Source organism: Plecotus auritus (genome assembly GCF_963455305.1).
Source record: "Plecotus auritus genome assembly, chromosome: 8".
In the NCBI taxonomy this organism is placed as follows: domain Eukaryota; kingdom Metazoa; phylum Chordata; class Mammalia; order Chiroptera; family Vespertilionidae; genus Plecotus; species Plecotus auritus.
This window is the reverse complement of record NC_137782.1, coordinates 93,193,635-93,335,298: the sequence shown is the minus strand read 5'-3', so window position 1 is coordinate 93,335,298 and position 141,664 is coordinate 93,193,635. Positions and strand designations below refer to the sequence as shown.

The 141,664-nt window shown below is 51.0% G+C and overlaps 1 protein-coding gene across 1 annotated transcript; it reads left to right on the top strand.

Annotated features, from left to right (window-relative positions):
* The first annotated feature begins 43,858 nt into the window (after window positions 1-43,858).
* On the top strand, window positions 43,859-125,835 carry BMP7 (bone morphogenetic protein 7). The gene is made up of 7 exons (XM_080684562.1): window positions 43,859-44,751; window positions 74,562-74,754; window positions 93,705-93,853; window positions 109,951-110,148; window positions 119,226-119,302; window positions 120,778-120,888; window positions 123,866-125,835. Exons 1-7 carry the CDS (start codon window positions 44,334-44,336, stop codon window positions 124,013-124,015), a joined length of 1,296 nt encoding a protein of 431 aa, XP_080540688.1. The 5' UTR covers window positions 43,859-44,333; the 3' UTR covers window positions 124,016-125,835.
* The last annotated feature ends 15,829 nt before the right edge of the window (window positions 125,836-141,664 follow it).

The window sequence follows — 141,664 nt, the reverse complement described above, 5'->3', positions numbered from 1 at the left end:
AACAACCAAGGAGGCAAAAGACCTGTACTCGAAAAAATACAGGACATTGAAAAAAGAGAAGATATAAACAAGTGGAAGAATATACCGTGTTCATGGATTCGTAGAATCAACATTAAAATGTCCATATTACCCAGGGTAATCTACACATCCAGTGCAATCCTCATTAAAACACCAATGGCATATTTCACAGATCTAGAACAAATACTCCAAAAATTTACGTGGTATCAAAAATGACCCCAAATAGCTGCAGCAATCTTGAGGAAGAAAAACAAAGTTGGAGGAATCACAATACCAGATTTCAAGTTATACTACAAAGCCACCATAATCGAAACAGCCTGGTACTGGCACAAGAATAGGCATATAGATCAATGGAACAGAACAGAGACCCCAGAAATTGACCCAAGCCATTATGCTCAGTTAATATTTGACAAAGAAGGTAAGAGCATACAATGGAATCATGCCAATGAAATCATATGACATGTGACCTTTTGTGACTGACTTCTTTCACTTAGCATGTTTTCAGGGTTCATCCACATTGTAATATGTATCCATGCTTAGTTCCTTTTTGTGGCCAAGTAATAGTCTACTGTATGGATATACCACATTTTATTTATCCATTCATTAATTGATATATACTTATGTTGTTTCCACTTTTATGAATAATGCTGCTGTGAACATACATATACTGATTTTTTTTGTGGATATTTGTTTTTATTTCTCTTGAGTATGTACCTGGTAGTAAATTCTGGGTTATGTGTGGTAGCTCTGTGTTTAGTGTTTTGCAGAAGACAATACTCTTTAAGATGTGTTGATGATGTCATTTTGTCTGCCCTGTCATTTTCCTTTTTTCCTCTTTCATCTCCCCCACCCTCCCTTCCCTATCCTCTGCCCAGGGTGTAGGTCGGAACTTTGCCACTTCCCAGTTGTGTGACCTCGACCAAGTAATTTGCACATTGCCAAGCCTTCATTCTTACCCCTAAGGTGAGGAGAAAAATGAGGTGAAATTATTTTTGTAAAGTGCTTCCTTTAGTGTTTGGTGTCAGTCAGTCAGTTGATGCTGTATTGCTGGTCGTCTTTGTGAGTCTGTATTGTAATACCCTTTTGATATCAGCATTATATATTGATAGATGTGTAGATCCTATTGCAAACAGTGTTGTGATGAAGATTCCTGTACTTGTTTCCTCAGTAGGACAGAGGACATGGACACCTTCACCTCGCTAGACTTTGCCAAAGGAATCTCTAAAGTGATTGCAGTGATATGTGCTCCCAAGAAAATCCTTGTCACACCCATCCTTGCCAACCCTTGATATCAGTGTTTTTTACTTTTTTGCCTATCTGAGGGTGTAAAATGGTGTCTGTCATCTTATGGTTCTGTTTTGGGAGCCAGACACTTTACCTGGATTATTTCATTTAGTTCGAACAGACACCCTTTGAGATAGTCCTAATATTCTCCCTGTGTTGCAGATGAAGAATCTGGCTTTGAGAGGTAAAGGGGTGGGCCCATAGGATATGAACTTGGGCCATCTGGCTCCATGCGTGAGCTCTCAGTCTTAGCTTTACTCTGCCTCCCATGGAGCCTGGGGCTGGCAGATAAACACGAGAAAGACCTCAGGGTGACTGTTTAACACCATTAAGAAATTTAAGAAACATGTTCATCCTTTTATTCAACAAATATTTATTAAACATCTTCTCTGTGCCAGGATCTGCAAACAAAATAGAGTCCCTGTCCCTGGGGCTTACAGTCCAGCGGGGGAGCCAGTCTTTATTTAATCTGTAATCACACATAAATACTATGAAGAAAAACAAAGCGGGTTAAGGGGCTGGACAGCGATGGGGGCGATGTTTCTGTTGGATGGTCAGTGGAGGCTACTCAAGGACAGGGCATTTGTAAGGAGACCTGAATGAGGTGAGGGGTGATTCAAGAGGCCACCTGCAGCCAGAGCTTTCTTGGAGGGAACAGCAAGTACAAGACTTTGAGGGGGAGCCTGATTGGAATGTTTGTGGAACAAGGAAGCTGCGGCGGGCAGAATTTTAAAGCTGACCCCCCCAAATCCTCATCCTTTGGTTATTCCCAGTTATGAATCTAGGTGCTGCTGTAAAGGGCTCTGAATTTGTAATTCAAGTCCCCAGTCAGTTAACCTTAAGATGCAGAAAAGAGGCAGGTGTGTCTAACCTAATTAGGTGAGCCTTTTAAGATCAGAGAGTTTTCTCTGGCTGGAAACATGAGAAATATTTGATGTGCCATTGCTGGTTGAAGATAACAAAGGGAGCCATGTGACAAAGTGGCCTGGAAGAGCTGAGAGATGCTCCTCCCCCCCACATCCCCTCACCTGTGGGGCTGAAAGCCACCAAGAAAATGGGTACTACAGTCCTATAACCACAAGGAACTGAATTCTGCCCATTAAAGAAATGAGCTCAGAAGAGAGCCCTCAGCTCCAGATAAAAACACAGCTGCCTAACACCTTGATTCCAGCCTGAGCAGAGAAGCCAGCCATGCTCTGTTTGACTTACAACCTACAGAACTGTGAGCTAATAAATAGTTGCCATTCTAAACTGCTAAATTGAATAATTTTTTGATATAGAGGCCATGTGGCTAGAACAGAGGATGCAAGAGGGAAAAAGAGCAAATGAGGCCTAAGAGGTAATGAGCCAGATCCTACAGGGCCATGTAGGCTGTGGGGAAGACTTGGCATTTATGAAGAGGGACACAAAACCATCACAAGCATGTGACTCTCAGACCTCCTTGCCCTCTGCTCACACACTTGCCTTCTCTTGTTCTCCATCCTGCCCAGTGTTCATTCTGCCACCACACCCCACTTCCTCCTATTGATCTACTGATGTGTGCATGTGAATATGTTAGAACCCTGTTGATTCTGAGTGATAGGAAACCACAGAAAATATTTGGTTCCCAAATCCATGGACTTCAGGCTTGGCTGGATCTCGGAGCTCAATTATTACTTTCAGAAATCTGTATCTTTCTGGCCACCCACTTTGCTTTCTTTTGCGTTCTTTTATTCTCAGACAGGCTCCCCCCAGATGGTGGCTAAGATGATCACCAACCGCTGTGAGCTAACATCTGCCATCTTAGTAATATGAGCAGGGAGACCTCACTTTTTCTAAAAGTTCCCCTAAAAGTCATGGGATGACCCACATTAGTCCACCTTGGATCATATGACTGCTGCTGAGCCAATTGTAAAGGCCAGAGGAAGTAGAGGAAATTCAGTGGGCAGGGCTCAGCAATGTACCTATTCCGGCTGTGGGTGCAGGGGTGGGGGCTGGAAGCAGGGGGCTTCAGGCCTACCTTAAAATTCCCTGGACTGAGAAAAGGGAGGGATGGTCCTTTGGGGCCCATTAGGGGGTCACTAGGATGCTGTGAGCAGCAAAAGAGGGAACAGATGCTGGTGGGGCAAATCCAGCAGATGTCCACTGGAGTGACCAGCTCTGTCCATGCGGTGGGTACTATGGGTGCCATGGGTGCCTGCAGCAAAGATACAGCCTCTGCCTGGAGATTCCAGAGCCTGACACTCTTCTGCTCAGACCATGGGGCCCTCATGTTGCCCTCATCATCTGTGCATCCTATTAGATCTTGGCACTGGCAGTGGAAGTTGTGGAAATACCACAGAACACTGCCTCTTCCCTGGTTGTTTACTGGAGAAATAAATAGAGAGACTCAGCTGAACAGATGCTTGCATCAGCAGAACAGCCCTGGGAGGCTCATGCAAGAGTCATCTTCATAAACAGACAGACACCGACAAGAGCAGCTTGCAAAGTCTCTCCAAGGCCCAAACAAACGAAGACCTGCAGCCAAACTTGAGGCCAGCTGGAAGGTCGCTAGCCAGGGAGGAGGAGCACCCTGGGGTGGGGGAGGGTTGAACAGGATGCTCAGCCCATTGCCCGTGTGGAGGGCGGGGTGGGCACCACTGGCTGCACCTTCTCCTTGTTACTTTTTAAAGGCAGTATTAGACACAGGAATGGGAGGATAGTTGTGCTGGTTGGTTTGGGACCATCCCCTCTCCACACACTTAAAATCATTGTGCTTGTCCTTACAGTGGCCTGCAAGAACATTATAAGTCTCCCTCTCCCCTCCACCAAACACCTCTAACTCCATCTCCTGACACCCTCCTGCTGGGGGAGCTGCTCCAGCCACTTTGTCTCCTTGCTGTTGCTGAAATACACCTGCCTCAGGGCTTTGCACCTGTTATTTTCTCTGCCTGCAATACACTTCCCACACATAGTCCTGTGACTTGCTCCCTCGTTTCCTTGGCACTTCTGAGACAAAGGACTTTGGTGTCAGGCTCAATTATGTTGCAGTAACAAACAGCCCCAGCTCTCCATGTCTGGGCACAACGAAGGTTCATCTCTCTCTCTCTCTCATACTACACACATAATGTCATCAATGGGGGGGGCTCTGATGGTCAGTCAGAGGCTCAGGCTGACCCGAGGCTCCATCTCTATCTGTGTTCTCATGGTTACAGTGGCAGTGGCCATAGGAAGGGATGTGGTGAATTACTTAGTGGCTCTGCAATTCCACTCAGAAGTGCCACCTATCACTTACATTCACATTTTGTGAGCCAAAAGTTGCATAAGTGGGAGTCGTCCCATAGCCCCTGTGTGGAGGTAGCTGCAGATGAAGCAGTATCTTCCCTATCTCATGCACTGTTTTATTCTAATGACCTTGAAAACCATGCCCACATGTTCTGTCACTGTTTTGTTAATCCTGCCTGTAGAGGTGGTGCTGGAGGCTGGACAAGCCCTTGAACTGAATTATTTCATTACCACTTAGCATCCCTGCTGGGTCCCAGGACTCAGGTTTATTCACCAGTGCCTGCTTTTCTATTGAGCAAATGTGTTTCATTAAGAAACACTACCATCAATTCAGACCTTCTCAGTTAACTCATTAGCATGTTGTCCAGACAAGGTAAATTCAGGAAAATAAATGGTAGGGAGGCAGGCTGCGGGTCTGCAGTCATCCCAGGTCTGCCACCTATGAGGTTGGTATGTTCTTCCTTCTTCTGTGACTTGATTTGCTCCTTGTAAAGGATGGGTTAACATTTTAGAAGGTGCTGTCGACTGCCTCCCTCCCCCAGTTATACTTGCTGGCAAAGCCCAACTCCCACCATGGAAGATGAACGCTCTAGCTAGTTCCTTTCTAGGGAACTGTGGGGCTCAGTGGAGGGCTTATGCCTCAGTCCTGGTAGGTGACACCTGCGGGCCTTTGTGCCATCAACTTAAGGAAAAGGCATCCCTCCCTAATGAAGAGAGCAGGACAGGAGTGCACACTGCCCACAAGGATGTTGTCACATCTGCAGGACACCTGGAGTTGCAGCAGTGTCTGTGACCATGAGGGGACAGGCTGGCCTGCAGCAGGTGGGGAGCAAGAAGATGGAAAGGGCCTGGGTCCTTGAAGAGGTCACAGGGACACTGATCCCATTGGGGACCACCTACTAGTAGACATGGAATTTGGGTAGAAAAAGCCACTTTCCTCATGGTTCAATCTACTTTTAATTGACTGCCCTGTGATCTGCTATCAGACATATTCTGACACAATAGTAGTCCCTGTTTCATAGGTTTGCTGTGAGAATTAAATAAGATAACAATGTAAGTCCCTTGGCACAGAACCTAGTACCTAAAGCACTTGATAAATGTCTGACCTCTGATGCCTAGAACATGGAAGCTCTTCAACACAGCAACTGCAGTAAGGCTCGCGGGAATGAGAGTCACTCACAGTAAAGAGAGGCACTCACAGAGCACACACTTCATCTGAGGTTCTGGTTGGTATTCGGTGCCTGCTGTCTCACTGAGTCCCTGTAAAGATCATTGGAGGTTGGGGCTTTTATTATCTCTACTAGAGGCCCGGTGCATGAAATTTGTGCACGGGGGGGTGGGGGGCTCATCCCAGCCTGCACCCTCTCCAATCCGGGACATCCCTCTCACAATCCTGGACCACTGGCTCCTAATCGCTCACCTTCCTGCCTGCCTGGTCTCCCCTAACTTCCCCCCCACCCCCGCCAGCCTGATGACCCCTCACTGCCTCTGTGTGCTGGCCTGATCACACCTAACTGCCCCCCCTGCTGGCCAGGTTGCCCCTAACTGACCGCCTCCCCCACTGGCCTGGTCGCTCTTAACTGCCCCACCCCCCTCCAGCCTGGTCACCCCCAACTGCCCCCTCTGCCAGCCTGGTTGCCCCTAACTGCCCCCCGCTGGTCTGGTCTCCCCTCACAGGCCCCCTGCCAGCCTGGTCGCCCCATGCAGCCTGATGTTCAGTTGTTTGGTTGTCCCTCACTAACCCCCCTGCCGGCCTGGTCACTCCACACAGCCTGTTTGTTCACTCGTTTGGTCGTCCCTCACTAACCCTCCTGCCGGCCTGGTTGCCCCATGCAGCCTGCTTGTTCAGTGGTTTGGTCGTCTCTCACTAAGCCCCCTGCCAGCCTGGTTGTAGGCAGCCATCTTGTGAGGGTGTGAGGGTTAATTTACATATTACCTCTTTATTATATAAGATTTTATGTAGCAGGAAACTGAGGTTCAAGAGGTTACAGAACTTCCCCCAGGGTTCCCAGCAAGAAAGTGATGGACTTGGGACTTAGATGCAGGCCTGTCTCCCAAGCTGCAGGTCTTCTCCCCTGTTCAAGACCACTGCTTTTGGAGCAGGAACCCTACCATTGCATGTCCCAGCTGGAAGCACTTGGGTTTGATCAGCAAACCCTGCAGAGTGATGCTATCCTTTGCCCCTGGTGATCCTGGCTCAGGACCTTCAGTGTTGTCTCTTCTCCCTCTGTCATGTTTGGTCCTGATCTGCTCCCCAGGAAGGCAGGGAAGAGCCAACACCCCCTGGCTCAGATGCCTCACATATAAAATGAGAAAGTTCTTGTCAAGATGGGTTTCTTCTGGGGATGGCCAGGCCAGCCACGCGCTCAGCTGCTGAGGCCAAGGACAAGTGTGATCATCAGGGTCTTGGCCATGGCAGCTGACACTTCTTTGGTTCCCTGTTTTGGGGGCCTGTTATTTGCATACCAAATCCAAGTTTATTGGGGGAGTTTTTGATAATTTTTATAACTTTGGGCTTCCCTCCCATGTTTCTGTCACTCTCCCTTCTTCAGAGGCCCACATCTGTGCAAGCCCTCCATTGCTGGGACTTCACATGGTGTGGTAGCCCCTGCCCTCTGTGGGGGTCTTCTCATCTGGTCAGCCCACAGGGGAGGTGCTGGTCTGGTAGAGGTGGCCCTGCTGGTCTTTGCTATCCTGCTTGGCCATCGCCCTACTTAACAGAATTCCACAGACTGTGGGAAACCTTGGGCCAGAAACTGCTGTTCTGTTTGCTTGTAAATGCGATCGCTGGCTCTCTCTTCAGATTTCCTTGGCCAACCTCAACCTGGACACTACAGCCGATTCCTTGGGAGTGCTAGAACTGGACACTAATGAAGTCACCACCGAGCTCCCTGGGGGCTTCAGAGAAGGGAGAGAAGCTGGGAGGCCGCAGCTGAGTTCCGTCAGTCTGCACATCACGCCTCCGGCAGGACACGGCTCGTGCGCCTGACTCAGTGTCAGAAGATGATTGCACACAGATCTGTCTTCTTTTCCTTCTCACCCAGTTATCTGCAACTCTGAAATACCCACCCTCATTCCCATGATTTGTAACCAGGGACGCTGTTCATATTGTCATGTGCTTGTAAATTCCTATCTCAATTGGCTTCTCACTCTGTGTCCAGTGGCTGCAACTGGGGGGACAACATCTCCATTTTGACCCCATTGAACATTCCATCTTGGGGTTCTAGATTCCTTTTTTCCCCCAATGAGGATCAGGGTAATCCTGCTCTCACTTTCCAGAGGGCATGCTCCAGGGGTTCTAGATTCTTATGTGCTGGTTGCAGGTGAATGACACTGGATTTAAGATTTGTGCTGATCTTTGTGCCACTCATCCAAGAGTAGGCTTCAGGAGGCCCTCTCCCAGGTCTGCTAAAGGGGCTGGTCAGGTGCTTGTGGGACAGTATCTGCTGGGGTGCTGGTTCCTGTCTTCACACTGTGCCTTAGGCTCTGGAGGCCAGTGTGCGGGGGTGTGGTAGAATGTCCATACCCCCTGCACTATCCTCATCAACCATCTCCCTATTGCCATTTCAAAACCCTATTATAATTTTTACTGCTGCTATTTAATATGACCAAAGTGTAAGAAAGGTACAAATATATTCCCTTTGGGACTTTCTAACTGCCCCTCCCATTCTAAATTCCACATTTTTAAACAAATTATAAATCATTTCAGCTCTTGTTCATCTCTTTTGCTTTGGGCAACTTTCTTTTTCTTCATATCACCCTCTAATATTATATCCGCTGCTGTATCTGACCCTCAGTTTGCTGCCTGTCTCCCTCCACTGGAAGCACCAGGAGGACAGAGGCCTTGCACTTCTTTTGGCTGCTTCATTCCCAGTGTCTAGTATAGTACCCTGGGCATTGTAGGAACTCAGCCAGTATTTGACCAGTTGCATAAATTTATTCATTAAATATTAATTAGGGGATGTCCCTTGATATGTGTGGAGTACCACGGGGAACACAAATAATGATCAACTGCTACAATTTATGGACTGCTGTGTCATGTGTGTGTTCCACCTCAATTATTGTGTTGAACTGCAGGACATGTGGTCAGAAAACTGGGCTCTACTGTCCAACCACCTGGGTTCAGTTCTGTCCCCAGCACTTGTTAGGTCTGTGATCTTGGGCAGATTGCTCATCCCCTTCTGTGTCGATTTCCTCATCTGTAAAATGGGGATAATAGATAATAGTAGTACTTGTAGTACCTGTCTCATTGGGATGTCACCCAGATTAAGTGAGGCACTGCATGTACCACACTTAGAAGGATGCAGCTCAGCAAAGGCGGCATTACCAATCTTGACAGCAGCTCTACTAAGCAGGAATCTTCAGGATCCCCCTTTATCTGATTAGGAAACTAAGCAAGCTTATAAGCGGACAGAGCCAAACAAGATCCACATTGCCCTCAAGGAGTTTGCAGTTTAATATGGGGGAGGAGACAACTGCACAGAAAACTCTGCCAAGTATTAAAAAAAAGTTCCCTACCAGCACCCTGCTTCATTTCCACCATTCAGGTCCTATTCCTTACAGAAGGAGTGGTTCCAAAGCCTACACCCAGCTCCTAAAACTGGATTTCCTGACTTCCAGAATGCTTTGGACTGACTTCCACATCCTTCCAAGAAAATTCCCAGTTACGCAAGGACACGAGCTGGGGTGTGACCTCAATGTCCTGTGGTGGTAAGCGTTTTACACAACTAGCAGGATATTTGAAGAGTGCCTGAGAATGGAAAAAACTGTCATGATACACATCCTAACCCAGTAGCATCCCCAGTGGTGGTTTAGGGTGAGTTTGCTATTCTGTTCATTCCCAGGCTACATTCAGTTAAGAAGTTTCCTGGCTTCTTCCACCTACTGCCCGTTCATTGACCGAGTTCCATTTCTTCTTTTTTTAAAAAAATATTTTTATTGATTTCAGAGAGGAAGGGAGAGAGAGAGTGATAGAAACATCAGATAGAAACACACCCCACACTGGGGATCGAGTCCGCAACCCAGGCATATGCCCTGACCGGGAATCGAACCATAGGTCGACACGCAACCACTGAGCCATGCTGGCCTGGCAAGGTCCATTTCTGCTTTAAGAGTGCTGAGCCTAGGAACTGAGAAGACAGCATAGTTTCCATGTGCCTGTATTCCTTAGGCTGTGATGGAATGTTGCCTGCAAGGAGAGGCTGCTACAGCCTCACCTAAGAGAAGCTCCATGCCCTGCGTAGCAAGCTGAAACCTGCCTTAGACTAAGGCCCATGAGGGCTAGCTATTACCTAGCCCTGGCCTTTGAATTGCCGATGGTGGTATTTATATTCTTAAAACCTGGCTGATCAGGCAGGTGTTTCATTGGGGTAGGCCTCATTTGATCTTGGTCACATTCTGTTGGTTAGAAGCAAGTCATAGGCCAGCCCACACTCTAGGAGAAGGGATTACACAAAGGTGTGAATATCAGAAGTTGGGGATCCTTGGGGGCCATCCAGAGCCAGCCATCCACATCCCAGCATTTAAGATTTAGGTTAGGCAAAAGGATGAACTTCTTGGTTAAATATTCTTAATCTTGGGAAACAGGAGGCACAAGGCTCTTTGGAGGAGGAGTTTTAGAAACAGAAAAGATTGTCATGTATCCTGTCCTCCCTGGGGCAGGGACTGTCTGCTGAGGCTCTCAAGGTCTTCCCCAGCCCTGTGCACCCTGTGAATCTCACACAAACAAATGGCCAGATAGTTCTTTAGCAAAACGAGTTTATTTGGGAAAAACAAAGAATTGCAATTCAGCCCTAGCTGATTGGCTCAGTGGATAGAGTATCAGTCTTCGGACTGAAGGATCCCAGATTCGATTCCAGCCAAGGGCACATGCCTGGGTTGTGGGCTTGATCCCCAGTAGGGGATGTGCAGGAGGCAGCCGATCAATGATTCTCTCTCATCATTGATGTTTCTCTCTCTCTCTTCCTCTCCCTTCCTCTCTAAAATCAATAAAAATATTTAGAAAAAAAAAAAAGAATTGCAATTCACATTCTATCTAATGGTGAACCAAGTGCAAATCCAGAGAAACAAAAGGAGAGAAAACTCTTTCATAAAGGAGAAGAGGAAGTTGGGAGAACTGTGATTAAGAGTTGTTCCTGCCCTGGCTGGTTAGAGGTTAGATGAGCCTTGGCCGGCACCAAAAGGTCTCAGGTTCTCAGGTTCTATTCTTAGTCAAGGGCACATACCTGGGTTGCAGGGTCCATCCCCAGCCCAGGTCAGATCATGGGCAGGAGGCAACCAATCCATGTGTCTCTCTCACATCAGTGTTTCTCTCACTCTCTCTCTCATTCTTTCTCTCTCTCCCCTCCCTCCATCATCCTCTCCCTTCCTCCCTCCCTTCCACTCTCTAAAAATCAATGGAAACAAATATCCTCGGGTGGACTCCCTCATTAACATAGGGTATGAGAGCTCCCCCTACAGGCCCTCCCAACTCTAACGGAAATGAGGTTTCTGTCTGCTGATCTTGGTATCCCAAATGAACATCATCAGGCTGATACAACTCCAGGACAAGGTGACCTATGTCAGAGTCTCCACTGTGGCACCTCCCTCCTCCCAACCTCCAGTGAAATGCAAAGAATTTGCTAATTGTTCTCTATCAGCAGAACAATTGATTTTCTTCACATGAAAGTCTAAATCTGGCTTAGTTGGCAGATGGTGTTTTTTTCATTTTCATTTCATGTGCTCTTTTGAGTCACGAGATAAAAAATAGACTTTATGATTAGTTAGCTTATTAAGAGATGTCAGCATGAGTAATTACGGGAACACTCCTTAAGAGGCTGCTTCGTAAGAAAATCCCAACTCTTTCCTTTTTATTATAAAAATTTTCAGATATAGGAAACTAGAAAAATTGTAAACACCCATATCCCCATGGCCTAGGTTCTATAGTTTGCATTTTCCTAAACTTTGCTTTTGTCATATCTGTGTCTCCATCCTTCTCTCCACCCATCACTCCAATGTAATTTTTTTGGAATTATTTCAAAGTAATTTGCAGACATTAGCATAAGGAAGTCCAAGTTTAAATGTTATTGTAAAAAGTTTTAGATAAATGCTGAAATTTAGTAGATCAAGGTTTTATAAGATTAGGGTGGACAGTTATATCATTCACTCATTTACATTTTCTTAAATCCTCACTTGGGAATATGCTTATTGCTTTTAGAGAGAGAGAGGAAGGGGGAGAGAGAGAGACAGAGAGAAAGAAACATTGATGTGAGAGAAAAACATTTATCGGTTGCCTCCTATATACTCCCCGACTGGGAATCCAACCTGAAATCTAGGTATGTGCCCTGACCGGAGTCGAACCTTAAACCTTTTTATGTATGGGATGATGCTCCAACCAACTGATCCACCCAGCCAGGGCTCCCTCATTTACATTTTTGTAAATGTGTTGTCATTGTCTTCTAGGACAAGTCTATAGCCCAATTCGTCCAAAGGCACATCTACCAGATTTTAGACGCAGGAGTTGAAAGCATATGCCAAAAATTGTCATTCACATTCATTGGTTCACTCATTCACTCCTTCAGAAATACTGGCAGAGGTCCTTTCAGGTGTCTGGCACTGTTGGAAGTACCAGCAGGCATCCCCAGACTTGAGCAGTTGAACAGTGTGTCGTATGCAGAAGATGCTTGATAAATACAGGGTACCCCCCCCAAAATACACACTTTGAATAAGTATTAACTTCAGTGGGTTAAGTCTGAAAAGAAAGAAATATCAATCGAGCTATCAGATGTTAAAGTGTGTATTCATTTTTTGGGGACACCCTGTATTTTTTGGACAACAAAATGAATCTCCGAAGAACTTGCATCAGTGACATGCTTGGATGTCAGTTGGTTTATTTATTGTTTTGTATTGTGATGGTTTCAAAATATAATGAGGAGAAATTCACAATTTGTAAAAAGGCTCACTTGTACAAAAAAGATGCACACATTACAAATTTGTAAATTCTGCCATTTACTATTTGCATGATTTGGATAAATAATTTAAATATCCGAGCCTCAGGTTCTTCACTTATAAAGGGAGAATAATAACATAACCCACAGGCTTGTTCAGGAGATAAATCAAGCCTTATGAAGTGCTTTGCACACAGTGCCTGCCTGTTCAAAGCCTGCGATAACACTTGCTTTAAATATACCTTATAGCTGAACAGCTCTGTGCCATCTCATGAGTTCTGAGTGGCCGGGAGAGAAGGTGTGTTGGAGGGAGGTGGGAAGGAAAGGAAAATTATGATCCCTTTCACCTTCTGTCCCCGTCTGCTCTTTCCTCTCTCACCTTGAAGCAGCCATATCCCAAGGTACAAGAGCCTTGTCAGCTCAGAGCCCAAGTCTCCCTGGTCTGAGCAGCCAGGAGGCCTCTCTAGGTGGCCATTGGGCTGACACAGGACACTGCAGGTCTTATTCCTTGCCTGCCTGCACCTCTGAATAGCAAAGCATATCCTAGCCCAGTCCACAGATCACCTATGTCAAAGTCACACTTGATGCACCAAGGTTCCTTTTGCAAAGTACTGTGACAGCCCTTTCCAGGTCACTGCAGTGGAATTTGACCTGGAGCCAGGCTCCCTCCTTTCCAGAGTCAGACTATTACACGGGTCATTCACCCTCTCTGAGCAGCTCAGCCTCTGCTCTCCTCTGAGGAATGCAGTTACGGCTGCTCTCAGGTCAGTGTGTTTTTATTATACTAGTGGCCCAGTGCACGAATTTCATGCACAAGGGTGGGGGGGTTCCTCAGCCCAGCCTGCACCCTCTCCAATCAGGGATCCCTTGGGGGATGTCTGACTGCCTGTCTGCCTGATCGCCCCTAACTGCCTCTGCCTGCCTGCCTGATTGTCTCTAACCCCTCTGCCTGCCTGCCTGATTGCCCCTAAGTGCCCTCCCCTGCTGGCCTGATCTCACTCCTAACTGCTTTCCCCTGCTGGCCTGATCTTGCCCCAAATGCCCTCCCCTGCCGACCTGATCTTGCCCCCAACTGCCCTCCCCTGCTGACCTGATCTTGCCCCCAACTGCCCTCCCCTGCTGGCCTGATCTTGCCCCCCAAATGCCCTCCCCTGCTGGCTTGATTGCCCCTAACCCCCTGCTGGCCTAATCTTGCTCCCAGCTGCCCTCCCCTGCTGGCCTCTGCCTCAGCCCCCACCACCATGGCTTTGTCCAGAAGGAAGTCAGACGTCCAGAAGATGGCCGGTTGACCTGGTCTAATTAGCATATTACCCTTTTAGTAGTATAGATAGATTATATAGGATAGGATTGCTTAAATGGGGGGGGGGAGGGGGAGAAAGCCTTTTTCAGCAATAGGAGATGCTCTTGGCAGACAAAAATGCATAATCCCTATATCTGGACTGATAGCCAGCCATATGCACTATACTGCCAAACCGGTCATTAAAAAATTGAACCGCTTTCTTACACCTTACACCAAACAGCTGTGTCCTTAAAATCCCTCTTCAGCCCCCACTTTAGGATCTGCCTTTGCAGTTCACCTAGATTAGGTTCCAATTGGTCTGTTTCTATGCCAGTCAGTGTCAAAAGCTCCGCCTCCTAGGCAGCCATTGGCTCCTCGCAGTTCCCCCAGATTTGGTTCTGATTGGTCGGTTTCTATGCCAGTCAGTGTCTCTGGGCCTATCTCCAGGCCTGATCAGATAGGTAGGGTTGATCAGCAGCCCCCCCAACCCCTACCCTGGATGCTCGCGAGGCCCAGAGAGAAAGAGAGGCAAGGGCTGATCAACAGCTGCCACAGAGGCTGTGGATCAGACCCTGCTTCTCTCTCCAGGCCTCTCTCTGGGCCTGATCTGCAGCCCCCTCAGCAGTCAGTGCTGGGTTGCCATGGCACCCACAGCACAGCAGTCAGTGCATGGTGACCCAGCACTGACTGCAGGACTGACTTCCAGTGTTCGATCATCCATTCGGTCTTTTTGGATGTTACGGAACCTGGCTATTTATTTATTTATATATATAAATAAAAATAAAATTCTTTTTAGATTATAGAAATCACATATTCTCATTGGAAAAATATTGAAATATAAATGTAAAAAGAAAATCCCTCTTCCAGAAATGAGTAGTTTGTGAAAACACCTTTAGAATTTTTTTGGCATTTCCTGACAGTTTTTTTTTTTTAAACAAAAATGGAATAACTTTATGTATAGTGTTTAATATATATATATATTTACTTTAGGCACATCTTAAACATGATTTCAAATCAAGTCATTCTGTTCTAACACCTGCAAAGAGTCTGTTTATAGTACATTTCTCCTCCCCTGTGGGTAGATACCCAGGTTGTTTCTAATTCTTTGTTATTACACGTACTTATGCATATATTGCATGACACTTGAGGAATCATAAATTAACATTGGAATTAGAAAAGTAGAATCACTGGGTCAAATAATAGATATGATATTAATCAAGCACTTACTAGGTCCCAGGCATTGTCTAAAGTGCTTTCCACTTATTACTTAATTTAATCCTTAACAGCAATCTCTGGAACAGTCACTGTTATTCCCAGTTTACAAGTGTGGAAACTGAGGCACAGAGGTGAAGTAATTGAGGTTACACAGCTGGTAAAAAGTGTGTTTTAAATTTTGAGTCATATTCCATTATTGACCTCTAGTAAGATGGCATCCACGCGCTCCTGCCCACGAGCCCTGTCTCCCTACTCTCCAACAGCAGGGCGCCGAGGACCAGAGCTCTCAGCCTCGGAGCCCTCACCTATTGTAATCTTCACAACCACTATGAGGCAGGACCTCCTACTTCCCACTTTATTGATGGGGAAAACCAAGGCCCCATAGAGGTTAAGATCACCAGCTGGTACAGGGGGAGTTGGGATTTTTGACATCTGTTTAATTTTCAAATGAAAGAAAATTGACATGAAAATGGTCTTATTCCATGGCCACCCAAGGGGTTCCTGGGCTGCTCAGGTGACCTTCTCCCCAGTCATTTCCTGCATATGTTGGTGGTTGATTTGGTGTCATTAGTGGATGGCAGTGATAGTGCCTTTGGAGGTCTGGGGGTGGGGGTGGGGGTGGCTAGGATGATCTGGGCATAGTGCTCAGCACAGTTCCACTCACAGAAGGGCAAGACTCCTCAGGGTGAGGCTTTGATGTCCCTTAGCAGGAAGTGGGTGGGGACAGAGAATCCCTACAAAGGTGAAGAAGCAAGATGGGAGTGACCCTTCCCCTTCCAGGTGACATCCAGGTGGGCCCCTCTGGCAGTTTCTAGCACTTCTAGGGCAGCCACCTTTGTGCCCTCCCCATTGGGGTCCCCCCACAGCACAGTGGCCTGGACTCCTCAGCCTCCCTTTGTAGCCTGAAGACACCCACCTCCAGGTGAGGCCTATCAGTGGTTCACATCTCAGTGTCAATTGCTTTACTCAGCCAATTAGGTCAGCACTTTGTCTCCCAGATGCCCAGACTTCCCCTGGGGGCTTCTCAGGAAGGAGACAAACTTGTTTCTGAGCGAAGGTAGCCCCAGGCGGAGTGGGGGTGACTAAGCGGTGAATGTAGCGACAACTCCTTTGGGAACTCCCGGAGGAAGAGAGTGGACCTGAACCTGGGGGGAGGGATGGTTTCCTGGCCACTTAGGAAGGCATTTGGGATGGTTGGGGGGAGTGAGAGGGGGGCCGAGGAAGATGCTAGACTTGGGGGTGGCCTGGGGAGAGGGGGGATGGCTTGCCCCTCTCCCCACAGTGGCCTGCAAAGCCCTCAAGTGACAAGGTCACTACTACATCAGAAAGGCCTATGGCTGTCCCAGCTAGAATGTAACCCCATCCCTGGGAACGGGTCCTATGCACCCAGCTTTGTGGATTCTATGTGACTCCTCTTGGGCACATCTTCACCCACTGCCTGCCTACTCCCTCTCTACTCTCTTGGAGTGAAGATAGCAAGCTCCTGGGCCAGGCACCCCACGTCCTCTGCACCAATCAGTGCAAACTGCTTGCTCAGTACAGTGGACCTGGAGCCAATAACCCTCCCCCTCCTCCCTCAATCCCCCTCCTCCCCACCCCTGGCCTCCCCTCGAGTCCCCACACACCCCAGCTCCAGCTGCACCTGCCGGCCTTGTTACTTGAGGGCTTTGCACAAGCTGTTCCTTCCTCCTGGAATACCTTTTCCCTGGGGATAAGGTACGGTTACCCTTTCCTGTGGCCACATTCCCTGACTTACCCACTCACTCTGGGTGGAGCCCAGCTGCTGAATTTGTGAGTTTGTAAAAGATGCCCTGTGCTTGAGTGTGAGATGTTGCCACTGGAGGAAGCAGGGTGAGTGACACACTAGAACTCTGTACTGTTTTTGCAACTTTACTGCAACACTAAACTTACTTTCAAATCAAGAAGAGGTACCCATTCCTCCCACCAGAGCTAGTGGACTTGATTTCAGGCCCCACCTGTCCCATGGGTGGGGCAACGTGTGTGACCGGACCTACTGGTCCTGTGGGTCAAGGTGTCTCCTTTGTCAGTCCTCCAGCCCCGTGTGGCCCCATTAACGCAAGGCATGGCCTGATGGAGAAGCTGCTCAAAAGGCACACATGTTGACACACTGATAACCCCAGTGTGGGCTTCTCAAAACTCTAGCACAGTTTGCCCCCAACCTGCTGTTGGAAACCACGTGGCACAATGTCTCTGTTAGAGTGCTCTGAAGCACATGCCCATGACGCCTGTGTTACTGAAGATGTGTGCCCAGCGGGACAGGGGCGGGAGAAAGCCAAGTGGGTGCTTTCAGGCACAACACCAGGCTCAGGAGCCACAAAGCCAGGCTGAGGATCCCTCAGGGAGCTTGGCACTGTGACTGGCACTCAGGGGGGCGCTGGGCTTTCGGTCACTGGCTAAGGGCTGTGGGCATCCGCATCCAGGTGCTCCCTGCTTCCTACTCCTGCAGGGGCAGCAGCAGCCCAGGGCCTCCTCTGAAAAGAGCAGCTGGGAGGAGAGCACAGAACAGAAAGGGATCTTAGGAGGCCTGGGCAGCTGCTGGCACTTGCAGTCGAGAGGACTGGAGGACAGTAGTTGGGAAGGGAAGGTGGGTGTGATGTGGGGGCAGCAGGAATGTGCCGGAACCCATGGGCCTGAGTTGGAGCCCACCAGAACACAGTGGACCTGTGCCCACTCCTGTTCTCTCTGACCATGGTGACAAGGGTCCCGCAGCCCAGAAGCTGGACACATGTTTTGTTTGGGAGTCGTAGCTGGAGGAGGAGCCAGGGGGACGGGACAGTGGCAGGCCGGGTGGTCACCTGGTGCCAGAGCTGTCAGTCAGCAGGTGAGCGACGTGTGTGAGCCTCAGCATTCTGTGGCTCCACCTGCTCTCCAAACTCACACAGGAATCTTTCTTATGGGGCCCCCTGTTATGGGTTGAGTTGTGCCCCCCGAAAGATACTTTGAAGCCCTAAGCCCAGATCTCAGAGTGTGATTTCATTTAGAAATAAGTTGATGTGGATGCATGTAATTAGTCAAGGTGAAAAGATGAAGTCACATAAGAGGAGGGGCTTCTAATTCATGAGGATTGGTGGCCTCGAAAGGAGAGGGAAGTTTGGACTCAGACACGTGGAAGGAAGACAAGGAATATGGAAATGGAGGCAGAGACTGGAGTGATGTCACCATAAGCCAAGGAACACCTGGGGCCATCAGAAGCTGGAAGAGGTAGGAGCACAGCCCTGCCCACACCTTCATGTTGGACTCCTGGCCTCCAGACTGTGAGAGAATACATTGCTGTCACTTTAAGCCATCTTAGTCCTTGGTCCCGTTATAGCAGCCCTAGGAAATGAGTACAACCCTCCTCACACACCCACAGAGAAGGGGAATCTGGGAAACATGGCCTGGCCACGTCGGTACAGAGAGCCCCCCAGCATCCTAGATGAACGGCACCTCCTCACAGAGGACCCCTGGGCCAGGCTCTGCCCAGCCCCTTCCTGGGGCTCACCATCACACCATCAAGCCCTGTGCGGGGTCACTGGCTCCCCCGGGGGCCCTTTCCCTCTGTGGAGATGAGGGTGCCACCATCTGGCTCCTTCTCTGTGGTTGCTCAGGCCTAGAGAAGTGCCTGCCACATGAGAGGACTTTGTGTAACTGACAGAGAGGGCAGGGGTTGCAGGAAGAGGGAAGTGCCCATCCTGGGGCTGGCACTGCAGCCAAGGTGGACAGGAGTGGGGGCCCAGTGGGTGGGAGCTGGGCCTCCTCCAACCAGACTGCCACTGGTGAGCAGACATTTCTCTGGGCTCAGAGAACCAGCTGTTCTTCCTCGCTCCTGTGGGACAGAGGTCCCAACCCTGGCTTACTGTTCATTTATCAAGACGATAATAACCTCCAAGATGATTGATGGTTTGGAGGGACACCAGCCTGCAGTGGTGGGCTGATAAGAGTTTATTACCTACTTAACTATTTAATTCAAACAAAAAAGAAAAGCCTGGTTGCACAAAAGGTGATGAGTGTGTCTGTTAAAACCCTCTATTAAAATGATTCATTAACATGGCACAGAGCCCCCTGGGTCTCCTGACCCACTGAGGTTGGACTATCTCACCAGACCAGTGCTCTTGGGGGGCTGCAGGAATCCGGCATTTGCTTCTCCTCTGCTGGGGGGTGGGGCTGGGGGTGTGTCTGCACAGGTTGCAGCTGGGCTGCTTGGTGGGATTTGGTGTGTTTTTTAAGAACCCTGACCCCTGTTCACCTCTGACAGCAACGCCGCAGGCTGTATTGTGAAGGGAGTAGCGGTAGATGAACCTCAGAGGTTTCCTCAAAGTCTTCTTATTAAATCATTTCTAAGCAGCAAAGGGGTCAGGGATGTGCTGTCCAGTGGTGGTGTTAGGCCGCACAGCAGGGGCACAGAGGAGCGGATACTACCCCTTTAGCCAAATAGAAATGTGTCAGGAAGTGATTACAGTGGAGTGATGGACAGCTGGGCTTGGGAAGTGGGGAGGGCTTTGTTGCACTGGCCTTAAAACTGAACCTATTCCCAGAGTTGTTGTGAAGGTTAAGTGAGAGAATCCTAGCAAAGTTCTTGGGTGAATTCATGGACAGAGCTTAGCACACTGCCTGGCACAAAGCAAATGCCAGTGAAGTAACTCTGGGGCTATCTTCAGGCTGTGTCGAGAAATTCCTGTTTCGGTAAAGACAAGTAGTGCTCTCCAGTACCAGCCAGCCTCTGGGGTTCCGCTGGCTTGTTACTGTTGTTGGTTGTGGTTTTTTTTAAATATATATAAATAAACATTTATCCAGTGCTTCCTTGTCTTTCTCCCTTAATTCTCACCATAGCCCCATGGGCATGCACTGCCATTAGCTCCATTTTCCAGATGAGGAAAGTTGAGACTCAGGGTTAAATGACTCATCTACGATCACATGACCAATAAGCAAGATGAGTGCTCAATATGAACCCTAACCTGTCTGATGTGTTTTTCGTTGGCATTTATAGATGTGTCTTGCCAGCTGGGAGAGGCGGAAAATGGGCAAATGTTTCCTAAGAAATCCCTTACCAGAATCTCATGCTCTTTATCTCATTGAATCACTTCAAAGTAGGTATTTTGTTGGTCTTGATTTATAGCTGCTTGCTCACAGAGTGTTAGTCCTCAGTACATGGAGTGACTCTGGGGAGGCAGGCAGCTTTGGAGGCAAATCACATTTGGCTTCAGCTTCACTATGGAGCTGTGTGACCCAAGATAAGTTATGTAACCTCTCTATGCCTCAGCTTCTCCCTCGGTAATCCTGACACCTGCCTCCTAGGGTGGCTTGAGTTTCATGACTTTGTGTCTCCATGAGGGGCTCACGGTCAGGGCTTGGTTCTTGTTTCCCGTGATTATTTGGCAGCAGTGGGCTGGATTTTGGCAACGCTAGTCTCTCTGCCATTGCTCAGTGCATTGCAATATGTCCAATGGAAACTGTACACATTGGTCTGACCCCACTGATAACTACGCCCTGCAGCACACCTCCCAAGTCCTCTTTTATTTGAAGATGAAATTCATATTTCTACTATCTACTATAGGTGTGTCTGAGAGCAAAAATTTTTTAGAAAGTACTTTGAAAGCCTGGAATTCAAAACCCTCCAATCTTTGAAGCTACAGCCAGCTGCAAAAATTGTAGTCAACCTTAGTCAGTCCTGTTTATCAGGGAGAGAAAAAAGATTCGCTCCAAACAAAGCCACTGACCAGGGAGAGGGAAAATATGAGAAGTATTTGGTCAAACGCTTCATTAGCTTTGAGCCTGCCTCTGAGCAGCTTAACCAGCAAGGCATCTCACCCACTGGGGGCTCTGCTCCCCCCTCCCAGCAAGTTATTAAGTTGAAAATAATTAAGGTTGCTAAGCGATTTCACCCCTTGTGAAACTGCTAGAAAGGAATCCTGTCATTGTTTAATTAAAAAATGAAGAGAAAGAAGAGAAGGAAGGAAGGAAGGCAGGTAGGAAGGAAAGAAGGAACGGAGGGAAGGAAGAAGTGGGGGGAAGGGAATAAAGGAAAACGTGTGATATGCTTAGAGGATGGGGTTCCCCTGGGGGCTAGGTAGGAACCTATTCTCTTATCACAGAAGGAGTTCATTTCCTGCTCATCTGGAAGGTGGTCCCTGCCTTGGCCCTCCCTCTACTGCCCCCCACTCCTTGCTGGCACCTCTATTTTAGCAGATGCCTCCTTCCTGCACCCAGGGGAGAACAAAGGGATTCTGAAGTTCTCTTGGCATCATATGCCAACTTCTTTAAAGGCCCAAAGTGTCCCAGGTAGAACACTGAACAGAAGTTCTAGATTTAAGACTGGCTCCAGTGTTTCCTGGTTGTGTGGCCTGGGGACGGTCCCTGGCTTTTGCTTGACCACGATTTCACTTAGGTACAAGATCAGTAATATACTTGTCCTGCCTAACTATTTAGACCCATGAAACTGCCATTTTAGTAGGTCAGAAATGGTTGAGAATCATCTATATATATAAAAGGCTAATATGCTAAATGTCCATCCAACCGGTTGCTATGATGCGCACTGACCACCAGGGGGCAGACGCTCAACACAGGAGCTGCTGTGACACACACTGGCTATTTACAGAGAAATGGCACTTGGACCTGGCACTCACAAGGCAACGCTTGGCTTCCCCCAAGTGGGACACAGACCTCACCACCACCCCGGAGCGACAGCCTACCAAATTGCAGCCGTCGCTGCTGAGACCCCATGGCACAAAATGTGGCCCACAGCCCAGCCCAGCCTGGAAACGGTCACTGTGGGTACCGGGTAATGATGTCACGTAGCAATGCCTGGCTTCCTCTCCCTAGCGACTAGCCTCCTTGGAGTTTCTTCAGCCCAGGAACACGACTTACTTTATAGCCAGTTGCAGACATTTTACACTGTAACCAAATGTCTGTGAAGTGTTTTCCCGTGCCTCATCTCATTTGATCCTCACAGAAGTCCTGGAGTAGGTAGATAGGAGACTCAGTTGAATCCATTTTCTTTCCATTAGCCAGAAAATGGATATTTAGAAAGCTTAGAAACTTGACCTGACTGAAATGAAGTAAGAAATGGTGAACCTTGAAAATGACTTTAGGTCTTCTCATCGCGCAGAATATATAGTCAAACACTGCTGCAGCTAAATATTTTACCCTTTGTTCTCCCTGCGTGATCTACAATAACAATCTGCTTTGTGTTGATATTTACTGCTGTGTTGCTGACAATTACCTGAAGAGAAGTTGGGGTGCTTCACTGGGCTGGAAAAAGTTTAGCTAAATCAGAAAGCAGGTCTAATTAAGCAAGTTTATTCTATATCTATAAAAAGGCTGTTGGCTCGCGCATGCGCGATATATATAAAGCTCTCGCTTGTGCCAATCACACACGTGTGTTTCGATCTATCATTGTCGATTGTGAATTTGGTTGACATTTCTATTATAGAGAAAGGGCGAATAGCGATATTAAAATATTTCTTCTAATGAATTTCCTTTCAGTGTGCACAAATCCGTGCACTGGGACACTAGTAACCCCATAAGGTTCTTCTGCTTGAATCAGTTGAAAGGAAAGAATGTGGGAGTGTATTGAGTGAGTGTTGTACTAATAAAATACATTAACTCATTCTACAAGGAGTCACTGTCTCCAGGGTGCTGGCCCTGGGCTAAGTTGACATGTACTGTAGATACTGCTTCATTCTTGCAATAACATCCTTGCAAAACTGTCCTCATTTTTGTAGATAAGGAAACGGAGGCTCACATGACCAAAGTTACATATCCTAGCACAGTGGTCGGCAAACTGCGGCGTGGCTCGCGAGCCACGGTTTGCCACTCTGTTGGCTAATGAGTTTGCCGACCACTGCATAAGGCATTATACCCAGAAGTTTTGACTTCAGGTTAAAGACATTAGTACATTATTAAAATGTTTTTTAAGAGTTTTTCCCTAAGGCAGTGGTTGGCAAACTCATTAGTCAACAGAGCAGCAAACCATGGCTCGCGAGCCGCATGTGGCTCGCGAGCCGCAGTTTGCCGACCACTGCCCTAGCACATTTGGCTAGAATGTGCAGCCATTAGGATTTGAGCCCAGGCAGCCTGGCTTCAGAATTCAGACTCTTCACTGTTAATTAATCAATAGTCAATTATTTAAATTAATCCATTCACTCAGTAAGTACTTATTGAGTTTTGTTTTAAATGAGCCAGGCACTCTTTTATGCATTAGGAATATAGCGATAAGGGAGATAAAGTCTTTGCTCCCAAGGAAAGAAAAATACAGCACACAGCAGATGAATAAAAGGCATTATAGATAATGGTATTATCAGAAGGGAAGATAAGGGGGTGGAAAGGCTGTAATATAAGGAGAAATATATATTTGGTCATTATCCCCCATTTTTTGCACAGAGCTCCTAAAGCCTTTGGAATTTCCTGAGTAATAGGGGTGATAGGAGCATCTTTTGTTCTAATATTTGGTCTTTGCCTCTAGTTCCTGACACAGAGCTTCTAAATCCTTTGAAATTTTGTGAGTGATAGGAAACTATTTTCTTCTAATGAGGCAACTCTTGGCAGATTCCTAAATAGGTTCATGATGGGGGCAGGTCGTAGGAAAGACCAAATCTTCATTAGAAGCTTGGAACTTTCAGTCCAATCCCCCAGTCTTAGTGAAGGAAAGGACTGGAGATTGAGATAATAATTGATCATACCTATGTGATGAAACCTCTGTAAAAAGCCCTGAATGATGATGTTCAGGGAGCTTCTTGGTTGGGGAACACATCACTTACTGGGGCGGTGATGCTCCCCAACCTTACAGAAACAGAAACTTCTCATTTAGGTACCTTTTCTGGTGAGAAGCTTCATCTGGCTGTTCATTTGTATTTTTTATAACATCTTTTGTAATAAAACAGTGAATGTGAGTAGTTCTTCTCCTGAGTTCTGTGAGCCATCATAGCAAATTATTGAGCCTGAGGAATGGTGGGGATCCTGGGAACCCCCAATTAAAGCTAGTTGCTCAGAAATACCAGAGGCCCAGGACTTGCAACTGGCATCTGATGTGGGGCAATCCTTAGGGATGGAGCCCTTAACCTATGGGGTTTCTGTTAGCTCCTGGTAGTTAGTGTCAGAATTGAATTGGTATCCAGAGAGTTGGAGAATTGATCAGTGTAGGACAAAACCCACACAAATTTGAAGTAGAAACAGATCATAGTTGGTGTCAGAGGTGGGATTTGTTAGAACAGTCCTGGCTCATAGAAATATGTGACTTGAGAAGAGAAAGGATGAAAGGGCAGGACATGAGGGACTTTTGATTCTTGGGTGGCCATGTGGTCATCCCTGGTGTGGAGCAGCAGCTGTGCTGTGATCAGCTACAAAGATAAAGCTACCAATGGGATTGAGAGCTGGATCCAACTCTTAGGGAGTTGGTTTACTGGATGCATAAAGAAGTGCAGCCTGATAAGAAAATGGAAGCACAGTATATAATCCCTTGGTGGTTGTTATGTGTAATAGCTAAAGTGATATTAAAAGGGAATGCTGGGTTGGACCTTGATCTTAGATAAAGTACAGATTTCAGTCATTCTGAGATTGGCCACTAGCCTCAATGCCACCCATAAAGAGGGAAATAATGGGAAAACGTCCCTAAGACCTCTAATAACCAAAAAGCTACTCGATGTGAGAGGAGGTCAAAGCCAAGAACCTAGGGAAACCAGAGGATATGATGTGACAGAGTGATCTCATTTTGTGGAGTGGTATCATCAGCTTCCTGAAGAGCCTTTACTAAAATGGATTTTGAGATTGACTAACTTGGGGGCAGTGTCCTCAGTCTGTAATGCTGCAGAGTAGAAGTGACTACTTTAATAGGGTGGTTTGGGTGGTGATGTTTGAGGAGGAAGAGGCCAAGGTGGCTGGAACATCAGGGTAAGGGTCGCCAGAAGGGGGTCAATTGTGGACTGTGGCAGGGGCTTCTGGGGAAGGCCGGCAGGAGTTGTGGGGACACAGCCACCACCAGGCAGAGGTGATGCTGGCCTGGATTCAGGTGCAGGTGGGAGAACTGGGTAGGGTCTGACTCCATCTTGAAGGTCCAGGTGGCGGGACCTACTGATAGATTAGGTGTGCAGAAGAGAAAGAGCTGCTTTTGTTACTCCAAGTCCACAGCTAGGAAGTTGTAGAGAAAGGACTAGAAATCCCAGCTCTTGACATTGATCAAGTGTTCTCTTTGCCATTCATTCACTACATAAACATTTATTGAGTGCTAACAGTGTGCTGTGCCAGGCACTGAGACAGACCTGCTCTAGACTCATGGATCTTACATTCTCAAGAGGAAGACAAACTTCAATTCCAAATGTCATTGGAGCCAATATAATCACATGGGTGCAGAGCATCGGGGTGCTCCAAAAACACATGGCAGGGAGACCTTTTATTCCAGGCTTTGCAGAACCTACAGAGGGTCAGAGCTGGACCATAAAGATAGCCAACATCATCCCAGGGCCAGGCAATGAGTGAGAGAGCAGTTTACATCCATGATTGCATTTCAGTCTTGGTAAGAATCCTAGGAGAAAGGAACTATAATTATTTCCCTTTTACAAATGAGACAACCCAAGGTTCGGAGAAGGGAGTCAGGTTACTCAAGGTCACGCAGCTGGCAGAGCCAAGACTCAAACCTTGGGACTTGGATCCCAAGTTTCACCTAGTTCTTCTCTGTTCAGAGTTCTCTATCAGCTCCTTCTCATTACTTCTTGGAGGAAAAGAAACATGACTAATAAATCAATATGTCAAATCATAAGCACGCTCTGCCTCCAGACAGTCCCCTGTGATAGAAGCAGGTGTGTTTTTTGGGAGGAGGTGCTCATGAGAGAGACGTGATGAAAGTCCACAATTTTCCCCACAAAGTCCTCATGACCTTTAATTACTTACAGATTTAATGGAATATCATTCCACATGATTTATTCCACTGAAAGATTGATTAGTAATACAACTTGAATTGTATTCCATTTCCCATGCAATTTAAGATGATTTAGTGCCCAATAAAGACTACCCAAAGCCCTTGCTTCAAAGAGCCGCAGTCTTCTTGCCATTGTAATGCATCACGAAGAGAGAAACTATGCCTCCCTCCACCAGTCAGAAAGCAACTCCATCTTTCCTAACTTCCGACTGAATGAGCATCCAGTTGCTTCCAATCTGCGATGGAGTGGGAACTCTCCCGGGTTTCTCAACCTCAGCACTACGGACATTTGGGTTGGATCGTTCTCTGTTGTGTTTTGTGAGTTGTAGGATGTTGATCAGCACCCTTGGCCTCTACCCTCCAGATATGAATAGCACCCCGCTCCCAAGTTGTGACAATTGAAAATGCCCTCAGATATTGACACATGTTCCAGGGAGGCAGGATTGCCCTTGGCTGAGAACCCGTGATGTAGACTTCCACTAATATGGGGGAACCAAAATGTGTTCTTTAGAAAAGAACAAATCAGCACATTTGAAAATCTCACTTGCATGTGTACAGTTAAAAGTGCTGGGCGGGGAAACCAAGATGGCGGCATAGGTAAGCACCAAAACTGCTGCCTCGCACAACAATTTCAAAACTACAACTAAAAGACAGAACGGACACCATCCAGAACCACAGGAAAGCTGGCTGAGTGAAAATTCTACAACTAGAAGGAAAGAGAAAAGCTCACAGAGAATTGGAGGTATGGCAAAGGGTCTTTGTGCGCGCAGAGAGGAAGGGCGGCTGAGAGCCTGGCTGACTTTCTCTGGCGGAAGGGGGAAGGAAGCCCCTGACTGCACTGAACCCTAGTTCTGACTGCACTGAACCCCAGTCCCGGGCGAAACCCCGTGGACCCAGGCTCATACGGGGGAGTCTGGACTGTCAGGTAGAGAGAAAGGCACCCAGAGACTCAGAGATCCGGGGGAGACCCGGGGAGCCCCGGCGGGCAGGGTTCTGGAGGCTTGCGCGCCAGTGTGCACAAAGGCTGCGGAGGTTGCCACAGGCTTTCCCTAGCAGAAGGGAGTCCGAAGCTCCTGACTGCACTGAACCCCAATTCTGACTGCACTGAACCCGAGTTCCAGGCGAGCCCCTGGGGACCCACGCTCTTATGTGGGGCGGGGGGGGGGGGGGAATCTGGACTCTCGGGCGGAGACTCGGGAGCCGGGGAAGGCAGAGGTCTGGAGGCGCGCACGCGTGCAAGGGCAAGGCTGACTGGAAGCCAAACTGTCTGCTCCGCCCTGAGACTCCACCCCATCCAAGCTGAGCACAGAGGCTATTGCAATTTGGCAAGTCTAATCCTATAAGGCTTTCTCCAGCACCGAACTTCTCCCAGCGTAGACACAGCTGATCCTTACAGCCAACTGGCCTGGAGGTCAATTCCTCCCAGTGATACCAACAACAATCAAGACTTAACTACAACAAGGCTGTACACACAGTCCACAAAGGGGTGCACCGAGAGTGTCCACCTTAGGTTAACTGGGGAGGCCGACCCACTGGGCCATATAGGAAACCTAGCACACAAATCTACCCTACCAACTCAGGGAAGCAGTGACAATGCAGCGTCAAAGAAGCAGATCACAAACGAAAGAAATGGAGGAAAACAAACGACTGAATATAGAATTCAAAACCACGGTTATAAGGCTTTTCAAGAATATCCTAGAAAAGGCCGATAAATATAACGAGACCCTCGAAGATATGAAAAAGGACCAACTAGAAATTAAACATACACTGACTGATATAAAAAATATTATACAGAGACCCAACAACAGATTAGAGGAACACAAGAATCAAGTCAAAGAATTGAAATACAAAGAAGCAAAAAACACTCAACCGAAAAAGCAAAAAGCAAAAAAAAAAATCCAAAAAGTTGAAGATAGTGTAAGAAGACTCTGGAACAACTTCAAGCGTACCAACATCAGAATTATGGGGGTGCCAGAAGAAGAGAGAGAGCAAGATACTGAAAACCTATTTGAAGAAATAATGACCGAAAACTTCCCCCACCTGGTGAAAGAAATAGACTTACAAGTCCAGGAAGCTCACAGAACCCCAAACAAAAGGAATCCAAAGAGGACCACACCAAGACACATCATAATTAAAATGCCAAGAGCAAAAGACAAAGAGAGAATATTAAAAGCAGCAAGAGAAAAACAGTTAATTACTTACAAGGGAGCACCCATACGATTGTCAGCTGATTTCTCAACAGAAACTATGCAGGCCAGATGGGAGTGGCAAGAAATTTTCAAAGTGATGAATAGCAAGAACCTACAACCAAGATTACTCTACCCAGCAAAGCTATCATTCAGAATTGAAGGGCAGATAAAGAGCTTCACAGATAAGAAAAAGCTAAAGGAGTTCATCACCACCAAACCAGTATTATATGAAATGCTGAAAGGTATTCTTAAAGAATAGGAAGAAGAAAAAAGTAAAGATAAAAATTATGAACAACAAATACATATCTATCAGCAAGTGAACCTAAAAATCAAGTAAATTAAAAACCTGAGGAACAGAATAATCTGGTGAATATAATAGAATCAGGGGCATAGAAAGGGAGTGGACTGATAATTCTCAGGGGGAAAGGGGTATGGGGGGGGGGGCGTTCAGGAAGAGACTGGACAAAAATCATACACCTATGGATGAGGACAGTGGGGGGGAGGTAAGGGCAGAAGGTGGGGTGGGAACCGGGTGGAGGGGAGCTATGGGGGGAAAAAGGAGAAACAATTGTAATAATCTGAATAAAGATTTATTTAAAAAAAAATAAATGGCAGCTACATAAAAAAAAAAAAAAAGTGCAGGGCGGGGGGCAGGGGGAACTTTCCCCAAAGCAAAAATTACAGCTGTTGTTTTCTTATCTCTTAATCCCTATTGTTACCTAGACAACATCCTACAGGTGCCACCTGGGAGACTCACAGAGGATGAACACTGTGGACCTTGGGTTTTTAAAGGGGTGTTGAGCAGGCAGCACGTTGTGCCCTGTGACTGGTTGGTACATTTCAGTCCGTTTCTCCCTTCTGCGTTCCAGATTTGGCACGAACCAAAGGAGTTCCTGAGACTTCCAGATGAAAAGCAGAGTGGTCAGAAATGTGGCTCCCTTAATGCAGTCCGAGTTCTCAGGTCAGGGGAGCACACGTTCCATTTAGTGGATTTGCTTTACCAGCTTCTGGGTTTTCAGACTTTAGGAACCCCTGTCCCTCAGGATGACGTTGGATGTTTCTCTCTCTCTCTCTCTGTGTGTGTGTGTGTGTGTGTGTGTGTGTGTGTGTGTCTAACACTTTGCAGGCGCTAATTATGGAAATTTGTGGGACACTCCTGCTCTGGCCCACACCTCCCTTTTCTATCTCAGACAACAAATAAAATAGCCCCGCTCTCTTGGCGGCAGGACCACCAAGGCTGAGCAAAGGGCCGCCAGCCCCTCCCGAGGGTCCCCCGTGCTCTGCTCCACTTGGCTCTTTCAAGGACGTCTAAATAAGTGGCCTTGTTGAGACTTCCACTAAGGCCCGGCCTAGAAGGGACCATTAAAAACAGTTTAATCCGAACAAAAGAAGTTCTGTTCTTATTGTCCCCCTGGTTGCCGGTTGGGTGCAGCAGCTGAAAACCTATCTGCACCAAGCAGCCAATCTGGGCCCCGGCCGGGCAGCTCACCCTCGCAGCGGTTCTGGATGGATCCTTAGAGCAGATAATTTACAGCTGAAGCAGAACACAGGGTGAGGCCCTTCTCTTTGGCACAAATGTTTCCTATTAAAAGCCTTCGAAGCTCCTGGTAACTGGAGCTCTCTTCTCTCCGCACAAGCTCAAGGTGATCGTATTTACGCACACAGAGGCTTTTAGAAGAGCTCCTGGCCTGGGTGCTGGTCCCGTCTGTGAGGAGCAGTGTGCAATTGGACTAAGAAGAAGCACATGGAGGCAGAAGCCTGTGAAAGGGGAGTGTCTTTGGGTTGATTTTAAATGCCTGCCCTGGAAGCTTTGCGGTTGGTGATTTTCTGCTGCTGAGAAGCTCCAAACAGGCAGGGGCATTTGTGGTGAACCTCCAGAACCTTCCAGAAACAGAGATAATCACCCCAAAGCGGAGCTGTTTGTGTGTCATGGAGGATGGGACGTAGTGGCAATCTTTCTGGGACATCAGATGAGCTCAGTGCCACCGATTCTTTGGAATAGACCACCTAAAAGAAGTTATTTAAAAGTTTTTGTTTTTAAAAAACCACCTTTTAATTTTTTTTTTCTGTATAGGCAAAAATGAAATTTCTAGGGATGGCTAGGTTCAGAAGCTCATTTTGTTTGACCTCTGGCTTCCTCGGCCTGATTTTCAGAATGGTGGGCCCACGGGGCTGTGGGCTGCTGTTGTGTGGGGCCTAAAGCAGTTCGGGACCATTTTCATTCAGACTCCCGAGTAGATCTAAACAAAAGCAGTCAAAGGAACAGGTTGGGGGAAAATGTGCCTGCTGAGGCTCAAGGAGGACCCTCACGTGCAAACATCCAAGAACTAGTCAGAAAGCTCTGTGGGAACAATTAGACAGAAGCATTACTGTGTTACAGCAAATAAAAGCCCCAAAGGGAATTCAGACCCAGATTGATGTCACCAGTTTTCCTCTCCTGGTACCCAGCAACCAGGGGAGGACAGGAGCCTGTCTTTCTTTGTCCCCAGAGGAATTAGTAAGTGCCACCCTGGGAAATGTAGATCATGAGGCTGACATGGAGGCCAACACTAGAGGTTAGCTACCATTTCTTAAGGAATTATATGGCACTTTCCACGGATTATCTCCTTGATTCTTCCTGGCAACATGAGGGAGATAGCAGAGAAAGAATTATGACCATTTTCTAGGTGAGAAAATGGAAACTCGAGAAGGTTCTATGGGTTGTGCATGCTCACCTGGTGGGTAAGTGGCAGGTTCTGCTCAGTATGCCTGGTGGGCCTGAGATTCTGCCCCTGGTGATGCTGTTGCTGCTGGTCCACCCTCCACACACGGGTGGCAAAGATGTAATGCAGGAGTCAGTAAAACATTTGCTGTGAAGAGTCAGATTGTAAATATGTTTGACTCTGCAGACTCTTACGATCTCTGTCATAGCCATTTGGCTCTGCCATTGCAGAATGAGAGCAGCCATAGGCAACCTGGGAACAAGTGGCTGTTGCTGTGTCCAAGTAAACTTTATTAATTAATTAGATGACTGAATATGGCCAGTGGCCCTAAGTTGCTGAGCCCTGATCTAGTGGACACGAACTCTCTGTGCCTCACAAGGATGTTGGAAGATGAATTGAATTAAGCCTGTGATATGCTGAGGCAGCTGCTGCTGGTGGTGACCCAGTATCCATTCTCCCCTCCTTCCTTCGTATCAGAATCCACATTGTTCCAGTTAAAAATTCTCACTGATTAGCCTCCCTTTCAGCTAAGGGTGCCTAAGGTGACTGATGAGACATGTTGATATTAGCCAGGAAAGGCTCTTGTTTCACCTTGTCCTTCCTCCTCCTTCCTTCATCCTGCCTAGAAGGAGCAGTGATGCCTGGAGCTGGAGCAGTCATACTGCAACCCTGAGGAAGCAGACCACGGGCTAAGGACAGCAGAGCAGGGAGCTTAAGAGGAAAAAGGTGCTTGCATTCTTTTCTGAGAAGCTGCATTAGCCATGGACTTCCTATTTATATACTTCCTGCACAGAACCCCACCCCCTTTTGGTCAAGCTATTATGGGCAAGTTTCTATTACGTTACAGCCAAACTCTATCCTACCAATTTGACCTTCTTGGGCATCTTGAATGATGGGTAGGGTGGTAAGGTGACATGTTTTGGCATGGAATCAATTTAATGCTTATTTTCCCAGCAATTAGGAGGCTGGGCAAAGAAGTGAAAAGTGTAATACCTTAGTCCTTTTCTGCCAGAGTGTTTTTTCACACTATAATAATTGTGGCTTTCTCTTCTTCCCTGAAAGACATAGACAACCTCTTATTAATCCCTGTGCCCTGGTACCGGGACCTGAAATTTACCCACCACACGTTTGGAGAGGCTTGGGGTGGAGCCTTCTCACCCCCTGTGATGGTTAATTTTGTGTCACCTTCGCCATATTCTACTGGTTGGAAGTAAGTCACAGGTCTCTCCCATGCTTAAGGGGGAGGGATGACACAGGTATGAAACCAGGAGGTGGAAATCTTAGGGGAATCATAGAGTCTCTGCCACAATGGCATTCAAAGCCCTCCATGACATGGCTGCTCATCAGATCTCTGAGCTAAGCTCCTAACTCTCCGTCTCTTCTCTACTGCTCCAAACACAGGGACCTCAGGCTGCTCCTCAAACACCAAGCAGGTCCTGCCTCAGGCCTTTACACTTTCTGTTCCCATGACCTAGAATGCTTTCCTCCAGTGATGTGAGCAGCCCCTCTCCACTGCCTCCAGGGGCCTTACCTGATCACAGTGGCTGAAGTAGCGCCTTGTCTCTCTGAACCCCTGTCTGACAGCCCCGTTAGGATAGAAGCTAACGTTGATATGTTGCAAATATCACCGCCACACCTCTGCTGATCCATCTCCTGCAATGCCCTTTCTCTTTCTCCCTGTTCATGTTGTTGGCTCCTATACCCACCAGTCTCAGCACAGTGCCTGCCTGGCATGTGGTGATGCTCAGTAAATACCTGTGGCATGAAGACAGGATGGACCTCGCAGGAGGAACCCTTCCTCTTGAAGACATGAGTTTAGAATGAAGGGTGGGAAGAAAGACAGGGAAAAGCAAACCAAGACACAAGCAAAAACCTCTGGCAAATGACATCCACTTCCTGACTCACCTCCTACTCCGTGCCAGGTGCTGTCATGAGTGAACAAGGCAGGTGCGCTTGCCCATCAGCAGGCAGCCTTTAGTGAGGAGCTGGAGAGGAGACTAGGAACGGCACTGAAGTGACACAGCTAGGCTGTGAGAGGAGACATGCAGGAAGATGTGTGGGGCTCTGTGAACTCCTCTGTCAACCAGGATTTATTAAGCACTGACTGTGCAGAGTCCTGACACAGAGCATAAAACAGTGGTACAGAGCATGCTCTCGGGGACCTCACAAACCAATGGGCATGTGGCATCCAGTGCTGAGGATCTGCCAACAGCCAAGCAAGGGTGGAGTTTGGAGGGTGGAGTGATAAGTGCTGGTTCCCAAGGCATCTGGCTGCTTGATGCTTGATCAGACTTGGTGCTGGCATCTGCTGGTGTGCCCACTCTGTATTCCCTTCCCCGCTTTTTCTGTTGACAGCAACCCCCTGTTTCGGAGCTACTGCTCCTGCCCCACAGCATGAGTCTCGGGTAAGGCTGACTCAGGGTAAGCAGGTGGCCTATCCAGGAAATCCAGGTGTTCCATCCCTGGTCCAAGAAGTGAGCCAAGAGCTGGATGTCCTCTCTCAGGAGCGAGTGAAAGGGAGAAGTTCACCATCCCCCCCAGGGTCACCCCCTGACACTGTACGTCTGGAGCAATCAGCCACCGAATCCCCTTGTCCTGCAGAAGAAGCCTGTCTGTGGTAGGAAATAATGAAGCCAACATTCAAACAGATGCCAAAATTGAAAGATGGAGACAGAGAGCACCAGAGCCATGGAGAAGAGGTCACCCTGTGAGCCCCTGGGTCCAGCACTGCCCAGATGGACCTCCCGCCTGGGGCCCTCCCATGCTGACTTGGGCTTGTACGCTAGCACTGGATAGGCCCCTGACTTAACTCTAATTAAAGACTGAGAAGTCCTGCGGGGAAGAAACCTGTTTAACTTTCTTGAGCTCATCATTTCTTAAACCTACTTGATCAGGAAGTCCTTTTTCCATGCAAACATTTTAATGAACAGGGAGAAAGAGAAAGGGCATTGCGGGAGATGGATCAGCAGAGGTGTGGCGGTGATATTTGCAACATCAAATTCATCTAGAAAATGGGTCTTTGAGGAGGCTGCTTAACACCAGATCCCCAACCCTTCCTGTCTGCTGGAGGCCTTGCCTCCTGCAGCCGATCTGTGTCCACATGGGGCCAGTTTCACAAATGACTTCTCTGAGTCACGTTCTGTTGTTTTATCTATAAAAATTCTGCCTCGGAGACAGACCCGCTTTTTAAACACAGGCTAGTTTTATCTGTTCGGCCTGTTTACTGCTTCATGCCAAGAAGGCTTTCTAAAGTCCTAGATGCCTTGAACTAACCTGCAGGGAAGGGGACCCAGAGTGTGGCCACACTCAGTAGATTTTTTTTCTTCTCCTTCAAACATGGAAATGAAAGAACCAAATGTCTGCAAATTAAATTTTCTGGTTATTAAGAGGCTTTTGAACTCCCGTAAATCATCCTTTCATTTTTCTGGTTCCCACCTCCTACCCCCAGCAAATTCCCACGAGGCATTGGAGAATCAAGAATATTACCCCACAAAAACAAAACCAGGGCCATAGTTCCAAAGATGTGGAGGGCCATGGGAGCCACAGATTATGGCATTGGAGGAGGGGTGGGGAGAAGGTTGGCTTGAGGCGTTGGTAGCTTCTACCCTTCTTTGGAGCCTTAAGGCAAAAAACCTCGGACTTGGTATCTAAACAGCAGCTACAGGAAGAGGTCTGGGTCTGAGGTGACCGCAATCTTTGCAACCTCTTTGATGTCTGGGAACATTATGCTTCCTGGTTTTGCAACTGCAGATAATTTACTGGGAGCAGACTCTTTAGAGGTGGCTGGGGAAGGGTCTGACTGATGAGGACGCTGAGCTTCAGACCAGGAGAAATGGACCAGCACCAGCAACACCCATTGTCTGGACTGCTCAGGGACAGGGGCCCAGGTTGGAAGTTTGGGCTGAGGTCTACTGGCTGTAAGAATTAGGTACCTCATCAAGCCTCCCCAAGAAATGTGGTGGTGTCATAAGACATCTGCATCCGGAGATCTGGGAGCCATCAGGCCTCGGGAAAAGCTGGAGTTAGAAGGTCGAGTAGCCCAGGTGCCCTTGGGATTCACCTCAGGGCCTTTGCACTTGCCGATGCCTTCACTAAGAATACCCTTTCTGTGTTTGTCACATGCCTGGCTTCTCAGATGTCATCTTTTCAGAGATGCCTCCCCACCTGCTGCTCTCAGCCTCCCTTGGCTTCCTTTTCAAACTAGGTAAATATATATGAGTGAATCAGGGAATAAATAAAATCCCAGGCTTGCCAGGTACAGCTTCTCAGGGTGTGCACCGCACAACTCCGAAGACCATCACTCTCAAAAGCTAGGGTGGGCATGGTGATGCAAGGGCTTGTAGAGCACAGTCTGTGACAATGGACTCCGTGGCCCTGAGTTGCCTTATAACCATCTTGCTCTTCATCTGTCATGGCCATGCTGGCTGCACTTTCTACCTCTTGATCTAGCCTTACTCCAATTTTCTCACAATGAGCCTCATTTTCTCAGAATCTTCTACTTCAGATACCCAAGAGAATGACTTGATAAATCTGGCTAGTTGTCTTGCTCTAAGCCATGTCATTGTCACTCTGGCCAGCTTGAAATGGTGGCCTTCAGGTGACCTTCTCTAGTATAATCATTTCTGTCTCAGGAGGGGACTAGGTTGCCTATGGCAGGCACCCATGTTTATCACCTGTCCTGCCCAAGCCCATGAAGTACTTTACGTGACATCCCGGCAAGACAGCACCACCGTTATACCTGTTTTACAGGTGAGGAAATGGGCTTGGAGACTGACATCAGGCTGTCTGTGTTCATATTTGACTCCATTGCTTTCTCATAGTGTAACCCTGGGAAATTGCTTTATGTCTCTGAACCTCAGTTTCCTCATCTGTAAAATGGGCATAAAGATAATAACTTCAAATGAGTTGTGAGGATTAAATGGGGTCATGAAGACAGCCTGCCTGGAGACCTAGAGTATTAGCTATGTTGATATCATGTCTGCAAGTGTGTTTTCCTTCACAGAAAAAGTACTTGACATTGAAGCTTGCACACACTCTAAGCAATAGATAAAAATGGGAAAAGCTGGCTTTTGGGGTTTGTGTCCCTGGGACTTGTAGTCTGGGGGCATGAGTCCTTGAGGAAGAAAAGGAAACTACACTTGAATACTTGAACGGTGGCCATTCTAGTCTGTATCCAACTGTCAAAGCCGTCATGCCACCTGATCTCCCCAGTAAGGTGGAGCTATGTGATGAGCCGTCACTCAGCACCTCGATGACAGGGTGCCAGTGATAATCCCAGCTCCTGATTCTGAGTCAGACAGAAACCATGGTGTCTGTCAGGGAGTTTACTCAGCAAGTATTTGTTGAGTGTCTACTACATACTAGATACTGTTCTGGGCTCTATTTACAGTAGTGTACAAATCAGATCAAGAGCCATGCCTGCATTGCAGTGGGGCAGAGAGACAATGAACAATAAACATGAAACTAGGTGACATTTCAGGTGGTGGTACGTGTTAGAGAGAAAAAGGTAACATGGCCAGGAGGGTAGGAAAGGGAGGGTGGGGAAACACTGAGATTTTGGTAGGGTGGCTAGAGAAGGCTTCAATGGTGAAGTGACATTTGAGCAAAGACTTGGAGGGAGCCATGTGGATATTGGCAGATGAACCTTCCAGGCAGATGGAAGAACAGGTGCAAAGGCTCTGAGGTGGGCATTTAACTGCAAGGCCCACATCACCCTCCAGCGTATTCTGCTTTTTGAGCATCACCCAGGACCAAGGTGATGCTTCTTGCTTTACCCAGAAGAGCCCTTTATGTAGGATTGCCAGGTATGAAATACAGGATGCCCAGTTAAATTCGAATTTCAGATAAACAGTGACTAATTTTTAAATATAAGCGTGTCTCAAGTGGGGGACAATTAGTCATTGTTTATCTGGAATTAGAATTTAACTGGGTGTTCTGTATTTTTATTTGCTAATTCTGGCAACCTTACTCAGTGGCCAGTCATCATGTGAGCTCTGGAAATAAAAGCTGTGGGCTGGCTTTATGGAGAGGTGTGGCTGGAAGGAACAAGGGAGTCAGAATCAGGTTGCCTAGGCTCTGAAGATTGGCATTTCCTCCCTTGGCTATGTTGTCTTGGCCAAGTTCTTTGACCTCCGTGCCTCCGTCTCTTCATCTGTAAAATGGGAGACATATTAGGGCTGCTGGTCCATTCAAGATACCCTGCAATGTGCTCAGCATCAGAGAGTGGTCATCCATGCTAACCTAACTCTTATCAGCCTTCCCATCCTATGTAAGATGAGCTCAAATCTGTTCTACTTCCCTCAATTTTTTTTTTACGGAGTCAGGACTAATCTATTTAATGATGTTTTCCTCAGGGTGAGACAATAAAGATAAAACCCAAAGTAGAACACGGAATAATTTTTTTTAAGGGCATTAACACAGTGCGGGAGGCAAGAGAAGAGTTAGGGTCCGATTTTGCAGGGCGGAGGCTAGTCTTTTCAACCTGTCACTCAGTGATCCTTTAATAGTGAATTAAATGGGTATGTGTGAAGGGCACCAGCCTTGAGGCTTCTTTGGTTCTGGCCGAAGTATCCTCCAAACTCAACAGAGCCCTCTGTAAGGCCGGGGTAAACCAATTTCACAGAATCTGATGGGTAGATGGGTTTTCTTTGGTCTAATGGTTAAAAACCAAAGTGAGTGATTTGCCAACAAATACACATTGAAAGCTGTCACACACAAACTCAGATTCCCAGCTTCTTTTGAAAATGAGAACTATCTGGTGACATTGGCATCAAATTCCTGGAGGGCAGCACCCATGGGAAGGTGGTTTCCGGTCCTCCCTGGTCCCTACGTTTCCTTAAGGTATCTGGGCCTTGTGTCCCTCCCTCCTGTCATTGTGTCAGTGCTCAAGGTCTCCATTAGTGGGATTAATAAGAAGGCTATTCCTTGGGCCTCCTGTCTCGGGTCCTGTGTCTCTGTATTTATGTTACCTGGCTAGTGCCTGTAGACCCTTTAAGTGCATAAAGAAGGAATTAAAGAGGAGCTCAGAGGTACTCTGGGGATTTATCAGTACTGATAAGGCACCCACTGTGTGCCAGGCCTCTGCTGGCCCTGGGAAATACAAACAGGACCAAGACAAACCCTACCTTTTCGTGTGCACCTGGGTTTACGGACTCAGGCACTTGGACCAGACAGTCTGTGTTAGAATTCTGATGTCACCACTCAGTCCCCAGCAGTGTGGCTATGAGCAGTTTCCCTCACGTATGTGAGTTTCAAGTTCCTCATCTATAAACTGTGGATAATAATAATGAATATCTTACAGGACCATCACTTGGAATAGAGGCTGGCAGATAGTTAAGCTGTAAGTTGGAGCCTCAAGCAATTGGTTGTAACTTCAGGAATGTAGAGCCTTGCTCTTCCACAGCCAGTCCTTGGAGCAGCAGCGTCCACACCCCTGGACCTGGGTCAAAGTGCAGAATTGCAAACCCCTCTCAACTGGCTGTGGGGAAAGCTGCATTTTGACAGCTCCCCAGGAATTCACCTGCATAGTCAGGATGGAGAAGTATTGCCTTAGGATCAAACAAATGGGATAAGGTCTTCTCCCAGGTGGTTGAGGGCCACCAGATGGCTGAGAGCCTGGGCTGTGTGGACAGATGTGGCTTGGAATAATGGTTTCATCACAGATGAGCTGTGTGACTTTGAGCATGTCACTCTCAGAACCGCTGGCTCCTTCTCTGTGGCCCAAAAAGCAGGATACTAGCTGGAGGGTGATGTGGGCTAAGGTTGCACGGGGCTTGGCAGGTGCCTAGTGGACGGGAAATGCTTTGGACTTGTCAGCCACCCTCATTCATGTCTGGGAAGGAGGAAAGGTGTCCCTCCAAAGCTGAACCAAGAGTAGTAATGCTCAAAGTCAAACCAGATTTCCTCCAATCAAGGAAGAAAGAACAGTAGTAAACAAACTGCAGCTTCCCCCCAGCCTGGGCCATGCAAATCCCGCCTTGGCCATCAGCTTGCTCTGGAGTGTGTGTGTGTGTGTGTGTGTGTGTGTGTGTGTGTATCTGTGTTTTCCATTTGGAACTGTGGCTACTGCCACGTGTACTTAAGACCGATTGAAGCGGTTTAGTATCCTCCTCCTCTGTTTAAAAAATTGTGCAAAGAAAGCCCCAAAGAGAGCAAGCAAGCAGTCTGTATCTGCAGTACAATGAAAGATTTGCCTGGAGAGCACCATTTCATTACAGGTGTGCTAAAACCATTTCCTCTCCAGGGTAGAGCTCTTTGCAGACAAGGATTTTAAAGTCTGTGTGTGAGGAGGCTCCTGGCTTCCTAGTCCCTGCTGGGGGCTGAGGCCCAGGTCAGCAGGCCTTGGCCAGGTGGGTGGACAGAGGGGCAGCCCTCAGGATGCCTCAGCTGTACGGGTGCCCCTTGGGAGCCCCAGGCCAGCAGAGCTTCCTCTCAGCAGATGGTATAAGAGTTCTGCTGATGAAGATGAGGTCCCTACCTCCTGCTGAATGTGTGTGTCAGCAGAATTCTTTTCTTCTTTTTATTGCCTTTGAGACATATGCTGACTTGGTCAAAATCGCTTAGGCAAGATGTGACTGATGATGTATGAAATGAAAACTCCTTGCCCAGTGCTGGGAGGCCAGCGAGAGAGGGGTGCGGACACTCCACCCGGGCAGGCCAGACACAATAACGCCCCTCATATTTCCAGACCATCTTTCATTCAGGGGAGCGGGCCCCAGGTGTGGAACAGACTGGGGCAGATCTGGTTACAGCCCAGGAGTCCAGTGCTGGGTGCCTGGGCTTGGGGAACCACAACTGGGGGTGATTGGTGGGTGGGAGACTGGCTGCTGGGGGAAATGGGATAGGCCCTGGGGAGCTCCTGGGCCCTGGATGGCATGAGGGGTGGTGGTGGGGAAGTGGCTGGGGGACAATGAGAGGACGGAATGTAAGGATTTTCCTTTCACCTCTAATTCCACTCGCCCGCTCTGCCCACTCACTCACTCGAGCTGTATCTCCCAGAGTCACGATAAATGTGCTTTTCTCTGCTTGGCCAAAAAGCCGATCATATGAAACATTTGTTGTTATTCTTAAACTTAGGAGGCTTTCCTGTTAACATATTTTCCTTTTCATACAGATGCTGGCTAACATTTATCAAGTGCTTTCTCTGTGCCCCAGGCACCTTGCAAAGTCCTTTACGTGAATTGAATTAAGTTCTGAATCCTCACGGCAATCCTAGGAGACAGGCAGTATTAGCCTCCCCTCCCCCAATTATACAGATGGGGGAACTGAGGCACAGAGAGGTTAAATCCTTGGCACACAATTGCAAGTGGCATGGCTGGAGTGTGAAGCAGGTGGGCAGGCTGCTGTCTCCCACCCAATATTTTCTCTAAACAACCGTGAAGCCTTTGCTGTGGCCTCAACTCTCAGAGCAGCATCTGATGTAATCCCAGCCAGATATTTCCTGCCTGCACGTTTGCATTCATTCATTCATTCATTCAGCAAGCATTCAGTGAGGGGCTGATTTCTTGGGGACTCCTTTGGGGGAGAAAGAAGGGAAAATAAAGAGCTCACCCCTCCCCCAGCATGGGTCACAGAAAAGATAAGGCTAAATAGGGGGCTGTGGGAGTTCAGAGGAAACCTTATCTCTTCCAGATCTCAGGTATGGAGAGCATGTTGTCTCTTCATCTTGCGTGAGAAAAGGTGACTTCTCAGAGGAAGGATGGTGGGGCAAGGGGACTAGGAGATGACTTAGCCTGGCGCCTGCACAGTCAGCCCAGTCCACCATGCTCTTAGGTGTTGGCTGTGCTTATTACTATTCATTCAGCAGGTACTTATTGAGCACCTGCTGTCTTCTAGGCTCATGTGGTCTCAGGTGAGATGCACAGAGGGGTAGACTATAATCCTTCCTTCAGGGCCTTCACAGGGTTAAAGGGGGACAGGACAGATGCTGACCAGTCAGCTGTCGTATGCAAATTGGTAGTAACAGTACCTGGCACCCTCACCCCAGCCTTACTTGCTGGTTAAAAATCTCCCCAAAAGATTTGATAGTGGATTAAAAAGCAGAGAAGGCTGCCACAGAAGAGTAGCATTTTAGACTTTGAAAGAAGCAAGCACCTTCATCCCAGTTGGCATTGGAGGTGGCTAGGCAGTGGCGTCAGCTTTGCCCCTAGAAGGCCAGCCCTGGGAGGCACTGGCAGCTCGGTGGCCTGGTTTCTGCTGCTTGCTCTGCAGGGCCTGTGCACTTGCTGGTCACTCTGCTTGGGATGCCTTCCCGGGGAAAGCTTTCTCTTTCTCATCCTCCTGGGACTCAGGTCAGTGGCATCTCTTCCAGGAGATCCTGTTCCCATCTCCTACCATGTCACCTTGTTTATTTCATCCTGTCACTTACCACAGGCTAAAATGGTCTGGGTTGCATACTCTCCAATGAACACCGCACACCAGCCAGCACTCTTCCGCCTGCCTCAGTAGGCCTCTTCGTCCACACTGCCTACCCCTGGTCTTTACCCCTTGACCCTCCTGCATGCCCCACTCCCCCGGGCTCCAGCAGTTAAGCACGCCGCCCCCTTCCCTGAGAGAATCCATGGACAAGCACAACCTCCTGCCCTACCCCAAACTGTATTTAGGTTTTTGCTTTGTCTCCCCTGGTCTGAAAGCCAGCTCTGTGATGGAGGTCAATATGTGAACTCACTGCTGCACTCTCCAACCCAGCACTATGCCTGGCACCGGGATGGTCTGCATGACTTTCAGGGTCCAGAACAAAATGAAAGGGGGGGGGGTAGCTTTGTTTATAGGTTAGAAAGAACTAGAGGCCCGGTGCATGATATTCATGCATGGGGGAGGGGGTCCCTCAGCCCGGCCTGCACCCTCTCCAATCCAGGACCCCATAGGGGATAACCAGCAGTCGGACATCCCTCTCGCAGTCCAGGACCGCTGGTTCCTAACTGCTCACCTGTCTGCCTGCCTGATGCCCCTAACTGCCCCCCTGCCTGCCTGATTGCCCCTAACTGCCTCTGCCTGCCTGCCTGATAGCCCCTAACCACCTCTGCCTGCTGGCCTGATTGCCCCTAACTTCCCTCCCCTGTTGGCTTGGTCGCCCCTAACGGCCTCTGCCTCGGCCCCTGCCACCATGGCTTTGTCCAGAAGGACATCCTGATGGATGTCTGGAAGACATCCGGTCTAATTAGCATATTACCCTTTTATTAGTATAGATTGTAACATGGTAACAGCAGAGCATTAAGCCCAGTGTGGAGCCCTTCTGATTGTGGGGGCCTGGGCAACTGCACGGGTTGCAAACTCATGAAGCCCACCCTGCCTGACACCCAGGAAGTGCTCAACAAACTGTGCTAAGGGAAAGAGTGATGGATGAAGGGCAGGTGGAGGGTGCCTTTCAGAGTGCTTTGACTGACAGGTGGGCAGAAGCTCAGTCCTGGGCATTGGATTTAGGGTTCCTTCTATATCATAGCCAGGGTGGGCCTGTGCAGTAGGGCCTGCCTGTGTGATATGAATGGCTAGGACTTGCAGCCTTGCATTCTCTTCTCTTTGCCTGGCTCTGGCCTCTCCTATGTCCACCCATGTGGGCCTGCAGGCTGCCATCTTTTCCAAAAGTCCCTAAGGGATTCCTGGCAGAAGCACCTCTGCTCCAGAAAAGTGACAAGACCAGGTTCCTTTGTACCAGCTCTTGGAGCTTTCTCCTGCCCAAGGTGAGGTTTTCCCAAAGGAAACCCCATCCCCAAATTCAGACCTTCATCTTTCATCCCAAATGCCCTGAGCTGACATTCTGTTTAGCTTCTCACATGGACACCACTGGTTTGCAGTTTGCCTCTGGGGCAGCCCCTGGAGGGGAGGAGGCAAGCTGAACTTTGCCCCACATTTCTCACTACTTAGCTGGGCAAAGAGTTATTTTCATCCCATATTTATTGATCAAGAAACCATGGTTCTGAAGAGCATCAATTCACTGAAGGTCCCATAGCAGGTTCTGAGTTGTCTGGGGAGCCTGTTCCTGGTGGGAACCTGCCTCTCAGTGGGTGGCTCACTATAGTGTTTGTGGGATGAACAAATGAGGGGAGGGAAGAAGGGAGACCAGTGAAGTCCCAGGCACAGACCCTGGGAGGTGAACTTGTTGCAAACTGGATGCCAGGCAGGGGCTGATGGGGAAGGTTGGACAGTGGTGGGCCTAGGTCCCTGATCTCAGGCTGAGGTATGGCTGGAAACAAACAGAGGCCAAACAGGGAGGAGGTGGGAATTCTCTAGCTCACACAATTTCATTAATTCATTTAATAAATGAATGTGCAGCCACAGTGGCTGCCAGGCCCTAAGTTCAAGGTACTGTGGGTACAGGACAACCAAGAAAAGCACCAGCCTGGGCCCCCAGAGTGATTCATTTCCAGTGGGGGAGGCAAGACAATAAAGAAAGCATGAATAACTCAAACAGTAATTCCAGATGGTGGGAGGAGTTAAAGAAAATAAAACAAGTGTGTGGGAATGAGCAGGGAAGTGACCTTAGCTATCTGTGCTGGTCTCTGGGAGGAAGTGGCACCTGAGTGGCACCTGGAGGAGGGCCAGCTAAGTACTGATGAAGGTAGTGGGGGAGGAATCAGGGTAGGAGGGAATTCTAGGCAGAGAGAATGGCAAGAGCAAAGACAAACGTGACCAGTTGGAGAGACACCTGAGGGGTCAGAGTGGAGTGGAGTACATGGGCACAGAGCATCTAAGGGGCTGGCGGATCCCTCCTTTGGGGAGCCTTCATAGACCAGCGCACCATCCACACTCCCCCAGCTTCTTCCACCACGGTCTGAATCCCACGGGTCCCGCTCAGACTGCCAGTGCTGAGAGGGGAGGGCCAGCCTGGATTCTTTCCTCCGCACTCCTGTGGCGCCGGGCCCGGCGCTGGGCACCCCGGGGGCACTCAGTAAATATTTGTAGAGCGCTCCAGAAGGAATGAATGAACCCATTGGGCGCAGCTAGTGGGGAGGGCGGGGCTGAGGGCAGGTGGGAGGCCGCGGGCGCGGGAGGGGCCCCTGGAAGCCCGTCCTCCTCCTCCTCCTCCTCCTTCTCTCAGGCCCCAGCGCGTACCACTCTGGGGCTCCCGAGGCGGCTTCTCGAGCGATCAAGGGCACGCAGGCCCTGGAGAGCGACCTGGAGCCCCTGCTCTCGGCGCTGGAGTTGGAAAGAGGGTGGTTCGCCACCGCCCGAGGGCTAGAGCGCGAGAGGAGCGGGAAAAGGAGCGCTCGTCCGCCGCCGCCTCGCCGCCTCCCCGGCGCTCGCTCACCCGGCTCCTAGGGTTGCTGGCTGCTCCTCCCACCCGTGCCCGCCTCCTTGCTTGCTCCTCGCTCGAGCCGGTTTCCAAGCCGTTCGGTGCGCCCGGGCGAGTGCGGGACGAGGGGCCCCAGGGCCAGCACCGAGCCGGGGGAGGGGATCCGGGCAGAGAACAGGGGGGTGGGGAGGGGCCATGTCCGGCGCGGGCGCCGCGGGACCCGTCTGCTGCAAGTGACCGAGCGGCGTGGACCGCCGCCTGCTCCCCTCCGCCACCTGGGGCGGCGCGGGCCCGGGTGCCGGGTGCCGGGAGCCCCGGTCGCGCGTAGAGCCGGCGCGATGCACGTGCGCTCGCTGCGCGCCGCGGCGCCTCACAGCTTCGTGGCGCTCTGGGCGCCCCTGTTCTTGCTGCGCTCCGCCCTGGCCGACTTCAGCCTGGACAACGAGGTGCACTCCAGCTTCATCCACCGGAGCCTCCGCAGCCAGGAGCGGCGGGAGATGCAGCGCGAGATCCTCTCCATTTTGGGCTTGCCCCATCGCCCGCGCCCCCACCTCCAGGGCAAGCACAACTCGGCGCCCATGTTCATGCTGGACCTATACAATGCCATGGCGGTGGAGGAGGGCGGCGGGCCCGACGGCCAGGGCTTCTCCTATCCCTACAAGGCAGTCTTCAGCACACAGGGTCCCCCTCTAGCCAGCCTGCAAGATAGCCACTTCCTCACCGACGCCGACATGGTCATGAGCTTCGTCAACCTAGGTGAGTGAAAGCAGGCCGGTCAGAAGGCGTTTTGGAACTGGGAGGAGAGGGGGTCACTTCTTACATCCACCCCACCCATCTTTCCACTCTCGCCTTTTGCAAATCGTAGTTCCTGGCTAAGATTCTCCTACCCCAGGGTCCTTGTGGACCCCACGCTGTGCGCGCCAGGTATGGCGAGCCAGGCTCTTTTGGCCTGTGGGAGTTTTGGGGGAGAGAAGGACTGGTCCAAAGGCCCCTTCGGGTTAAGTTGGCGGCGGTACCTCTGGGGCTGGAGGCGCCAGGCGGGCCGCGGCGCAGTTCAAAGCGCGGGGCTCGGTCATGTGAGCTGTGCCGGGCCGGCGCGTCCCGCGCTACCTGGATTTAAAGGGCCCTGCTCGGCGAAGCTGCCTTCCCGCCCTCTATGGGCCCCTCTTAGTCCTGCCTGGCCCTGGCGTCGCGGGCGTCGCGCCCCCTTCCTCGTCTTGGCAAGTCCTACCCTACCTGTCGGCTCGCGGTGCGCCCGCCCTAGCACGCTGCGCGCCCTGAGCGCCTCGGGGCCCTTCTCCTGGCCGCCAGGCGCTCCCTCGCTTTCAGTTCTCTGGCTGGAGCTGGGGAAGAAACATTGCCATTGCGAGCTTTCTATTTTAAATATTTAATGATAGGTCCCGGGAGGGCAGAATCCATTTTCAGCGTTTATCACATGTGGCGTGCAAACCACGGCTTTTGGCGATTGGATGGCGCGGGATCTCTGAGCAGACGCTGCCCGGGGCGGCTGGGGGACCCGGCTCCGGACTGGAGCCGCGACGGCCCGGGAGACCCGAGGCTGGAGCTGAGGCTGCGGCGGGGCGCCGCCTCCATCTGTGCACGCTCACTCCCCAGACTTGCTCAAACTAACCCCCGGCAGCGCTCTGTAGGGCTGATGATCAAATATTTGGTTTCCGAGATAACACGCCCCGAGAGCGCTGTTTCCTGAGCCGCTTTCATTCTACATGTGTAACTTGCTGCAAAAATTCAAACCGAGTCAAGACAGCAAACTCACGCCCAGGGGCGCTGTGTCAACATGGAAATAATGATACTCAAGCCCCCAGCCGGGCACTGGGGGCGTGGATGGAGGGCTCGGGAAGCCCGGTTCAACCTTGATGCTTCCCCCTTTAGATAAGGTCCCCGGGGTTCCCGGAATACCATTGTCTGTCCTTAATAGCCAAAAGTCAAATAGTGAAACCAGTCTCAGCGAGTAAGGGGTGGGAGGTTTAGATGCCAAAATAATTTCAAGAAAATTTAAATTATATTAAGCAGCCTGTTAGAAGGAGGCAGCTCCATATGTCCTAATTTAAGACAATCTCCAAGATGTATGAGGTGGAAAAAAGCAAGGTGCAGATCAGTGGGGTTACATAATGTGCTTGTATATCATCCCTTCCCACTGGAAGAAGACGCCAGGAACTGGAAATAGATTTTACTGGGGTGGGGGGGGGGGCAGGACTGGGGCTGGGGCTGGGGCTTAGGGAGTATAAACTGAGGTTTGATCTTTCATTGTCTGCACTTGTGTCTGTGTGATTTTTTTAAATGTGTATTTATGACCTATACCAGAAACTAAAGAAGAAATTCCAAATACAAGTAAATAAGTAAAATAAAGCAGAGCCGTGTAGCTGTTCTGAAGTTGGGGTAATTAGGCCCCTTGCTCTGGCTGGGGGATTTATGGCATCCCCTTCTGTGTTCTCTTGGGTACCCGTGACTCCCAGTGAATGCAGCAGGTCCCAGCTGCTGCCTTCAGAGCCTGGCTGGGGTCATTAAAAAGGTATTTGTAAGCCCTGGCTTTGCAAATCCCATGCAAAAAGTACCCAGTAGCAGGGCCAGACCTGGGCACTCCTCCCCCCCCCCCCCCCATTGGAGAAGGACTAGGTTGCCAACTGGGTGCCCCTGGGGATCTTGGGGCAGGGCTGTTTGCTCCCCTTGATGGTGGGAGCAAGCTGGAGCTTGTTTGGGAAGGCCAGGACTGGGTGGTTTTCCTCCTCTGGTTGTACACACACCTTTCAACCCCCTGAGTCCCATTTCTTTCATCTTGAAAGGACAAAGACCGGCTTGTCTGAGCCTCTTAATCAGCGGGGCTGGCTTTGGGTTTTGTAGGACAGTCCTGACTTTCTCAGGTTTTGCTTCCTGGAACATCACTCCAAATTAGATGGCAGAGTAGCTTTTTAACAGGGTGCACTGACCTTGTTTTCTTTCTCTCTGTGTCCCTAAAACTTGAGGAAATTAGTTGGGTGAAGACCCGGACTGCAGTTTGGCAAGACTCTTCTGTCGATGATTCTAAGGTTGACCTATTTCTGCTCTGCACAGGAATAAACTGCTTGTCCCTTCCATTCTGTTGTGGTCCTGGAATTCCTCCCCAGGAGCTGCTTGGGGGTGGGAGTGGGGTTGGGGGCCGGGGGGGGGGGGGGCGCACATGATTTCCCTTGGATTGCAAATCATATTGATCGGTAACCTACAATGTTTTCTAAAGATGTGTTTAGTCTCACACTTCACCTAAGAGTGAGAAAATGTCACTAATCCATATCACACCATTGCTGGTTACCATGCAGGGAACCTGGGGGGCTTGGGAGGCCATTGGTGGAGATGGTGAGGGGAGGCTGACTCTCTTCACTGCCCTCCTCCCTGCACTGATCCCTCGCTGTCCTGCAGGACTGGAGACCTCTACCTGGATTCTGAAGGCTTTTGCAGACCTGGTGCATTTGTTCTTCCTTCTCTCTGTAGCCAAACTGGTTTCTGTTCCTATAAGTCCTCGGAATTCAAGCTCTTTGCCAGGCTGATTGGGATCTAAACTAAAGAGGGAACCAGAGGAGAATTTATGACAAAACCAGGTGCTAAGAATGAGGACTTCAGACCGCACCTCATGACAAAGACCAGCCTGAACAATAAAGCCCAGTGCGATGCTGGTTGAGCCGTCGGACTGAGACTCCCATCTTCCCAACCTGGGCCCCTTAAGTTCAAAGGCGAGATTTGTAAACTGGTTTGGATTAACAAGCCCCCAGCCCCTCTGTGTAGACTTAATTTTTGGAATTCAAAACAGGCTACCCTCTCTTAAATAGTCCCCAGGCAATGTGAACTCTGTAGACGAATCCCCAGATACCTTGGCCCCTCCCCCCAGCCCCATTCTTTCTTTGTAGAAATTCAGCAGCTTCTTCTGGAAACTTCTAAAGAAGCCGGCTGGCATGAGGGGTGTGCAATGCATGTTTATCTCTGGTTCCAGCCTATGAAGCAACCAACTTCGTTTAATCTTTGAAGCTAAGTTAAAAAAAAAAAAAAAAGGGAGAGAAAGTTGGAAACCTATCATTATTGGACCCCATGTATAAAAGTGGCTTTTGTGAATGCAGCCGAAGAGCAGCAAGAGGCCTTGCTGTTTGACTTTTCCTTTGTACCATCTGGCTATCCTTTTTGTTGACAAGTGTTTGGCATTAAAATCTCTCCTTTTGCCCCTTAAGAACAGGCCCTACCACTGTAGAGTATTAGAAAAAGATTCTGTTACAGTTTAAAAATTTCCTTCAGGGAGTGCTCTGGGAAGGGAGCAGGCTGCAGGCTGTGCAGCTGTAACCTGGCTTGTGTTAAGATTTGGAAGGGGCTGTTCCACATTCCAGCACTCGGAGCGCCGGCCCTCGCTGGGAAGCAGCCAGAGGTTAATATAGATGTCACCCAGGCTTTCCCTTCCTTCCTTCTTTCTTTCTGCAGAGAGTCTTCACTCGAGGAGTGCACCAACAGCTGTGTTTTTAGTAACCCTTTCAAAATCACTTCTTTTAAACCTCATTTTCCTGGTTCTATAAATCAAAGATCTTTTCCCCCCTCCCTTCTCCCTAGGATATATGTGACCCAGATTTGAACTTTTTTGATCTTTGTATTTCTCTTCTGGAACCGAAGCAGGTTAAGGCAGAGCCCTGGATGCCAGCTTGGGTGGCTATTTTTAGTTTTTATCCCAGGCTTGTCATTCGGTTGGGGAGTGGCCCCTGGAAGGGGTAAAGGAGGTGGCCCCAGATACAAATGGATTTCAGGACAGCCCAGGGACCATGATCTGAATGCATGGAGAGAAGAAACTGCTGCTGGGATGCAGCTCCAGCTCGGGGCCTTCTGTCGGGGAGCAGGCGCTCAGCCTCCGCTGAGATAAACACAGCTGGCGCTTGGGCCCTGACCACCGGAATGCCTGCGATGTGAGCGCGCATCACATGGCCGTGAACTCAGAGACAAGTGATGACTTCATCCCAGGGAGAGTCCATCTGAGTTGATTGATCACCCCTATTACTTTAATTTTTCCCCCTATTGGGTAAGGTCATATTTGGCCCATGGCAAGAATCAGCGTGTCCTAACACTCCCCCAGCCCCCACCCTTCCCCAGCCTGCCCATCCGTTTAACCAACTGAATATTTTGAATGGAGAGTCCTTTGCACCAAATGTCTGGCCACGTTCATTTTTTCATAATCACTCTTCAGACCTGGCTGGGGGCTGTGTTTTTGGCAAGTCACTGCCACACTTCGTCTTAATGCGTTCTGGCAGTGTCACTGGGGTTAGGGCACAGGCAGGGATGTGTGGGACCTGTCATGTATTGTCAGAAGGAATGTGAGGATTAGCCTTTAAAGTGTGGTGGTGGGAGAGCCCTGCAGCTGTGTACACTTATTATAAAAGATTTAAGTCCCACTGGTAAAATCAATATATTGAATTGCATGACTCTCTGCTTTTAATTAGTTTAAACCAAACGTGCCGGTGTCATTTGCCTCCTCTCGCCTTCATGGGGTGAGGAAATACCAATATTTACATAGAAACTGTTAATGTGTGGTGAAAATGATAACACATTTAGCTTTACACACCCAAATTGCCTCGACTTGATGGATCCCAGATCAACACGGAGTTGTGAGGTGATGTCACCAGGGCCAGGCCAGGGAGCAGGGCGGTGGGTGACATCAGTAACGGCGCTTCAAGCCTGGATATCGGATTCAGGTGGGTATGGCTGCGGGTGAAGCGCCTGAGGATGCTAGTCTTTCAAGAAACTAGCCGACTCTTTCATTGTCAGCCAGACATGTTGAGATTCACTTAGGCTGTATCTAAAATCTTTTCCCTTAAGCGTTCTTGCAAAATTGGGAAGCAGGCCCTCGCCTCTCCGGTTGTTTTGCGTCTGTCCTCCCAGCACGCTGGGTCCTTTGCACTGGCAGCTCAAGGCACAGCACTTCGTTTATATGGAGCTTCAGATGCTCTGCTTCCCAGCTGCAGGAACAGGTTATCGGAAGGGTTCCCGCACTGCACGCCATCCCACACCTGACTGCGGGGATTACATGAACCGCCCAGTACGAGCCGTGTGTTCAGCTGCAAAATTCCGGGTTTTGCAGCAAATGGCATTTGACAAATAATATCTGACAAATGCGTGATTTGGTATTTCTTAATATGGAACAGATATTCCATAGCTAGCCTTCACCAGTGAAAAGCTGCGTGGACCCCATGGAAAAGGGCAGTGTGGATGAATACCAGGGCTGCCGCTGCGTGCTATCCCCTCCCCGGCACGGAGTGTTTATGATTGGGGGGACATGAGGAGTGCAGGGCGTTTGACACTTACTTATGTGAAACCCCGAGTAGCATGTGCAATGCCGTCCTTTCAACATTTGCGTTGGAAGGCATTGTGGGGAGCCGCGCAAAGCCTTTGCTGATCCGCGTGGAGTGGATTGAATTAATGACAACTCAGAGAGCACCAGTTTTAGGGTAATTGCTTTATTGTTTTGGAGCCAGGGTGCTTATAATCCGGTTCCTGTACAAACATGTTTAACGTGTGTTAATGCATTTCCAAACCAGAGCCTCTCAGCACAACCCTGCTTTTCATTAATTGATGTCGGTAGCATGGTACAGTATTTCAAAGGGCTGGCCAAGTATAAACTGTGTTTCCAATTTCCTTCCTTTCCTGTGTTTGGAATGCCAATGTTAATTTGTTCCCATGCCGGAGCGGGGCTGCCAACTGCGGCTTTCTATAAAGGGCTTCACAGTGAAGGCTTCCAGCCCTTGCTGATGCTTGGGGCTGCCTGGCCAAGTTTCTTGACACTTTGCAGCTAATTCTGTATGATATATGGAGTGGGGGTTGGGGGGCTTTACTGCCGTGTAACGGAAGTTCTCAGTGACAGCAGAGGGTGTGACTTGGCAAGGGAGAGTGGCATGCCATCCACAGTGATTCTCTTTAGACACAGCTTAAACCCACGTGTCTGTTTCCACTAGGGTTGCATGTTGCCTGTGTGACCTTGAGCAAGTGACTTAACATCTCTGAGTTTGTTTCCTTGTTTTTTGTTGTTGTGTTTTTGTTAATCCTCACCCGAGGATATTTTTCCATTGACTTTTAGAGGGAGTGGAAGGGAGAGGGAGAGACACACAGAGATAAACGTCAATGTGAGAGAGACACATCGATTGGTTGCCACCTGCATGCGCCCTGACCAGGGCTGGGGATTGAGCCTGCAACCGAGGTATGTGTGCCCTTGACCAGAATGGAACCCAGGACCCTTCAATCCACAGGTCAACGCTCTATCCATTGATCCAACCGGCTAGGGCCAAATTTCACTTTTTAAGTACTTAATCTTATAATAAACACTGAGATCAAGCCACCCATGTTATCTTAAAGATGTCAAGAGAATGGCCCCAAATGAGCACACGTTTCTCTCCTCTTTCAGAGACCAGTGAGATTTGAATGAACACATCAAACTTATATGAGGATAAGGAGAAGGTAATGCTAACTCTTTCTCTCGATTTTAGCATCTATGGCTATTTAAAATTTTTACTACTTGGGAAACTGAAACTTGAGTGAGTGCTGACTATAAAGGAACTCTTTGTACTGTCTTGAAACTTTTCTCTAAATCAAAAATTATTCCAAAATAAAAAGCTTTAATTTCAAAAAACCACATTACTGAAGTATTTCTTCCCACCCCTTTCTGGAAAATGGTCAAAGTACAAATTGTCTTTTCCTTCAAGGGAGTGACAAGCCCAAAGCATTCATTAACAGAACAGCACAACTTCCCCACTTTTTATGGGAGCAGGTGCAAGGCTGCCCCTCCCCCAGCTGCGGTCAGGCTTCGACAGAGCCCGTATGGGTTCAGTGCCTTTAGAAGCCTCTGGAGACCAGAGGATGCAGAGCCCTCCTCCAGGGCCCGAGACGAGGGGTGGCCTTCCTCACTCCAGGCTCCCCATAAATTCCCTCCAGCTCCTTCTATACTGTTTGAAAAATATGACTTAGCGAGTATTAGGTTTCCCTGCATCTTTGAGGTCACGTGTTATTCTTTCACATCTTTATCTCCCCAGAGTAGCTTTCAAGTTTCCATCTTTTGTTGTCAGGCTTAATTAAATTTGGCTGTGAATAAAAAATTGCACTGTTTCCAAAATCGAGGACTTGCATGTTTTTAAGCATTGGAGTTAGGCCTGTACTGTCTTGTAACACCAGCCTCTGTCTTGCTTTCATGTAGTTTAAAAAAAAAAAAAAAAATCTAAGCACATAGCATGACAGGCAGCCTCCGATGGTCCTTTAATGGTCCCCCTGCTCATCTGCCCAGCAATTTAACACACACACAAAGGCAGGCGAGTTACTCTGTGGTTTCCATGACTTGTGTTTTGGCCTCTGATAAAGGACTTTTTTCTTGACTGTTTTTACAGACACTGTTAATCGCCTGCCCTAGCACTGCCTCGCAGGATTCTCATGGAGAGGAGAGGCCCAAACAGTGGCTGCGTGTGTATGTGAATGAAGTGAAAATGTTCTAAGAAACATTTGCTAAATATTTTTAACTTTGCATCTCCACTAATACATTTTTTAAAATATAATTTACTTTTAAAAAATTTTTATTGATTGTAGAGAGTGAGAGGAAGGGAGGGGGGAGAGAGAGAGAGAGAGAGAGGGAAACATTGATCTGTTGTTATACTTATTCATGCATTTATTGGTTGATTCTTGTATGTGTCCTGACTGGGGGTTGAACCCACAACCTTGGCTTATCTGGACGATATTCTAATCAACTGAGTTACCCGGCCAGGGTCCCACTAATAAATTTTTGAGTACATACCCTAAATAGGAATAAATCATGTAACTATTGGTTTAGGATAGTTTGTATTATATAAAACAAAGATTGCAACAGAAACTTAACTAGGAGGCACTAAAGATAAAAACAATCCAAAATTATTTTTTAATAGATATTGGGGTGACACTGTTTAACAAAATTATACATAATTCTACAACACATCATGCATGCACTGTAATTGTGTGTTCACCACCCCAAGTCAAATCTCCATCCATCACCATTTTTCCCCCTCCCACCCAACAATCCAAAATTCTCATGTTACCTAATATACATTTTAACTAACTGATCATTAACACAAATATTTTAATTTTGGCTAATGAGACAAATTTAACTAATTTTGCTATCACTAAAATTTTCAATGTGATGTAATTTGATCTTCATGGTTCAGCAGTTTGGGATCAGTGAGCTAAAGGTCTGGTCCTAAGTTTTGATCATTTTAATCCTTCATTGTGCTTGGGATTTTAAAATCTCCACCAGGAAGTGACCCAACACTTATGCTCTCATTTCACTGGTCAGAGCTAGTCACATGGTCAAACCTGACCCAAGGTGGGTAGGAGGTTACAATTCCACCCCTTGCTTGGGAAGGGGAGCACCAGAAAGAACCTGGGAAATGGCACTAGTGACCACCACACCATCATAGGTGAAGGCTGGCTAAAGAGGTGGACATGGAACAAGGGAGCGGTTGGCTGCGTTACTGAAAGGAGATCCTTATCTTTAATCTCATCCTCCAGTTATGCAGTGTTGTTGAGGCTCAGCTAGTACATTTCCCTTTTCCCTGATGTCCATCAGTTCTTGAAATCTACTTAGTTGTAATTGTAATGCCCCCCCCCCCGCCCCCGTATTCTGATAGATCCCTCTTGCCCTCTCAAGTGCTTGCACCCCATTTTGGAGCCCAGTGTTTGTAGAAGCTCCCGCGTCACTGAGGCATTCACGTGATTCAGCAAGAATAACTACTTCTCTCCAGTCCCACTTGTAAAATGACTCACCTCTTTAGGATTTGTCTTTCAGCAAAAGCAAGCTTTAGCTTTAGTTCGCGGGGTTCACTACCCAGAGAATTACGGAGCCTGACTCTGGTCCCAGCTGGAGAGGTGCTGGGCCTGGCTGGCGCATGTGTGGCTGAAGTTGCGCCCTGAATGGGAGAGCTGCGCTTCTTCCTGGGCCTCAGAGGCGCTTCCTGGTCCAGGCAGGACCGTGCATGGGTGAATCTAGAGACTGAATTCAGAGACTCCTTCGTTATCTAAATGCATCGTGGGAATAAGTCCCAGTGGAAAAGGGGAAGGGTTGAGTTGAGGCCTTTCTGTAGTAGTAACGGTGGGGTCGGCATTTGAACCCAGCTCTTGCTGAAAGAAAGGCATTGCTCTTTGCTCCTGGCCCTGTGGGCGTATGCGAATGGGGTAGGGGCCACAAGGAGAGTAGTTTTGAGACCCAAACAGACGCTGAGCCCTTGATCTCAACTTTGTGGTTTAGAGCTCTGAAGAGTAAGGTAAAGATGAGCAGGTCAGACCTTTCCGTTTCATTATCCACCTGCTTATGATAACCGCCCTCTCCTCGGTCTCTAGGGCTTAAACATCATGGTCAGGGTAGAGGGCCCGGGTGCCATGTATTGGGGCTCCTACACGGGGAAATCCCAGAGACAGCCAGAGATGGGTATTTTAACAGCAATACCTCAAGACACTGCCACCTGCACCAGAGTAAATATTGCATATTGTTTGTAATAGCACAAAATCACCAACAGCCAGGGGGTTGGAGAAATAAATTCACTTCTCCATTTGTAATAAACCAGGATGGAATGTGAAGACTTTTAAAAAAATGTATTAACATAGACTCAAACAGAATGTCCAGGGAGAAAGCAATTTGCAGAAGGATGTTTAGGGTCTGAACACCCACACACAAGGGCCCCAAATAATACTGGGTATGGTTTGTGGGTTCATACACATGAACCCATGGAAACGTGGGCAGCAGTACTCACCCCAGCTGCCTCCAGGAGGCAGGAAAGGGATGGGGTTGGGAAGACATTTGAAATAAACTCCGACTGTTCCTGTCAAGTTTTCTCTAACAACAAGAAACCATTGGGAAGTGCAGGGTAGGATCCTGGACAAGAACATCAGTGGAAAGCTGGGGCAATCCGAAAAAATCTAGAGTTTGGTTAATAGTGACACGCCGATGTTAATATCTTAGCTTTGGCAAGTCTCCCCAGGGTACATTGGGGAGAACATGGCGAGAGTGAACTCTGTACTATCTGCGTTTTTCTGTAAATCTAAAGTTTTCTAAAATCTAAAGTTTTCTTTTATTTAGAAGAAAGAAAAAAGCAACTAAAGCTATGAACTTTTGTTCATTCTTAGTTGTGGGTGCCTGATGTTTGTTACAGTTTTCTTTGCGTTCTTTGTGATGACATTTTCCCAAGTCCCAACGAACCAGTACACCCTCCTGCTCAGGGGAGGTGGCTGTCGGTGGTGCCCTGTTTCTGAGCTGGGATCCCAGAGAGCCAGTCTTAGAGTGTGTTCAGGCTGCCGTACCCCAAAGGCCAGTCACATATTGTTCCACAGCCCACCGACATGCCCGGGCCGCAGCCAGCCAGCGCCCTGAGATCTTTAAAACCCCATCTCTGTTCAGAAGAAGCCCAGGATAAAGCAGTCATTGGTTTATGAGCATGAGAGAGGGGGCTGGGGGGTCATTTTAGGCCTTTCTGTTTTCCTCTTGTTCCTGAACTTCGTAAAATGCCCCCCACCATCTTCCCCCTTCTCAGGTTCCATTTTCTGCTGGATTTGCCCTAACATTTGTTGAGAAAGAAGCCCTTAAAAATGGCAGTGGGGCCTCCAAACCTTCCTGGGCTAGTAAATGTTTATAGGGTAGAGGCCCCGGTTGGTCATTTCCTTTAGGAGGAAACAATAAATGAAGCTACTTGCATATACCTATTCAAACCCTGAGCACCTTGTCTTAATATATTGGGGGGAGGGGACCGAGAGGTCTCTGGGTGTCTTGTGACTCACACCCTAGGAGCCTGCAGTGCCCCTTTTAGGTGGGTTAGCACAGGGGTTCCCAGCCTCAGCACCACTGACGCTCAACCAGCCAGTTCTCTGCTGTGGGCCTTCCTGTGTATTCAGGGACGGTAAGCCGCATCCTGGCCTCTGCCCACCAGATGCCAGTGGTGCCCTCCCTCAAACTGTGGCCGCCACAGTGTTGCCAAACAGGGCCAAATGTCCCCCTGGGCGCCCGATCCCCCCCCCCCCCCCCCCCCACTCCCCGCACCCTCTCGTGGAAACTACTGGTTAGGGTAACTTCTCTCCAACTTGGAAACTGATTTGAAAGCCTTTGCTCAGACCCACTGGCCCATGGTGGCGAGTGGAGAAAGCAGCCTTTCTAGACTGAGGGGTTGTTTTCCGGTTGAGAGGAGGCGAGATTGCAATCAAAACGTGAGCTCTCTCCTGGGAACAGAGCTCTGCCTGCCTTGGAAACTCCCTGGAGACAAAAATGGAGGCAAATCTAAAGATCGGCATCATCTCCTGGGAATCAAAGCCTTTCTACAGCGCCTTTCTCCCCATGACGCCAAAAGACTACCAAACACACCCTGAAAACTGGGCCCTCTTTTTTATCCTCCCCCAACTTTCCTCAGGAGGAAATAGGGCAAAAATCTCTCTCTTACCTGCTCCCCTCTCTGGGAAGGTAATGTGTTGGGGCGAAGGGGGGAGGGTGGGCAGAGAAGCTGCTTAGAGCTGGGGAGCCCGGGCCGGTCCAGCCTGCTGTCTGTTTCTGTACAGCCTGTGAGTGAGAAGTGTTTTTACATTTTTTAAAGGATGGTAGATAATCAAAAGAAATATATTTAATAACGTGTAAATGAGATGGAATTCCAATTCCAGTGTCTGTAAAGCTTTATGGGACATGCGCATCATTTGTGTAGTCTCTGGGCACTTCCACTCGGCAAGGACAGGGGAGTTGTTCCAAAGGCTAGAATATTCAGTATGTGGCCCAGTGTCGAGGTTGGCCAAACTCTGCTTTCGGTGGTCTGTGCCCTCTACCTGGGGAAGGGGGCTTCATCTGCCCCCTTTGCCCCTCTGCAGTGACACACACATGCCCTCTGTCCTCCTGAATGTCCACAGAAGCTTCCAGTCTGAGGAAACTGATTTAAACAGAATCCTCCTCTGAGACATCTCTGCGCCTGTAACATGGGGCGTGTGCTATGAATCCCCGTAGAGGCCATGGAGTACTTTGCACAGCTGGCTTTTCCTCAACTGGCTTCGTCCCAGCAGCCCCCACCCATGTTGTGTTTGCAAAACATTCTCCTGAAACATGTCAGGTGGTAGTTAAGACTGGCTCGGGTCAGACCATGTGAGTCTAAATCCCACCTCTGCTACTTGTCAGCTTCGTGACCTGGGCAGGTTAGTGAGTTCTGGGTGCCTGCCTCCTGGGCTTCTGGGAGGATCCCCTGTGCAGACGCAGGAGGAGAGCTGAGCACAGTGCCCGCAGGGCATCAGGCTGCTGGCAGACACTGTCACTTGCCAGGCCCAAACGTGGGCCACTGAAGCTGGCCTCCCCATGTGGGTCCCAAGTGCAGCTGTTGGCATCCTGGGGATGGGGGTGGGATGCGCTGCCCGCTTACTCCGGGACCAGAGCAGGGATCTGGGTCAGGCTGATACCCCTGCTGAAGTGGGAAGCCCAGCTATGTTGATTGGGCTTGAGACAAAGCAGGAAGCTGGTTTTCTTCTTACGAATTCTGCCCTTCTAGAATGCTGCCTCATGCTGTTGAGCATCTGTGTTCATCAACGCAGGATTTAAGGGAACAGCTAACCATCAGGACCTCTGTGTGCCTGCCAGATTAGAGCACAAACAACCCCGCAGATTCAGACACTTGACTGTGGGCTGGCCTACTTTTAAAAGCAATCAGTCAGTCACAGTGACTTGTTCTCTTTCTCTCTCTCTCTCTCTCTCTCTCTCTCTTTCCTGAACTCTGATTGTCAGACTTCGTAGGGTAGCATTTCTGACGCGCCCCCCCACCCCACACTGCTTTCATATGGACAACTGACATTTCTTCATGTTAATCAAGGACCCACCCATGCCAGTCATTCATCAAATAGCGTGATTCCCACATTTGTTTTTATGTGTGAGGAAACAGAGACTCAGGGATGACATGTCACTTGCCCAGTTTTGTGGACATCAGGTCTGGCTTTGAGCCCCCAGGTCACTGGTGTGTGACCTCAGGCCAGTCACTGCAGGTACCTAAATGCTCTGGGCCTCGGTCGGTCAGCTCAGGCTTCTGTAACAAAACACTCTCGCTGGGGTGGGCTAACCAAGCGGCATCTATTTCTCACCGTTCTGGGGGCTGGAAGTCCAAGATCAGGGCCTCAGCAGCCAGTTCTATTTCTCTCCCTGGCTTGCAGTCACCTTCTTGCATGTGTCCTCACATGGGAGAGGGGGCTCTAACCTCCTCCTCTTCTTATAAGGGCACTAAGTCCATCCTGGAGTGTCCACCCACGTGACCTCATCTCAACTCAGGACTATCTCCCAAAGGCCTCATCTCCAAATGCTATCATGTTGGGGAGTTGGGCTTCAACACATGCATTTAGGGAGGATGTAATTCAGTCTACAGAAATGTCCCTTTAATGTGGAGTGGCTCAGGGCAGCTGGGATTAATGAGATAATGGTAGGGAGCTCTCGTAAATGGAGGCTCCCTTTGGGGCCCCACCTGGCTGCAGAGTCTTTTCTAGGCCCTTCTGTGATCATGACAATGACTCTTGCCTGATGTCCCGATAGTGCGCCCGTTGCAAACCATTGGGGATGGCCGTAGGCCCCTCTTCAGTCCGGTTTGGGCCTTTGCATTTCCCTAAGTAGCTTTGCATTAAAAAATTATGTTTATGTTATTTACTCAGCTCCTATGATAGATTTTGACAAGAGGCCTGGGCACTTGAAAAAAAAAAAAAGTGTGATGTGCAGTTGTCCCTTCTGTGGGGGTAGGGCAGAAAATGGGGACAGTGAAAATTACCTTGGTATTCCTTAGGATGCTGTCATGTTGGGCATAGACACTTTCTGTCTCTGATGGTAAGTCCTTGTTGCTGGTTTTTCTTCCAGCATTGGGGCAGATTACCACTTCTTCCACTGCATGTGAGATTAAATAATTGGCTTACATTTAGGGCCCATATTATACAAAAACATTTATATCTAGCAGAATCCCTTAGGGACTGGAGATTCTGCTAGATATATACCTCCTGAAGCCTGCTCCCTGCTTCTGTGGAGAGGAATGATGCCTCATTTAGGACTTGTTCTCAGTCACAGAACACCTGCCTAAGCATTAAAAACCTGTCATTATCTCCCACAACAGCAAGTCTTCAGGGAGGTGATTCTAAGTTTGGGTTAGCAGCCCAGTGATATCATCCAGGTATCCATGATCTTTCCATCTTCCCTCCATCATACTGAAATTCCTCATGCCTCTTACCTCATGGTGGCAAAGTGGCTGCCGCAGCCCCAGACATCACTTCCTCATACAGTCTCACAATTAAGGCAGGATAAAAGGGGAGGGTCCAATGACCTCTCCATGCTTGACTATCTCTTGGTTTCCTAGAAGTTCTTTAGAAGACTTCTCCTTAAGTCCCAAACTGGTTCATAAGACCAGGTCTTGCTGCAAGGAAAGATGGGAAAGTTTGAAACTGGCCCCTGGCCACGACAGTGGGAGGTGGGTGAGGGAAAGTGTGCTGGAAGTGGTTGCTGGGCAGCCACATTCAGATGGTACATTGTTCCTCTTTCTCTTTGTTGTTGTCCTTTATGTGGTCTGCAATTGGATTTATAGAAGTTATTTGCACATACGATTTGGCTCAACTATACGCCCAGATAAATAGAGTCCCTATTCCAGTCTCCAAAGTGTCCAGAGAAGTGTGCCACTGTGAATACGTGTGGAGGTCGGTGGTGTGCCCTCTGCAGCCCATGTAGAGACTTCAGTTTCTCTTTAAGCTCAAACCTGTAAGAAGTTACAACTTTAACCCTAACTTTGAAGCACTGGGACTCCAGCCAAGGGCCAATTGTTTGCTGAAAACAAACTGTATTTTATCTATAGAACCCTCCTGATCACCATAGATAAGAGGCAGAAGTTCTTGGAAATGACCCGAGCAGGTCAGGAATCATTGTCCCCTGGGAGGAAGCCGAGGCCAGGGTGGGACTTGCTCTGAGTTCTGCTTGTGGGACAGGTGGCTTCTGTTTCCTGATGGGTAGAGGATGAACAGATCAAGATACTCAAGGCATTTTAAGAATCTGTGTCATTACTCGCCAAGGGTGGAGAGCTGCTTGGTGGAAAGGCCTGCTCTGGTTGCGCCTTGCAGGTGCACTGACAGCTGGGAGAACTTTCCCAGTGAGTGGTCCTGGGCACATGGGTTACCTAGGCCTGTTTGCAAGAGACACTGAAGTGGGAGTGTCTGCTTCTCCTTAGGCCCCCCTGGTTGGAAGAGATGGTTGGCCGGGCGGGGGGGGGGGGGGGGGGGGAGGAGGCGCGGGGCGGAGAGGGGAGGGGAAAGAAGCTGTTCTCAGTGGTTGCTTCTGGGCAGTGTGAGTTTGGTGTGAACCAAAGTACATGTAACAGAATTCTTTGGCTGTGGGCAAAAGAAATATGTTCAAACTAGTTTAAGGAGGAAACACAAAAGGGAATCAACGCACCCCAAGCCTTGGGAAAGGACTCATCAGCAACTAGACGGTCCTTATGGAATCCAGGTTATTCTCTTCACATCCCTCAGCTCTGTACTGACAGCTTCCCTCTTAGCTCTCGCTTCACTGGCTCCTCCGCTGCCCTGCCTGTTGGGAAAGGTGGCCATCCACACCCACTTAGTTACCTCTGTCTGGCTGGCCACAGACTTGCTTTCCCAGCTTCCCTAGCAAGTTGGGATGACCACGACTGCTGTTCCAACCAGTGAGACACGAGAGGGCGTCTGCTAGGGGTAGAATGGGGTGGGAGGAGGCTCTGAAAAATACTTTGCTTCCTGATGAGTGACAGCTGAGCAAACAGAACTCTATCCTTTCCCCCATTTCCTGCCTTGACTGTGGTTCTGTGATTTTTGGAGCCATGGCAGGCATCTTGAGACCATGAGGCAGCAAGCCTAAGGGTTAAATGTCAATGCACAGACAATAGCAGAGCAAAAAGGTAGAAGAAAGTTGAATTTTTGATGACATGGTTGAGCTACTGCACCCAACTAGAGTTCCTGGAGAGACACTCTTAGGCAGTTCAAATCACACGCTCACTCGTGAGTCAGCTGGGTCGAAGGGGATCATGCTACATAAACAAAGTTGCTGGAAGTCAGCCGCCGCCCCCTGGTAGCTGGGTTGGGGGGCTATACCTACTATTCAATTATAGCTATGTTAGCCATTATAATGAAAATTAAAAATAATTTCATGACAACCACTCAGGTGGGGGCTATTATTACCCCTCTATTTTATAAACTAGAAAACGGAGCACAGAGATGTGAGTAGCTGGCCCAGAGTAGCTGGCCAGAGAGTGTATTTGAATTTGGAGGTTTAGTTACTGATCCCTCCCTCTTAGACTTGATCCTAAACTGCTCCTCAGCGAAAATGGGTTTGGAGCAGGTTAGTAAACTAATGAGTGTAGCAGGAAGCCTCCTAAAGCTTTTACAGCTACGTGCTTTAAGCACAACATCCCATTTCTTTGACTATCAGTGCTTCTGAATCCAAGATGTCTTAAAATTGATAAGGTGGTGGCGTCTCTCCCCCAAAGAGATTGCACCTGCTATGAAAGAGGAGCTATGGCGACAAAGATGCCTTGGGTAGGACCGGACATGGAGAAAGCCAGCCAAGATTCATCGTTAATGAAACTGTTTATTAAAGTGCAATGTGTGTACCAGCCATGCACGAGTCAAGAACGGTTAGGGATTTTTGCAAAGTGAACGCATCTGGGTAACCAGTGCCTGGATCAAGAAACAGAACATGACCAGCTCCCAGAACCCCCTCACCATCTCACGCAAGGGTGACCATTGTCCTGCCTTCTAATGGCATAGATCAGTCTCGCCTGTTTTCAAACTTTATGTAAGTTTCTTTGTACAGGAATTCTCTTAAATCACTAATCACTTCCAATGATTCAGAAAGATGACCTCATTTAGAACCAGAAGTCTGCTTGCAGCTCTACTAGTGACATTCAGCAGGGGACCCAGAATGTAATTTCAAAACAAATCTTTGGCTTGATCTCGGATTCTGCTTCCTCTACCAGAAGTAGGTTCGAAGGACAACAGTGCAATTTTGAGGGTGTTTTGGTAGTTCGGCTTGGGAGTTTGAAGTGCAGGTTGTTAAAATGTGAACGTGAAATGAACGAGGCTCTTGAAGACTCTTACTTTGAAAGGGAGACAGGGGCCCGACATGAAGGAAACGCAGAACAGTCTCCTCCTTTGCTGCACCTGCCCCGCCAAGGCCTAATGAGTTTAGGTTGATGGAACCCAGACCCCAGGAAGGATTATAAATTCTCATTTGATTTGATTCCTTCTAAAGTACCTTAAACCAGCTGTGCCTGCCCAGCTGACCGAGGCTGCTCTGGCTGTTTGGGGGAAGGTATGGGCAGACACCCTCCTGTCCTCCTCACCCCCCAGCTGCTCCCAGGGCCCCATGAGTGCTAGCCTCTGTCTCCTTAAATCCTCACAATAGCCCCATTGCCTGGGGCCTATTAATGCCCCCATTTTATTGGGGTGGGGGGCTGAGCCTCCTAGAGGTGGGTTACCTTGTCCTGAGTCACTGGTGGTGATTGGCAGAGCCTGTGTTCAAACCCAGGCTGTAGGTCCCCCTGTCCATATCTGCCCCATCATTACTGCTTCTGGAGCTAAGTGAGGCCAAGACGAGTTTTGTCCTCCTGAGGGAGCCCGTAGGGTATGTTTCCAAAGTCTCTTCACTAAGGTAATTGAGAGCCTGCCCAGTGCCAGGCAAGGGAGTGTGGTGGATGGTGCGGTGGAGAACACAGCAACAACAGTCACCATCGTTCTAGACCTGCGGTGTGCCAGCACTCCAAGGGCCTTCTCAATGCTAGCATTCTCCAGGTGGGGTCCGGACTGAATTGGAAATGCCGGCAGACAACCCACCAAGGTCAGTATTGTTATCCTCCTCCCGTTTTACAGATGAGAGCAACTCGTTAGCACCATGGGCAGTCGAGTGGGGACCCACACCCCAGCCTGTGTTTGTGCCCTCACTCAGGTCTTACTCTCTTGGAGTTAAAACCTAGAAGACAGTTAATACACAGGTCAACAGCCCAAACAACAACATAATGAGAGCGTTACATTCTAGGAAGGAAATGAAAGGCACTGTGTCAGTCCAGAGAAGTGGCCACGGTGGCCTGTCCCAGAGCAAAGCCCCGCCCTGCGCTCCTGAACTTGGCGGGTCTTATGAGTACCCAGCGTGATGTCATTCACCCAGTGGCAGGCTCCCACATGGCCCTGTGACAGCAGGGCGCCTCGTGCCTGTGTCATAGTCAGAACCCAGAGCCACGGAGCCGGCAGTGTCCATCCTGGGCCCAGTCTGAATGAGCTTCTCCTTTCTTCTGTGGACTTTCTCTCTCAGAGGAAAAAGCTGCTGGTTGGTGTCTGAGAACATCTTCGAGAGGCTCGTTGGCAATAAGGCTTTTATGTCATCTTAATGTCAGTGCATTTCTTTATGTCAGTGCGTTGACGTTGTAGAGCGGGGCTGAAAGACAGAACTTTCTGTGATGCAGAAAGTGTTCCGTATCTGCTGTCCAGGACGGGAGCCACTGGCCACATGCGGCCACTTCACTTTAACTTAATTACGCTGAAATAAGATGTAAATGTCAAGTTCCCAGCCACACCAGCCACATTTCAAGTGCTCAGTAGACACATGTGGTTAGTGGCTGCCATGGTGGACAGCACAGATGTAGGATTCAAATTTCGAAGTATTTGGTTGAACCATATGAAGTCAAAATTGGTAGGATCTTGGCAACTTTATAGGGGACAGCCTAATAGAAGAGAAAGGGGACTTCAGACCAATTCAACCCATCCCTTTGTTATAGGAGGAAAAACTGAAGGCCAGTGAGCCTGTGGTCCCACCCCGCCAGCTGAGAGCCCAGATGGGGCCAAACCCAGGGTTTCAGACTCCCTTGAGGTTTGTCTGTGAGCTCAGGGATTCCCATCTCGGCGTGGCTGACGGTGGCCCTGTCCTATGCAGTGCAGGCGTTTAGCAGTGTCCCTGGCCTCTGCCCACAGCAGCCAGGAACACACATGAAATGAATCCAGGCATTGTCCCATGTCCCTGGTGGGAGAGGGGAGGAAAAATTGCCCCTGGTTGACAATTGCTAGTTTAGCAGAAAATAGTACCTAGTTTCATTCTTTTCCCTCATTTTCAATTAGCTAGGGATGGGATTGGGACCCAGAGATGCCTGGTGGCAGAGTTCCTCCCTCTGAGCAGATGGGGTGCCCATGGGTGAAGGGTGGCACCCTGAGTTCATGTCGGAAACATTGACATACACTTACAGCCCATTTTTCTTTTCAGCTCTGCGAGCGCCTGGGTCTTTTTAGGCAAACAACTGGTTTCAGCCCTGGAGATAATTAAACCCATCTTTCCTCCCTCTCCCCACCCCATCGCCTAAACCCTTTGGTCCGTTCAGTTCACAATGATAACATTGTTCGAGCAATACTGCACACATGTTGACACTGAAGTGTTTAATCTTGCGGTACAGTAATTCTCTCTGCCCCTCCCCCATCTGTGTGGCCTGCAAAGCTGAGGACAAAAAGCCTTGCTGCCAGAGGTCTTGCCTACGCACCTGCGTCTCAGGACGCAGCCCCCTGCATCTGACAAGGCCGCGGTGTCTCTGAAGACCCTCTCCATGGGACTCCAGGTGGTCTTGCTGGCAGCCCAAGCATTTGGTGGAAAGTTCGAGAGTTGAAGCAGCAGTTCAGGGGCTAGGGAGACAATGCCTCTTGTGTGCCCTCCGCCAGGCAGAGCCCTGCCCCCCCATTTGGGGGGCTAGGGAGGTATGATGGGGAGGTGGGCTAATGCTACAAAATCCTCAAGCTGTCAGCCTCACTCAAGGGTGACTCTGGCGTTGGGCCAGAACAACATTTACAAACCAGAGAGGGGCCTGAGTGGGATGCAGTCTGCAGTCCCTGGGTCCGGTTTGTAAGGAGATTAATGTTGTGACCACAGCCCTGGCCCATGTGGCTTAGTTGGCTGGAGTGTTGTCCCATGCATCCAGGGCTGTGGGTTCTATTTCTGGTCAGGATACTTACCCAAGTTGGGGCTTCAGTCCTCAGTTGGGGCATGTGCAGGAGGTAGCTAATCAGTGTTTCTCTCTCAGATGTTTCTCTCGCTCCCTCTCCCTTCCTCTCTTTCTCAAATCAATAAAAACATATCCTCAGGTGAAGATTAAAAAAAGTGTTGTGACCATATTGTGTGTGCCAAGAGTTTGGTATACTTCAGAGCTATCCTTATTTAATTGTCTTTACAGGGTCAAGGTGGTTCCTGGTTTGAGGGAGAGAGTGTGGACAAGTGCTGAAAACCATACAGGTATTCAGAGCAGCTGTATGGCCGTGGGCAAGTGACTTTACCTCTCTGAGTCTCAATGTTCTCATCTGTAAAATGGACATGATGTGTGTGCTACCTCCTAGCAGGGGTGTTATAAGGATTAGATGAGTTCGTGTGTGTGACCTGGGATATGGCTTCCAGGCCTTGGGAAGGCTTCTGTCGTGGGGGCTGTCCACCTCTCACCCATTCGGATGGCTGCTATCAGAAGAAAACATGAGAGAACAACAAGCGTAGGTCAGGGTGTGGAGCCCCTGTGTGCTGTTGGTGGGAATATAAAATGAAGCAGCCTCCATGGAAAACAGTATGATAGTTCCTAAAAAAATTAAAAATAGAATGACCACATAATCTAGCAATTCCACTCTAGATCTATATCCAAAAGGATTCAAAGCAGGGTTTCAAAGAGATATTTGCACACCCATGTTCATAGCAGCACTATTCACAGTAGCCAATAGGTGGAAGCCACCCAAGGGTCCATGGGTCCATGGATGGATGGATGGATGGATGGACAAAGCGTGGTCCATCCATAAATGGAATAGTATTCAACTTAGGAAAGAAATTCTGACACAGGCTACAACCTGGGAGAACCTTGAAGACATTATGCTGAGTGAAATAAGTCAGCCACAAAAGAACAAATATTGTGTGATTCCATTTACATGAGGCATTTAGAGTAATCAAACCCATAGAGACAAAGTAGAATGGGGGTTCCCAGGGGCTGGAGGTCACGGGGAGTGGGGACTTGTTTAATGGGGACAGACTTTCGGTTTTGCCAGATTAAGAGTTCTGGATATTGGTTGCACCACACCGTGAATGTATGCAACACTACTGAACTGTACGCTTAAGAATGGTTAAGATAGTTGATTTTACATTATGTGGCTGCTGCCTGGTTTGGGGGTTAGATAGTTAACTGCTGCCATCTAACTGGGCTTTTTATCAGCTTGTGTCCTATAGCAGGACAGCTGGGGGTCCCCCCACACCCACCATGGGGCGCTCCCGAAATACCTGTTGATTGAGTACACAGGATGCAAGGAGACGTGAAATGTCTTGGCAGCATCTACTGTTTTAGACTGGTATGCGATGCTCCCTTCTCTGGGCTCGGGACCGACGCCCCTCCTGCAGGAGCCGCTGTGCACACAGTGCATCCGCGTCTATTTCCTCTGAGAGGAGCTATGTCTGCTCTTTTCCGAGAGCTCCTGGTTTATGGCGGGCCTCTGGCCGCCTTTCACACCCCTTCATCTTGCCGCCTAAACCTGGGAGTGAGTGCAGAGCCATCATGGAATTTCACATCCCAAAGCCTCAGGCCGAACATCACCTCCTGAGCAGCCTCGGTGACATCAGCTCCTGTGAATTCCTGCGAGTGCCAGAACCTTCTGGATGAATCCTATTCCTATAGGAAGAAGGAAGGAATCTGGGTGGGAAGAGTTAGAGTGAAACGGGTTTAGGGGTCCCCAACTGTCAAGGGTCCTTCAAAACTCCTGTCTAGCTTCTGGTTGTGCTGTGGGCTCCGGTGGTTCTCCTGGTTCCCAGAGCTTCGTTCTCACTGAAGGGAATTCAGGGTGTGTCACAGCCACATCCGGCTCCTCGGTCCAGTCTGAGCTTACAGAGACCAGGCTCCAAGTGAGGAGCCGAGCGCTAATGCTGGACTTGCAGTTCTACCTGGAAAGCGTGCCTGTGCTCAGAAAACATTTGGTGCCATCTCATAGCTTCGCGGCATCTTTGGGGGCAGACCACATGTCCGGAGGTTAACCAGTCCTTTTCTGAAAACCACACAGTTTTGGAAGGAGCTGCTGGGTGATGAAGTTGGTTATTTAACCGTTTATCGACTCCCTCGCCCCGGCCAGAAGAGCAGCTCTGTGCTGACCGTTCCCTTTCTACACTTCAGGCCTGTCATCCACAAGTGGCCGCACCTTGCTCTTCCGGTGTCTTTTCTGCCCGGAGGCCCCCAGGAGGGCTACTGCCTGAGGCCTGTGAGCTGCCAATGACAAATCCAGTGTCTGGTCTCCCGGCCCTTTATGTCTGAATCTGGCCACCACCCAGTCATCTTACTTTGCCTGTCCGCAGTCCTGCCCCTTCCCCGGGCCAAGTTCTTCCAGTGGCATGTTCTCTGCCTCCGCTGCAGCCCTCCAGGTCAGGCCATGGCTGTGCTCGTCCTTCTCATTGTGCACTTTTTTCCATAAAACTCGACCATAAGCCCAGTTCCATAGCCCCAAACTGGAACTTTCTTGCCAGGGTTTCAGACCTCTCTCTTTTCAAGTGTTCAATTTTTTACTTGGGTTGCTCACAGGTCACTCAAGTCTAACCTTCTGCAACTACCCATGTTTTCTTCCCTCCTACTTTCCCTGCAGAGCTGTTCCTGCAATATTTACATCTACCGGTGGCATTACTGTCTCCTAGGCATTCCAGCTAGCAGGGTGCGTCCCTTCTCTAGTCCTCGCCCTTCAAACGCTTGCGTCTGACCAGTGTTGACTTTTGTCCATGCCCCTATCTTCATTTCCTGTCCATTCCATCTCTTGGTAGTCCGGAGCAGGGATGAAAAGTATGCCATTTTCTCGAGCAGCCAGGATTAGTAGTGGCTGCCCGAGTGCCAGGTGGAAGCAAAGAGTGCTGTGATTGTTTAGTGATGCCTATCTTGGGTGCAGGAAGGGAGAGAGGATATGCATGATGTACATGCATCATCACTAGACCAGACCCTCCTCTGAGCTCCCTATCTCTGTTCTCACCTCTGTTCTCACAGTATTGCCAGTCCTCTTGCTAAAATAGTTTTGATCAAGGCTCCATCCAGCACAATAATGAACCAAAGCACTCATGATTAAGGGGGTCAATGATTGACTCCTTAGCGTGGCATCCAAGAACCTCCTCAATGAGGAACTAACTTGCCTGTTTCTTATTATTCCCAGCAGACTTACCACTCAACATGCTCTGTCTCTTAGGCCTTCAAACATGCTGTTCCCTCTGTCTGCCATGCCCTTCTTGTTCTCTGGGGTTGGCCAACCTCAATTCTTCCTTAACTTCCTGAACATTCTTCCATTTCACACCTTTCCTGTGAAGAATTCCCATCTCCCCCATACCTAGACAAAGGCACCAGGATATACTAGAACAAACAAAAGTGAACGGTCCCTTCAGGAAGATGTCTCACTTGGCTCCATAGCCTGTTACCCCCAGATTCTAGCCTGTTACCCCCAGATTCCCTGAATGTCAGAGGGTCCTGGATACGGTGAGATGCACATACTAAAGCTGAGCACTCAGCCCTCTGACCCAGCAATCCTGCTTCTTGGTGTTCACCCAGTAGAAATGTGTTCACCCAAAGGCGTGTGCACGAATGTCCATCATAGCACAACTTGTAGTATCCCAAAGTCAAAACTACCCAAATGCCCGTCACAAAATAAATTGAGGCCTTTTTGCACAATGGGGTCCTACACAGCAGTGGAAATGAACGAGCTACCACCCTAAGCAACCACATGGGGCGATGGGGGCCGCAGGTGAGTGGAGGCAGCAGATGCAGAAGGGGAAGTGCCAAGCAGGCAAAGTGAGTGAGCCTGGGTGTTGGGTGTTAGGGTGGCTGTCACCTCTGGGGAGGAGGGGTTGGGGTTTGGGAGGGGCCTTGTGGGAATGCTCTTGCTGCTAGTGATGAAATGCTGTGTCCTGTTCTGGGTGTGTTTACGTCCAGAAAGTTCATCGAACTTCATGACCACTTCTGATTTGTGTGATTCCCTGGATGTATATTATGAATATAATCGCTTACTTATAGACCAGACGGGGATTATGCCAACAATGATGTATTCAGTCCAATAGACTTATGGAGCCTTATTGACTGTCAGGCTGTGCTGGACACTGGGGGTTCAGGAGGGAGATAGTCATTGTCCCTGTTCCTAGGGGTTTAGGGGTCAGCTGGTACTTGGAAATTATCCCAATCTAAATACAGCAGCTTTCGTGGCAAATGGTCAACTGGAGAGAACCACTGCCCACCCATTTCCTGGCATGAGAATAACTGGGCTCATGGTTACTTTGCTCAGAGGTGCCTTGGTTGCAAAGGCAGCGACCCAACTCCAGCTTAAAGGGGACTTGTTTGAAGGATGTCCACATAACTCACAGGTTGGAAGAACTGGGGAGGAGGCTGGACTTGCATGTGGGACAGAGGTCATCCCTGAATGTCAGAGGGTCCTGAGAGCCGACACCCGGTGCGTGGCTTCCTGTCTCACCTGCCCCGATGCATTATTGACATCCTGCTACCCAGAATCTCCCCTCCCATGGCCAACTTTAGGGTTATTGTTTCAGACTTTTATAAAAGGACTCTAAGATCTGCTTTGGGGACAGTCATGAGTCTGGTTGCTGTCAGGATGGTGTTTTCTGGAATCGACTTCTCTTTGGACTTACCGTTTGGTCTCAGGGATTTGAGCCCTTTTGATCTTTTCAAGATGAAAGTCTTTGTTAAAGCCTGTGAGCTCTCATAGCTGATGGGGGGCTGGAATGTAAAGGGCAGCAGGGGAAAGCTGGATTTCCAGGCTCTGCGTTTCCTTAGGAAGCCCAGTGATATACATAACGTTTCCTTTATGGGCACGGGAGACAGCAATGCCAGACACTGATGTTAAAGTGCAAGACTTGGGTAATCACCTATGGTTTAAAAAGCTGGTGTAAAGATGTCTTTTCTCTCTAAAAGTGCATATAGGCTCCCATCTAAACTTTAGTGGTGCCAATTAAATTGTCAATCCCAGGAAGAACTGGTGTGGAGTGATGCTATGGAGTGGTTCCCACATAAAGCCGAAACCTTGGGAAGACGTGACTTGGTATTTGGGTTGGACATTGAATTATTCCCTGCTCTTTTTAAAAATGACCATTCTTTCTTTGATAAATCACAACATTATTTCAGAACATACGATGTGGGTTTCAGGAAGAACAGAATGGCAACGTGGCTCATGCCTCTCATTGTCTTAAAATAATCAAAGAAGGAAATTCACCCAGAAAGCCAAACCAAAGAACTTGCACGAAGTTTACTTGGACGCTTTATTCCTTTGCCATTTTTTTAAAAAGAAACTTTATAACCTTACTATCTTAACTGTCTGATATCTTCAGTGTCTTAACAGTTAAGATGCATTTAATCTTATATGTTAGAAAAGTTACATATACACTTGCTACAAAGAACTTTATATGTATGATTAATTATGTATCAATGTTTTCTTTCTTCACTGGGTGTGTGGCTTTAGTAATTGTACCTGTGTCAATGTCATGCTTATTAAACGTGTCCGTATTGTTTGCTCTATTGCACTTTTCCGCCAGATAAAGTTATCTTGGCTGAACTATGTAAATACTCGCACACACACTGCTTCTTCTGCACTGACATTCTCCCAGCTCACTGTTTAGAGGCTCTGTAACAACGGCCAGCACAAATTGCCGGGCTCTGTTGTAAGTGCCGGCCCCTCTGGCCTCCCAACAGCGGTGTGAGAAAGGGTCATTACCCTGGAGGAAGGGGGCACACACAGAGGGTAATTAATAAGCTGGCTTAGCCACACAGCTGGTAAGTGGCACAGCTGAGATGGGAACTCAGGCCACCTGGCTCCAGAGAATGTAAAGGTCAAGAGTGTGGATTTTGGAGTTCAGCCACTCACCTAACTTGTGACCTTGGGCAAATTACTTGATTCCCTGACCTCAGTTTCCTCATCTGTAAAATGGGGATCCATCCCGCCTCATGGGGTCCATCAGATTGGCACAAGCTCCTCTGTGTGAGACCATCACAGAGCAAGTCTCGTAAACATGCTTTCTCTTTTTCACTTCTGGGTTCTTCATCCTTCATTATTGTAAACTGACCAGGGCTCCCAAACCCTCATTCTCTGCACAGTTCGTCACTGCCTGCTGATAGGAGGTGTTGGGGGTGTGGCCTGTCCTGGCACTGGGAACAGGGAATCTGGGGTGTGTTGGAGTCTGACTGTGTTCCGAGCATCGAGCATCGTGCTGGGCTCCTCTGCTGAATGTGTCCGCACCGCGGACCTTTCTGGCCTTCAGAGGTTGGGCTCTGCTGGGGGAGGCCGCTGGAAGCCGAGGCTTTATCTGTGCCATCTGTCAGCATGGGGGCGGGGACTGGCCTGTGGAATGCTGTCCTGATATTCCACAGCACCATGTTAACTCCCGAAATCGGGAATGTCTGAGGGCGTGTTTCCAGGAGTGGCCAGAATGGTGGGGTGGGGGCACCTGAGCGGCCACAGTGCAGGGAGCCACAGGAAGGCAAGGTTCAGGAAGCAGGAAGGGCCCAGTGTCGCATACTGCTCATGGCAAGAGGATGACTGTGGTGTCTTTCGCATTTAGTTAAGGGATGGTCTTTGGCTTCGGATTGGGTGCCTGGGGCACTGTGGGGTGCCTTCCCTGGGAGCTCCCTCACAGGGGCCCAGAGTGGGGGCTGTGTGGAAGCACCTGACTGCTCACTGGGGGCACAGGATTTGCTCCAGGGGGTGTTGCCTCACTGCTCCTTCCCAGCCCCTGCAGAAAAGCACTGAGGAGGCCACCCATGTCCCCAGTCTCTGCCCGTTACTTCCTAGCCAGGCTGCTACTCCTCCAGGCACTTAGGAACGCTCAGGCACGGCACTCTGGGAGAACAGCGTGGCAGTATTACAAAGCTGAACACGCACGGTCCACTTCCTGTGTGCCACCCAGACTCGCCCAAATGCAGGTGCCGAAGGCTCCTGGCAGCACTGCTCTTAGAGCCCGGGTTGCAGATCCCCAGGCGCCATGAACTAGAAGGGACATGGCCATGGGACAGTCAGGCTGTGGGTTACTCACAGCAGTGAGGGTGCGTGAGCGTCCACAGCGATAAGGATGAATCACAGTAACCTGGGGAGGGGAGGAGCCAGGCGCAGAAGAAGGTACCGTGTTACCCCTGCTAGAAGGTTCAAACACCAGCACAGCTCACCTGTGGCTGGAGGTGGGGTGAGGAGGGGCGCTGGCCACGTCTGTTTCTTGATCTGGAAGACGCTTCCTTGGGTGGGTTCGCTTTGGGACCCACCAAGCTGCACACATCTGGTCGGCGTACAGACTGTGCGCTGTAATCTGATGAAAAGGTTCTGACACACCAGCAGAGCAGCTCCCTTCCCAGCTGTCAGCACTGCCACGGAGATGCGTGGCCAAGGCTCGGTTAGGGTGCACCTGGCTCTGAGTCCCAGCTCTGACTCTGGACAGGCAACTCGACACCTCGTGGGTGTCAGGTGCATCTCCTACCCACGTGCAGGGGTGCATGAGCTTGAGGGGTGAGAGGACTGGCCCAGGGCATTTCCACAGTGACAGAGTGGAGGCTGCTTGCCATGCCCCCCAATTCCCACGCCCTGGTCCCCTCCTGAGGCTCCTGAAGCTTCCTGGAAGCTGCCACAAAAGACCTCTCCCTCCCTCTCTGCCTTCATAGATCCGAGTCCCCATGGCCAGGTCTTTTTATTTATTTATTTATTTTTTAAATATATTTGTCCTGATTTCAGAGAGGAAGGGAGAGGGAGAGAGAGATGGAAACATCAATGATGAGAGAGAATTATTGATTGGCTGCCTTCTGCACACCCCCTACAGGGGATCGAGCCCACAACCCAGGCATGTGCCCTGACTGGGAATCAAACCGTGACCTCCTTTCATAGGTCCATGCTCAACCACTGAGCCACGCTGGCTGGGCTCTGTGGCCATGTTTTGCCATCAGATTCAGCCTTTCCTTTTTCTTGGACTGGGTAGAAGAGAGGTGCTCCTGTGGGTGTGAAGTGGGGTGTATGAGGACAGCTGCAGTCGGTTCTGGAGAGCCCTTCCCTCTGGCCAGCTCTCCCATGGAGCCCCGGGTTCCAGAGGCTGTGGTCCAGACGCGGGGCCACTCTGTGCCGGGCTGGAATCCCCTGCCTCGAGATGTCACCTGCCTCCTCAGCTCAGGAGGGAGCAGCCCGAGGGGTGGCTCATTCCCCAGTGCCCCTGCCCTCACCCCAGTATCTTCTCAGTGGAGACCTGGGGCTGCTGGTGCCGTGTGCCTCCTTCATCAAGCAGCCCATCCTTACCTGCGGCAGCCCTAGCCTGGCCAGGAGCTCTCGGGTCCACTGGGCTGCAGCGCGCTGGCCAGGCTTCTCTTCTCATCTGGCCAAGCTGCCCCCACCCCTACGGGAAGTGCAGCGGGACTGTCCCAGGAGATGGCAGATGCTGCAAATCCTCCGGAGCCTGGCCTGCCCGGCCGTTCTGCATCTTCCCGAGCTTGTTCCTCCCAGCTCCATCCCTGCTCCACTTGGGTCCAGAGGATGCAGGGCCCGCAGGAACCGCAGGTGCACCCCTAGGACCAGTCCTTGGGCTTTCGCCCATCTCGGTGTTTATCCCGGCAAAGGGGACATGCTCTCCTGGTCTGGAGTCACTCCTGTGTCAGGGAGAAGCACTGAGGTCCTTCACTTTATTTTGTCCTGAAGTCATCTTCCACAGCCCCCGGCCATGCCGTCTCTTAAGAAAGTCTAAGTCTGTGGTTGTAAACCTGGCTGCTATGAAAAGCCTGGGCGCTTTACAAAGTACCGGGTTCTGAACCCCTTCCCCAGTGACACCTGCAGCTGGTTCAGAGTGGAGAGAGAGCAGCGGCTGCTGGAGCCAGTGCGCCATCTCCCCGCCCCACTGGGGAAGCCGAGATCTGCGAGATGGAAATTGGCCAACACTACAGACGGGGTCCCAGAGGGCCTGTTAGGAAATGTTTACCAGCCCAGCCGTGGGCCAGGGCACCGCTGTTTTTTCAAAGCTCCCACCGTGATTCTCACCTGCAGCCAGCGGAGCACCAGGTGCGGAGGGACCCGGAGAGGCAGGGTGAGGTCGATGTTGACTAATCACAGCTCATAGTCATCTAGCCCTACCAGAGGTTAAGCTACTTATGTGAATTAGATGACTTACCTCTGACCACAACAAAAGAAAGAGGATTATTCTCCCCGTTTTTTAGATGGAGAAACTAAAGGTACGGGAAACTTTGTCCAGGCCATTCAGCTAGTTAGTCGCTGAGCCTGGATTCAAACCCAGACCTGCTCTGTGGGAACCGGAGCCTTCCAGGCTGCCAGGACAGCTGTACTCACTGCCCACCTCTTCCCAGCAGGTGGATGCAGAGTCACTGCCCTGGCTTCCCAAGGGGGAGCGTTAGGCTGCAGCAGGTCGCCGGGGCTGAGCCGTTACCACCGGGGTTCGCTAACAGTGGGCACACCTGCATCTAGCTTAGGCCAGATGCTTGGCCTCTGAGCCAGGAGCGTGCAACCAGTTACTAATGAGCTGTCGGTGCCGGTGTGTGTTTTTCCCTTCCCAGTGGAACACGACAAAGAGTTTTTCCACCCGCGCTACCACCATCGAGAGTTCCGGTTTGATCTCTCCAAGATCCCGGAAGGGGAAGCCGTGACTGCAGCTGAATTCCGGATCTACAAGGACTACATCCGGGAGCGCTTCGACAACCAGACGTTTCGGATCAGCGTGTACCAGGTGCTGCAGGAGCACTTGGGCAGGTGGGTGCTGTGCTGCTGCCTGGGAGGGATGCCGAGCTTCCTCCAACTATAGAGGAAGTGGTGGCAGCCAGAGGGTGGGGTCAGGTTTCGCAGGGTCAGTCCTGGCTGCTTCCACTATGTGCAGGCCCTGGGCTGTATATCTTTTTTAAAGAGGTTGTATGTTTTTTTGTTTTGTTTTGTTTTAATGTCACTATTTCTTAAAACTATCACCATCCAAGAATCCTGTTAGGAATAGGGGATGGCCAGTGAGCCTGAGGTTGTGTGACTCCAAGTGGGTATTTAGGGGTGGTCTGGGTCTGGCTTGTGTTTAGGGGCATGGAAAGTGGGGGACGGAGAAGAGGAAGAAATGTTTTTGAAGGTCTACCTTTCTTCCCATTTGTCACTCTGAAATGCAGCACATGATGTCAGGTGACCAACTAAAGTGGCCATTTATAATCATCTTAGGGGACAGAAACCCCCAAACTCAAAATAAACAGGCAGAGAACTCTCAGCCTTCCAATGTTCAGGAGAATAGGAACCAAACACTGGTGTTGAAAGACTTTAATTTTTGAGACCCTTTAGTTTCAAGCTCTTCTGGGAGGTGAGAGTGGCTGGGACGTCTGGCAAGTCCACTCTGCAGCTCCAAGGTGCCGAGCCAGGGTCGCATACTACCCGCTGGCTGGGTTTCTGGGTGTCTTAGGTCTCAGACTTTTATCCGCCTCCCCTCATACTGTTCCTTGGTAATCAATGGAAGGAGGGTGGGTGGGCAGCTCCTTCAGTGGAAGGAAAGTGGATGGGCTTTCCTTCAGTGGAAGGAAAGTTATCACATCAGGGACTTAGGGACCGTTACCACCTCGTTTGCCAAGCATCTCCATTTTGGAGGTAGTCTTCTGAGGAAACCAAGCTGTTCTTGATGTTTCTGATGTCTTGTACTCCTTACCTCATATTATACACACACCAGTCTTCTAAGGGGTCTCCCACACAGGGACCCTGATGGATTTCATACACACACCAGCCCCCTAAAGGGGCCCGCACACAGGGACTCTGATGGGTTTTAATTACTGTCTAAGGAGGCTATATCAGTTTATATTCCCAGAAGCCACATAGGGAAGGCCTGTTTCCCCCTATTCTCACCAACATGGTCTCTTATTAAACTGTTTGATCTTTGTCAGTCTGATGGTGACCAATGGTATCTCAGTGTGGATTAAGTTTGCATTTCAGAGCCCCCATTTGAATGCAGTGCCCTATGGTTTGGATGTGGGCGTGGTGCAGGGGAGGCGGCAGACAGCCTGGGCAGTCACCTCCAAGTCTCCCTAAAGTACTCAGGTGCCCCTGTTACCCCTGGTCGGCCGTGCCCTGGCTCTAGGCCCAGGCACAAGAAGCAGCATTGAGTTCCTTCTCGGGTGGCATGTGTTTGCTCTGTTCTCTGACAGGTCTCCCAGGCTCTTGAACAAGAACACGCTTGACTTTTCTCATGAAGATGCACTAACTGGGGGTGAGACAGGTGCCAAGAGGCTCTTCGTCAGGAGCACTCCATGGGCCCACTGGTGCAAAGGCTGCCAGCAGCTGCTCACCTTTCTGCCTGTGTCAACCTGCTGGCACTGTGGTCCCATCATGGTTTGAGGTGGCTGCCTCCTCGACCCTGCCTGAGATTCCCGGGGTGGGTGGAAGGCCCCGGGGAGAGGAGAGGGCCTGAGTCACTGTGGTTGGAAGAGGGACAGGTGGGGCAGCTGTCCGAGGCTCCCTGGCAGGCAGCCAGGGCAGGTGTACCAGGTTGCCCCCGACAAGCAGCTTGGCCACAGGTGATCTCTGGGGATGCCCAGCCTAGCTTTGGGTTCCTGCCTCTGAGGGTCTTGTGGTTTGCTGGGAGGCCAAATCCCTAGCCAGAGAATGTTTGAGCACCGGCTGTGTGCCATGTGCAGGCGGAAGTCAGCAGACCCAAGTCTCTGCTCTCTAGGAGCTCACGGTGGAGCAGAGGAAGGGACGTGACAGGTGCAGAGTATGAAGGGGGGCAGGTGGGGGAGTGAGGGGCGGTGGGAGGAGAGGAAAGGGCTGCTCTCTTTAGATTTCTAAATTTCCTTTCTGCACCAGAAAGAAGGAATCTAGTCTCTTATTCTCCAGAAGTTAATGCAGAAGCAAAACAATCCTATTATGTAATTCCCCAGGTGGGATAACCAGCTATTAAGAGTGTGGATTTGAATCCCAACAATGTATACCAGTGTGGTCTTGGGAGGCATCACCCCTGGGAGTTTGTTTCCTCCGTGATACAATGGGGATCATGATAGCATTTACCTCTCAGAGTTGTGGTGAGGATAAAGGAGGTTAACATGCTTACTTATAACATAGTAAATGCGCAGTAAAGTTTTATTAATATTAGTATCATCACCATCACCATCATCACCATCACTGTCACCACCATCACCATCCTCCCACCACCCTCCCCGTCACCATCATCGGAGGGAATGCAGAGCCTGCTTAGGAAAGTGCCAAGCTCCAGGTGTGGCTGTGGCACTGCTTTCCCCTCTGCTAAATCTCTGCGTTGTTCAGTCTTCATGGGGATACAAGCCTGAGCTGGTGCAGGGGTGGGGCCCTGGTTTGCATTTCCTCCATCTGGGGCCAGGCATTTTCTTTAGGCTGAAGGCCTATGGCTGATCTGATTCCCTGAGAGGATCCTACCCTGCTGCCCTGCTGTGTGGCCAGCCTGCTCCTTCCAAGGAACTGTGGCCTCACTGCTGCCGGCCGCCCAGCTGTGCAGAGCCGGGACATCTGGCTCTCTGGCCAGCCTCGGCCTGAGCTCCAGGAAAGCCCCGGGGTGCCGGAGATTAGCTGGCTTGGGTCGGCCTCGGCGTCTCTCCCCTTGTGACAGCCACTTTCCACCAAGGCCTCTTGATCTCGTGGAATCCAGATTAAGTTCTGATAATGAGCCAAGCTGGAGGCCTTCCACGGGCCTCGGGCCTGCTTGCAGCGGGGCCCCGACAGCTGGAAAGGCACGCTGGGCCGCCCCTGGCAGGCTGTTGGCTGAGTGGGGCTGAGAGGCAGGTCTGGGTCAGTGGCCTTGGCTCCACTTGCTGGGAGCAGTGGGGGCCAGGGCATCTGAATCTTGCCCTCCTTTTCTGGATCCCCAAGTCCAGGGCCTAACTCGCTGGAGCCCTGATGGCTCAGAGTCCAGTTCCAGCTAAAGGTGAGGGTGTTTGGGGTGGGGGGTTGCACTAGTTCACAACAGGTTTCACTCGTGGAAACTAGATTGAGTATTTCCCATCCCCCCACTCCCCTCAGGCTTACTCTTTGAAGGGCTGCTCTGTCTGTAGGGGATGTGGGTGCTCTGTGTGATCATGGGGGAGGAGAGGGTGCAGGCCGGTCAGGGCAACAGAACCCATTCAGAGGGCACCAGTCACTGCCCAGGTCTGCATGATGTTGGCAGCTGGATGAAAATGCCCCTTGGTCCGTCTCAGGGACTTTGGCTACCAGGAGGGTGACCTCAGCGTGGTCTCCAGGGCCAAGCCTGAGTCACTCTGAGGAAGAGGGAGCTGTCCCTGCAATGGGCTGGAGAGGGCGGCTTGCCAGCTCCCTTCAGCCCAGGCAGCCCCCAGGCAATGAGGGAGGAGGCAAGCCCTGTGCCCCCCAGAGTCCTCCCCAGGGCTCCCCAGCTCTCAGCTCCCCACAGGAGGAGGTGTCACCATGCCCTCGGCAATGCCCCCACCTCTCCAGGCACTCGTGCACCTGCCTCGGGTCTCAGCTTTTCCTCTGAGAAGGTCATGGCCCCCTGAACCCGGCCCAGTGGCATCCTTGCCCCTTAACAGCGCAGCTCAGCTGCACGGCTCCCGGGGACCAGGTGAAAATGCAGTTCAGGGTCTGCTGGCTGGGGTGCACGCGTGCCTCTGCATTTCTGACCTACCCCAGGGATGTCCTTATGATGAAGCCAAGGAGGAGTTGAGTTGAGTGAGTGCTGGCGAGCATTGCAGTCCCCGCACCCCAGGGTGGCAGTCCTCAGATCCTCCTGGTTTCATCGGGCTGGGTAGGGTGAAGGACTGGTAACAAGACTGACTTTTTCTGACTTCTATCGCCATGAGCACCTCTGGGCAGGGGACACAGTCACCCTCCAGAGCACATCTACGCCTGCTCCGGGTTTGTCATCATTTGTCGTGCCGGACACTCACCGTGGTTTTGTACCTTGTACATGATCCTACGGAGACTCGTCTTCCCCATTCGCAGGGGAGAGACTGCTCAGAGAGGGAAGTAACTCGCCTGAGGTCGGGCAACGAGGAAGTGGCAGAGTTGGACTGGAACTCGGGTCTTAGATTCTGGGCTCACAGTCTTGGCCGAGACAGTGACTTAGTGCTTCCTGCTTGTATTGATGTCCTCGCCTGGGGCTCGGGCAGGGCGGCGGCGCATCCAAGCTGTGGTCTCAGCCTTGGCCACACACGAGACTCGTGGGCTTTTACAGCCTGGACTTGCAGAGGCTGGTGAGGGGCTGGGCACTGGTGATTTCCTGTGTGGCCAGGGCTGTGGGCAGGTGGCTAAGAGCCCTGCTCTCTCCTCTGGGAGCCATCAATGCCCGCGGTTGGAAGCAGAATGATTCCTCCTGATATAGCCTCTCGGTGGCCTCTTACCTGATGTCTTAAAGGCAACTGTTTTTCTCCCACAGGACTGAGCCCCAAGTGAGGTCCAGGCCCTGAGCCTGGATGTCACAGGAAAGTAGCTGGCTGAGGGTGCAGATCCCTGCGGGCTTTGGCTCTGGAGGCTTCCAGAAGCTTCTGGAGCCTTCTTGCTGCTCCTGAAGGCCAACGTGCCTGGTTCCATGTCTCCTGGCTTCCACTCTCACCACTACACCTCAGCCCCAGGGCGTGAGCTCAGGTTTGGAGCCACTTGCTCAGGAGTTTCCGGTTCAGCTCCCCTGTAGCCTGGTCAGGGCAAGGTGGGAGCAGCCGGCTGCCAGGCCCCACAGCCCGTGCGGAGGTCAGAGGGGAGCACAGTCAGGAGCAGCCTGGTCAGGGAGCCTCAGCACTCTGCCTCATCACCTTCCTCTAGGCGCGCTCCCGACCCCAGCTCGGTGCGGCTCGAGCAGAAGACCAGGGCCATTCACCTCTTTGGGTTCCCCGTGGGGTCCTCCCAGCTGTCCAGGGGCAGTGCTCTGGGAGAAGCCTGTGTCTGTGGCCCTGCCTGGCAGAGATGGAGACGCTGCGCCAGTCCCATCAGTGCTGGTCACGGCAGCCGGCTTGTCCTCCGCATCTTGGAGCCAACTGGCCCCCGGCTCCTTGTCTGCCATCTGGTGGGCCTCCGTGGGTTTTTTTATCTTTGTACCTTTCATTTCCTTCCATCATCCATCCCAAACCTGGCTTCTTAGAGAGAATATGAGCGGTGGGCGGAGTCAGTGGGGACACACCTCATTTGTTGAGTGTTCTCCATGGATCAGGCTGGCGTGGGACAGGTGGTACGCGATGTCTCATTCTCACAGTCACCTTGAGAAGTTTGTTTTCTCCCATTTTGTGGACGAGGTTATGGGCACAGAGCAGGCAGGTGACCCTCCCTAGAGGTCGAATTCAAAACCAGGTAATAGATAAAACTTGGGGTGCTGGGGCCCTACCTTTAGAATTCTGATGTAATGGTCCTGGTGTTACCTTGGCACTAAGGCACTGATGATTTTTAAAACTCCCCAGCGTGGACTTGTTTCCTGCTCAGTTCTGTCCCTTTGAGTCACCGCACCCCTCTGATGGGGGTGGAGACGCCTGTCCTGCCTCCCTTCTCGGGAGTGGTGGACATGCTGGGGAGGGGCAGCTGCGACTCCCCACAGAGAATGGATGGGGGGCCGGATGTCTTTCTGGGAGAGGAGAGAACTGGATGACCCCGAGGAGCATTTCCGAGTCACTTCCTCTGTGTCAGTTCTGTCCCCATCCCTCCACGAGGATTTGACACTTAACTGTGATGGGCAAGGTGGTCCCCTTGCAGACCTGCCTTGTGGGAAGGGCTGCTCCTTTTACATCTCAATCGATTTGGCTGTCGCCTCCCAAATTCGCCCTGTAACCTTTGCCCCTCTTTTTTTGGCAATGCCTCCCTTAACTGGGAGAAGGGAGCACCGATGGTGACAAAGGTGATTGTAGTGAGCGCTTACTATGCCGCAGACACCCGTAGTCCTTCCCCTCACAGCCCCGCGGGAGGCACCTTCACCCACCCACACCAGGCCATGGGGCCCAGTGCCACACTAGGGGTCCAAGGAAAGGGAGCCAGCCCTTACCCCCGTCCCTTCTGCTTATTACCCTGGGCTGGGGGCATACATTTTCCTTTCCCTTCATGGCAATCCAGGATCCGTAACAGTGGGGAAATGTATTTTCCACCCAAGGAACCTGAGGCAGAGAAGACAAAAGACCTGCCCTGCTGGTCCCAGCGGTGCCGACGCATCTTTTGTCCCTAGAGCCTGGCATGTAGTAGGCACTGAGCAAAACACATGGGCATGAATGGGTGAAAGGAGCCGGCCTTCTTGGTCGTGGGCTCCTTGACTTGACAGGCCATTCACACGGAGGCGCTTCCATGTGCAGCGCGGTGCCGGGCGTGGGACATGCACAGCACATACCCATTGGCTGAGCGAGTGCAGGCCCAGGAGCGCTCGGCCCCCCTGCCTCTCACCCTCCCCACACCTCCAGCTTGGCTGGTCCATCCCAGCAAACTTCCTAGTGTTCTCTCATCCAAGCTGAAGCCCGAGAGTGCCTTGTTAGCAGTCTTTCTCCAGCATCTGAGCCCAATTTCCAAAAAGTGAAAACTGCCTGTAATTATACGACTTTTCCATCTCAGGGCACTTTCCCTGTGGTGATTACAATTATATTATTTAGAGCTGGCGTGCCAGTGGGTGCCCAAGGCTGGGTTGGTGCTGGTCTGAAAGGACATGCTATGTGTGCGTGGCCCCGGGTTCCCGGCCCTGGAGTGGACGTGGGAGCCGGTGTCAGTCTCGAGAGCTGGCCATATAACTTGATCTGGGGCTTTACTTCCAAAAGCACTTCATACTTGGATCTCTGCTCGCCTATAGGAGCCTATTTTTCCAAATGTATTAACATCTGTGTTTCATATCAGGGCCTGTAATTGCTTTAGCCTTTTTGGCAGGAGACAAAGAGAATTAATATTTTTCAATTTGGTCATGAGCGGTCATCTGTAGCTGGGAAGGAAAGTGCCTGCTAGACTATGAACTCAGTACGGGTGGGGGTGCAGGCTCACCAGGAGGTCATGTTTTACAAGAGTCAACCACGGTTGAGGAAGTCCTCAGTTGAGGAAGTCCTGGGTTATTTCATGTTCAGGGCAGAAATAGGCCTCAGGGCAAATGCTCAAGGCTCTTCCAAACACCTGTTTCCTTTGTCTCCCTCCCACTAGCCCTCTAGGGAGCCCCCTCCACAATACCCAGGGCTTTCCATTTTGCCCATCCAAGGATGGCAGGCGGAAAGCTGACACCTGGCCCGCATTCCAGCACGCAAGCCCTCACTGTCCATCTGGGGCCCGAGGCAGGCATTGCTAATGGATTGCAGCACTCCTTCCTGGACCCAGCCTGAACCCTAATGAGCTCCACTGCGCGAGGCAGCGCTGCTAGTTGCTGGTCTCTGGTTGAGTTTCCCTGAAGATGACCCTGGGGCGAGGATTGTGTGTGAAACTGAGTGATTAGGAAATGTTTCCAGATAAGGTCAGAGCATGGGGAAGTGTGATAGGAGAGGCAGGCAGCCAGGCAAGGGGGCCGTGCCGCGCAGAGTCCCTGGAGGGTGCTGTAGGCTCCCTCCTCTTGCAGAGTCCCTGGAGGGTGCTGTAGGCTCCCTCCTCTTGCAGCGGCTGGAGACAGAGTTGCACCCCTCGCCCCAGCCAGGAGTCGAGCCCTGTAGGGTGGTTAGCAGCATCCCTGGCCTCCACCCACAAGATAACGGCCAGCTTTGACAACTCAGGATGTCTCCAGACATTGTCAGATGTCCCCTGCCGGCAGACTCGCCCCTCCTTGAGAAGCACTGGGTGGAGGAAGGGGTGTGCATCCCTGGATGCTCACAGGTGAAGTGGGGTTGGCCCCTGGGAGCCAGGTGGGAGAATTGAGATGCTGCACTTCTGGACAAGCCCCAGAGGAGGCTGCTGGCCCTGACCAGGTTCACCTTCCAGTCTTCTTCCTGTTGGACTGCTCACCGCTCTTCACCTGCTAAACCATCCCTCCGCCCCAGCCCTGCACCTGTGGTGGGGGCGGTGGGCTCCTTGAGTGGATCTTGGATGTAAGTGCCTTTTGAGGGACAGGATCTTTTCTCTGGCTCTTCCTCGGCATCTGGTTGGGTCTCTTTAAAGAAGATGCTTGGGTCCACAGGAGGCTTCTCTTCTCCCTCAATGTTGTGAGTTGCATATGGGTTCGACCTTTGTTTCTGAGGTGAGGCCCACAGTTCAGGGGAGTGGGAAGGAAGCTGGGGGAGTGGGAGGGAGGCCGGGGGAGAGGGAGTGAGCTTTGCATATGGGCTGAGTGAGACAGAGGAGCCCCCGGGAACCCCGTCATCGGATGTTACCCATGCATGGGCCCTGGACCCCTAAGGGAGGGATCTGTGAGGCCCGGAGTCATGATTCCTGAGCACAGAGGGACCTGCTTTGCCTTATTACTGAGGCTTCTGCAGGCACCACCCACAGGTCACCCGGTGAGGTCCCTGCACTGTGCAGGAAGCTGTCCCTCCTCCAGCATCATCCTTGTGTCCCGGCAGCAGCCCGCTGAGCTGTGCCAAGCGGCAGAGGGGGCCCGTGGCGTGAGCCCTGATACCCACAGCGTCCTGTTTTGTCTTTTTTCCAGCCCTGCCTCTGTCTGGTGGTTCTTGGGGTCACTTCTCAGACAAAGTACTAGCATTCAAGTCCTTCACTCACGATCTGTTCCCGACGATCCCCAAAATGTGGTGGAAGATGAGTGTCTGCCTGGGTCAGTGGCCTGAGGCATGCGTGGCACTTGGCACAGTTCAGAGTGGGCCGTGTCCTCAGCCCCCCTTCCTTGCCGCCACTCTTGGGGTTAAGAGCCCCCAGTCAGAATGGCTCTTAGACACCCTGTCACTTGGCATCAAGTTGCTCTGCTCTGTCCTTTGCTCTTGGAAACCTGGAATCCGGTCATCGCGACCCACGCTTATGTCTGTAGGCTCCTCTGTGAAGATCATTTTCTCGCCCCGTCTGCCTGCACATTCCACTGTTCTGCCTCTGGTTTGGAATCTTAAAACAGCCTGTGGTTCTTAAAAAAAAAAAAAAAAAAAGGTAGGAAAGATGACCCAGCAGGATAACTGTGCTTGTGTTGGTTTGTTTATTCCTTGAATGTGCGTGAAGAGGCGAGTTTACCTCCTTCTATTTTGGTCGGGAGCTGGAGGAGGAGGAAGTGGGGCACCAGGGAGCGTCTGGGAAGATGAGTCCTGTCCTCGGCACCACCGCCCACCTCCACCACAGGCCGCGCCCAGCTGCCCAGCAGCCTGGGATTCCGCGTCTCAGAGCTAGGGAGTGCTCCCACAGGCCTGGCTTTCCCGCCCGCCCCCCCCCCCCCCCCCAAGGCCTTCTGTGTCACGGCAGGTCTGTCCCAGCACTGCCATCTCCAGCGTGACTCACTTCTCGTCCCTTGGGAGGTGGAAGAGAATGATGGTCTCCAGTTTCCGGAAACTCTGGGGCCAAGCCCTGGAATTGTAAGCAAGGGAACAAGAGTCTGTTCAAGTAAACCTGAGATTGGCTTTCTTTCCCAGCTATTTGTGCCCTCTTGGTTCCTCCGGACATGAACCGATGAAGGAGCTGGCCCTGAGGAAGGCATGGCCCAAAATGGCCAAGGCGAACCCCAGACAACCGGCAGCTTCCAACTGGGGGTCTCCTAGGGGTAATTACACAGGCAGGCCCATGTCTGTGACCAGTGGGCTCAGGGTGGGCAGTGGGCTGAGGCCCTAGGGAATTGGAGGCAAATCCATTTCTGGAGACACTGAATAAGTGGGAAAAACATTCATTCTTCCCCCTTTACTAACACAAGCTACAGAAAGTGACACCAGAGAACCTCCTTGCTGGTAAGAATACTCTGAGGACACCAGCACCTCCGTTCAGCGTCTGTTTGACAGCCTGTGGGCTGTGCTGTTTGCTAGGTGCTGGGCTACAACAGCAGCAAGCAAAGCAGGACTGGGTCTTGGCCCCGAGGCACTTAAAATCTGGTGGGGTAAGCAGAAAACCCAGAGAGCTGTGCAAGCAAATTTAAACACCAGCCTGAATGCCAGAAAGGAGGGTCTTAGAGGGCATCTAATGAGGATTCACCATCGGGGCGCCGGTGGAAGCTTCCTGGCAGCTGAAGGGTGCACGGGTGTGATGGAGGTAAAAGGTAGCGGGAACCGCATGTGAAAAGCCTTGGCAGGTTGGAGTGTGGGACAGGTGACAGCCTGACAGGAAGCTGGAGCCCTGGGGGCCAGGTGGGAGGAGAGGGAAGTGGGAGGCGGTGTCAGGGGGATCGACCACCAGGGCCTTCTAGGCAGGATGACTGTGCACCCCGTGTGCACATCTGGAGGATAATTGTGCCTCCTTTCTCTCACAGAAGTTTCCCAGTTTGGACCTTCAGTTCTGCAGTCTCCCTTATTGTGGAAGACTTTAGGGACTGGGCTTTTTATCCGAAGAGTAATGAGGATTAAGGCAGGGAAGTTTCTGTTTGGATTTGAGGTTCTGAAAGCCTGTGAGGCTGCTGGGAATGGGGAGCATGAGGCAGGCAGGGGGCACTCTCCCTCCAGTGGGGGGACATTTGCAGGCTTCCCAATACCTCAGTGATGGGACCATAGCACCGCCCTCCCAGGCATCGCGGGCTTCAGTGAGCCAGGCCTGTTGTAAGATGTTATATCTTGAACGAGATCAGACGCTATGGTTGTGAGAGTCTTAGTGGAGAGCGTGGGCAGCTTAGCTCCAGGGGAGAAGGTTCACAGACACTGAGGTCTGTTCCTACCTGGAGCCTCGAGCCTCCGGTTCTGTGTTGACCATAGCATCCCATTTAACCCACAGTCCTCACTGCATCTCCACTTGACAAACAGCCTTAAGGAGAGCTTGGCTTGCCCAGGATCGCTCCACAGGGATTATACCCCCAGGACCCAGAGCCTGGTGTTGCAATGCCTATATCTCCACATCCCTGACCACCCAACGTGTGGACCAAGGGCCACCCTGGGGACTTTATCACAAAGAGGATCTTGTGCTCCACTCAGACCTCCTGATTGTTTTCTCCTACTGGTAGGTGCATCCCTGGTGGGGAAGAACCTTCCATTCCGAGCTGTGTTCCTCCTCCCTGTCCACCTCCAGCCCATGGGATGCACATGTACACACAAGTTCAAGAGCCTCTTTATCACATGCCATTGCCAGAGTAGACATATCTTTGTAGCAGGACTTCTCAGAGCCTTTAAAGAGCTACTGAGCATTATGAAATCTCTACGGAGCAGTATCATGTGGCACTTTCCAACCTCATTTAAATACAGAGCCTTTAAAAAAATTTTTTGACCCTCTCCTTTTCCTCTCTTGGATATCCTATGAATGGGAGGCAGTTTTCGAGACCTTTATCGACTCCAAACCCTTCAGATGAGGAAACTGAAACCAGACCTTATGGCTGCTGACCTGCTTCCTGACTTTGACCACCTGGGGCTTCCTGGGCTCAGGACAGGCGTGTATTTGACCCTCCCGTGAATGCCTGGGTGCTGGCGGTAGAAGGGAGGAGGGAGAGAGACAGACAAGAGGGTCATGGGGCGGGGAGGCCATGGGCTGGTGACTCGTGCTCCGGCTGTGGGAGGAGGATACCATGCTTCTGTGTGTATTTTTCCACCTTTCTCCCCAGTGACTTAATTTCAGTCTTCCTGGATGTGCAGTCCTGAAGTGTGTTTAAAAACAGCTCTGACCTCCCTGACTTCATCTCCCGCCCCTGGGGCGCCAGGGACTGTTTGGGGACTTGGTAGAAAGGCAGAACACTCCCTGAAGTCCGAGGTGGGGTGCTGGGACAGGGCTGGGTCCTCCCCAGCATGGGGCTCAGGAGGGGCCCTCCCTGGACCTGAAGCCTCGAAGCTGCCACACCCCACTTCCTCGTGTCTCCTTTGATCCCCTTCCTGGCTTCCCTGCAGGGCTGGTGTTTGCGTGCTGGTCTGACTCCAGGTGCGTGAAGCTGGCTTCCCGGCCTGACTCATCCTTAGCAGCAGCACGCCTGTGTCCTCCATGACATCATGTTAGCCTGGGAGCGCTGTGGCTTCTCCATTCCTCTCTCTCTCTCTCTCTCTCTCTCTCTCTCTCTCTCTCTCTCTCTCTCTGTCTCTCTCTCTCTCTCGCTTTCTGAGGCATGTCCTCTAGGTGCGGCAGCAGTTTACAACACGTAGGGCTTTAGCGTGTCCAGCCACGTGGTTTTCCAGAGAACCACAGGTGAGGGTGGGGGTGAGGGGTCTGAGCAGCAGGGAGAGCCCACCGATCACCGATCACTGGAGGGATTTCCAGCCCCTAATGCCCTCCCCAGCCTCCCAGTCTCCTACGACCAGCAGCTTCCTGGGGCAGCGGCCTTGCAGGCTCCGGCCACCACCCACCTCCTGCTCCCCGTGCGCCTGTCCCTCTCCTTGCCATCCTCTCTCATCGCGCTCTGCATTCTGTCCCGTCTGCCTGGAGGTCCTCCCTGCCCTCCTGGCTGCAGTAGCCCTGCTTGTCCCTGTGACCTCCCTCGGGAAGCGCTGCCCAAGGAATGTTCTCCCTGGACATCCTCACACCCACATCCATCTGCTCGCCCAGAGGACGCCTCCCTCCATTCCCGCCCCCGAATGAGGGCTTCATGACCCTCATGGTGCAATGCGCTCACAGCCCCCGGACCCAGAGCTCTGGCTTCGGCTTCTACGGCACCTCTGGCTCTGGCTGAGTGCCAGGAGCGAACCCCATTCGTCCCCTCTGGCTACTGTAACAAGTTACCACCGGCTTAGTGACTTCAGGCACCCCAAGTGGACTCTCAGTACTGGAGGATCTTCCTGGCTAATATCAAGGTGTCCCCAGAGCTGTGTTCCTCCTGGAGGCTCTGGGGAAGCTGTTCCCTAGTCTTCCAGCTGCTAGCGGTGCCCCATTCCTTGGCTCCTGGCCTCGCTAGCAGTCCCATCACCCAGACTCTGCTGCTGTCCTCGCATCTCCTCTCCGACCCCGTGTCCCCGTGATCACAGGGGCCCACCAGGCAGCGCAGGAGCATCTTCTGTCTCAGAAATCATCACCTGAATCACTTCTCCAAGTCCCTTTGCCGCAGGAAGCAACGAACTCCCGGTTCTGGAATTAGAACGCACATCCTGGGGTGGGCTTGTTCTGCCACAGAAGCTGAGGTGCATGCCCCTCTCTTTGATGGGCGCCTCTGGGCACTGGGCCAGTTCCATTCTGTTGGGTTCTCCCTGGGGAGACTTCCTGGCTGGGGCCACCCAGTGTCAGGTGGCTCCATGTGCCTCATGTCACTTTCCCTCTGGGCATCCTGCTCACTGACTGAGGATGCTTCCTTAACGCCTTGGCCTCGATGGTCTCATCTGTAAGGGGGTTTGTGAGGGTATGTAGCTCGTTGGGCGAGAAGGGTGAGGTGAGAGACTGTCACCCAAAGCTTGCTGCATGGTAGGTGCCCAGGACGTAGTGCCTGGACCACGTGGTGCCAAGACCCCCGCCACCTGCCACACCTCCTGAAGGGACCTTGGGTGACTCCGACTGTGGCCCTTCCAAAGCCCGGCTTGCGTCTGCTCCCGGGGTTACAGGCTATGTCTAAGGGTGCAGGGGGAGTCATGTCAGGTGGGGGCTGTGACTGAAAGTGCTTCCATCGCCCCACCCTAGATGGAGGCCAGATTCTCACACAGCCACCAGCGGCCGGTGTTCGAACCGAGAAGCAGCTAGGGCAGACCTTCAAGGTCCCGGCTGGCTGTGAAGCCTGGGCCACTGGGCCCACTGGCAGGTCAAAGGGTCATCCCCATAGTCGTGTAGCATAGGAGGGAGGAAGCGTGAAACCAGGTCTGAGATGACGGACTGTCCCAGGTGCGAGGCAGTGCACACTGGGTAGCCCAGGTGGATTGTGTTTCTTGTGGCTCCTGCTCCTGCCTGGAGTGCCCCACTTCCGGGAGTCTCAGCCCAGGGAACTCCCCACTTCCCTGAGTCTCAGCCCAGAGAATCCCCCACTTCCCTGAGTCCCAGCCCCACTCTGCCAGTTTTAGGGCTGGATTCCCTGAGCTGGGTGTGTCCAGGAGGTGACATCCTGTCTCCCACGTGGGGATCTTACTGCCAGGGGAGTAAGGCCCTGAGATCACAGTCTCTAAATAGTCTCTAAAGAGCCAGAGGGAGGGAAAGAAAGGACTTTCCACCTTCCCACGCTGGAGATTTAAAAATACCTACTTTCCATCGTGGTAGAACTTTCCAGGGGAAGGTGGGCTGAGAGACGCTGATGAAAACAGCTCTGGGGTGCGTGTGGCTCCTCCTCCTCCCCGTGGTCCTCATGGGTGTCCCTGGGAGGAGGAGCCTGCAAGCCGCAGCAACACTCTCTCCCCAGGCTGGTGTTTAAATATGAACATCCCCCCGCCCCACAGAGTCGGGGTCACTAGTGGTTCGTGCCTCACAGAGAGCAGGGCTTGGGGGAACCTGGGTTTCAGGCAGGAAGAAGTGGACCTTCTGGGTCTCCCTGCTGTTTGAAGAAGGCAGGAATGCCAAGTTTGTATCCCTGCTCCCTGCCTCTGTCAGCCTGGAGGAGGGGCAAGAGCCAGGCCCCCCACTTGCTCAGGTTTGTTCCACAGACCCAGCAGAATGTGGAAATATGTCACTCCCAAATGGATCTTGCTTTTTGCAGAAATAGAACTGTGCTCACTAATTGAGACAATGTTGGCATGAATAGAGTGAATTGTTGCTGAAACTCTGTAGTTAGGGCATGTAGGCTTTTCATGCATATGTGTGTAAAACTTAAAAATATTATTAGTGCACCCAGCTGGTGTGGCTCAGTGGTTGAGCGTCAACTTATGAAACAAGAGGTCACTGGTTCTATTCCTGGTCAGGGTACCTGCCCAGCTTGCCGGCTCAATCCCCAGTAGGGGGCGTGCAGGAGACAGCTGATTGATGATGTTTCTCTCTCATTGATATTTTTCTCTCTCTATCCCTCTCCCTTCCTCTCTTTCTAAAGTCAATTAAAACCTATTAAAATATTATTAGTATAATGACATCAGGCTCTATATTTTGGACTCTGTATGTTGTCTTTGTCCATTTTTTTTTTTAAAAAAAATACAGTTTTATCGAGATATATACTTGTAAAGTATATCAGTAGTTTTTAGTATATTCAGAGTTGTGCAGCAAATACCACTATTCAAAGTTACAATGTTTTCATCACCTCCAAAGGAAACTCTACACCCATTAACAGCCACCCTCCCTCATGTCCCTCTTCCCTGTCAGCAGCTACTCATCTTTCGGTGGATCTGCCTCTTCTGGACACTTCATGTCAATGGCATCATACAACATGTGGTCCTTTGTGCCTGACTTCTAAGATTTCAGAATTCATACAGGTAGCAGGATGTGTCAGTGCTCCATTCCTTCTTATAACTAAACGATATTCCATCTTAGGGATTTGCCATGTTTTGTTTATTCATTCATCAGGTGGTGGGTATTTGAGTTGTTGGACTATTCTGAATAATGCTGCTATGAATATTCATGAATAGGATTTTTACTACTCTTGGGTAGTAAAATTACTGAGTCATATTGTAACTCCATGTTTTACCTTTTGAAAAACGGCTGTACTGTTTTCCAAAGTAGCTGCACCATTTAATTTTCCTACCCACAGGGTATGAGGGTTCCAGTTTCTCCCCATCCTTGCTAACACTTATTATTGTCTGTGTTTTTGGTTTTAGCCATGCTAGTGGGTATGACGTTCTATCTTATTGTGGCTTTGATTTGCATTTCCCTAAGATGTTGATTATCTTTTCATATGTTCACTGGCCATTTGTATATCTTTAGAGAAATGTCTGTTCACTTTGGCTTTATCCATTTTTGGAATCAATAGCATGCTAGTGTTATGATACTAGCTTTGCAATTTGCCCTCTTCCATTTTCTTGATCAATTTATGTAAGGAGAAATTATCTGTTGCTAATTTGGTAAAAAATACAGTATAAAACCATCTGGAGTGTAGGGATGGGAAAGGTCTTTGATGGCTATTTCAATTATTTAATGCCCCTTTTCACCAATTTTAGCATTTTGTATTTTCCCAGAAATGTACATACTACATGCTGTTTTATAATCCCTGTTTTCTTAGTTGTGTATTTCTCCCTTGCCAAGAAGTGTAGCTTCACATGGCCCTTGATTCAGCTGTGTGTACGTGCCTAGCGTTTGGATAGTCCCTCTATGGAGATGGTTTTCTGTTTTCCTGGTATAAACAGTGGGACTGTTGCTTGTGTTCCATCTCCGTCGGGGACAAACCACCCACAACACAGTGGCTGAAACAACAGTTATTTTATTACTCAGGAATTCGGGCCGAACTCAGCCGGGTGGTTCTACTCTGTAGTGTCTGCTGCGTCACTGACGAAGCTGGGAGCTTGGCTGGGCTGGGACGCCCACAATGGCACCCCATCCAGGGGCCGGTTTCTCTCATAGACCTTCCTCCTCCACGGCCTCCGACCTCCTCCCCCTCCTAGGACCTGTCTCGTCAGCAGGGTAGTCAGATTTCTTGATCTAGTGGCCGGCTTCCCAAAGAGAACTGCTAAGCCTCTCCATTCTAGCCCTGGACCTGGCGGGCCTCCCTTCCACTGGTCCTGTTGGACAGCCCAGACTGCAGAGGAGGGGCAGACAGCACCCATTTGTGGTATCACCTGTGGTGTAGGGTGATAGGAGGAACTGTTAGTGGTCACATTTGCAGAAGCTCAACTGTGAACATGCAGGTGCACTTGTCTGATGAGTGTTGGAGTCAAGTGACCATCCTTGAACAGATGTCTGGTCTGTATGGATCTTTAGAAGTCACATAACGACTGGGGCCAAGGCAGAGAGTCCCCAGAATTCCTGGGTCTCTCAGGGGATGACTTGCAGTAACTGTAGAGAAGCGCCAGGACCTTGGCAGTTTGTCCCAAGCTGGTCTTCACTGGGCTCTCACCAATCTGAAGATGGTGGTGTTACCCTCACTTTACGGAGGAGGAAACTGAGGCTCAGGAGTTAGCTGGCCTGACCCACTTGCCTTCTCCATTCCCCACCACCTCAATCTCTGCGCTGTGCATTATTGTGATAGTAACATGCACCATGTGGGATTCAACAGCTTCCTGAGTCTCTGGTCCCAGGTGAGAGGGTGCGTTAAGGAGGTGATGGCTTCAGTGCTCAAGTTTGAGGTCACTTATACGGACTATCAATGTGGACTGTAGGCTTCGCCTCGGAACCTCACTTTGCTCGTTTGTAAAATGGGAACAGTAATCTTACTGTTGAGGAGAGACAGAGGCCAGAGCAAGGAAAGCCCCTAGAATTTCAGCAGCGGGAGAGAGAGAGAGCGCACTTGGTTTCCTTGGGGCCCTTCACCCCAGCCTTTCCCACCTCTGCTCGCAGCTGGGCTGGGGCGGGGAGGCCATATGTTCAAGGTACATAACTGTCTCACAAAGGGCTTGTTGGTCCTCCTGTTTGGAGAACCCCTGTGCTCTAATGAGATGCTCCAGGTGGCAGTGAGGAATTCCCACTTCCCACCTGTCCGCCTGGACTTGCTGCCCAGCCATTTCACGTGGTTGTGCTCCTGTGGGCTGACTCATGCCTGGCCTTCCCTCCACCTGCAAAGCCTGGGCTAGTGTCTCACTCTTCCCACCTCCACAGGCTCTTCTGTCCCCACCCGAAGCCAGGCTCTTCCCAGGGTGCCTGGGACAAGGTGCAGGGTGTGGCTGGAGGAGGGAGCCGAGCACTCACATGGTGTCAGGGCGAGTTAGTGCTGGCCCGCAGTGCAGGCCCTCGGTGTCCTGTGGCCACAGGAGAAGCCGTGTCACTTGGCGAGGCCTGCACTCATCCAAGGCCCAGTTCCGTCCCTTAAGTCACCATTTGTTCTCCTCGCCATAAGGGCCCATCCTGACAGCTGGTCACATTTTCCTACAAAGAGCAGTTTTCCAGCACAGTTGCCACCCAGGCCTGTGGCTTCCATGCTGTGGTGCGGGTGCTCCCACAGAGCCTGAGAAGTCTGCAGTAGGCGAGGAATTGTTTTGGTTCAGAATGGTTTTCTTCTCTCATGGAGTTCTTGAGGCCCCTCAAAGGACTCAAAACATTGAAACTTTGAATCCTTAAAATTAAAGAGATGTTATGATACTTTATATACTTGAATCTTACTATTTAGGAATGTAAAATCTATCCACCCACCCACCCATCCATCCATCCACATATCCATCCTCCATCCCCTACAAGGTCAATGTGGTCTTACCCATTTTGCTACTGCAACATGTGAGGAAGAGAGAATGAAAGGGCCTCACCTCCTAACACCTGATGGCTCCTGAAGATGCTGCGTAGCCGGGAAATGAGGAGTGTCTACTAGAGTCCAATTGCCTGGGCTCAAGTCCCAACTTGGCAACTTCCTGGCTAAATGACCTGGGCGAGTCATGGTTTTACCATGTGTTCAATGGAGTTGATAATGTCCTATGACTTAGGGTTGTGGGAACTGAATGAGACACTGTGTGTAAAAACCTTGGGACAGTGCCTGGCAAATGGGAAGTCATCCAGCAAATGTGAACTTCATGTCGTCTCTGAGACGCCCAGTGACATGGGGGTGGTGTCATTTCTGCCTTGCTGGACTGCCCCACTGGCATCCCTCTAACAACTGTGAAGGGCGAGCTTGGCTCCTAGCACCCTGTCTCCTGTTGGCCTCTCTTCACACCTCTCCCGTACTCCCTTTTCCCACCACGGCTACTAAAGGGTCTCTATGTACCCAATTTTGGGAACTAACAGACATCCTCCCGCATCCCCCTCCCCACACAGTCCTCTTCTCCATCGGTGTCTGGTTGGATCACCGGATGACTGAGCCCGCGTCTCCTCCTCTCTCGCAGGGAGTCGGACCTGTTCCTGCTTGACAGCCGCACCCTCTGGGCGTCGGAGGAGGGCTGGCTGGTGTTCGACATCACGGCCACCAGCAACCACTGGGTGGTCAACCCTCTGCACAACCTGGGCCTGCAGCTCTCCGTGGAGACCTTGGATGGTGAGTCGCAGCCACCGCCCAGGTGGTCCTGATGCAGCCTGTATGGCTGGACTGACGGAGGCTCTCCACCAAGCCCATGCTTGTCATCAAGAGAGCTTCGCTGCCCCCTCCCCACCAGTCCTCAGTGTGCAGCCTGTCCATCCAGACAGGAAGCAGCTGCTAGCCCCTGTGCATGAGATGAGCACACAGCGGCTGCTGCCGGGTTGGGCAAGGCTCTGCTCTGACTGCGGTCCACAGCAGCAGGGTCAGAGCCACAGACCCCTGGGCCCGCCCCAGGGCCGCTGCATCAGGACCTGCACTTTGACGAGCGCCCCGGGAGATGGCTGAGCTCCTAGTCTGAAACGTGTTGCTGCACCCCCTGCACCTCAGGACACGGGCTCTCCTGGGCATTGTGGGATGTTTAACAGCACCCCTGGCCCTACCCACCCAATGCTCGTAGCCTCTCCCAGTTGTAACACCCAAAAATGTCTCCAGGCATTTCCAGATGTCCCCTGCTGAGCACACTTGCCCCTGGTTAAGGACCACTGCCCGGGGTGGTGTAAGGCACTCAGCCCCTTCCAAGAAACCCTAACTGTGGTCCTGGTCGCAGACACTTGAAGGACCTGCTTTTCACCTGCCCCTCCCCCAGCACCATTCACTGTCGTCCCCCCCCCCACCCCCCCACTTGTTCTCCAAGATGGGCAGACAGGAAGGCATGTGGGGAGCTAGGCTGGGCCCAACAGTGCCCATTTCTTCTTCCCCCAAAGTATGTTTCTTTTAATATATATATATATATATATATATTTTTTTTTAATTGATTTCAGAGAGGAAGGGAGAGAGAGAGAGAGAGAGAGAGAGAGAGAGAGAGAGAGAGAGAGAGAGAAACATCAGTGATGAGAGAGAATCATTGATTGGCTGCCCCCTGCATGTCCCTCAATGGGGACCGAGCCCACAACCAGGGCATGTGCCCCAACTGGGAATTGAACCATGACTTTCTGGTTCATAAGTCGGCGCTCAACCACTGAGCCACGTCAGCCAGGCCAAAGTGTGTTTCTTATTAAGTGGAGATGGTTTGGGGTTGTGTAGCTTCTTCCTGCACCGGTTTTAAGAAAAACCAAAGCCATTTATTGTAAAACTAGTGGCCCGGTGCTCGAAATTCATGCACATTAAAAGGGAATTAATTAGAGAAAATAATTTAATATTGCTATTTGCCCTTTCTCTATAATAGAAGTGTCAGAGATGAAAGAAAATTAGTAATAAATGTACATGAAAACCTTCCTTCTGTCAGAGTCTGGGGCTCACCATGGGACCCAGAGTCAAGTCCCCGCCCACCCACATGCGCCTCAAAATCGCGTGAGACCCAGACCCGGCCAGCCCACCCCCCCCCCACATTGGGCTAGATCTAGACCCGGCCAGTCCCACCCTTGTCAAGCCCTGCTGGGCAGGGGGCGTAGCACTGGGAGGGGGGTACAGCCTCAGGTCTGTCACCCAGACTTCCATCAAGCCCCACTGGCAGGGGTCACAGCCTCAGGTCCCACGTCAAGCCCCACTGGGTGGGGGCGCGGCCTGAGTTCCCCTGACCCAGCACTGGGGGTGCACCTTGAGGTCCCCCGTCAAGCCCTGCTGGGTGGGGGGCATGGCCTGAGGTCCCCTGTCAAGCCCAGCCAGGCAGGGGGGCGCAGCCTCAGGCCTGGCACTGGGGCAGGGGGAGCAGCCTGAGGTCCCCTAGCCCAGCACCAGGACGGGAAGCGCACCTTGAGGTCCCCTGTTAAGCCCTGCTGGGTGGGGGGCATGGCCTGAGGTCCCCTGTCAAGCCCTGCTGGGTGGGGGACACGGCCTGAGGTCCCCTGCCAAACCCTGCCAGGAGGGGGGTGCAGCCTGAGGTCCTCTGGTCTGGTGGCGGGGCAGGGGGTGAGGCCTGAGATCCGCATCAAGCCCTGCCATGTGGGGGGCACGGCCTGAGGTTCCCTGTCAAGCCCTGCTGGGTGGGGGGCGAGGCCTGAGGTCCCCTGTCAAGCCCCACGGGGGTGGGGGAGGGCGTAGCCTCAGGTCTCTGCTGATTGCTCGTTAAGGCTCCTTAAGGGAACTTGGCCTCAGCTGTGGGTGCAGCCATCTTTGTGATGGAGTGATGGTCAATTAGCATATTCCCTCTCTATTAGATAGGATAGGTAATATGTGCCCATGGCTCGGACTTCAAAGGTTGCAGGTGTGTGCACAGTGAAACTTCCCTGGGCTGCCTCCCCTGCCACCCAGTTCCCCTCACAGAGGCCCTGCTGCTCTCCTGCGACTGGACCTCCCCAGAGATGCTGTCCGGGCGCCTAAGAATTACACATGGGCTCTGCTTCTCCTTTTCATTTCCCCCCACACAACGTTGCAGTACTCAGTGTCTTCACCTAGCCCGTTTCCCAACTTATCCTGGAGGCTGGTCCTTCTAGTGATCGGGAGCTTCCTCGGTATTTGAAGGCCATGGTGTATTTGTGTGTATGTGGCGTGAGTGTGTCCCTGCCTCTCATACACGTGACTGCTTCAGAGCCTCAGCTCCTCACCCCTGCGTGCAGGTAACGGGAGGGCCTGGGCCATTGGATTGTTCCCAGATTAAATGAGTTCATACAGAAAGGGTTTTAAGATGTGCCTTCACCTGCATTGGAACTCCTGGGCCTCTTGTTAAAATGCACTCTGATTCAGCAGTGAGGCGGACCTGGGAGCCTGCATTTCCAACCGGCCCCCAGATCAGGGGGGCTGCTGGTCCCTGGGTGGGGCTGTGAGTATGGAGGGCTGAGAACAGGGCCTGGCTCACAGGACACACCCTGGATGAGAGCTGGTATTCTTGTTACTGCTACTGACAGTGTCTTACCCAGCCCCCTTGGGAGGGATGCTACCGAAAGTGTCTTCCCAGCCCCCTTGGGAGGGATGTCTAGGGGTTTTCTGGTCTTTTGCTCCTACACATGGGGCTGCAGTGGAAAACCTCCGTGTAAATGCCCTTGTACCCTCGAGTGAAGGCAGCTCTAGTGCCAATGCCTTGACAGTGACACCATGTGTGGATTTGAGAGAGATTGTTACTTTGCCCTTCATGGGGGTCATTCCATCGGCACCCCGGCAGCCTTTCACCAGGGCACCTGCTTCCCTGTCTTTGTCAGCACAAGTTCTCAAACTCCTCCCTCCCTGCTAATCCGACAGATGACGGACGGGATCCTGGAGTTAGGCTTAGCCGTCCTCTGCCGTGTGCCGGCCCTTCCCCGGGAGTGCGCTGTGCACTGTCTGCTCATACCCTCTGCCCACTGTGCTCATCAGGCATTGGTCTTTCTCTTCTTTATGTTTTAGAGACGTTTGGCCCTTTGTGATTTGAGCTGCAGATAGTTTCCCAGTTTGTAGCTTTTCTTCTAACTGTGGTCAATGCTGGGTATTGCTGAGTGGATTCAGACAACGCAGCTGAATTTGATAATCGTGTCCTTTACCGATCCCTAGGCCACCACTTGGGTCTGGAGTTGCCCCCTCTGCCTGAGCCTCAGGAAACCAGTCACTCTCCTAAGGCCATGAGCCCTACGGGAGGGGCCACGGAGTTTAGGACCACTCTTGTTTTGTTTCCAGGCCGCTCACTTTCTACTGATGGTTCCCCAACCTTTCCTGCCCTCCTCCCACTGTCCACACCCCTGACGCTTAAAAGTGGGTCCTCCCAGGCACTGGGTTTTCCGTCCTTTTGCATGGGGTCAGCTCACTGCCCGCTGGGCCAGATGCAGCCTGTGGCTTGTTTTTGGGTGGCCTGTGAGCTAAGAGTAGCTCCCGCATTTTTAAATGGTTGAGAAAAGTCAAAAGAAGGCTGCTTGGTGACATGTAAAATTATGTGAGACTTCTATCCAGTGTCCATGAGTCCAGGTTTGTTAGCACACAGCACACTCAATGGTTTATGTGGAGTCTAGGGTCGCTCTTTGCTCTAACAGCAGAGTTGAGTAGTTATAACAGAGACTCTACGGCACAGAAAGCTGAAACTATTTATTTTCAGAAATATTACAGAAAAAGTTTCCAACCCCTGCTGAGGATCACAGTCAGTTAAGTGTGAGAATCGCTAGGTTAGATAAGCAAAGCAGATTTCCCTGCACAACTTACCAGAGCTCTTATTTTGCCGATGTCCATTGTGCATCTCCTGCCAGGGAATATGGCACAGAGGATTCTACACTTCTTTGGCAGTAAAATCATTCAACTTTTCTTTTTCCTTCCAAGCCACTGTGGCACTTCTTGGGGACGAGGTAAAGTGAGGCAAAGGTAGACTTGATTTCTCTCTTCAGGGTGAGCATTTCCCTGGACTGTAGATATTGCCAGGACCTTCCAGCTGCACCCCAGTGGGTCCTGAGCTTCTAGGTTTGGTTTTTCTCCCAAGTGACACTCAATTCAGTTCCCCTCGTGTCAGGGGTGCCATCCTCTTTCTCCCTGAGTCAGGGTCTCCGTGGCCCTTGCCTCCAGCCCTGCTCCCCCGTTGGCTGTGGATGAGGCTCAGCACTGTCGAGGTGGCACAGCTGATGGTCAGAGTGTGAGCTCCAGAGCTGGTAGACTCCCCAGGTTCAAATCCCAGCTCTGCTGTTTCTTCCACGTGACCCCGGGTGAGTCACTCCATGTCCCTCGTCTGGAAAGTGGGGTTCATAAGAGTTTCTGCCTCCCAGGGTGGTTGTGAAGGATTAGGTGCAGGTGCAGAGCTTAATTGCTCAACCTGTGGTTGCGCCGCTGCTCAGCACAAGTAAGCGCTTTATGCCATTCATTGTCTCCTGTCATCCTCACCATTCCCCAGTGAGCTGGGTGCTGCCACCACCACCCCACGGCAGTGCGGAGACTGACGCCCCTAAGTTGGGGCAGGCTCTCCATTCCAGCAGCTGCCCAGGACCCTCTCCATCCACCGGGAATATAGTCTAGTGGTTACAAGATGCTGCCTACAGTCAGCAAGGGTGGGATGCCCTGGTGCCCTATCTCCTTCCCTCCCAGGTGGGCACTCAGGGGTAGGCATGGGTGCCATCACCCTGGGACTCGGCCACTTAGTGTGGTTGCCTGGGTAAGGGAAGGGGCAGAGTTTACCAACGGGCCAATTTGGCCAATTAGGCATGTGGATTTTTGGATCTTTTGGGAGTGAGATAAGAAGCAAGCGAGCCCAGCATTTCAAAGACCACAGGTGCCTGGCTGTGAGGTTCTTTTTCCCCCGACATGGACTTTGTCCAGCACTAGGGAGGCACCGTGAATATACAGATTCCTGCCCCCGCCCCCAGGTCCCCGGGTGGCCAGTCCCCAACGGCGGGCCTGGGAATCTGCCTTTTCTCACAAGCTCCATGGGAAACTTGGGGCCTGGGTTAGCAATAACAACACGGTGGAAAAGTTGTCCCCTGTGTTTTGGGGTACCCCCATTAATAAGATGCTACCTGGGCCGATGGGCTTCCTTGACGATGTGGGTCTAAGCCTTTCCTGTTAGATGTCTACACTGGGTAAGACCAGCAGGGCCTTCTGGGAGACTGTGGGTTCTGGAGTTCATTTGTTGGGCAGCCTGGTATCCACCTACTGTGTGCCAGCCTGAGCTGCCTGTAGAAACAGCCTGGTCTCTGCCCTGGGACCTCTCACCAGAATTAACATAACTCCATGAGCACCACTGCCTGGGACAGCACCTAGACAAGCTGAGTCCCTGGGTGGTGGCACCCATGCCCAGCTCCCACGCCCCCATCAGGAACCCGAGGAGACGGGGCACTGAGTTGGGGGTATAGCTTCTAATCCTTGTCCAGACCGAGACAGCACTCTGCAGCCACTAGGCAGTGGCTAGAACACAGAGCCGCTGTCAGGGCCTCAGTTTCCCCACTTGTACAATGGGCATGTTAGTGACTGTGATGCGGGTGAGCTTGTTTCCATCCTAAGGAGGCCCAGACATCACAAATCTTTTCTCAGAAGCTTTATGTTTGGCACGAGGTGAGCCCCTGCCCACCTGGCCTCCAAATGCGGCCTCGGACCACCCAGGCAGCCTGTGCCTGTTCCCTCTTCTCCTGTTAGTCACCCCTAGGAACGGTGCAGCTGGGCCCCACTCTGGGGGGCTGAGGCGGGGGGAGGGTCTGGGAGGAAGAAGCCCACACACTCCTGGGCACCTGTGGCTCATGGGGAGCCAACTGGGAGCATCCCCTCATCTCCAGGGTGGGACCCTGCAGGAAGGAGGCTGTGTCTGCTTGTCTTTCCCTTTTATTGGGGGATGAGAATAGCCGGGCAGAGTATGCCCCTCCCCTTCCCCAGCATACAGGCTGCGCACCCCATGGGTGGGTGGGAGAGGAGAGGAGGAGGGGCACCCTGAGTCAGGCTTCATGACGGTTGGGAGGAAGACAAGCGTGAATTCATGCCAAGTGCTGAGCCCTGGGCCTGGCACCCTGTCTGTGCTCGTGTTAGATAATTATTTTTTAAATTTATTGTTGAAATTATGGTAGGTGTCCGCTTTCCCCCCATTGCCCTCCTCCACCTAGATATTGTTATTGTTGTTGGCATGTTTAATTTTCACAGTGCCCCTGCCCACGTTATTGCCAGCATTCACAGAGGAGACACTGAGGCCGGGAAGGCCAAGCAACTTGACCAAAGTCACTCGCTCTAGGTACGCCTGTATGTCACCATGGAGTCTGACTTGCTCTTTGCTGAAGAGCCTTCTGAGGAATGTAGTCACCAGGGACTGGACTAGGGGCCCCGTGTGGTCAGTGTGCCCTCACTGGGCACACGGCTGGGCTGAGCAGACAGAGCCAGGGGCCCTGCAGCATCCTGGCCTCCGCCTGGCTGTTCTTGGCACCTCCCCTCTCCTGGAAGGAGAGAGTTGGGAAAAGAACCCAGGAGACAGTGGGCTCCCTGTAGGACGAACTGAAGGAGCCCACGACACAGAGGTGGTCAGGGCTGCATCTGACTTTCATGGGCTCCCCCTTCCACAAAGATATTTAAAAATCATGTTTTATGACCATGTTGGTACAAAGACAAACACAATCCTGGCTGGATTAAAAATGAAAACATTTTCTCTGACCCTAAATGGTTCATGTTTTGCCTTCTGATTTTTAAGAGACATTAAAACATTTTCATGGGCCCCTAACTGTGCTGTGGGCCCAGGCACTGGGCCTGAAGGACAGTTGGCCCTGGGCCCCGCATCCCAGGGGGAGTGATGCTGAGCGCTCCCTGCCCAGCACCTGCCCGTGCACACCAGCTTCCTCACCTGCATAGGAAGCATGCACATCTTCCCTACAATGTGTCAGGGACTGTGACTGGCACGGGCTACGGAGGACAGAGCAAGCCTTTCGCTGTCGTGTGGCTCGCGTCCTAGTAGGAAGAAGCCGAGCGTGAAGGCACTGTCTGCTGGAGGTCAGGGCCCAGGCGTGAGCACAAGCCTGGAGTCTGAGGATGGTGCAGGAGGGCTTCTGGCTGCTTTCCAGGGCAGGACACTGGGCTTCCCCGCCGCCTTCCGTCCCAAACCCGCGGGGGATGAAGACCGCCGTGGGCTGGGTCTCTTCCTCCTTGCAGGTGTGGAAGCATCTGATCACTTGTTCCCAAGAGGAGGATTCCAGCATCCTCTCCTAGTTTGTAGGGTTCCCCTCCTCTCCCTCAGCCACAGAAGAAATAACTTGGAGGCTCAGGAGGGCAGTGTGGACCAGCCTTACCTCTCTGATCCCTGAGGATGATCGGATGGCCTCGTTTCCCTGACTCACACTTCCTCCTGGTGGTCCTCCAGCTGCTGCCCGCCACGCCCTGAGCTCCAGGACCAGGAGGCCCTTTTGCTCCCACCCTGCCCACCCTGCCTCCTGGAGTCGGCTGTGTGGGTGTCCCGATGTCCGTGTGCAAAGAGCCTCAGGCTCCTCTCCCCAAGTGTGGGGCACATGTGCCTCTCCCTGATCCTCCCAGATGGCATCGGATGGGATTGCCAGGCATTTAAAGGATTGAGGGCATATGCTTGATGCTCAAGCCGCATCTGCTGGGGACGGCCTTGGAGGCGAGCCATTTGCCCGCAGCGGCCGCGGAGGATAAGCCCTGCAAAGCCAGGTTGGCGAGCAACCCGCTCCCAGCACAGCTGCCTCCGTGGTGCCTGCTCCCTGGTGATTGCCTCACATCCTGTTTGTCCAGCAGCTGGAGCGAGAGAGGAACGAAGAGGCCTGATGGCCCAGAGGCTGGGATGGGTCCGGGCAGGGCAGGCAGTGGTGGTGGGGACGGGATTGGGCAATCGAGGCCAAGCAGATGTCACAAGTGTTAACGACAGACTTGCTTGTCACTAGGGCCTTGGTCCATCAGGAGAAGTGGCTGGAATTAATGTGTTTTGCACCATTAATGAGGAACATTCTTACACTGTGGGCCTCCTCAGGGCAGCTGATGGCCTTGGGCCTGGAAAACAAAGATACCACAAGAAAACCAAGATGCCGCCCTGTCTGTGGGCGGTTGTGTCCCCTCCTTTCCCGAGAGGCCCCATTTGTGCATGGAGCCTTCTGGGTTAGGCCTGCTGATTCTGCTCTTGCCAATGGTCTCTGTCCAGTGGCCCTCTTCCCCCCACCTGGCTCGCCTCTTGGGAGGTCTTACTTCTGGTGCCTCAGGGAGCCTTCCTACCCCGGAGGCCCCACAGGTGCCCACCCAGGCCCAGCTGATCCCTCCTCTGTTTTCCGAGACACCTGCTGGCCTCGGCGGCAGGTCGAGATTAAGTGCTCAGGCTCGGGTCAGCTGGACCAGGGTGCGGACCCTGTCTCTGCCTCCTTGGTGACGAGTCCAGGGTAGATGGCTTCATGCCTGTAACCTCACTTTACTCATCTGTAAATACAGGATCAAGAGTCCTGTCCACGGAATGGGCTCAGCACAGTGCCAGGCTCAGAGCAAATGCTCGCAAATGGTTATTTCTTATTTTGAGAACCAGTGATGGAGGGAAGCAGCTCTATCAGGAATACCAGATGTACTGGTTAATAATGCGGATTTTTTCACTAGATGGAGTTACATATATGTTGATATGTATGCGATTTGATATGTATGTTATTTTGTTGTATTGATAGCAAGCTTCAAAACTTCATACACCAAATTTTCTGAAGGTGTTAACATTATTTTTAAGCTTAAAAATGTCGAATTTTGTGCCCAAAAAAGAACATTTGCAGGAAGTTTTAAATTCATTACTTTATTTTGAAGAAAAGTGCTGCTGAAAGGTATCGTATACTTCGGTGAACATGCTCCATCTAAAGATACTTGTGAACGCTGGTTTAAACGCTTTAAAAGTGATAATTTCGATGTGAAAGACAAAAAACGTCCAGATCAACCGAAAAAGTTTGAAGACCAACAATGACAAGCATTATTGGATGAAGATGCATGTCAAACTCAAAAACAACTTGCAGAAAGATTAAATGTTGCTCAACAAACAATTTCTGATCATTTACAAGCAATGGGAAAGATTGTAAAGGAAGGAAAATGGGTGCCACATCAACTGAACAAAAGACAAATGGAAAACCGGAAAGTCACCAGTAAAATGTTGCTTCAACGGCACGAAAGAAGGTCCTTTTTTGCATCGAATTGTGACTGGCGATGAAAAGTGAATTTATTTTGAGAATCCCAAATGCACAAAATCATGGGTTGATCCAGGTCAACCATCAACATCGACTGCAAGGCCAAATCTCTTTGGAAAGAAGACAATGCTCTGCGTTTGGTGGGATCAGGAAGGTGTGGTGTATTATGAGCTTCTAAAAGCAGGTGAAACCGTTAATACTGATCGCTACCAACAATAAATAATCAATTTGAATCACGCTTTGGTTGTAAAACGACCAGAATGGGCCAGAAGACACAGCAAAGTAATTTTGCTTCATGATAACGCACCATCACACACTTCAAAACCAGTTAAAGACACGTTAAAAGATCTTGCCTGGGGAGTATTAACCCACCTGCTGTATTCACCAGACCTTGCTCCTTCAGGTTACCACTTGTTCCAATCCATGGCACACACACTTTCTGAGCAGCACTTCAAAACGTACGAAGAAGTGGAAAATTGGGTCTCTGAATGGTTTGCCTCAAAACAAGAAAAGTTCTATTGGGACGGTATCCACAAATTACCTGAAAGAGGGGGAAACCAGTGCACCTGGTACTGTCATGGTGATTCATAGGTAATGGGTTGGCTCTGCTCGTGGGGACATGCGGGTTTTCTTGACAGGCCTGGAAGCAAGTGGAGCAGAGGTCAGCAAACACTCTGTCAGTACCAGCTAGTAAGCGTGCTGGGCTTTGCGGGTCAGACCTTTTCTGTGCGGCTCCTCATCTCTGCATTGCAGTGTGAACGCAGACAGACAAGTGTGGATGGATGCCCGGGCTGCGGTCCAGTGAAACCGTCCGTGGTCCAGAGAACAGCCAGTGGGCCGATGGGCCCGGGGCTACAGTGTTTGGACCCTGGGCCAGAGCATCAACAGCAGGGAAGACTTCCCTCTTGGTCCCACATGTTGCATGTGTTGGCGTTGCGGCCTGAGGCTCGGCACATCACAGTTGGCTGCCTCCACGCCCCCGAGTGTGGAGGAAGGAAGCAGGTGGGCTGGATAAAGGGTACTCCCTTCTTTTTAGGGCGGAAGACATTTCCCAGGAGCCTGCAGCAGCCATCCTAGAAGGAGCTGCCAGTGAGGCTGGGAAGGGTCTGATGGGCCACCTCCTTGGGTGGAGGAGGACCAAGGCCAAGGGCTGGGCAGGGCGTGGGGCTGCGCCCGCAGTCTCTGCCTCACTGGGGCTCCCAGGGCTGGGCCCTCTCCACGCAGCTCCGAGTGGGCCTCGCTGGCTCTTCAGGCAGCAGGTGTGATGGTCCCAGAGCAGATGGGCACCTGAGCGTGCAGACTGGGACATTGGCCCCACAACGGACTTCACTCTGCTTCAGTCGCAGAAATGAAAACGTAGGCCACAAGCAATCCTGTGCTGGATGCTCCTCCTGACATTCATGGAGCCCCCAGACGTCCCACTCCTGTGAAGGATCAGCAGCCTCGTGCGTCCACGCCAGGGGATACGCTCAGCAGCAAAGGCATGAGTGCTGACACCTGCAACCTCATCGGGGAACCTCAAGGACACGCAGACTGAAAGAAACCAACGCAAAAGACCAGGAGTCCGTGTGCATGAAATGCCTAGAAAACGCAGAGCTAGAGGGACGAGAACAGGTCGGGCTGGAGTCCGGGGAGGGTGTGACAGGCAGTTTATCTCCCTCCGCACTGCTGACATTTTGGATCATCTTCCTCTGTTGTGGTGACATCGTGTGCACTGTAGGACAATGAGCAGCACCCCCATGATGCCAGAGCTCCTGCCCCAGGCTGCGGAAAACAAATGCCCTGGGGAGCAGAACGACCCCCGGTTCCACACACTGAGATGAAAGGCAGCAGGAGGGAGTTCTTTTGGGGCTGCTGGGCTGCTCTGTGCCCCGATGGAAGTGGTGATTACAGGATCCATACGTGGGTTAAAACCCACAGATCTGGCCCTGGCCGGGCTGGTTAGTTGGTTTGAGTGTCGTCTTGTGCACCAAAAAAAAATAATAATAATAAAAATAAAAAGGTTGCAGGTTCAATTGCCGGTCAGGGTGCATGTCAGAGGCAACTAATTGAAGTTTCTCCCTCTCTCTCTCTTTCCCTTCCTCTCTAAATAATCAATAAAAACATATCATCAAGTGAGCATTATAAGAAAAACCCCCAACAGACCTGTGTATAAAAAAGGGTCAATATTACTATATGTTAACTTAAAAACTAAAATTTAAAACACACACCTACACACACACACACACACACACACAAAACCAAGCAAAACACCAGAGAGGCAAACCATTTACCAAAGAAGAAAACAGCTAATTCATTGCTCTGGACCCTCTTACCTGCCAGTCAGTGGGCCAGACACCTCTCCACCACTTTCTTCCTCGTGCAGGAGGTCAGCTATAGTCGTACATCTGGTAAACCTTTCCATCCTAACTTAAGGATCACCTCTTGGCAGATAAAAACCCAGTTAAACGCGAATGTCAGGTAAACAACTAATAATTGCTTAATATAAGTATATCCCACATATTGCAAACATTATTCATTTATCTGAGATTCAAATTTAACAGGGCACCTGCATTGTTATTTGCAAAATCTGACAACTCTATTCTTGGAGAAATCTTCAGGGTTTTTAAAAAAGATGTTATTGATTTTCGGAGAGAGGGGAAGAAGGAGAGAGATTAGAAACATCAATGATGAGAGAGAATCATTGATGGGCTACCTCCTGCACACCCCCTACTGGGGATCAAGGCACAACCGGGCATGTGCCCTGACCTGGAATCAAACTGTGACCACTGGTTCATGGGTCAGCGCTCAACCACTGAGCACACCAGCCGGGCAGTTTTTTTTTTTTTTTGTTTTTTTTTTGGTTGGTTTGTTGTTTTTAATCTATTAACCATTGGCTACAATATAAATCTTTTCAACTTTCCTGAAGATACAGAGCTATGCTAAAACAGAATGTATGTCTTCTTTTCACTTATTCAGCCACCCCAGTCTCTCGGCCTGATTCATTCAGCTTGGCTCCCTACTCAGTGTGACTTGCCCCAGACATTTAAATACAAGTAATAGAAACAAACACTTGCGCATGCTAAGTAAAGCCTGTGTATGTAACATCATAAAATGAAAGTGAGCTCCTTCACAGCCGACCTGCAGGCCTTCTCCCCTGCACACTCTCCGGCCCTTCCTGTGGGTATAAATTAACATAAAATGAACTTTACGGATGAACATAACCTCATGTTCCTCTTTCACCACACTTGTAGTCATGCTGGCTCACGTTGGGCCTCCCCCTCAGGGCTGATCTCAGGGGCCCTTCCTTTGTGGGTCTCCTTCCCAGTGGGACCCCCAGGGCACATAGCGTTGCTGGCCTGGACACTAAGCAGGAATACTTGTGAAGAGATGCATGCCTTGTTTAGGTGGCTGGTTGTTACTTCATCCTGCACCCCCAAATTTAATGATCTTGTCTGATAATGTCCCCCATGGTCTCTCAGGTTTCAGCTAAAGGCTCGACTGCAGTGACTTGTGTGCATGGCGGTTGGGGAGGGTGTATGCATGGCCCTGGCTCTCCACCTGGGACGTTTTGCCTCTCAGGGGCACTGGGATACGTTTTTGGGAGCAGCCAGTGACGCTCCTACACACACTACAATACCCACGCAGTCCCCGAAGGGCATGTTCAGCCCCAACCCACGTGCCGGGTGGAGAAGCCCCCGTGTCTCCAGTGGCCCGTTTGGTGACCATATCTGGGCCCAGCATGCAGGCCAGTGTGGCCCACGCAGGCCAGTCCACGGCAGGTGCAGGTGCAGAGCCCCCAGAGACGCTCCTCTTTCTGCTCCATTGCCCATTTCCCAGCGAAGGCTTTGGGTCCCTGGCCCTGGCTGTCCTGAGGGCCCAGGAGCAAGCCCGCCCACCGTCCGCCATCGCGGGAAACGTAGGGTTACTGTATCAGGCCACATCGCATTTCCAGGCATTTTTATTTTGCCCTTAAAAACCTTCCAGGGGGGAACGCAAATCCTAGGAGCTTGGCTTTAATGGTTCCTTTTACAGAACTGCTCCAATTATAGATGGTGAACTCCGGGAAACCCCGCTAAAGAATGCAGGAGAGTGAATGTTAAAGGGGTTAATTTAGGGGAAAATAGTGGCGGATGGGGAGCTTGGTCTTTGAAATGCCCTCGTTGTTAAAAAACCAAAGCAAACCCCGGTGCTGGCCTGGTCCTTGGGAGGCGGTTTCCTGCCTTCGCCCGTCTGGAGGGCTCCAGGTGAAGTTAATTCCAGATGCAGATGGGCCAGGGCTCCCGGAGCAAGGGTTCTGCTGGCCTTTGACCCCACACCCAATGTGGGATCACGTCTGTTGTGGTTATGCAGCCTGAGCTTGTCAGGGTTTGCCCCCTCGCTTCCATGCCGGGGTCCTCGGGCAGGGTATTCGGTCTCTCTGGGATCGGCTCTCTTTGTCTTTCTTTGGAACACTATCACCACCAGACATGACATTACATACATGTTGGCCAGTGGCCTCATGGTTGCCAGAGCCGAGAGATTGCCCATTTTCCCATCACCCCCGACCCATTGGCAGAGCACAGGACATGACGACTGCTCCATCCGCTTCCCCAGGACCCCATACCCTCCTGGTGCCCTTCCTCCTGCACAAGCTGCTCTGAGACCCTTCCTCCCTGGCACTACGCGCAGCCTCAGCCCCGGGCTCTGGTCTCTCAGTGGCGGGGATGGGCACCTGGACGCAGCCTGCACGTGGCGTGCCAGCGACACGCTCTCCCCAGGGAGCTCGTCCAGTCTCCACGCAGCCTGGCCGCAGCACGAGCCGGCATTTACCAAGCGCCATCCAGGTGCAAAGCTCTGCTCGGAGGAGCAGCTGTGGTGAGTGCCAGGGCCAAGGCTTGAACTCAGGAAAGTTGGCACTGGGCTGGAGCGGGTCTGGGTTCCAAGTCTGTGTCTCCCCCAGATCAGGAGCCAACCCCAAGCTGTGATGTTCTGCTGCCACCTTCCACCCTCCCTGTTCTCCCCCTCTGCCCCGCTCCGACCTTGGTTTCCCCACCTCAGTAAATGCCCGTCCCTTCTCCCAGGTGCTCAGGCCCAGAGCGAGGAAGTCACATGTCTTCTCACCTTTACATCCGCTCCCTCAGCAGTTCCCTCGGTTCCCCTCTCAGAGCAGATCCAGGCTGGGTCGTCCATGGTCGAGGCATTGTATTCTAGTTATGTGACCGTTTGGTGAACTGGGTGAAAGGTACATGGGGCCTCCCTGAAGTCTTTTTTTTTTTTTTTTTTTTTTGCAACTTCCTGTGAGTCAGTAATTATTTCTAAACAAGACATTACAAATAAAATAAATTCTAAAGGTGGATTTAAAAATGAACTCCTGAAGCCCTGCCCAGGCCCACCTCTCCCTAGTCTCTGGCTCCTGTCCTGGGCCCCACATTGCAGTCTCCAGGGGCAGCCTGGGGCCATCTTTTGCAAACAACTCAAGTTGCCCACTGCTCAGCTCTCGGACCCAGTGGTTTCCACTTCATGCAGATCATGGGGATCCTGGGGCTTCAGTAACAAAACACCACAAACCGGGGGCGGGGGGGGGGGGTCCTGACGACAACAGGACTTTAGTCTCTCCAGTCCGGAGCACAAAGTCCAAAGTCAAGGTGCCCCAGGGCTGCGCTCCCTCCACAGGCCCAGGGAAGGGTCCTGCCGGGCCTCCCGCTCCTGGTGGCTCCCAGCACTCCTCAGTGTCCCTTGGCCAGACTCCGTGTGTGTGTGTGTGTGTGTGTGTGTGTGTGTGTGTGTGTGTGTGTCTGTGTCTGTGTCTGTCTGTCTGCCTGCCTTCACATGGCCTTCTTCTCAGGACACCAGTCTTTGGGTTAGGGCCCTTCTTAATCCAGCATGACCTTATCTTAACCGATTTCATAGGCACAGATGCTATTTCCAAAGAAGGTCACCTCCTGATGTCCTGGGGACATGAATTTGGGGGGGACATCATTCAACACAGCAAACAGAGTAAGGCAGAGTGCTTGCTGATGCCTTACAGTCCCCACCACTTCCCTTCTGACTGCCCCCTTCTGCCCCTCACCCCCAGGCTCTGCTACAGCCCGCAGCCAGTCTCCTGAACTTGCCCACCTGGCTCCTGCCTCTGGGCATTTGCCTTGGCAGTACCCTCTGCCAGGAATGCCTTCTCCCCAAATATCCTCATGGCTCTCCTCCTCCCTGCTACCCGGTTCTGTGTGCAAATGGCCCCTCCGTGCAGAGGGTGGTGGACATGAGGGTGGCTTGCAACCATCCCCACCTTCCCTGGCCCTGAGTAGGATTGCCTCACCTCTTGAAATTAGATGGATCATGTGACCTGCTCTGCCCAAGGAAATGTGAGTGGAGCTTCCTCTAGCCTGGCTCTGCCCCCTCCCGCTTCAGCTTTTACCCTGGGATACCTGCCCGCCTGTCCCACCAGGTTGCCTGCCCAGGGGACAGGAGTTTCCCGGTGTGGTTCCTCCCTGTGCCCTCAGCTCCCAACACAACCTGGCACAGAGCCAGCGCTGAATAATATAGGCCGGTGGATTATGCAAATGCGTGAGTGAGTTGTGAGGCACGCGTGTAGCCCCCGCCAACCGCCTCTCCTGTAACTGTCTCCTATGCATTTGGCTGCTTCCGATCTAGGGCAGAGCATCAACCCCAAGTTGGCAGGCCTGATCGGGCGGCACGGGCCCCAGAACAAGCAGCCCTTCATGGTGGCCTTCTTCAAGGCCACCGAGGTCCACCTTCGCAGTGCCCGCTCCACGGGGAGCCGGCAGCGTGGCCAGAACCGCTCCAAGACGCCCAAGAACCAGGAAGCCCTGCGGATGGCCAACGTCGCAGGTATGCCTGGGGCGGGAGGGTCCATACACAGACCCCAGGGACCCACGCAGGGGCCCAGCGAGGAGGGGCTCAGAAGCCACGTGCTCTACCAGTGGTTATGGAGCCAATGCAGCAGCAAACAGCCCACAACTCCCCCTGACAGCTTGGCTGTCCACTTGCAGAAATGCAAGTACCAAACTCTAGTATAACAAGAGGCCAGCCATGCAAGTTCCTAAACAGACAAAACAGGTGGCCACAGTACGTGAAGGAAAGTGCTGAAAACATGTGGGAAGATGCCACACCCACTTCCCAGGTAGGCTGCTGCCCGGGGAGCGGGGAGGATTTAAAGTGGGGGACTTTGTTGCATCTTTAGTTTTATTTCTTAAAGTGAAAAATATCTGAAACTCCTGGCAAATTTGCATATTTGTTAAGTGCGGGTTTCCCCGCCGGAGTCGCTCTCCCAGCACTCTGCACTGGTCCCAAGGCAGGACTCCTAGCTGAGCTCAGTGGTCCTGCTCCTGGGCGTGGCGTTGGTCCCAGGAAGCACGAAGGGGCACATGGGTATTTAGAATACGAAAAGCAGCCACACCCCCAGGTCAGCCTTATCTTGTCAACAGATTGTTTTGTCTCACCGAGCTGATTTTGGACTTTTTTTTTTTTAATTTCTTTATTGGTTAAGGTATTACATATGTGTCCTCATCCCTCCATTAACCCCCAAACCCCTCACCCCACTCATGCCCTCACCCCCCTGGTGTTCGTGTCCATTGGTTAGGCTTATATGCATGCATACAAGTCCTTTGGTTGATCTCTCCTCCTTTCCCCCACCCTCCCCTACCTTCCCTCTGAGGTCTGGTAGTCTGATCGATGCTTCTCTGCCTCTGTATCTGTCCCTGTTCATCAGTTTATGTTGTTCATTATATTCTATAAATGAGTGAGATCACGTGGTATTTATCTTTCTCTGACTGGCTTATTTCACTTAGCATAATGCTCTCCAGTTCCATCCATGCTGTTGCAAATGGTAAGAACTCCTTTTTTACTGCAGCGTAGTATTCCATTGTGTAGATGTATCACAGTTTTTTAATCCACTCATCTGCTGATGGGCATTTAGGCTGTTTCCAAATCTTAACTATGGTGAATTGTGCTGCTATGAACATAGGGGTGCACATATCCTTTCTGATTCGTGTTTCTAGTTTCTTGGGATATATTCCTAGAAGTGGGATCACTGGGTCAAATGGGAGTTCCATTTTTAGTTTTTTTGAGGAAACTCCATACTGTTCTCCACAGTGGCTGCACCAATCTGCATTCCCACCAGCAGTGCAAAAGAGTTCCTTTTTCTCCGCATCCTCGCCAACATTTGTCTTTTATTGATTTGTTGATAATAGCCATTCTGACAGGTGTGAGATGATACTGCATTATTGTTTTGATTTGCATCTCTCGGATAATTAGTGACTTTGAGCATGTTTTCATATGTCTCTTAGCCTTCCTTCTGTCCTCCTTCAAAAAGTGTCTATTTAGGTCCATTGCCCATTTTTTGATTGGATTGTTTATCTTCCTTTTGTTAAGTTGTATGAGTTCCCTGTAAATGTTGGAGATTAAACCCTTATCAGTGATGACATTGGCAAATATGTTCTCCCATGCAGTGGGCTTTCTTGTTTTGTTGATGGTTTCTTTTGCTGTGCAAAAGCTTTTTATTTTTATGTAGTCCAATTTGTTTATTTTCTCTTTAGTTTCCATTGCCCTAGGAGCAGTATCAGTGAAGAAGTTTCTTCGGCATATGTCTGAGATTTCTCTGCCTGTGGATTCCTCTAGTATTTTTATGGTTTCCCGTCTTATGTTTAAGTCCTTTATCCATTTTGAGTTTATTTTTGTGTATGGTGTAAGTTGGTAGTCTAGTTTCATTTTTTTGCATGTATCTGTCCAATTTTCCCAACACCATTTGTTGAAGAGACTGTCTTGACTCCATTGTATGTTCATGCCTCCTTTGTCAAATATTAATTGGGCATAGTGGTTTGGGTCGATTTCTGGGTTCTCTATTCTATTCCATTGGTCTATATATCTGTTCTTGTGCCAGTACCAGGCTGTTTTAAGAACAGTGGCTTTGTAATACAGCTTGATATCTGGTATTGAAATCCCACCTACTTTGTTCTTCTTTTTCAGGATTGCTGCAGTTATTCGGGGTCTTTTTTATTCCAGATGAATTTTTGGAGAGTTCTTTCTAGGTCTGTGAAATATGTCGTTGGTATTTTAATGGGGATTGCATTGAATCTGTAGATTGCTTTGGGTAGTATGGACATTTTGATGCTGTTGATTCTACCAATCCATGAACACGGTATGTTCTTCCATCTGTTTACATCTTCCTCTATCTCTTTTTTCAGTGTCCTGTAGTTTTCTGCGTATAGGTCTTTTACCTCCTTGGTTAAGTTTATTCCTAGGTATCTTAATTTTTTTGGTGTGATGGTAAATGGGATTGCTTTTTTAGTCTCTCTTTCTATAAGTTCACTATTGGTGTAAAGAAATGCCATAGATTTCTTGGCATTAATTTTGTATCCTGCTACATTGCCAAATTTATTTATTAAATTTAATAATTTTTTGATGGAGTCTTTAGGGTTTTCTATGTACAATATCATGTCATCTGCAAATAAGGACAGCTTTACTTCTTCTTTTCCAATTTGGATGCCTTTTATTTCTTCTTCTTGTCTGATCGCAATGGCTAGTACTTCCAGTACTATGTTGAACAGGAGTGGTGAGAGTGGGCATCCCTGTCTTGTTCCTGTTCTTAGGGGAAATGGTTTTAGTTTTTGTCCATTGAGTATGATGTTGGCTGTGGGTTTTTCATATATGGCTTTTTTTATGTTGAGGTATGATCCGTCTATTCCCACCTTGCTGAGTGTTTTGATCAAGAAGGGGTGTTGGATTTTGTCAAATGCTTTTTCTGCGTCAATTGATATGATTATGTGATTTTTATCTCTCAATATGTTTATGTGATGTATCACATTTATTGATTTGCAGATATTGTACCATCCTTGCATCCCTGGGATAAATCCTACTTGGTCATGGTGTATGATCTTTCTGATGTATTGCTGGATCCAATTTGCTAGAATTTTGTTGAGAATTTTGGCATCTATGTTCATGAGGGATATTTGCCTATAATTCTCTTTCATTGTGTTGTCTTTATCTGGTTTTGGTATTGGGATGATGCTGGCTTCATAGAAGGAGCTTGGAAGTGTTCCTTCCTCTTGAATTTTCTGGAATAGTCTGAGGAGGATAGGTTTTAGTTCTTCCTTGAATGTTTGGTATAACTCCCCTGTGAAGCCGTCTGGCCCCAGGCTTTTGTTTGCTGGGAGCTTTTTGATGACTGCTTCAATTTCTTCCATAGTTATCCGCCTATTGAGATTTTTAGAATCTTCCCGATTGAGTTTTGGAAGGTTATATTTTTCTAGGAATATGTCCATTTCCTCTAGGTTGTCTAGTTTGTTGGAGTAGAGTTGTTCATAGTATTTTTTAACAATCCTTTGTATTTCTGTGGGGTCTGTTGTTATTTTGCCTCTCTCATTTCTGATTTTGTTTATTTGAGTCCTCTCTCTTTGCTTCTTGGTGAGCCTGGCTAGAGGTTCATCAATCTTGTTTATCCTTTCAAAGAACCAGCTCTTGGTTTCATTGATCTTTTGAATTGTTTTTTTGGTCTCTATGTCATTTATTTCTGCTCTGATCTTTATTATCTCCTTCATTCTGCTCACTCTGGGCTTTTCTTGTTGCTCTCTTTCTAATTCTTTGAGTTATAGAGTTAGATGATTTACTACCATTTTTTTCTTGTTTTTTGAGGTAGGCTTGTAGAACTATAAACTTCCCTCTCAGAACTGCTTTCATTGTGTCCCATAAATTTTTGGATTGTTGTGTTTTTGTTGTCATTAGTTTCCAGGATGCTTTTAATTACTTCTTTGATCTCTTTGGTAACCCAGTCATTATTTAATAGCATGCTATTCAGCTTCCAAGTGTTTGAGATTTTTGGATTGTTTTTATTGTAGTTTATTTCTAATTTTATGGCATTGTGGTCTGAAAAGATGCTTGGTATGATTTCAATCTTCTTGAATTTGGGGAGACTTTACTTGTGACCCAATATGTCGTCTATTTTTGAAAATGTCCCATGTGCAATTGAGAAGAACGTATATTCCGTGGCTTTGGGGTGAAATGTTCTGAAGATGTCAGTTAAGTCCATCTGATCTAGTGAGTCATTTGGGATTGCTGTGTCTTTGCTGATTTTTTTGTCTAGAGGATTTATCCAGTGATGTCAGTGGTGTATTAAAGTCCCCTACTATGATTGTATTGTTGTTGATCTCTCCCTTGATATCTTCCAAAAGTTTTGTTATGTATTTGGGTGCTCCTGCATTGGGTGCATATATGTTTATCAGCGTTATATCCTTTTGTTGTAGCGATCCCTTTAGTATTATGAAGTGGCCTTCCTTATCTCTTGTTATGGCATTTACTTTGAGGTCTATTTTGTCAGATATAAGTATTGCTACCCCAGTTTTTTTTTTCATTTCCATTTGCCTGAAAGATATTTTTCCATTTCTTCACTTTTAATCTGTGTGAGTCTCTTGTTCTGAGGTGGGTCTCTTGTAGACAGCATATATATAGGTTGTGTTTTTTTTATCCATTCAGCCACTCAATGTCTTTTGATTGGAGCATTTAATCTGTTTACGTTTAAAGTTATTACTGAAAGGTATTTGTTTGTAGTCATATCTATTTTTGTGTCTGTGTTCCTTCTTACCTGTTTATTTCTTCTTTTTACAGTATTCCCTTTAGCATTTCTTGCATTGCTGGTTTGGTGGTGATAAATTCCCTTAGCCTTTTTCTGTCTGCGAAGCTCCTGATTTCACCTTCAATTTTGATTGATAGTCTTGCTGGATAGAGTATTCTTGGATTCAGTCCTTTGCTTTGCAACACTTTGTTTGTATATCTCCTTCCATTCCCTTCTAGCTTGATGTGTTTCTGTTGAGAAATCATTTGATAATCTGGTGGGGGTTCCTTTGTAGGTAACTCTCTGTCTCTCTCTTGCCGCCTTTAAGATTCTCTCCTTGTCATTGATATTTGCCATTGAAATTATGATGTGTCTTGGTGTGGGTCTTTTGGGGTTGATCCTGCTTGGGACTCTCTGTACTTGTGTAACGTTTTTCTTTTTTTTTTTTTTTTTAAATTTTTTTTTTTTAATATATTTTATTGATATTTCACAGAGAGGAAAGGAGAGGGATAGAGAGCTAGAAACATCGATGAGAGAGAAACCTCGATCAGCTGCCTCCTGCACACCTCCCACTGAGGATGTGCCCGCAACCAAGGTACATGCCCTTGACCGGAATCGAACCCGGGACCTTTGAGTCCGCAGGCCGACGCTCTATCCACTGAGCCAAACCGGTTTCGGCTGTGTAACGTTTTTCTTCTCCATATCCGGGAAGTTTTCTGTCATTATTTCTTCAAATAGATTTTCTAATCCTTGCTGCTCTTCTTGTCTTTCTGGCAGCCCTATTATACATATGTTACTTCGTTTCATGTTGTCCCAAAGCTCCCTTAGGCTTTCCTCCTGCTTTTTAATTTTTTTCTCCAATTGCTGTTCAGATTGAGCTTGTTTCTGTATCTGATCTTCTAAGTCACTAATTCGGTCCTCTGCTTCTTCTAGTCTACTGTTGAAACTTTCCATGGTGTTTTTGATTGTAGCTATATCATTTTTCATTTCTTCCTGATTCTTGCATAGGTGGTTGATTTTCTCATCCATCTGATGTATAAATTCCACGACCATTACTCTGAATTCTTTTTTGGTCATGTTGCATGCTTCAATTTCACTAATTTCCTTTCTTGGCGACTCCTCATTTTCTTTCCTCTGGGGATTGTGTTGTCTTCCCATTCTGACTATCACCAGAAGGTTCAAACTTCGAGTTGCATGGACCTGGGCTGTGTGCTGTGGGAACTTTGCACCACCCAAGTGTCACTGAAGTGCTCCGACACTAGGACGTGTGGCTGCCGTGGGTTGGTGGGAAACAGGCTTTCCCAGGGTCAGTGTTCCCAGCGTTCAGTGTGGTCTCATGTGCGCACCTAGAATCAGGGACCCCGCCTGCACTGCGCTGTTGGCGTGTGCTGAAAATGAGTCCCCCTAGCGCGTGCCAGGAGTCTGAGTTTCCCTGTGTCAGCACCAAGAATCGAGTATCAGAGTCTCCGTTGCCTCGTGCAGCTTCTCACTGAGAATCAGGGTCCCCGTGTGCGCATGCACCAAGAATTGGAGTCACTGGCTCTTAGTGTGAATGCGCTGTGAGTCAGGGATCCCAGGCGCAAATGGTAAGAAAGAGAGTCAAGTCGGTGGTGCTCAGTGCTGCCTCTTGCTGGGAGAATTTAGGTCCCTGTCACCATGGGGGACTGGGTTGCACAATAGCTCTGTGGCGTGCCTGCGCTGCGGAGAACAGACTTCCGTGTGCACTGCGGAAAACTGACTTCCATGTGCACTTGCCCAGAATCCAAGTCAGGTGGCACTGCCGCCCTGTGTGGGCTTCAGGTTTGGTCGCCCGATTGCGTTGCGGGGTGCAGATTCCAGTCTCTCAAATTCCAGTAGCAGCGCTGCGGCCCGTGCATGCTCTCTCAAGCTCAAATTCCCCGTAGGGGCTCTGCAGCTCAAGCGATGGGGGGGTCTATCAGTTACTATGGCTCTATCTGCGAGCCTGCGGGGAGGGGGATAGGCTCTTTGACTCACAGAAATCTGCTTCCGGGAAGTCTGGATTCTTGTTGTCTGTTGGTCTGAAGCTGTGGTTGCAGTTCTCTGTCCCCAGTGGCTGCAGGGTCCTGGTTTGCATCTGAGACGTGATTGGGTGTTGCTGAGGGCAGGATCCTAGTCTCAAGCAGCTCTGTTTCTCAAGATGGCGTGGTCTCTGTGCCCGCACCGGCCGCCCAGAAGTGTCCGCTTTGTGCACAGGGCTCCGCCGTCTAAGACTGCCCAGTTTGACAGCCCCTTGGAGGACCTGCAGAATCTAACTGTCCCTAGCTCATACACACACACACCCCACACACGCCTACACTCTCCTCTATGGGTTCCTCACTCTCTCACACTCTCTCCCTCTCTACCTTCCTGCCAGTCGCCATCTTCCAAGTCTGTGTCTGATTTTGGACTTTCTGTTTAGTTCCCTTTTCGAGGACAAAGGGCAGTATGCTTGCTGTGGTTGGTGAAGTTTCCAGGCACAGGCTTCCTGAGCCCGCAGGCCCGGATGGACCGTGGTGGGTGTGGTGGCTCCCGAGTTTGTGCACAGGGTTTTGCAGGGCTTGTGTTCTGCCAGGTGCATCCATCCTTTTCTCAAAGGGGTCTGTGATCCCCACATTAAAAACCAACTGAACCCCTGTATTTGTGTTGGAAACCTCCAGGCTGGGCTCTTGGGGGCTGGGGGTCAACGGTGAAAGCCAACCGTGGTCTGCCCCAAGGACTCTGGTACCTCAAAGTCTCCCACACTCAGTTCCCCCCACCACATCCCCGTCAAGTCTCCACTTACATAACTCCCAGGACGGGGCTCTCACTACCTCACATGCAGCTGTTCTTTCTTGCCTGGAACCTGCCTCCTTCCTGTGGATTTCTACTTCCTGGCCCTGTTGGAAGTTCAGCTAAACTCTGCCTGGAACTTCGATAAGAAAAGAAATACTGAGACCTGGGCCCCACCGCAGGCTTAGTAAACCGGAATCTGTGTGTGGGTGTGTGTGCGTGAGTGTGCGAGTATGTGTGCACGTGCCCCTGGGGGTGCTTCGCTTCTTGTGCGAGGCTGGGAGTCCTGCTGCAGGGCCACATAGGCGACCTCTCGTGGCAGGCAGCCCCCTGTGCGCTGGAAGGAGACGTGCTCCAGCGTGCTGCCGGCTGGGAAGCTCTTCCCTGCAGGCTAGCCTGCCCCCAGGCCTTGCACTGCTCTCCACAGGCTGTGGTTTGGGGATGAGAGACTGGGGTTGCTGCCTTGCCTCCACACCCTTCTCCCCACCCACGTTTGGACCAAGCTCCCTGGTAATTAGCCACTCTAGGCAGATGACCTGCAGGGGTGGGAGCTGAGCCCCAGCACCAGTCCTAACTCGTTAGCTGCTCAGGCGGGGGCTCCTGGCGGTGGAAGAAGCAGCGCGCCTCCTGCCTCTGCTGGCTGTGGGGTGGGAGGGGCAGGACTGGAAGGGCAGGGGGACTGGGGCCTACTTCTTGAGCGTCCTTTTTCTTCCCTTTCTGCACCAACATTGCCAGCTGCTTGGATCTGAAGCTATAGGAGGGCTCCGTGAGAAGAAAGTGCCACGATTGATTAGCAATGTCTGCTGTGCGCAGAGGAAGGACAAGTAGCAGCCTGGGTGCCACTTTCCAACCCCTTCTTAAAGCAAAGCAATGATATTGGGCTTCATGTTGAAACCTGAGGCCCAACAGACCAAGGCCACGAGCAGCTCATGGAGCTAGTGTGGACAGGCAGCCGTGTGTGTGTGGGGCGGGGGGGGGGGGGGGGAGGGGGTGGAGGGTACATGTGTATGAGAGTATGGATCAGACAGAGAGAGAAAGGCAGATCTCGATGTGTTTACAAGTCCTGAATCCATACCCACATGCCTGCAAAGCTCATGCACTTCCAGAAAACCCCAGTGCATCATTTCTCTCCTCAGAGAAACCTCAGAGTTTTTTTCTGGAAGATCAGTGTGACTTGATTTCCTGCCCTCTTGTTTCTTCTTGGTGGGGTGGTGATGGGGGCTTTGTCCCAGGCCCTGTCTTTATCCCTCTGGCTGGCCTCCATGGCGAGGCTGGTGGAAGCAGGGCCCTCGGGCAGCCTCCTGCAGCAGCATAGGCTTTGACTCCTTTATGGAGCCTGGGCAGATGTGAGCATCTAAACCCACCTGGGTATACAAGACACCAGAGTTGTCAGAAGGATCCAGAGGGTGCTGTGAGCTGGGACTGTGAGAGCAGGAGAGCTTGGCCTCTGCATGCAGTTGGCTGGGGGTGGAAGTGAGTTTGCAGGCCATGGGTCCTCGAGCAGCATTTATGTCAGAAAAGCCACCCTCCAGTGCCACACCTGCCTAACGCATGTGCTGCTGCCCCTCCCCACCGTTCTTCTCATCCGCAGAGAACAGCAGCACTGACCAGAGGCAGGCCTGCAAGAAGCATGAGCTGTATGTCAGCTTCCGCGACCTGGGCTGGCAGGTAAGGGTGGGCCCCGGGGCTCCCCCAATTGTGTTTCTCCTCTGCATCGATAAGACCCTGGTTTCAAGTGTCCTAACCAGGGCAGAGGATTTAGGGGGAGGGTATGAGGTGCCTCATGAAACCCAAGAGTAGAAATGTGGCTGTGACTCAAGCTGGACACTGAACCCCATTCTGCATGTGAACCCTGTTTCCATCTGTGCTGGCTGCTCAGACGGGTGCCAGAATCCAGCTGCCCTCCATCCCCTCCCATGACACATTCTCAGGGAAGGGACCGATGGGCCCCACTCGAGTCAAGCACTTGTCCTGGACCCAGTGAACGATGCTAGGGATGGGGTCGTGCTGTAGGAACATGGCTGCCCCATCTGGAGCCAGTTGGATGGAGTGAGGCGAAGGGCAGGGGGTAAGCCCTAGGAGAGGAGTGAGGGCCATACAGTCTTAACAGCTAGGAGCCCCTGCAACATCCCGAGCCCTCTCTAGCCCCGGGAGGTGCAGCCATGAGCAAGCACCTCTCGGAGCTCACACAGCCTGGGCAGGGTGTTGTCTAGGTCACCAGGTCAATGGGAGAGTTCAGAGTCTTCCCTGGGGCTCGTGCCCCAGAACGCCCACCCCCAGGCACTGTGTGTAGCCAGCGTGGACGCCTCCTCGATTCTGTCCTCACGCTCATGACGACACCATGCTCTCAGGGAGCCCGGTCCTGCTTGGGTTCTGTGCTGGGACAGAGCCCCAGACTCCGGGCTCCATGGACTAGAGTCCGTGAGGTTGTATTTGTCACTGGAGCCATGGTCGGCAAACTGCGGCTCGCGAGCCACATGCGGCTCTTTGGCCCCTTGAGTGTGGCTCTTCCACAAAATACCACGGCCTGGGCGAGTCCATTTTGAAGAAGTGGTGTTAGAAGAAGTTTAAGTTTAAAAAATTTGGCTCTCAAAAGAAATTTCAATCGTTGTACTGTTGATATTTGGCTCTGTTGACTAATGAGTCTGCCGACCACTGCACTGGAGCAACCTCTGTGCACTAAACTGGCCCTAAAGCAAGCATGGCCGCATGCATCCACTTTGGAGCTGCACATGGGTACCAGGCACGTGCTGGGCATTCGCACCACGATGGGTTTATAGTCTCCCTCCCAGGCAGGTGAGTTGCAGCGTGGAGGTTTTGTTTATACAAATGGCCAGTCTGTTACCACATAGTAGAGGTAAAGGTGATGACACCTGGCCATCCCTCTCTGTGCCAACTTCCCATAAAACCACCATTCTGTTCTGAGCTCAGCCCAGCCCCTCGTGGTGGTCTGTTCTTAATTTGGCATTCTGCTGAGACCATGAGGGGCTGCCACTTCTGCCTCTGCAGGGCCCATGGCTGCTCAGGGTGTCTTTGACTTAGGAGCCCTGCAGTCTGGCCCACAGCAGGAGGGTTTTGACCTGCCCACGTTTCCACGGGCCCTGGACACAGCCCTCACGCCCCACACTCTCCTGTCCCCGCAGGACTGGATCATCGCACCAGAGGGCTACGCCGCCTACTACTGCGAGGGGGAGTGTGCCTTCCCTCTGAACTCCTACATGAACGCCACCAACCATGCCATCGTGCAGACACTGGTGAGTGCAGCTGCACACCAGTGGGGGGGCTGGGGCAGCGGGGCCACGGATCCTCCTGGGCACCTCTAGGCTGGGGCCCGAGCAGGTCTTTGCCCAAGGCCACACCATGACGTTCAAGGGCCCCTTTCCCTGTAAAACAAGGTTAAAAATTATATTTTACTACTATGTTGACATAAAGATATGTTTAATCTGTGACCCGCACGTTGACTTATTTCTCCTAATTTCAAAAGAAATTAGAAAAGTTTTGTGAGTTCCTAAAGGTACAGTGGGCTACAGTTGCTATGCTTGGTGGAGAGGTGGCTGTGGCCCCGCCTCTGTTTGGGGGCTACTGTCCTGGTTCCCCCCCACAGTGCCTGGTCCCCCCCACAGTGCCTGGCCCCCCCCATAGTGCCTGCCCCCCCCACAGTGTCTGGTCCCCCCTACAGTGCCTTGTCCCCCCCCACAGTGCCTCTTCCCCTGGGTCATGGGCTGAGAGTTTGTCCCCTCCCGCAGCTCACATCCACCTCCTGGCCTTGAACTTCGCAGTCAGTCATTCAGGGAATTTACTGTTTATTGAGGGTCTACTGTCTGTGGTCTCTGCAGGGGGAGCTGGGGACACCGCGGGGCCAGCAGGGCCTCGTTTTCCAGGGGAGGGAACAACCAGGAAACAAATGAGGAAAGGCCAGAGGGAGGAAGTGGCAGGAAGATGGCGCACCAGGAAATTAGGATAATGAATGGGCTGGGGAGCCAAGGACTCTTTCAGGCTGACCTTCCATGGGGTCATGGGAGGGTTCAGTGATAATGAGATTCTTAACAAGGTGCCCAGCTCCGATGACACAGATTACACATTACTTTTGCTGCCCTACCAACAACAATAGCAATGAGTTAGGGACTTTGTTCATTAGCTTGGAATCGGGGGTTCAAGGACCTTGGTTGTCTAGCTCCCTGCCGTGAACATTGTCTGGGCCTTTCCTGACAACTGCTCACCCTCCCTGGCTTGAATGCTCCTGATGACAGACAGCTCACTACCTGGGGCCATCCCTTTCCCACAGTTCTGTTTGTTATGGAGCTCTGTGCCTCTTTTGTTTAGTGTCGGCCTCCCTCTTCCCTTGTCCCGTCCCTTTCGCTGGGACCAGGCTCTGTCCTTAGGGGGACAGCCTCTTTGTCCAGCATTGCTTGTCCAGGGCCCCGCCCCCAACAGCAAATTCCAGAGCCCATTTAGGATTGCAAGTCCCTGCGTTGGAGACGAGTAGTCCCCCAGCCTACTCTGTGGCCTGTACCTGCTCCCCCGTCCCCTGTGGTCCTGCTCCAAGGACCCAGGAGGTGATGGGAGTGTCTCCCAGGCTGGCAGGGGCACACCTCTACCCTCCGACCCTGCCTTTGGGCCTGTGACCACCCACTCAGTCCTCGTTTCATCAGAGACCTCAGGTTCAGATGAATCCTCCGATTATTCTGAAATGGGGGGGTCATGTTTTCAAAGGGGGCGAATCCTTGTCTTCCAGGAGCCCTAGTGAGAAACAGACGGAGCAAGCTGGCATCTGGGATTTGCTTTAAAGTGATTCCCGGGTTGAAAAGATGGGGGAAGGTTTAGATTTTAAGGCTGTGAGCAGTCATCTCCGGTGCTTCCACTGGGCACTTGTGGTGTGTTGGAAACCTGGAAACGTCCCCTAAAAAAACACAGAACCGAGTCTCCAGCCTGTCCTGAACTGTTGGCATATCTGACTGCGCTGCTTCAGTTGCTGCAGTCAGTTTGTGGCCTGAGAGGAGAGGTGTTTAGTTTTCCCCAGTCCTCACTATTCCTTATTGTCTCACTAGTGACACTCATGTGGAAATGCAGGCGTTTGAGTTTGTTTACCCCCTGACCCTTGTCCTATGTAAGGACACAGAAGCCCTGAGTGAGAAGGGGCCGTAAGCCTGAGCGACTGGCCGGCCTCGTCATCCCACCTTCTGCACTTGATCTTAGCCAAAAGGCCGAGAAGCGATCATCCCACCTTCTGGATGTCCGTCCACCCAAGTGTTTGCCCAAATTCCTTGCCTCTTATTTTTATTGCTCAAGAGGCAAAATAGTCTAGTGTGGCCTAGACCTGTACCATGCAATGCAGTAATATTTTACATGTGGCTCTTGAGCACTTGCCATGAGCCCAGTCTGGGTTTTGAAGACTTGGTACAAAAAAAGTAAAATATCTCACTAGTGACTTTTTAATGTTAAGTATATTTTGAAATAGTAATATTTTTGAAATACCAGGTTGAATTAAATATGTTATTTAAATTACCTGTTTCTTTCCCATCTTTTTAAATGTGGCTGCGAGAACTTTTAAAATGACAGGTGTGACTCTTGGATAGGACAGATCTAGCTCAGAGGTCAGCAACCTCTTTCTGAAAAGTGCCAGATGGTAAACGTTTTTTCCTTGAGAGTCATAAGTCATTTTTCCTCCACTCTGCCCTCATAATGAGAAAGCAGCCGTAGATGCTACGTAAATGAATGGGCGGGGATGGGTGCCAATAAAACTTTATTCACAAAACCAGGCGGCGGGGCAGGATTTGGCCTGCGGGCTGAGCATGGTCCAGCTCCGTGGTTCTCAACTTGGGGCAGTTTTGCCCCCCAGGGATATTTAATGTCTAGGAACACTTTTGGGTGTCATGATTGTGGGGTGGGTGCTTCTGACGCTTGGGTCCAGGGGTGCTGTTAAAATCCTACAGTGCATGGGACAGCCCCACAAGAGAGAGAGATCTGGCCCCACGTGTCTGATCTGGCCACCAACATGCCCTTGTGTGCTGTGCAAGCCTCTGTTCGGGCACGTGGGTCCCTCATCTGTGAAGCAGGGAGGATTACAGAACCAAGTTAGTTATGCAGAATGTGCTCAGAGCTGGGCACGCTCGGGGAGTGTCCCCTCGGTCATTCTGCCCAAGCAGTGCGTGCCCCTTGCACACATACGGAGGCCAGAGAGAAGGGCCCGGCCACTTCTCACCATGACCCACGTCTCGGTGTGCGTTCCAGGTCCACTTCATCAACCCGGAGACGGTGCCCAAGCCCTGCTGCGCCCCGACCCAGCTGAACGCCATCTCCGTGCTCTACTTTGACGACAGCTCCAACGTCATCCTGAAGAAATACAGAAACATGGTTGTCCGGGCCTGTGGCTGCCACTAGCCTCCTGGAAGGCAGACCCTTTGGGGCCATCTTTTCTGGATCCTGAGACTCACCACCCAGGTGTCCCAGGCCCACCTTGGCAAGGAGCCAGCGGACCAGCCGCCTGGTGCGAGGCCTTCCCGTCCCCCTCCCCAACTTTAATGGCGTAGGAGCGTTAAGGATTTGAGAGGCAAATGGCTTTTGATCAGTTTTCTGTTGTCATCCTATGGACAAGATCCTATAAGCTGCTGCAGGCAAAAGGTAACAGGAAGAATATTACAAAAAGAAAACCTGCCCGGCCACGGTCGTGGGCTGTGAAGCCTCAGCCGTGCGCTGACTCGTTCCCGGGGCAATGAGGAGCGCCTCTCACCCAGGACCCAGCGGTGGGAGGAAGGGGTGCAGGGAGGGGTGGGCGTGTCGTGTTTGTGCTGAAGGAATGACGCGGAAGTGCCTGTAATACATGTCCCAATAAAACGAATGAATGAAAATGGTTAGGATGTTACAGATATATTTTCCTAAACAATCTATCCCCATTTCTTGGTTTCCCCTGATTTCATAAACAGAGGCTGTGGCTGGCGGAGGGCGGGGTGGCCCCTCTCCATTCCATTTGGGTTTTGTCTGAGGTTTCCAGAGACCCAGGGTTACGTAGACTTGCCCAAGCCCAAGATTTGGCTGGGAGGGGGAAGGGCAAATTCTGCTCAGAGGAAGGGATGGGTTGATCTCGAAGGAAAAATGCGTTTCGTCATTCAGCTGGGTGTGTGATGGCCCTGCGGCCAGCAGATGTTCGCAAGCGCTCGTCCAGTTCCCCCGGCCAGGACATCCGTGTGGGGCAGAATGGAGGACGACAGCGTTAGCACAGAACCGGCGACTTGACCCTGAACTCTGGCCAACGGGGCCCTGTTTAAAGACTCCCTAAGGAAGCCTAGCTCTCCACAGGGCTAACTACCCTTCCCCCAAGTAGGCTTGCCTGTTGTGCAGTGACAGCTGCGTTCTGAAGTCTGGGTTCAGTCTGGGCCGCGGGCCCCTCTTCTCATTGGCAGACCCCTGCTGAGGGCTCTGCAAATGATCGATCGGCTCCTTGAAGCGCAGTGGGAGCTGTACTGGGCGTAAGTGAGCTCCCCCAGATCTCCAGGGGAAGGACCTAGAGCCTTTGAGAGTGATGTCCTCGCCCAGTGTCCCGATTGGAATGGCTCCTGGGGAGAGCCTTCCTCGCCTTGGCCGGTAGCTCCCTAAACAGTGTGCACCGCCTCCCGCTGCAGCACAGGGCTGGGGAGCACAGGCTCTCTGTGCACAAAGACCAGCCTTACCTAGAGGCCCTGGGACAGGCTCTGGTGGGACCGTTCTTCTGTCGTGATTAAGTTTGTTGCTGGAAACCTTGGGAAAACTTTGTTTTTTACTTTCTTTTGCTTTTTCTTCTTCAGTAGCTTGGGCTGCAGCCTTCACTCTGGCTGATCCACAGGGAAGAGTCGCTGTTTCTGTGACATTTTATTTCATCTGTTGGCAGATATGGGGGTTTTTGTGTGATCCCCTCTTGGTGCAAGTTTTCTCACCTCTGGTTAGCATCGTTTGTACATTGAAACGTGTAAATAGTTGTTACAAAACAAGTTATTTATGTCCATCAGAAGCTCCTTTAGACCCTCTTCCAGTCGCTTGTTTGGGACGATGAGCTTGCTTCCCTCCAACCTGCTTGTTTTCTTATTTAAGACTATTTATTAACGGTCGGACCAATGTACCTTCAACTATTTCGTAGAGCAGTCCTCAGCGAAAATTCTGTATAAATAGACAAAATAAAAAGGGTTTTGACTTTGCAATAAAAGGAGACATTTGGTTCTGGTTCCTGGGCCTGTGTGTGTTGTTTTTTTTTTTCCCTCTCAACTCTGGACAATGGCATCCCCTTGGTCTGCTAGAAGCTCTCTGCCTGGCCTCCGCCATTCACACACTGTTTATCATCCAGGCCCGGGGAGGAAGGGGCACTCATCAATATTTGGTGCAGCTGTGTGGGCCGCTGGGCAGGAGAGATGGAGCCCAACAGCAAATGTGAATTTGGTAGGCTCGACTACAAAGATCCTTCCCTGAGTTACATGTAGCACAGCTGTCAGCAGCTGTTTCTAAGAGGCAGGGGGTAAATTAGCTGTGTTTACTGCTAACATAGTTGAAAGGTTTAGTCATCCCAATAAAATAGAGGCACAAGAAAGAAAGAAAGAAAGAAAAAGGTGGGAGGGGAGTGTACACCCAAAAGTTTTGAGCAGCACAGGCTGCAGAGCCGATGTTGTCCAGTGCAGATTATTTCGGTGGTTTGGGGGCTGCTGCCAGTTCCAGGCCCCAGCTGTGGACGGCCCACCTCAGGCCTGTGAAGCGGCCAGGGGCCTGCTGCCCAACTGCACACAGAGCAGCCACGCGCGTGGGACAGCCTCTTGGGTTCCTTTTCGCTTTGAAGTGCACGCTAAGGTCACCCGATGGGTATTAGGATCCTGGCCATCACTTGGCCAGGCTGCTCTCTCTTCCCTTGGTGCCTCAAACAAGCGGCAGCTTTTAACAAGTTCCAGGCCCTGTGATTTCCCAACCACTTGTCATTGTCCTGATGCTCATTTGAGCTCTTGGTCTGTTTCCAGGCTTAAGACCAAAGTTGCAGACCAGGGGCCAGATGTGGCCTGCAGACGTGTCTCATTCCCTGCATGGTGTTTATACTTTTTTTAAAAAAGTGAATTCATTTCCAACATGTTTTAGGAAATCAGAAAATTGGGGTGAGGAAAAAAAGAAATCCCAAATTCTGGCTTCCCTGGAGAAATTGGCAGATCTGGCCGTTCTCATTCCTGTGTAGAAGCTCTTGGCTGGAGGCAAAGAGCAGTTGTTGCCACAGTCTCCACTACTCCCTATTACCTCTCTCGCAAAGATGCAAATGTCAGTTGCTGTGTTAAAAATTGTAGATATCTATTCATTGGTCTCTGTTAAGAGTAGGAAAGTAAAAGCTAGACTGAGAGAGCCACACACTTCAGGAAGAGCTGATGACAAATCTTTTGTTCATCCCTGGCTCATTTCCCCCATTTTACACCTAGTCAGGCTCCCACAGGCTGGTGTGTGTGTGGCTGCAGCACCACAGGTGGCCTCATCTTTTGCCCACCTTCCCCCCCGCCCCCTCCTGGTTTCTATCTCTCTTGCTCATTTCCATCTTAGGGCATTTTCTGTTGCTGCTTCTCCCAATCCTGCTCACAGAGCACCTGCATCAGGTAATGCTGCTCCCACCACAGGGCCTGACGTCACTGCCAGTCATGCTGAGAGGGACAAAGAGGTGAAGAAATTACTCAAAATCCCCAGCTAATCACTGCTGGATCCTGGAATTTGAAATTTGAACCCAAAGCCTGCGCTTACACAGAATAAAAGTTTATTTTCTCTCACTTAAAAGAAGTCTGAAGGTCAGTCATCCAAGATCAGGGTGGAGCTTCACGGTGCCATTTGGGATCTAGTCCCTCCCATCTTTCTGTTCTGTTACCATAATTCATGGCTTCCAGCCTCACACTTCACCTCATGATCCAACATGGGTGCTGGGGCTCCAGTCATCATACCTATAGTCTACCCTGTCTGTGCCCTTTAAGCAGCCATCCCAAAGGGTAGACTAGCAAAAACAGTCAAATGGCCACACCTAGATGCAGGGGACACTGGGAGCAATAGTCTTTATTCTGGGTGGCAATGTACATAGTCAAAAGTCAGCAGCCAGCGTCCTGTTACTTTGTGAATTTTATGAATGCTAAGAGGTTAGCAATTAGCTATGTGTATTAGTTTTCTATGACTGCATAACAATCACCACAAACAGGGTGACTTGAATCACCAGCTATTTGTTACCCTACACCTGTACGGGTCAGCAGTGTGGGTAAGGCGTCGGGTTCTCTGCTCCTGAGAGCACAAGGCTGAGATCAAGGTGTTAGCACCTGCATTGTGTTTCAAGCCCATTCAGGTTGTTGGCCAAATCTCATTCCTTGCAGATGTAGGACCGAGGTCCCCAGTTCCTTGCTGGCTGTCAGCTTCTGGAGGGCATTCTCCTTCCCACCAGGTCCTCTCACACATGGCTGCTTGATTCTTCAGAGCCAGGAGAATCGCCTCCTTCTTTTAAGGCCCACCTGATTAGGGCAGGGCCACCCAGGCTAATCTCCCTTTGATGAGCTCAAAGTCAATCTATTAGGGCCCTTCATTACATCTGTGAAACCCCTTCACGCTTGGGAGTGATGATTATATATTGGGCAGAAACCTTGGAGTCATCGGATTCTGCTTACACAGCACCTAAGCTGCACTACACAAGTCGGAGGTATCTGAGAGAGAGGACCCTGTGTCCCGGCCCCAGCCCTGTCGCAGGTAGGAGCACACCCATCTTCTGAGGATCCTCAGGGTTATCTCGTGCAGACATCTTCCCCTCGCCTATGGGTCGGTTCCTCCTGACTCAGACCCCTTCAGGACTCTGGCACTAGCCTCTCTTGGTCTTAGATGTAAGGAAATAAAAATAGAAGAGGGAAAACACAGACCTCTCCCAAGCCTTTGGAGTTGTGACAGCTGTTTGGATGGAGGCAATGTGCACCTGGGCTGGGAGCACAGCGCTTCCTCCACTGGCTCCCGGTCCTGCAGCCTGCCCTAGTCTTAGACACCCACTCCACCATGCAAGGCCCCGCCCCGTCTCAGACACCCACTCCACCATGCAAGGCCCCGCCCCGTCTCAGACACCCACTCCACCATGCAAGGCCCCGCCCCGTCTCAGACACCCACTCCACCATGCAAGGCCCCGCCCCGTCTCAGACACCCACTCCACCATGCAAGGCCCCGCCCCGTCTCAGACACCCACTCCACCATGCAAGGCCCCGCCCCGTCTCAGACACCCACTCCACCATGCAAGGCCCTGCCCCCGTCTCATGCACCCACTCCACCATGCAAGACCCTGCCCCGTCTCAGACACCCACTCCACCATGCAAGGCTGGGAGCTCTGCTCTGCCTGTGCTAAGCCTTGGGTCACATCACAGCACCAGGACCAGGCTGCAGGACTGAACAGACAAGCCCGGGCACGGCCAGCTTCCCAGGAGGCTTGAGCACCACTCAGGGCCCGGGCTCTGAGCAGCCTGGGTCTGGGTGAACGCCTGTTGCTGCAGCACCAGATTCTGAACCTTTTGAACAAGCCCCACAGCTTCATTTTGCTCTGAGCCCCTCGAGTCCATTGGGGCCTGTGCCCAATGGACAGAGCAAGGACTTTTGTGCTAGGCCCAGGGTCTGAGTGGGCCTGTGCCACAGTCACCATTCAACATGTGCGCTGTGGGCACCTCGCTCTGCGGATAGTTTCTGGGCGTGGAACACACGCTGTGACTTTGGATGCACATCCAACCACAGGCAGAGCAGGTGAACAGGCAAGCAGTCAGGAAAGCGGGACCACGCGGACTGGGAGGAGGTTAGCACAGGGCCCAGGAAGAGATGGAGGCACCCAATCAGGGCAGGGGAGGCGGGTGTGTGAAGGAGCAAGGTGGACCGGAGAGTCCCATGTAGCTCCCAGGCCTGCAGGGCCATGGCCAGAAGTCTTGGGGTTCTGCTTGCACAGTAGCTAAGCTGCACCACACAACGCGGTTAGAGGGAGCTAGCGACACACATGGAGAATCCCTGGCACAGAGCAGGCACAGGGGCAGGGCCAGCAGGAGACCTGTGACCAGCAGAGGTGGATCAGTCAGAGGGGTTTTCAGACGGGACACTCTGACATTTGGGGCCAGATACATCTCCATGTGAGAGGTGCCCCATGCCATGTAGGGTGTATAGCCTCCTCAGCCTCTACCCACTTGATGCCAGTAGCACCCCTCAAACCACCTGTGTCCCCAGTCCCCAGACCTTGCCACGTGTTCCCTGCAGGGCACATAGCTCTCTGTGGAGAACCACCAAATTAGACTGAGCTCATTCATCCTCCTGCAGGCGCTCTCTCACTCATCCTCCTACACCCCAGCCCTCTCCTCCCTCACACGCTGCTCCAGTGGCACCCCTCCTTGCGGTTCACCCCCAGGGCCTCCTCCCTCGGGGCCTCTGCACTGCTCTGCCCTGGCCAGGAGAGCCCTCCCTCCAGGCCGCTGCAGGCCTTCCCTCAGCCACTTCAGGTCCTGTCCCCGGCCCCCTGACCCCTCTTGGTCACGGCGGTCTCCACCTGGCCCTCCCTATCCTTGTCCCTCTGCTTCTCTCTCCATAATGTTCATTGACACCCAAAACCGGCATGTTTTACTTAATGGTGTGGCTGTTGTCTTCTCACCCTCCGGAGAGCAGGGGCTTTGGTTTGTGTGGGTCACTGTGGGTGTCCCCAGTGCCCAGCTCAGGGCTTGGCACACGGCAGAGCTTCTTGGACAAGTTTGATGAATAAAGGTCATTACTGTTATTAACAGGCCCTGCCCCCAGTAGCTGACGACCTTGGAGAGGCCTTCACCCCCTGCACCTCCTCCTCTCCAGTCAAGGGCAGAGCAGGGCTCTCTGTCGGCTCCTCTGGGCAGTGCCTTGGCAGCTGGGCAGCAGTGGGGGGTCACCAGTGCCACGTTTTCCCAGGTGCCCAGGACTGCCTCCAGCGCAGCAGTGAGCGACTGCTGCCTCTCACTCGAGCCCGGCAGCTCTCCACCCTCCGCTCCCAAAAGGGGCGGCTGCGGGAGATGGGAACGAGGAGCTGGCCTTGCATCCTGCTCTCTTTCCCAAACTCATGTCATCATTTAAGGCCACAAGCATGCCACTTAGTAACATGCTGATTCCCAGGAGAAGTCTGTGTGTCGGGGTGGGGGTGGGGGGTGAAGGGGGCGGTGGGCAGGGCTGTCGACACTGGCTGCCCTTTGCTCAGAGGCCCAGACCCGAGTAGGTGACCTCGATGGCGCACATCCTGATTAAGTTATAGAAATGCGGAGTAAAAATGGTTTAACTGCTAAGGCCAGCAGAGAAATGGCGTATTTGAGCTCTGACCCTTTCTAAGCGGGTCTGGACCCAGGGTCTCTCCATCTTCAGAGGCTTTAGCAGAAGTCGTCTTGCCCACTCGGCCGAGCCCAGAGCTGGAGTGCCACGGCCTTGCCCCTCACCTGGCACCACACCTCGCCCGTGGTGGGCGGGTCGCCCAGAGGTGCCCCGAGGGGCTGGAAATAGTCGCTCTGAGTACCCTCCTTCCCAGCCCGCCTTGGGGAGGGCAGTTTCCGGCCCGATGGCGCCTCTCCAGCGCCCCAAGCAAGCCCTGGCCTTCATTCGCCCCTTGTTGAGCGTGTCGATGAAGGAAAGGATGACAGATGGCCTGGGCCGCATCCCATCGGCCCTTCTGAGTGGTCCCTAAAGAAACACCATTAGTGGGGCCCAGCGGAGGCTCCTTATCTTTGCAGTGGGCCTGCTGATAACGCTGGCGGTGCGCGCAAAGCCTGGGCGAGACGGGCTGGCCATCTCAGGGCGTTTGCTTCCCATCAGCCTGGTGACCTTCAGAGTATAAATAGTCCGGAGGCTCCAGGCCGATGGGCAGGTGTGGTGTTGGGGGCGGAGTTGGTATGCCTGGTCCTCAACACGACACCCCCTGACACTGTGTGCACAGACCTGCCAGCTGCCGCTGCTGCGGGTCCTCAGCCAGTGCGGGGGTGTGATCAGCGGGGAACTCACCCCATGTTGCTTTCCAGCTTTGCCAGCCGCGACCTCTCATCCCTGCCGCTGGCTATGGGGCGTTCACCTTGGATGTCTTGCACAAGCCTTTGTCAGCGGTCTATGGCTCACCATCCCAATGCCGCCCTGGCTATAACATTGATTATTCCTCCTCCCAGATTGGAATAGGAATGCCACACAGAAAAAGGTGACAAACTGCCCAGAAACCCTCCCCCGCCCTCCCCGATGGCAACACCACACACATACACACTCCTGGGTCCTGGGGTAAATGTCTGCCTGGGCCTCTCCACGCTCGACTCACTCTCCGCTATACCGGCAGCAGGACATGAGCAGGAACAAAGACGGAGGAGCTCCGCTCTCCTGCCTCCTGCAAGACGGAGAGGACACCACCAGCCAGTGGAACCAAGCAGGCAAGCGACGCCTATCAAGCAGAGAACATGGTGACAGCAGCGACAGCAGCCGGGGACACGGGAGAGTCGCCGAGGGCACGGTGCTGCCAGGGCTGCTCTACAGACACGGTGCCTCTGAGAAGGTGACGTTTCAGCTGGGACAGGATGACAAGGGGAGTCACGTCAGCCCAGCCCTACGGCCCCCAGAACCAGGGAAATGGGATCAGGATTGTGTGGCCCTTTCCCGTTTTCTACTGAGCTCTGAGCAGCAGCAGGAAGGCACACACTTGGCAAGTGGACATTCAGAATGGTGGTCTCTGCACCTGGACAAATCCACAAATAGCATCATAGTCCCCAGGGGTCCCCTGCACCCCTTTCCAGCCATCACCCTGCCCCAGGGTGACCTTGGCCTGGAAGCCTCACTCTGTAGAGCAAGCATGTCAAACTCGCAGCCTGCGACTTAATTTTTACAATATCCTGTTATAAATAACTAGAGGTGCACGAAATTCATGCACTGGGGGGGGGGGGGGGCGGGCCTCAGCCCAGCCTGCAACCTCTCCAATCTGGGACCCCTCGAGGCATGTCCGACTGCCCCACAGGGATCGGGCCTAAACTGGCAGTCAGACATCCCCCTCACAATCCAGGACTGCTGGCTCCCACCTGCTTGCCTGCCTGCCTGCCAGCCTGATTGATGCCTTACTGCTCCCCTGTTGGCCCGGTCACCCCCAACTTCCCTCCCCTGCTGGCCTGGTCGCTCCCAACTGCCCTCCCCTGCAGGCCCGGTTGCTCCCAACTGCCCTCCCCTGCCAGCCATCTGTGGTGGCCATCTTTGACCACATGGGGTGGCCATCTTGTGTGAAGGCATGAAGGTCAATTTGCATATTACCTCTCTATTATATAGGATTATTAATGAACTATGTTTGCTAATGACTGGTTACTATAATCATGTTGCATTCATTTCCATTATGCACCTTATGCACAGGCACACCATTTCTCTCCACTAATACTAGCAGCGAATGTTTTAGCAGCCAATTGCCACATCATTAGTCTTGGATTGACTTGTTTGGTGTGCACAACAGGAAATATTTTGCTTTTGGAGAACAAGAAAAATAGGTTTATTTGTGTTACGCTTATTAATTTGTGCAGTTATTCAGTGTCTGGTAAGCTAATGTTCAAGAAAAATATTAGTTTTATTAAAATGTTCTATTATTTTATGTTATTGATTACTCATTTATTTCAGCCCTTTGTATTCATCATGTCTCTATCGAAATAAACCTACGTTTCTATGAAAATTGAAGCTTTTGTTTTTTTGTGGCCCACATAAACTTAAACCTTGTTTATTTGGCCCGTGTTAGCCTTTGAGTTTGACATGCTTGCTGTAGGTTGTTGTCTGTTTTAGAAAGTTATGCACCCAAAACAGTATGGCACGTGTTTCTGTGGGTGTGGCCACTGTTCCTCACATTATGTTTGTGAGATTCCCTCCTTGTGTGTTTTATTGTACTTTATTCGTTTTCACTGCCGTAAACATTCCATTATGTAAATGTAGCAACTGTATTGGTCCGTTCTCTGTGGACGGGCATTCGGTTTTCCACTTCCTGTCTATGAGGAAACACTGTCGTGCACGTCTGTGCCCGTGTCCTGGTGGACACACAAAGGTGGCCCCATGGGGTCCACTCCTTGGGCCGGAGAGCATGGCCTGGGCATAGGATGAGTGAGCTGCGCACTGCCGTCGGTTCTGCCGATGTTCTGTGAGGCAGTCGAACCACAGCCTCACCTTCTGAGAGAGTCCCGTTCGCCCCACATCCTCCCAGCCTGGATACTGTCTGTCTTTTTTTCTCTCATGTATTCTGGTGAGTTATTCCATTTTGAATTTTGTAATTTAATTTAATTTTTTTGAGGGGGATCCACAACCACGCAAAAGTATCTAGGGACAAGGTCAGGGCCAGACAGACAAGAGGAAAACTCTCGGCCTGTTGCTGGTTCCTGCATGGCTGGGCGCTGCTCTGGGAGTTTCCATCGTCCAGGAAGGGAGATGCTGTGATTGGCGCCTAAGCTCTGTGAGGGCCACCCATACCTGGAAGGCCAGCTCTCCCCACCCTCACAGAGGCTCTGGCAGGTGTAGCGACGGCTCAGGGGATGGGAATTTGGCCAGAGAGGGTGACTGGTTAGGAGCAGGAATCTGAACCCCGGTTGCCCCTACTCCACCCCTGCTCCTATCCCTGGCGCTATTTTGCCCACCAGGGTGCTCCCCCTGCCCAAGTTGGGTGAGACCGGCATGGCTCAACTACCGCAGACCAGCGGTAGTCTCCTGTGTCTTGGCCTCTGCCCCAGGCCTTGAACATCACCCAGGGGGGCACCCACTGCCTGAGAACCTGAATGGGAACCAGGCAAACAGCCTCTTGCCCACACCTGTACATGGATGAATGAAAACAAAATCAAGTGAGCTCATTGGTCACCTACCAAGCACAGCCTGAGAGAGGACTTAGCAATTGCCTCGCTCACTGGCCACTTTGGCCGAGCTGCCTGCTGGTTCAGGTGAGGAATTCCCTCGCTCCGTGAGTCCTGGTTCACCTGGCCCGGCAGCCCTCCGCCAAGCCGCCAACACCGGGGCAGCTGTGGCGAGAACAGCAACGTGTGGATGTATTTAGGATTTATAGATGGGCTGCTTCCCAAAAAAGGTTTTGTGGGAGACTTAGCAAAAAACTTAAACGTATGGAAAACAGGAAGATTAAACATAAAATTGGAGGGAGAGATTTTTCAGAGGCTCAGGGAAGTTAGTGGTGGCGGTCACCTGGGCTGGAACACCACATACATGTTCCAGGGCTGCTTGGGGATTTGAGGCCAATGCTGACCCTGGGAGGCAGGCCTGAGAGAAAAGAACTGGCCCCTTGCTAGGGACCACCCGTCTGGTTTGCCCGAGACCGACAGGTTTCCTCGGCACGCGCACATTTCTGTGCCGACGCTGAGAAAGGCCCCGCCACCTGGGTCGCCCTCGCCCTCGCTGACATCCCTGGAGCTGCTGAATCCAGCTGTACTTGAATGCAGGCCACAGACCCCTTTTATTATTATACTAATGAATTCCTTTCATTATCCCCCCCTCCCAATAGAAAACTGTCCTTTTGTTACCATTTAGCTTCAATTTCTATTTGTGCAGAGGCAAATAAAAAGTTAAACTGTAATACAAGATTCCTAGTAAAAAGCAGGTGCTCAACTCTCTCTCCAGCACTGGTCCTACCCTCAGCCCACGCCCAGGTTGGTCTTTGCCATTTGAAATGTATTGTACTGGGCACTTGATGGGTGCTTTAATCTGGGCACTAGTGCCTCTAGAGAAACCACTGTTCTTTTTACCTTTTCAGCTCTTTCTTCTATTTCAAATTAGCATGCCCCGATTATTCTTTCTTGATTTCCTATTTTAGCCACTATTCATGGTCCTCTCATACAGAAAGTGAGGGTTGACAACCTTACACTGTCTCCATATACAAACATGTCCTCCAGCAGCTCTGAACCCACTGGCCCTGATCTGTAGTGGGACTACTACTTAGTGTTTACATATGATGGCCATGTAAGTATCAGTCACCTCTCCATCAGGTAGTATCTACTGTGGCATCATTTCCTTTCTTGTATGACCTTTCGTTTTTCCTGGAGTTTGTGATTGCCTTTAGAAAATACTCCGCTTCATTTTCTCTGTATTCACCACAGTCTTTGGCCAATTCTCCAAAAAAGCCCTAAAATTTTTCTCATCGCAAACATATTAGGTAATCCCGTAGATGATTTTCTGGGTTTGTTTTTGTTTGGTGTTTAAGTTATTCCTCCCACTTCCTTCTCAGTGGCTTCCAGGCCTGCTGCACCATGGGCGGTCCCCTCACACCCTCCTGGAAGTTGCTGGGTCACCATTCCCGGACCCCACGCCTCCCTCTCTCATGGGTTATGCGGTTGTGTGGCTGGGACCAGGTCTTCGGGAGCTGCCTGGGATGAGCTACACGGGAGGCAACTGTGTGAATCTTCTAATGCCCAAAAACATCATTATTCTATCTCCAGCCCTCACTGGTCAGCCCAGTGCAGAATGTGAGCAGAGAGTCATGTTCCTGCCAAGGCTTGGCGGCTCCCAGGCTTGGCTCGGGCTCCCAGACCTGCAGTATTCCCACTGTTGCGGTTAAGAAGTTCTGATTCCTGCTCACAAGTGTATGGCTTCTCCCCTTCTCTCTCTCTGAAAACTTGGAGTGTCTTTTTCCACTCCAGTTTTCTGTAAGTGTTAGAGTGCTATGCTAATTTCTCCCTCGGTTTGATTTCCTCTTTCGAAAAAGCCTGCCAGTTGGAAGTGCTGACCCAGGATGGAACCTCTAATTTTCTTATCTCTCCCTTCTAGGTTTTCATCTCCAGATTTTTATGCCAAATTTAGGGATATTTCTTCACCTTTATCTCAATTATGCTACTGACTCTCTCGTTACAGTTTTATAAGGGCACATTCTTGCTTCTTGAAGGCTCCTCTTTATTTTAAAACATTGCATTTTCTTCTCACTTCACAAGTATAGTCTCTTATCGCTGTAAGGCCATTCACTGCACTTTTGTTATACTTTTTTCTTCTGTGTGTCTTCTCTCGGCTTTGTCCTTGTTGCCTGTTGCTGTGGTTTCTGCCCGGTGCTCTGGTTTCTGGCTTGGCCATGGAGGCGGTTACCAGGGACGGCGGGTGAGGTCTGCCCGTGGCCCTTGGATGAGGCGTCCTGTCCTCACGGCTAGCATCCCCATCTCCGGAGGCTTAGGTTTCATCTCTCTGCAGGCCGACCTTCCATCTTCCGCCTGGAGTAGGGAGCCTATTTCCCAGGCCTGTGTGACCTGCACATCATGCTTCTCAAAGGCCCCCTTTCACTGGGCTCAGCGACTGTCCCGTCCACTTCGGTCCCTGGCTCCCGTCTGTGGGGCCTTCACCCGCCTTCACCTGCTGGTACCCGCTCTTCTAGTCCTATTGTTCTTGGGCTTTTCCCTGTAAAAACTTCATTCATTACCTTTTCACAGGCATGTCCAGATGGAGCAAAGAAAAATGCCACCTTCCACTCCCTAGGTTCCCCAGGACTAGGGGGCTGACTTGTCTCATCCTGGTTTGTCCAGGACTTTCTCGGTTTTAAAACCGGAAGTCCTGTGTCCCAGGAAATCCCTGTCCTGGCCCACTCTGTCTCCTTCGCCCCCCCCCCCCCGACTGTCTGACCCATCTAAGTCTGGAGTCCCCTGAGTTGGCTGGCCCAGGAGCGCATCCCCGTAGCCTTGGCGAGGATGCAGATCCAGTCGCTCCGAGCACAGGCGCTCCGAGTGTCTGGAAAGCCCCTGTATTTCTGGAAACCCCGAGGATAAACGGTGTGCATGACTGTCATTACCGAAATTGCCAGCTGCAGCAGAGATGTGCGTGGCCGACCGCCTCCTGGCCTCAGCCCCCGCCTGCATAGCCCCTGTAATTATGAGAAAGCATTTTAAGGTTCCAGTCCAAACAAGACCTGGACGTGCAGGGATCAGGTGGGTCATTAGGGCTGGAGATGAACGGCCGCCACGGAAGAGCCGGGAAGGACTTGCTCCCGGCCACGGGTGGGGCTGCAGGTGATGTTCTCACCGTCTCCACGGCAACAGAGTTTGTAGATGGAAGGGAGTCAGCAGGCCTCCCTGGGCACCCTGTCCGCCCGGGAATGGGCATAAGGGAGGTGCTCTTTGATTCAGGTGACGTTCCTCCACGCTCCTCCAACAAGCCGGCATCTGGATGAACGAGCACCTGTTTTTAGGGTGAGCGGAGCTCCGCAGTCACTCACATGTTGGAATAAATTAATCTACAGCAAGAGGGAGGGGAACCCAGGACGGAGCAGTCGCTGGAGGGCAGGTGGGAGGGAGGAGCTGGACCGGATGCTGGCCCCACGGGTAAGTCCCAGCTCCACTCATTTATTGCCTGTGTCCTTTGGCCTCCCTGAGCCTCAATTTCCTTATCAGCAAAATGGGTATAATTATAGCACCTACTTCACAGGGCTGTTGGGAAGAATAAAAAGAAATAGCATGTGCTCAGCATATTATGATAACAGGGAACACAATATGCTCGAAACTGTGTTATTGCTGCTGATTTAATCATCAGGCTCGTTTTGCCATTTTTCAAGGGACCCGCCTGACTATCAGTGGGAAGGATCCCCACCCTGACGTGGGTGGCCACCTCCTGGCAGCTTCTCCACCTGTCGCCATCCCTCCAGGCGAGCTCCCAGCACTGCGGGACACAGGTGCTGAAGGGAAGTCTGTCAGGCTCCGTGGGCCTGACCATGAGGGGAGCCCAATCAGGGTCACACAGTCTCACAGTGAGTCCCACATCCAGGGCCATGGAGGAAGGTGATCAGGAACATTTCTTATCTCCATCGGCTCTGGTCCAGAGATCCAGATAAATCGAGTTCTTCCCAGCCAGGTCTTTCCCTGGTGCCTCCAGGTGCAGTGCCTGCGTGACCCCGGTCCTCCAGGGACTCGGGGAGCTCACCATCTCGGGGGGAGGCAAGTACAAGGCAGTCACACCATAGTCTGATGAGCCCCTTAGTTTTTGTTGAAATGAGGGAGGAAATCAATGGGGAGCAAGAGAATGAATGAATGATGAATGAATGATGAATGAATGAATGAACTAAAACCGGGGGGTTGTGGGGGAGGGGTCAGTGCAAATTCGGTGGAAGCTTACAGGGCTGAGCCAGTCCCTCCCTCTCTCCCTCCTGCTCACCAATCCCTCTGCTCCATCAATCCTCCCACTTCAATTTCACAAAATCCCAGGAGCAGCCTGGTGTTTTCAGAGCATGGAAAAGGGGAGAACACTGAGCAGGCAACTATAACATCGTTCCGCGGCGGTGATTCTGGGGTAGTTAGGTAGAAGAAGGAGCATTAAAACATTTATCAATTGTGTCTCTGTCACAAATACCTGGAAAAATACTTGAAGGCGTTGGTTAATGTTCCTCTGCATTCCCTTATGTCTGGAACGTGGGCGTGATGTCTGGAGGTGCGGCCACCGTGTTGTGGCCATGAAGTGGTAAACAAGAAGATAAAGGGAGAAACGAAGAGAGATGCAGAGAGAACCAGAGGGTCAGAGAGGGACACACACACACACACACACACTGAGGGGGAGAGAGAAAGGGAGAGAGAGGGAGCGAGAGGGAGGGAAGAAGAGATGACCCCACATTGGTCCCACAATTTTGTTTGAATGTTGGCTGCTCTGGAAAGCCCCCATCAGGCCACTGCTGTCCCGAGCCCTTGGTCATTGGCCGCCTTCAGCTCCTGGCCAGGCCAGAAAGCTGTCCCTGTCCTGGGGAGGGCCCGAGGGGCCACGTCGTACGCTGTCCCACCACGGCTCCTCTGACCTGTTCTGCTGTGGAATGCAGGATGAGTGAGCAGCAGGAGGGAGGGTTCCCCGGCCAGTGTGTTTACTCGGGGCCTCTCCCCAGAGGACTTGGCAGAGGTTGTGTTTTCCCAAAGATGAAGAATAAACAGGGAGAAGCCAGCAGGGCAGGACCACAAGTGTGTGTGTGTGTGTGTGTGTGTGTGTGTGTGTGTGTGTATGAGCATGTCTTGAAAGTGCCTGTGCCTGTGAGCGTGAGCGTGTGCATGCATGAATGTGCCTGTGAGTGTAAGCACGTGAGTGTGCACGCCTGTGTGTGGTGGTGGGGCGCTGTGCTGTGACCATCACCACAGCCACTTTGGAATTTGCAAAGCCCCTTTACAAAAAGATAACATCCATACAACTCACGCACTTAAGGGATACAACTCAGTATTTTCTGTATGTTCCCAGAGCTGCGCAACAATCAACACAGTCATTTTAAAAATATATCTTTTTATTGATTTTAGAGACAGAGAAAGAGGGAGGGGGAGAGAGAGAGGGGGAGAGAGAGAGAGAGAGAGAGAGAGAGAGAGAGAGAGAGAGAGAGAGAGGTTGACCAGTTGCCTTCTATACACACCCTGACTGGGGTCCAAACCCACAACCCCGGGCAGGTGCCCTGATTAGGAATTGAACCAGTGACCTTTGGGTGCATGGGAGGATGCTCCACCAACGGGGCCACACCAGCCAGGACACCACAGTCACTTTTAGAACATTTCTATCACCCTGCAAAGAAACCTCGGTCTCATTAGTAGTCATTCCCCACCCCACCTCCAGCCCCTGGCAACCACCAACCTACTTTGTGAGTCCATGGATTTGCCCATTCTGGGCATCCTATATAATAAAGAGGTAATATGCAAATTGACTGTCACGCCCTCACAAAGATGGCTACCTACTACCAGGCCAGCAGAGGGGTTAGTGAGGGGGGTTAGTGAGGGACAACCAAACGATTGAACAAGCAGGCTGCGTGGGGTAACCAGGCCAGCAGCGGGGTTAGTGAGGGACGACCAAACAACTGAACAGCAGGCTGCATGGGACGACTAGGCCAGCGGGGAGGGGGAGGACAGTTAGGGGCAACCAGGCCAGCAGAGGGGAACAGTTGGGGGTGACCAGGCCGGCAGGGGTAGGGGAGTAAGGGGTGACTAGGCCAGTGGGGGGGGGGGCAGTTAGGAGCAACCAGGCTGGCAAGGAGGGGGCAGTTGGGGGCAACCTGGCTGGCAGCGGGAGGGGGGGCAGTTAGGGGCTATCAGGCAGGTTAACGATTAGGATCCAGCGGTCCAGGATTGTGAGAGGGATGTCCAACTGCTGGTTTAGGCCCGATCCACGAGATCTGGCCTAAACTGGCAGTTGGACATCCCCCAAGGGGTCCTGGATTGGAGAGAGTGCAGGCTGGGCTGAGGGGACCCCCCTTCCATGCACAAATTTCATGCACTGGGCCTCTAGTCCTATATAATAAAAGGCTAATATGCAAATCAACAGAACAGTGGAACGACTGGTTGCTATGATGTGCATTGACCACCAGGGGGCAGATGCTCAACGCAGGAGCTGCCCTCAGCCCACAGGTCCCAGGACAGCCAAGGTGGGTGCCAGCAGGCCTCCCCCCCGTATCACCCCACCAGTTCCTCCCGGAAAAGGAGGCGACTGGCAGTGGCAGGGGGGGAGGGCTGGCGAGTGGGCAGCACCAGGACAGCCAAGGCAGGTGCCAGCGGGGGCCCCTGATTGCCCCGCAGGTCGTCTCACAGATTGGCCCTGATTGCAGGCCAGGTCTAGGGACCCTACCCATGCATGAATTTTGTGCATTGGGCCTCTAGTTTTATACAAGTTGAATCATATAATCTGTAGTCCATGTCTGGCTTCTTTCACTCAGTATCATGTTTTTGAGGTTCACCCAGGTTGTAGCACGAGACACTACTTCACTCTTTTCCATGGCTGAATAATATTCCACTGCCTGGATAGACCATGTTTTATTTATTCATTCGTCAGTCAATGGGCATTGGGTTGCTTCTGCTTTGGGCTATTGTGAGTAATGCTGCTCTAAATATTCATAGACAAGTTTTGTGTGGACATAGCTTTTCGTTTCTCTTGGGTACACACTGAGTAGAATTCCTGGGTCCTACAGCAACTGTGTGTTTTAACTCTTGAGGACCGACTGGACTTTTCCAAGTGGGGGCACCATTTTACATTCCTCACAGCAGCCTATGTGGTTCTGATTTCTCCACGTCCTCGCCAACATTTGTCATACTCCCCTGTTTTTATTCTGGCCATTGCAAGGGGTACAGAGTGCTATCTCAT

What these genes read in the sequence shown, in the direction of transcription:
- BMP7 (XM_080684562.1), top strand. Translation starts at nt 44,334, where the DNA reads ATGCACGTGCGCTCGCTGCGCGCCGCGGCGCCTCACAGCTTCGTGGCG. An exon ending in GCGGATGGCCAACGTCGCAG is followed by an intron (nt 110,149 to 119,225) that starts GTATGCCTGGGG and finishes TCTCATCCGCAG; the next exon opens with AGAACAGCAGCACTGACCAG. An exon ending in ATGCCATCGTGCAGACACTG is followed by an intron (nt 120,889 to 123,865) that starts GTGAGTGCAGCT and finishes TGTGCGTTCCAG; the next exon opens with GTCCACTTCATCAACCCGGA.